The sequence below is a fragment of the Antechinus flavipes genome, chromosome 3 (assembly GCF_016432865.1).
Source record: "Antechinus flavipes isolate AdamAnt ecotype Samford, QLD, Australia chromosome 3, AdamAnt_v2, whole genome shotgun sequence".
Taxonomy (NCBI): domain Eukaryota; kingdom Metazoa; phylum Chordata; class Mammalia; order Dasyuromorphia; family Dasyuridae; genus Antechinus; species Antechinus flavipes.
Window position 1 is genome coordinate 246,622,417 of NC_067400.1, and position 111,298 is coordinate 246,733,714.

Here is a 111,298-nt window from a genome sequence, read left to right on the forward strand (position 1 = left end):
GGCTCACAGGCTAGTGAAATCTTTTGCTAAGGCAACCACAGGCAATGATGAGCTGTAAGCTAGGTACAACAACCTCCCACTGCTTGAATTCTATAAGTTAATTTCGGCCCATGACTGATGTCACATTCAAAGGATCCTCAACAGAAAATAGATTCCCTGCCCTGCTGCATAATAAGAATGTACACAAAGGTTGATAAAATTTAGTTCTTGCACCGTATTTCTACATGTTGGTCTTTGAATAAGGATCTCAATATTTAGGGTATTAAAAACTAAGCTAATGTTTATAGATAACAAAAATTGAATGCATAAAGTCATACCATTAAATACCTAATGGAAGGCTTTCTTACACAGCTATGAATTGATCGTGAATTTTTAATAGGTCACAAGACAGAGTATAGTATAAAGACTGATTACTTATTTTAATTAAAAAAAAAAAAAACTAAGGAGGAATGTAGATTGAGGCCGACTTAGAATTCACTAAGAAGGGTTGGGAAGAGGGAGGAAGGGAATGGGGAGGGATAGACAAAAGGACAGATGTGAACCTGTTAGTGTGATTGGGAGAAGGAAAAAAGAAAAGTCAGAAAGGATCAGAAACAGATTACACCAAATAGAGAAAAGTGGTGTTGAGCTCATTCTTTCTCACCATCGGTACTCTTTTATTTAAAGATTCCATAGGAAACCATATGCTTTATTTTTAGTTTTTAAACAAAAATAAGCCTATAAAAAATATGGAAAAAGATAATAGTGCAAAATATAGAGGAATATATATTTCCAAATTTATAAAAATTCCTACCAAGCTTCGCTTGGACTGAATAGCTAATGAGCAACCCTAATCACCTAGAACTTCATCTCACAAAATGTCCACAAAATACATTTGGGTGTGTTAAATCTTGCTGTTCAGGTATTAATCAAGTAGCTCAACTTCTGGCACACACTGTCATAATGGCTTTTCTAGTCTTTTGCAATAAGATGCTCAGAATATTTTTGGTTACTAATTTTGCTTTTTATTCATTTCTTCATTAAAACCTACTGGTTCCTTGTGATCCCCTAGAGTAAATGCTGAGCACTAACTACTGGCACTTTGCTATGTGTGTAACAAACTAAATTTGAGAAGAGATAGAAAAGCAAACTTAACATTAATTCATCTTCACTATAAGGTTTCATTTAATATCTAGCAACCAGTACCTAAGGTTGTAGAACTTAAGCTTTCTTAAAATTTAAAAAGGTAATATCCATTTTAAATAGAATTTTAAAATTCTAAATAATTAAAATTTAAATAATTTTAATAACATTAAAATTCCTTCTGAAACTGTTTTGAGAGGATTGGAATAGATTCTCTCTGTGAGCCACTTTCTAGTTCTTGGATCTTATCATTTTCTCGTTCTATGATTCTAAAAAGAATAAGCAATCAACAATTTCCAAACAAGAATGAAAAATAACTTTAAGATTAAAGGTGAGGTAAGCAATGGAAACTTTTTTTTTTTAAGTTATTAAGCCTCTAAAGAAACATAATCATAGGGATCCATTAAGGAGATCAAAAGGAACCACTGAAATAGTTTTAGACATATATGTGTCTGCATATATTTGTATATATACAAAAATGTGATATATAAAAACTTCTGTTCCTATATATTTACTAAAATAAAAAAAATGACCAAGTATAAGAGTCTTAACCAGGAATTTCATATAATTTCTTTATCTGCAATTAATTTCAAAGTGGTCATTTTTGCAAATTGTTATAAACATTGAAATTGTATTAAACATCCTATGCATTTTAGTTATAGATTAAAACCAACTATAAATGATCAAAATCATCTTGAAAAGTGCTCAAACTTGCTAAGAGTGTGAGAAATATAAAGTAACTGAGGTTTCACACTTTTGAATTCCAAAATCAAAAGATAGAACTATAGGAAAAAAGATGGGTTAGTGTAATTTTTCACTATTTTGGAAAACAATTGGGAAGTATGATGTACTATTTTACAAGACTAGGCCATTTTCCAGGGAGGCTTGTTTCTTTCTGCTTATCTGTTGCCTTGCTAGAGATAGGCCCTTCACTGGTGTTTTGGTTTTCATAATTGCTAAGTTGTATATGAGATGATGCTGTTCAATTGCTAGGGTGACATTGGAGTTTGTGGAAGAATAGGAGTACCCTGTGCTTTATAGGAAGATCACTTTGATAGTTAAGTATATGAGGTAACAGAGCAGCAAAGAAATTTGAATTAGAAAAGCAAACCAACTAGCTATTGCAATAGTTCAGACCCAAGATGATGTGGACCTGCTCTACAGAGTTAATATCAAAAAAGAGCAAATTCAAGAGATGTTAATGAAAGTAAAATTGACTGGCCTTAGGAAAAGCTCCGATATGAAGAGTGAAGGATGACATTTAGGCTGTGAGCTTGGGTGACTGGGAGAATGGAAGTACTCTTAACAGTAATAAAGAAATTAAGAAGGGAGGGCTGATGAGGGAAAGATGTCATTTTTTAACATGTGGAGTTTAAATGTCTACTAAGAATACCAATTTGGGGCATTTAATAAGCAGAACTGTGAGTGTAGAAGGATCAGACTAGATAAAGATACCTGAGAATCATAAGCATAGAGATGATAATACTATCAATCCGGGCTGATAAGATATTAAGTGAAATTATATAGAACAGGATTAATTAAGGACAGACCCTCCAGGATTACCAAGGATAATGGGTGTGACATAAATGAATAATCCTGCAAAGGTTCAGTCAGGTCTAGACATTCTTTCCAGAAGTACACAGTGCCTGGCCAGTAACTTAAGTTGAAACAATGAGTAAACAAAAAAAAGTTTCCTACCCATAAGCTCTTTTGTAATATGAAATACTCAAGACACAAAACCAGAAGCAAATGACTCCAAAACAACTATAATAAAGAAATCTTCAAAGAAAAATAGCTTTGAGCACAAATTCAATAATCCCCAACTGTAAGTAGGAAGGAAGATTAAGGCAGACAAACAGAATAAACGAACCCTCTAAGAAAGGTTAAAAAGAAACAGTGGAAACAAAAAAGGAAGGAGAGAGGAAGGACATATAAACCTGTTAGTAGATTTGGGAGCAGGGAAAAAAGGAGAGGCAGAGGGGCAGACATCAAATAGAGTGCTGGTGTTGAGCTCCTTTCTCATTAACCTCTCTTTTATATAAAGAATGGGTAGGAAAGAGAAGGAAAAGTAGGATTCAAGTTAATATACAATTATTATAGCTATAGATTTGGATAGAATAAAAACTTCCATAAAATGAAAAAAGATAGAATAAAATAGGATAGAATCAAATATGTTGTTTAAGAAACACAACTGAGATGGAAAGCAGGATCAAAATCTATTATGCTTTATCTGAAGTGAAGTAAAAAAAGGCAGGATATCAATCATTCCCTCTGACAAAGCAACAGCAAAAATGGGTTTAATATAGAGAAGCAAATGTGGCTAAACCATTATAACAAAATGATATATACTATGTAAATTCATATCCAGTGCTGTACCAATCAAACTGCCAAAAAAAAATGATAATAAAACAATGAAATTTATGTAGAGGAGCAAAAGATGAATAATTTCAAGAGAAATAATGGGGGAAACAGTGGAAAGGGTACTACTAGGATTTTACAAAGAAATTCTGTTGGCACTTCCTCTGGCCTTAGTGCCTATGAAAGATGTTCCCCTCAAACTGAGCCCAAAATGGCTCCAAGCAGAGAAAAAACTGAGGGAAATTAGAGCCTTGAAGGCCTCTGTGGTTGAGGTCGAGCTTACATTTATTTCTTCTACATCTTTAACATAGCAATTTTATCTCAATTGGTTGAATAATCAAATGGAAATAGAGGAATTGTATCAGAAAACAAGTGAAATGTTATACTTTATTTTTATCATTTAACAAATACACATAAATATTATGAAAAATATGGGAAAATATATAGGAATACAAAATGTAGTAAAATATATGTGTTATCTGAGGTACACACCTCATACCTCTCAGATTGGCTAAAATGACAGGAAAATCTGATAAATGATGTTGGAGGGGATGTGGGAAAACTGGGACACTAATGCATTGTTGGTGGAGTTGTGAAATGACCCAACCATTCTGGAGAGCAATTTGGAATTATGTCCAAAGTGGCATAGAAGTGCCATTACTGGATCTATATCCTAAATAATCATAAAGGAAGGAAAAGAACCCTCATGTGCAAAAATGTTTGTTGCAGCTCTTTTTGTGATGGCAAAGAATTGAAAAATGAGTAAATGTCCATCAATAGAGAAATGGTTAAATAAATTCTGTTTTGTGAAATTAATGGATATTGCTCTATAAAAAAAAAAAAAAATGAACAGGCTGATTTTAGAAGGCCTGGAAAAATTTAAAGGAACTGATGCTGAGCCAAAAAAAGCAAAATCAGGAATGCACTGTATACAAACAGTAACAGCAAGATTGTGCAATGATCAGCTATGAAAGACTTGCGATTTGATTGATATGAATCTCAGCGATTCAATGACCCAAGGCAATTTCAAACTTTGGATAGAAAACACCATCTGCAGCCAAAGAGAATATGGAGACTGAATATATAAATCAATATGTGCATGCTATGTTCATTTTTTTTCTTTTAATTTTCTTTTCTCTTGGGATTTCTTTCCCAACATGATTCATAAAGAAATGTGTGTAATTTTTAAAAAATGAATGTACATGTAAAAGAATATATGCTACCGAGTTTATAAAAATTCTGCACTAAGCTATCATTTGAACTAAAAGGCTAGCAATCCTAGTCATCTAGGATATCATTTCCTATATCCACATAACACACGAGTCTAAATTAGTTCTTGCTGCTTAGGAATTCTTTGGTCAAACTCAAGTACATCAGTTTCTGGCCCCTATTTTCATGGCTTCTCTATCTAGTTTCTTCAAGGAGATATTCAGAATACTTTTGGTTACTAATTTTGCTTTTCATTCTTCATTTCTTCTCTGTTGAGACCTATTCCTTGTGATTCCCCAGAGTTAACTACTGAGTACTAGTATCACTAATGATTTTGGCACTTTTCTATGTCTATAGCAAACTAATTTTGGGAAAGGGCAGGAAAAGCAGACTGTCTTAATTAATATTATATCCTTCATTCTAAGTCTTCATTTTAATATCATATGATAATAAGTAATTAACTAAAACTTTGACTTTCTTAAAATTTAATACAATTAAAGTCAATTTTAAACTTTAAATTTTAAATTTTTTAAATAATTTTAAGTAAAAGTTTAAATAAAATTAAATTTTCTTCTTAAACTGCTTTAATTTTTTCTTTTTTACTTTTAGAGGTAAACTTTTCTCTTTGATAACATTCTCCAAAAGTTCAACAATTGCAACCTAAGAGGTAGAAATGTCCTGATCATCAAATTTCTGGGTGCTTATCTCCTTGACAGAGCAGCAATCAATCCATTCCTAGGATTGTATGTAATAATCTTCCTTCTTCAGATCATCCAGGTGCTGTGCTCCACAGAGGCTTGCAAGTGGGACAGCATTTGAAAAATTTCTTGATGATCCATCAGAAAGGAAACTAATTCCTCAGTACTGCACAGCATATCAGGAAAACATCTTTTTCATTAGTGATCTTGGTCCCACAGCAGGTAATCCCTAATGAGGAAGATCATCTACTTTGTTTTGCAATAATACAACTACTCCATGTTTACTTGTATTGGTCACAGATCTAGTATATACTGAGGTATTCCTTATGTTGGATCCAAGAATTCGTCTAAAGATGGCATACCTAAAATGGTTGGTGTGTCAAAATAAGATGTCTCCAAATTTCTTCAGTATCTTCTTGGCTTGTTTCCCTTTTCTCCACTGGGTTTTTTTTATTTTCAGCTCTTAATTTTACTTGATTCTCCTGAAAGACATCTTTTTCAGGAGTCCTGAGAAATGAGTGCCATAATTTGAAGATACTTTCTTCTCTTTAGAAATATTTTCTAAACTGCTTTTTGTTCTTCCAGACGACTGTATGATACAGTTGTAAGGGGAGAAGTTGTAGGAAATCTGAATAGCTCATTGTATTCATCCAGATTTTCTGATCCCCATCTTCTTTTAATATCTTTAATGACATGAGTTTGAGGAATTTTCTTAACCTTACAGTCTTTTCTCTTGCAACTTCAGGACCAACACTATTATTTCTTAATGCTTCATGAAGCCAGTCTTACTGTTTCACGGACAGTAAAACAATTACCACGTATTTTATAGTGTTGCCAGCATTTTTTCTTAGAGGTATTTCTGCTTGAAAACAGGTAGTCACTTCATTCCACAACCTGTAGTCAGTAAGGGGTCGGAGATCTATCTCCTCCTGGTTCTCCATGCTCCGGGCTGAGCTCGGCTGGAGCTGCTGGCGTCTTCTCAAAGCGGCGCCGGTATCCCGAGCAACGGAACCTCCTCGCTCTCAACCACCAGCATTCTAGCCCCCGCACTAACTAACCCGCCACCGGGGGTCGGAAGAGCGTTTGAACGGAGATTCCTTGGGGGATATTTGTCCCCAGTAATATTTGGCTGGTGATAAACCAGAAGTTAAAAAAGATCATCACTTCTCAGGAGGCTTTCTGCGACTTCCTGAATATATGCCCTGGGAATAGGACTGGACTGTTCATACCAAGTTTTAATTGTTCTTCTAGTCTGGCTGACATATGCCTGCTCAGGCTGCCTCTCAGCAGGAAGTCCCCACACTGCGTGTCCCTCTCCTCCCTTCTCCTCATCTAAACATTCCTCTGACAGTATACTCCACTACCTGCTCCTCTATCCCAGGATCTGAGGAGAGGTAGAAGAGTCTTCTTCTCCCTGCTACATATCCTAGATCGGGATCATCTCATCTCTTCAAGTCTTCTCAGGCATTGTCTCCCCACTATCATTTCCCTTTCCCGCTAATCTTAAATCACTGTACTGTAGGGGCTTCCCTGGTGTTTTTAAATGTATCCAAGTTTTCCCTTCGTGAAAGCACTGTCACTAAAATACTGTCTTCACACATCTCTCCTTCGAAAAAAGTTAGCTACAATAGGCACCTCCCATTTCCTCTTATTCTTCTAAAACTTTTGGAGTCTGGTTTTCTCCCTCATTATTCAATTGAAATTATAGGTTAGCTATTCCCTGATCCAACTGTATGCAGTGCACTATAATGATGAATAAAAGGGTGAGGAAAAATAGGGGAAGAATAAATCAACAAACATAAGATTCACTGGGCTCAAGGAAGTAGCTTTGTAGAGAAAGCATCCTTTATATATATAAAATGTATATATATATATATATAGACATATTTTTTTTTTTACCATGAAGTGGTATTATCAAAGGGAGAATCTGAAACAAGAAATAATCAAAAATGTTATGCCTCATTTCCCCCCCCCCCCACATGTTGTATTAAAGAAGAGAAGACTTTGAGAAGTCATGATGTTGAGGTATCAGGTATGTCATGGTGTTGCCTCTGAAAGAATTCAGGCTCAGACAGTTTACAACCCAAGCAAAAGCATTTTAATGAGATTTCACAATAGGTGGACAGGCCCTGAAGGATTCAGCAGCCCAGCAAAGATAGACAAGAATTTTTATAGATAGAATAGATGGTGCTGATTACATCACAAGATATGTAGATTTTGAGGTTATAGGAGGAGTTTGCTAACATGGGGAGGTCCTAAAGTCTTGGTGGAACTCTCTGCATGTGCTTGCCCAGAATACATACAAAAGCCCACTTAGAGGGGTATAATTGATATATTAGGTCTGCAGGCATCATGTAGAGGGAAAGACTTATTGAGGTCTGCAGGCCAATGTCCTATTCTGTATCCATACAGTGCTACTTTTTTATTGGCTGATTTCTATGATATGTCTTGTGGTAACTGCCAATGTGGTAACCTGGTGATGTGGTTATAGAATGTGATAGTCTTGCTTATTGTTCTAGTGACACCCCTGATTATTTATTTCTGTGGGGCTCAGGACTGGGAGCAGATATGGGCTGGGCTGGGGTAGGAACAACAGTTAGAATCCCATTATTCCTCTCTCAAATTCATTTAGGAGAGGGATGGGCTTGGCTTGGCTTCTCTGGTGGGAAAAAGAAGTCAAGAATGTCAAGAGTAAGAAAAATGCCCACACAGACATTTGAATCGTGTCCTTGGTGCTTGGGTATATAACAAAGGGGAAGAGAAAGGGGAAAAAACAATTATGGTAGACTCAGCCCTTAGCTGGAATCTTAGACAACTGTCTTTCATCTGGTTGTTAGCTGCTGCTGGGTCTGTTCATTCAGGAGCAGGGACTTGCTTCACATGATCCAAGTTTAAATAATACGAGAAATTGTTTTCCTCACAATTCCCATAATTGCATAGTTACATAAAGTCAGGTATATATTAAATGGCTTAGAGGGCTCTCAGTGAACTAATTCTCAGAACAAGGAGATCTCTAAGAGTTCTCTAGGTCCTTAGACATCTTTGACAATATTTGCTTTTTTCACAGGACAACTCTAAATGAAGCACTGTCTCTGGTTCAGAATCTAGAAGTTCTGACCAAATCTAACACAATCATTTTAAGTTTGGTTCCACAATTTTGAAACTTCAAAGAATTTGTTTAAATATAATTTGCTGTCTCTTTCTTTACTTAAATTCTGTACATGAAATAATGTTTGATAGCATTTATTTGTAAATGCTATCTGGTTCTAATGTACTTTCATAGGAAGTTCATTTATATAGCATATTCTTTCCAGGTCTCTAAATCACCAGATAGATGCCTAGAAATGGAGAAGTAATTTAAGTTTATCATTATCAACCCAATTTGTGTGTGAAAATCCAATTAATCCTTAATAATTGAAAACAATTAGAACTATTCCAATATATACTTAAAGCTTGAGTTTCCATGAGTTCTAAATTTGTTAGCCCAATAATATACATCTATTTATAGTTCTTAGAGAAAACAGTTCAATCCTGTTGCTGTTTTCAAAATTTACTCTTCCACTTAAGTAGAAAACTTACATCTTTGTCTTGTCTAATCATACTTGTATTCTATTGTATCATAGGTGTTCCAGTATCTGTTATTTAATAAATTTAACATTGTATTTACAAAACTTGTTACGTTATTTGAAACTTGCTATGAAAGGAAAAAACGGGACATAGTTATATATCATTAGAAGGGGAAAACTCTCTTAGCTGTTTGATTTCAGGCATGAGTCATATTTGACAGCCAGTCATGTAGTCTCAGATTGTTAAGAGACAAGATTTAAGAATAACCAAGTGGGAATTTTCCTTTTTCATTAAGGAAATATCACAATGGGGAAATGGAATCAGGAGGATTCTACACAGCCCATGCCCTACATTGTCCCCACAACCTTTTTTTTAGGCATATTCACTCACCTTTACAGTCCTTGGACTATCACACATGCCATTTTCTATTACTGATTTTATGGCAATTTAGATAACTGTCCTGGTAAGCAAAAGCTCAAACAATAATAAACTTAACAGTTCCTGGAATTTTAACTAAAAGAACAAAAATTCACTAATCAAAATTTAAAGCTTGGATATCTTCCTGATGTTTGTCTAACATTTCACTAATCCTTTTATTTATGAATTAAAACTTATCTATATTCTGAGGCTTCAAAGTTGCAGTAAATACCTGATGTTTGACTCATCATATGTTAAAGCTACATCTTTAAGTAAGCCATCTTAAACACTTTCATGATGATCACAAATTTTTTAAAAGCCTAATTTGTGTGTGACAACATTCAGATTATAAATTTTTGTCTCAATAGCATTTCTGCTCAATTTAGAAATGCAAAACAGTTTAGTTTTTTGTTACACAAAAAAATTTCAGATATCAGATTGCTTTTTTAAATGATCACATGGTAAAATCATTTATCTTATTACCTTTACCATTTAAAAACCACTTTAAAATTATCAAATATGGAACAAATTAAATTAGAGAAAGTAAATAATGTAACACAGCATATGCCAATTACTGGGTTGAACACTTTACAATCATATTATTTCGATCTTAACAACCATTATTTTTCTCTTTACAAATCAGAAAATTGAGGAAAACAGATTAAAATAGCTTGACATAAATTACACAGCTAATATTTTTGCAACTGGAACATGGAAGGGTAGGCCTACCAAGGACAATGACTGGATGGCTCCCCTATGCTGTAGGGCCATACTAAGAGGATACCAAAATTCTTCCCAAGCAGCACCTGGGCAAAACCTGCAGGGCAAGGGACAGGTCTGCTTTGAAGACATTGACTGGGCTTAGGGGAATGCAGTATTGATCATAGGGGAATAAGGTGGCTGGTTCTAGGATCCCTTGTTGGTAGTTCCAGGTAGCAGGGCTTGAGGAATGTTGACTGTGGGGTCTTAACCTCCCCCCAATCCTTCAACAGTTTATAGGTGCTGTGATTGTGGAACCACAGGGGCAGAGTGTATGGGGCCCTTCTGCAATTGCTGTTCCCTTTCTACCATGTAGGGCAGAATTCAAGTTACACTACAATTATCCAGCATTCTCTTTCCTTAATCTGAGCTGAAATCTAGGGAGTTTAATAGAGGGACATAGGCTGCAACACTCTTTCTAGCAATCCCCACAACTCAAGGTCTCAAGGTAAGGAAATGGGATATGCTGAGTGATTGGGGTTGTGAAGAGAGGATCATCCCTTAATACTTTCTGGGGTGCTTTTTTTCCCCTTTTCTTCAGCCTCTAACGTTAATTTATTTAAAGGGATTATAGTTACTTTTCCTAATCGTGCAAAAAAGGGATTTGGGGTCAAAAATGGAAGTCAAAGAAAGGGTTAATAAAAGTTTGCTATCTATTTTCTTCACTTTCTTCATTTCTGGGTTCTCTGTCAATTTTCCTTCACTGCCCTAGAATTATGAAGCCAATCTTGTCAATTACTTTTAAAAACCTTTTTTAAAAACTATAATATATTTAATCCTTATTTTTCTTCAAAATTCTACAAAACAGTTGGCTAAGATATTATAGAAGGGGGTGAGTGGAATTACCTCAAAAGTTTCATAAGTTTTTTTTTTTCAGTCTCAAAGTGATCAACTGTCAAAACTACTTTAATCATTAATCTCAAAATTCCCAGAATCTACTAATCTGTTGTTAGCAGTTCAACAACTTTAATTTACTAACTTTTATTTCTGGGGCCCCCATTTGACCAGTGTTGAGATCACAGTAGAAAAACAAGTGTCAATTTTCCCCTTTTCTTATAAAGTTAACCTTTACAAAGCAGTATATACTCTTTAACTACAGCCCTTAGAAGTTTTTCTGAGTGGCTGCATTCTAAATCTTTCAAGGAAACGTTCTATTAAATAATTTTCTTAAAATTTTCAAGGCAATATGATTTTTTACAAAATACTGCATTTCAAAAAACTTTGTACTGAATATATATTTTCTCTTTCTCATTCAACTACCTTGCTGCACGCAGTCAGGGAAGTAGGGGGGAAGGGTGTGAGGGATATAGAAGACCCTTACCCAAAATGACTACTCAGAGATCACTCGGTAGTAGAAGGCAGAAAAGTTGTTTATTGAAAACCTCCGGAGGATGAGCTGTCCCATCGCGAGATAAGAAAGAGAGAAAGCTTGCAGTAGGAGGGCTAAAGAAGTAGTAAAGATACATAGCTTTTATACAAGAAATTACATCACAAGTAAGAGCATTGAGAAGGGGAGGGGAAGGCATCTAAGTTTGGTTGTTGCTATTTGGGGAGATTGGAATGGAAGGTTTCTGTTTCCCGGAAATCTCCTGATTTCTAGGAAACAGAAAGTCAGGCCTTCAGGCTTAATCAAGCAGACAGTGGTCCAGCTAATAGACTAAATATTGATAAATGTCAAATACCAATAAATGTCATCAGATCAGGTTAAGTAAATATGTTTCTAGCTGGCCAAGGCTCAAGTAGATATGAGCCTGCACATATATTATACAGGTCATAGGGAAGACACAGAAATAATAAAATACAGAAAAAGAAGTCATACATTCCTGTAAGTTCTTCACCTTATCTATTCCCCACAGGGGTAAGGAGGAAGCTTCTTTTAAACTATACTTAGGCTAAAAAAAAAAATCCTCACCATAGCCACCACTTCATCACACAGCATCCCACAGAGAGGGAGACAAAAAGTGAAGGGGCTCACTTCAAAGTTCCCAAAACAAAGCTGCTTCCATTGAAAGGGAATTTGCCAGGTACAGGAGGCTACAGGCCTTGAGACCCAAATTGTCTCACTAAGCTTTCACAGATGCACTTTCCTAGGTGCTTATGGGACCCCACTAAAATGGAAGGGGAGGAGGATTACCTTGGGTTAGAGAAGATCTGTAAAGTACTGGCTTTTATCCAATGTTGGAAGCCGAAAATATTGAGGTATCAGCTATGTTTTGTGGAATCGAGCCTGAAAAAATTCAGGCTAAGACAATCTCCAATGCAAGCAAAGGGATTTTGATGAGATTAACACATTTAGTAGACAAGCCAAGCTCTTTGAAGGAGTCAGCAGCTCAGCAAAGCAAAAGAAAGATTTTTATATAGAGTAAATGATTACATCACAAGATATATCAAATTTGAAGTCACAGGAGGAGTTGCTAACATTGGAAGGTCCTAAAATAGTCTTTAGTGGAACTATGAATGTGGTTACCCTAAAATAAGTAAAACCCACAGGGCTGGGGGAAGACAGAGGGAGGAAGAATGGGGAGGGAGGAAGAGAGAGATGGTAATGATCAAAAAGGGAATGGTGAAGGCACCAGGCGGAGGAAAGATTTATTGAGTACTGAAGTCCAATGTCCTGTCCTGCATTCTGTGTTGTTGGTGCTACTTTCTTATTGACTGATTTCCATAAGAAACTGTCATATATGGTAACCTAGTGATGTGGTTACAGAATATGCTGTAGTCATTGTTCCAGTGAGACCCATGGGGGCCAGGGCTAAGGAGGAGGGAAAAGGAGAGATAGGGGCAATGTCATCCCACAACTGAAAACTGACTTTAAGGATCTGAAAGGAAGTTACAGGGAAGAATTAGATATATCCTGCTTTGGACCCAGAAGGAAATGGATGGAAATTACACAGATACTGAATTAGGCTGGGCATAAGAAAAAAAACTTCCTAACCATGAAAAGCTGTTTAAATATAGTGGGCTATCTTAAGTAATGGACAGGTAGGTGGTGCAATGGAAAGAGCGCACTGGCAGTGGAATCATGACTCCTTTTCCTGAGTGCAACTCTGGTTTTAGATACTTACTAGCTGTGTGATCCTAGACAAATCACTTAAACCTGTTTGCCTCAGTTTCCTCATCTGCAAAATGAACTGGAAAAGGAAATGGTAAGCCATTCCATGATTTCTACCGACAAAACACCAAATGGGCTTTTGAAGTCAGACATAGCTGAACAACTACCACCTTAAAGAAATAGAGGCCTTCTCCTAAATATACTTTTTCAAGCTAAAGCTGATAACCAATTTTCTGGGTTGATGTAAAGAGGTAGTCCCATTTACATTCTAGTTGTATTAGTTGAGTCTGATTCTGTAATTCTATAAAATTAACCTTTTGGTCTCCAGTAGAGAATATTTCATCATCAGAAATGTTTATGGTGATTGTTTGGATACATTAGCCCCGAATTTGTTATGTTTCAAATACTGTTCTAGGTTATTAGATCAAAGATTTTTCATTGAAGATAGCAAAAATGCAATTTTCTAGAATTCATCAATTGGGAAAGTGAAAGGTAACAGCTTTCTATCAGCAGTGTATATTAGCAGACTGTATCTAGTAGTTCTCCACACTAGATTTTTACCTGAATAAATAAAAGATTTATTTTTCATTCTTATTCTTTGTAAATCTGTGTTGGCTTATATTTTATATTCAATAGATTCATTTGACAATTAAAGGGATAAATAGCAGTCTTGGATTGAAAGGACAAGTAACAGGAAATGATAAACAACAGTTTTGATTCAGCTAAACCAGAATTCAAGTTCCAAGATGTCTATGACTTTATATCGCCTTTAAAATAATGTTCTTTTGTTCTGAGGGAGAACAAGGATAAGGTAGGGGAGGGAATAAACATTTATATGGTAGCTTGCTATGTGCCAAGCACTATAACTTGCTCTTTTGCAAATATAATCTCATTTGATCCTCACAACTATCACAAGGTAAGTTTCATTATTGTCCCTATTTTTATAGTTGGGAAAACTAAGGCAAATAGAGGTCAAGAGACTTCCCCAAGATTCACATCGCTAATGTCATATTTCAACTAGTTTTGTTTTTCTTTTTCCCATTCCAGGCCCAGTGTTCTTACCATTGCACCCCTAACTGTCTCTAACAAAAATGTTTTCACCTCCTCCCCCTCAAAGTGATTCTGACTAGGTCATTGTTTTTTCATATCACTATTGATTAGAGAAATGCAAATTAAGATGACTCTGAAGTACCACCTCACATCTATTAGATTGACTAAAATGATAGGAAAAAAAATGTTGGAGCAGATGTGGGAAAACTGGGACACTTAATGTATTGTTATTGTTGTGAAATAATCTAGCCTTTCTGGAGAGCAATTTGGAAGTATGTCTAAAGGCTATAAAATTTTGCATGTCCTTTGATTCAACAATGTCTATCCAGAGTCTATTTCCTAAAGAGATTAAAAAGAGGGGAAAGAACCCACATGAACAAAAATGGTTTGTAGCAGCTCTTTTGGTGGCAGCAAGGAATTAGAAAGTGGATTTCCATCATTTGGGAAATGGCTGAACAAGTTATGGTATATGAATGTAAGGGAATACTATTTCAGAAATGAACAAGCTGATTTCAGAAAAGCCTTCAATGACTTATATGAACTGATGTTTAGTGAAGCAAGCAAAATTAGAAAAATATTGTACACAGCCATAGCAATATTGTGTGATGATCAACTATAATAGACTCAACTCTTCCCAGAAATGCTGTGATTTAAGGCAATTCCAATAGATTTTGGATGGACAATGCCATCTGCCTCCAGAAAGAGAACTATGGAGACTGAATATGTATTATATGAAGTATATAGTATTTTCACCTTTTTCCCCCCTTTTTCATAGTTTTTCCCTTTTGTTTCTATTTTTTCTTTCCCAATGTGACTCATGGAAATATGCTAAAAATGAATGTATGTGTGTGTATAACATATTGTTAGTGTGGGAAGAAGGGAGAATTAAAGGGGAAGGGGGGAGAGTTGAAAACTAACTTCATTTGTAATTGGAAAATATAGCATTAAAAAATTTTAAAAATACAAAAAAGATTATAGTTGTAACAATATAGTTGTCACAGGGTGGAAAGCAAAATATTAAAATGGGCACAACAGAGGATAGCCATTAGTTTAAGATATTGCCTGATGGTTGCAAATAACATATCAAAAACTTAAAAACTTCAAGGTGCACAAAATTATTCAGTGGTGATAAAGATTATTCTATATCCTAAAATTATCCATCCTGAAAAATTTAAGATAGTATATCAACTAAAGAGGAATGTTGGAGGGGATGTGGGAAAACAGGGACACTGATGATACATTGTTGGTGGAATTGTGAACACATCCAGCCATTCTGGAGAGCAATTTGGAACTATGCTCAAAAAGTTATCAAACTGTGCATACCCTTTGACCCAGCAGTGTTACTACTGGGATTATATCCCAAAGAGATTTTTAAAAAGGGAAAGGAATCTGTATGTGCAAGGTTTGTGGCAGCCCTTTTTGTAATAGCCAGAAACTGGAAACTAGAAACTGAATGGATGCCCATTAATTGGAGAAAGGCTGAATAAATTGTGGTATATGAATATTATGGAATATTATTGTTCTGTAAGAAATTACCAACAGGATGATTTCAGAAAGACCTGGAGAGACTTACATGAACTGATGCTGAGTGAAATGAGCAGGACCAGAAGATCATTACTTCAACAATACTATATGATGATCAATTCTGATGGACATGGCCCACTTCAATGAGATGAACCAAATCAGTTCCAATAGAGCAGTAATGAACTGAACCAGGTACACCCAGCAAAAGAACTCTGGGAAATGACTATAAATTGTTGGAATCTTTACAAACTGCTAACTCATTAGAGTTGATAGATTATTGATCTGATCTTACAAGAAGATGTTTTGGGCCAGAACCTGAAACAAGGTACTAAGTAGAACTAATTGATACAATGCTTGTGTTCACACCTTTACTCCTTGGAGTTCACATGTTTGGGAAATTTCAGGGTTTAGTATGAGATCTGAATTCACACCTCCCTTAAAGCTCTTGGGCCAGAGAGCACTATGGGAGAAAACCCATAATCCCATTCTCTCAGAAGAGTCATATATATGCCAGTGAAGAGTGATTTCCAGAGAATTTTTTCCTCTTGGCTGAACCACTACATAGAATTCCCAATCCCTCTATTTTTGTCCACCTGCATTTTTGATTTCCTTTACAGGCTAATTGTACAATATTTCAAAGTCCAATTCTTTTTATACAGCAAAATAACTGTTTGGAATTGTATACATATATTTTATTTAACTTAAACATATTTAACATGTATTAGTCAACCTGCCATCTGGAGGAAGAGGTGGGGGAAAGGAGGGAAAAAGTTGGAACAAAAGGATTTGCAACTGTCAATGCTGAAAAATTACCTATGCATATATTTGTAAATAAAAAGCTATAATAAAAAAAATATCAACAGGAATGATGAAATAAAATGTTCTTTCTGACAAAATCAGAGCAGGGCAAAGATCCTGGTCAAGAATCTTTAAAATTTACCAAGCAATCAAAACTTAATGATGTAAATTGAACTTAAATGTAAGAGAAAAAGATGACACAATGATGAGAGAGCAACAGATACAAAGCTAGAGAGACAAATATGAAGAGAGAATAGAAGCAGGAAAACAGAACTAATGAATTCATTGATGGTTCACTTTAAAGGAAACACGGGTATGGTGAGACAATTCAGTGTATCAGAAAGATGCCAGTTTAACTACTGTCTTAGATATCCTAATTAGGGTATATAGGCCATATAGATTGCAAGCTACTTGAGGACATTGTTTACTCTTGTTTATCCCCAGCACTTAGCATAGTGCTTGGCATATAGTAGGGCTTTTGATAAATATTGATCCATTATACACTTCAATGATACTGTATGAGGATGTATTCTGATGGAAGTGGATTTCTTTGACAAAGAGACCTAACTCAGTTTCAACTGATAAATGATGGACAGAAGCAGATACATCCAAAGAAAGAACACTGGGAAATGAATGTGAACTATTTGCATTTTTGTTTTCCTTCCTGGGTTATTTTTACCTTCTGAATTCAATTCTCCCTGTGCAACAAGAGAACTGTTTGGTTCTGCACACGTATATTGTATCCAGGATATACTGTAACCTATTCAACATGTAAAGGATTGCTTGCCATCTGGGGGAGGGGGTGGAGGGAGGGAGGGGAAAAATTGGAACAGAGATGAGTACAAGGGATAATGTTGTAAAAAATTACCCTGGCATGGATTCTGTCAATATAAAGTTATAAAATAATTTTTAAAAAGATAAATATTGATCCGTTTTCCAGCATGGCAAGTTTAGTATTTTTCTTAAATTAGGCATTTAATATTTCAGGTTTCTGTTTTTGTTTGCTTAAGGAGGGAATATTGGGAGGGATAAGAGTAATTTTTAAAGAGGAAAAGATTTATGCTGTGATTCACCACTTTTATTTTTTCTGAGGCAAACGGGTTAAGTGACTTGTTCAAGTTACACAGTAAGTGTTAGGTGTCTGAGGTCTGGATTTGAACTAGGTTCTTCTGACTCCAGGAACAGTACTCTTTATCTACACTGTGCTAGGTGTCCCTAATATAATTACCTGGAATAATTTTATAAGATCAGCCCGAGTCCTTGGTCTTAGTGGAGTGAAGGAGGCAGGAGAGCCGCCATGATGGCTGGTCAAAGAGTCTGGAATCTGGAGTCTGGAGCCTGAAGTCTTCTCTGTGTTTGTGGCTGAGAGGCTCATTCCGAGTCCTTCAAGCCCTTAAGTACTTCAGTACGATTATGTCACCACGGCACACTGAGTATGCGCCAACTGTAGCCATTACATCACCATATTACACTAGGTATGTGCTTAACTAGAGTGATTACATCATTACATTACACTAAGTATGTGCTTAACTATAAGTACCCTGCTGACCATTCAAGTACACCTTTTCAGAGTTCCAGCCCTCTATATGACACTACTACCACTCTACTACAGGCCCTCATCTCATCAAGCCTGGACTATTGCAATTGCCAGCTGGTTGGTCTTTCTAATACATCTCTTTTCCCAGTCTATTACGTGCTCCACTTAACTGTCAAAAGTAATCTTCCTGGGGCAGCTAGATGGTGTAGTGGATAAGAGCACCAGCCCTGAAGTCAGGAGGACCTGAGTTCAAATCTGTCTCAGACACTTAATACTTCCTAGCTGTGTGACCCTGGGCAAGTCACTTAGCCCCAAATGCCTCAGCAAAAAAAAAAAAAAAATTCTTCCTAAAACACAGATTGGACCCAAGTATCCAGTGCCTCCCCAGCAACTAAACATCTTAAATATAACCCCTTAGTAATGAAAACCAAACCCCCAGTAAAGGGCTAGTCTGTCTAGAAAAGAGCAGAGTAAATGATTATCTCCCTGAGAGGTATAACAGGGATAATCAGAGCTCCAACTTGCTACCATTTTACAAGACTAGACCATTTCCCAGGTCCTCCAAAGAGCTAGTTTGGACATTACAGTGTCAGAGGAAAGAAAAGAGATGTGATGAAAGTAAAATTGACAGGCACGGGGAAAAACTGTGATATGAAGAGTCAAAAATGACTCTTTTTTGGGGGTTGTGAGCATGGGGGACTGAGTGGATAAGGGTTCTCTTAATAGTATAAACAAATCAAGAAGGGAGGGCTGATGGAGGAAAGAATTTTGTTTTGGACATGTGGAGTTTATATGTCTAAGTTATTCAGTTTGGAACATCTAATAGAGAAGTGAGTCTAGAAGTCAGCAGAGAGGATCAGACTAGATAAAGATATTTGAGAATCACAAGCACAGAGAGGGCAATAGTATCAATGGAGGCTGATGAGATCACTAAGTTAAATTATATAGAAAAGGGAAAAGGACAGAGCCTTTTAGGGGAATGACATGAATAAAGGTCTAGCAAAGAGCCCAAGAGGTTCAGTCCAATAGGCCTAGACATTCTTTCCAGAAGTACACAGTGCCTGGCCAGTAATGGCTAAAGCAAGAATAAATTAAAAAGAATCTCACCATAAAGATCTTTTAAACAGTGAAAGGGACACTCAAGACAAAACCTAAAACAAGTTACTCCAAAACCTCTATACAGAAACCTTCAAAGAAAAACAATTTCAGCACAAAATCCATGATAAATTCAAATGTAAGAAGGAAGATAAAGGCAAATTTGAACAGAAAATACTAAGAAAGGGATTTAAAATGGAAGGAAGGAAGAAGGGAGGAAGAGAGGTAAGAATGTAGGAGAAAAGGGAAGGAGAAAAGGAGGGGGGGAGAAAAGGAGGGAGAGAAGGAAAGAGGAAGGGAAAAAAGGAGGGAGGGAGGAAGGAAGCTCATCTTTCTCACCAACCTCTTCTTTATAAAGAATGGGTAGAAAACAAAGAGAAGGAAAAGAATAAGAAAATGCCATTAAGGTAAATATACACTTAATGATCCTAATTATAAATGTGGATAGGATGAACTCACCTACAAAATGGAAGAAGCTAGAGAATAAAATAGTAGAATCAATATGTTTTTTAAGAAACACAATAAAAATTTTAAGGCAGTTGAAAATAAAAGTCCTAGTTTGAAATTTATTATGCTTTATCTGAGGAAAAATTAAAAAGGCAGGCTTATCAATCTAACAAAGCAACAGCAAACAATAGGCTTAATATAAAGAAATAATTAAGAAAATTCATGTTGTTGAGTTAATATAACAAAATGACAATACTAAATTGAGTTATTCAGTGCCATACCAATCAAACAGACAAAGAATTACTTTGTAAAAATAAAATAATAGTAATGATTATGATAATGAAAGTCAGGTACAAGAACAAAAGGTCAATAATTTCACAGAAAACAGTGGAAAGGAATTTGTTCTATAAGGTCTCAGTCTAAAAATTTTTAATATACATGTTTTTCACTATGACTCTCTAAGGGAGATCACACAAGTACAATTCTGGCTCTAGGTTAGTGCCTATGAGAAAGATGATTCCTTCAAACTTGGACTGAAACTCTGAATAGGTGCACTTGAATCAGACAACCGAGCACTTAAAGCTAATTACTTACTGGACAATAACTCTATTAGCATGTTTAGAATTTCTCTTCTCACAGTTAATGCTAGCTCAATGCTTGCGGTTAGGTGAATTGTAGGAGGGATTAGGGGGTAGAGTGAGACAAGCCAGAGTCACTTTGGAGAAGGACGAGGAGAAGTGAGGTCAGTGGAGAGCATGTGGCAATTTTGTTGATCCCCTTCACTTCTCCCCCTAAAGACCAAGGACTTTTGCTTATCCTGACTCCAGCTGATTCTGAGGCCTCCAGGGAGCTAATCCTGACTTCACACAAAACTGAACCCAAAACGGGTCCAAGTGGAGAAAAGAAAACTAGGTGGAATCAAGGCCTTAGTCTCCTTAGTTGGGAGGCCCAGGCCAAGAACTTACATTTGTTCTATACCCCTAGACACAGCAGCATATCTCAATTTATCCAATTGTTCAATTAATGTGTCAAAAAGCAAGTGATACGTTGTACTTTATTTTTAGCTTTTAAACCAATACAAATCTATTTTTTTTAAATAAGAAAAAAAAATAGGAGTACAAAATGGGGCATAATATATGTTACCAAGTTTACAAAAATTTTCATCAAGCAATTCGTGGATTAATAGCCATTAATCCACGAATTGCTTGATGAAAATTTTTGTAAACTTGGTAACATATATTATGCCCCTAGCAACTCTAGCCATTAATCCACGAATTGCTTGATGAAAATTTTTGTAAACTTGGTAACATATATTATGCCCCATTTTGTACTCCTATGTTTTTTGTACTCCTATGTACTCCTATGGCTAACTAGCAACTCTTAATCATCTAGAACTTCATTTTACAGCATGTCTATACAGCACATTTGGGTCTGAGTTACATTTTGCTGCTCAGGAATCCTTTAGCTAATACTCAAACACATCAACTTCTGGCACACATTGTTATGGCTTTTCTAGTCTTTTGCAATCATGCTTTCAAATTCTTCATTTCTTCTCTATTGAGATCTACTGGGTTCCTGATGAATCCCCAGAGTAAACACTCAGCATTTGTATCACTAATCTTTCTATGTCTGTAGCAACCTAATTTTGGGAAAGAACAGGAAAAGCAGATTGCTTAACATTATTATAGCATTAACATTATTGCTTAACATTTACTTTCATTTAATATCATCTGATAATCAGTACCTAAGGCTATGTAACTTTGTCATTCTTAAAATTAAATTAAAATTAAAATTAATTTTAAATAAAATTTTAAAATTCTAAGTTAAATCATATTAAATAATTTTAAATAAAATTAAAACTCTTTCTTGAAGCTGCTTTTTTTCTTTTTTTTTCTTTTAGTGGTAAGGTTTTCTCTTTGATAATATACTTCAAAAGTTCAGCCTGAGAGAGAGAAATTTTCTGTTCATTAAAGTGCTAGGTGCTTCTCTGCTTACAATAAGATTAAATTGACAGAGCAGCAGTCACTCTATTCCCAGGATATGTGGTATGACTCTCCTTCAAGTAGTCTAGTTGCTTCTCCATTGAAATTTTTAACTAGGACACCATTTGAAGAATTTTTTATGATATTCCATCAGAAAGAAAACGAATCCTGTAGCATATAGTTAATCCAGATCAACTTCCTCAGCACATCACAGAATACATCTGGAAATCATCTTTTTCATTAGTGATCTTGTTCCCACAGCAAATAATATCCAGTGAGAAGGGTCATCTGTTTTGTTTTGCAATAAATCTGCTCCATATTTACTTGTGTTGATCATGTTATATAGCATATACTGAGATATTCCTTGTGTTGGATTCAAGACTTTTTCTGAAGATGGCATACCTAAAATGGTTTGTACTTACAAACCTTTACAAAGGTATTTGCCTTCAAATAAAATGTTTCCAAATCTTCAATATCTTCTTTGAGTATCTCTTTCCTCTATAGGGTTGTTCTTTATTTTCAGCTCTAATTGCATTTGTAATGTTTTCTGTATTCTCCTGATAGACATGTTTTTCAGGAGACCTGAGAGATAATTCCTGTAACTTGAAGATACTTTCTCCTCTTTGGAAATATTCTCTAAATAAATATTTAGAAATAAACTGCTTTTTGTCACTTCTGGATGACTGCGTAATACAATTGTAAGGAGAGAAGTTGTATGAAATCTGAATTCCTCATCCACATTCTCCAATTCCCATCTTTAATATCTTCAATGACATAAGACTTGAGGAATTTCCTTAACTTTTCTTGTAACTTCAGGACCAATATTGCTGTTATTTCTTAAGGCTTCATAAAGCCAACATAGGGCTTCATGGGCAGAAAACAATTACATCAGTTTCTAAGTTCTTCCAGTGTTTTCTTAGACACGGTCCTGCTTGAAAATATTCAGTCACTTTTAATTGCACTGTCTGGTAGTCAGGAAGAGACCCAAAATCACCTATTGACTCTCCATGTTACCTGCTAAGCTTCCTTAGCACTGCTGACGCGCTCCCAAGACGGCGCCCTTATCCCGAGCAACTGAGCACTATCAAGGAGGCACCTGTATCTGGAGCTATGGAGCTCCCCCAAGGCAGCTCCCCAATATCCTCAAGTAACAGAGCCTCCTCGGCCTCAATCACCTGCACTTGAGCTCAGGCATTGACTGGCCAATAGGCGTTGCAAGAGCGTTTGGAGATTTCTTTGAGTATAATATTTGTCTGCATATGAATTATCAGAAATTAAGAAAGATCAACAATTTTCAGGAGAATTTCTGCAACACTGATATATGTCCTAAGAAAAGGACTTGATTACTCATGCCAAGTTTTGATATGCTCAGGCTTCCTCAGCAGGGAGTCCCACACCATCACACTCCCTCTCCTTCCTTCTCCTTCCTTCTTCTTTTCTAATATTCCTCTGAAGTGTACCCTACAACCTGCTCCTCCAATCCAGGCTCTGTGTCCTAGACCCATGTTATACTACCCCTTCTCGTTCTTCTCAAGCATTGTTTCCCACTATCACTTTTCTCTCCTGTTAGAATTCTTACAAGGTGCTAAGTCACTGGAATTGATAGGCACTCCAGGAGATTCACAAGTCAGAATTCAGTGGGGGAGATTCACAAATCAAAAGCCCACAATCCCACTCTCAGAGGAGGAGTCAAGATTCATTCCATTTTCCACCTTTGTGCTGGCTGGAGGCTTTGGATTCGGAGAGAACTAGAGGCTGAAGCTGGAAGAGACAAAGGACTAGTGGCAAAAGCTCTCAGAACCAAGGAGAGAGATAGGCCTCTAAGAAAACTAACCAGGCTATTTTGAAGGAGACAATAAAGGAACTGAACTTTTACTTCCTGGCTGCATTTGTCAGATCTTGGGTTGGGATTATATATGAATCGAATGATAGGTCTTCATAATCAGTATATTCATAGCTTCAGTATCATTGATGGACTATAGCTTTGACTGTAAGATAAGGGTTAAAAATTTCATCCATTATATAAAGGATACATAGTGAAGGTAATGCAATTAAAACAAGGATGACTGCGGGTATAATAGTTCAAATAGTCTCAACTTCTTGGGCATCTATGGTGCTAGTATGGGTTAGTTTTGTTGTGAGTATAAGGATTAGTACGTAGAGCACCAGGGAGCTAATAAAGAAGACAATTATTAATGTGCATTTGGGGTGATTATTACTCTGAACTGAAACTAAGGCTGCCTCCAGAAGCCCCCCCAGAAACCTGCTCTCAGAGAATATTATATTTTAGAGAGAAGAACATTACACTCTCCTTCTAATCTTAAATCTCTGTGGTGTAGGGGCTTCCATGGTATTTTCAAATATATCCAAGTTTCCTCCTTCATTAAAGCATTCTCACTAAAAGTTAGCTGTCTTCACACATCTCTGCTCCTCTTCTCAGCTAAACTCTTTGAAAAAAGTCATCTACAATAGACACCCCCAACTTCCTCTCCTACTCTTCTAAAATTTCTGCAATCTGGCTTTCTCCCTCGTTATTTAAGTGAAATTTTAGGTTAGTTATTCTCTGATGGAACTGTATGTGGTGGACAAGATGAGGAAAAAGAGGGAAAGAACAAGTCAAAGAGCAAAAAATAATGATTGGGCTCAGGGATTTTCCTGAGGAAAGCAGACTCTCTCTCTCTCTCTCTCTTTCTCTTTCTATCTCTCTCTCTGTGTCTCTCTGTCTCTCTCTGTGTCTCTGTCTCTCTCTATCTCTCTGTCTCTCTGTCTCTGTCTCTGTCTCTGTCTGTCTCTCTGTCTCTCCCTCTATATCTATATCCATACCTATATATCTATATCTATATACATATATATATTATTATCGAGTAGTAGCATCAAGGAAGAATCTGAGGTAATTAAGAAATCAAAGTATTGCAATTTTTTACCCTCATAGGAAACTCTTGGAGTAAAGAAGAGGATGTGGAGGACATACTGGACACTAATCCTGGGCCCTAGACTAGCTCATGAGAATTACTAGCATACCAAATCATTATTAATCAGAGAAATGCAAATTAAGACAACTCTGAGATACCACTACACACCTGCCAGATTGGCTAGAGTGACAGGGAAAGATAATGTGGAATGTTGGAGGGGATGTGGGAAAACAGGGACACTGATACATTGTTGGTGGAATTGTGAACACATCCAGCTATTCTGGAGAGCGATTTGGAACTATGCTCAAAAAGTTGTCAAACTGTGCATACCCTTTGATCCAGCAGTGTTACTACTGGGCTTATATCCTAAAGAGATACTAAAGAAGGGAAAGGGACCTGTATGTGCCAAAATGTTGGTAGCAGCCCTGTTTGTAGTGGGCTAGAAGCTGGAAAATGAATGGATGCCCATCAATTGGAGAATGGCTGGGTAAATTGTGGTATATGAACGTTATGGAATATTATTGTTCTGTAAGGAATGATACAGAGAGGACTGGCGAGACTTACATGAACTGATGCTAAGTGAAATGAGCAGAACCAGGAGATCATTATATACCTCAACAATGATACTGTTTGAGGATGTATTCTGAAGGAAGTGGATTTCTTTGATAAAGAGAGCTAATTCAGTTTCAATTGATCAAAGATGGGCAGAAGCAGCTACACCCAAAGAAAGAACACTGGGAAATGAATGTAAACTGCTTGCATTTTTGTTTTTCTTCCCGGGTTATTTATACCTTCTGAATTCAATTCTCCCTGTGCAACAAGAAAACTGTTCGGTTCTGCACACATATATTGTATCTAGGATATACTGTAACCTATTCAACATGCAAAGGATTGCTTGCCATCTGGGGGAGGGGGTGGAGGGAGGGAGGGGAAAAATCGGAACAGAAATGAATGCAAGGAATAATGTTGTAAAAAATTACCCTGGCATGAGTTCTATCAATAAAAGTTATTTTAAAAGAAAATTACTAGCATAAACACTAACGTAAGTATGTTTGCATTTGCTGGGTCTACAGATTCCAAGCAATCAAGTTACTGTTTTGTTTTTTTTTTTTGTTTTGTTTTGTTTTGTTTTGTTTGTTGTTTTTTTTTTTTTTTTTTACTGTGGCTAGACTACTGTCTTTAAAAAAAAATTCTGTTTTTAGCAGGCTTAATATTCCTAACATGGCTTAGAGCCAAAATTATGGTACATAAGCTTTCTTCCCTCTTATCCTAATTGCCAATTAGTTACCCATGCTATCTGGCCTACCCACTTTGACAAAATAAATCTTAGACTAAAAGAGAATCCAGTGCCAGTGTTCTTACTCAAACTTTGAACCAAACTACTCTCCCACTGCAAAAAGACTTTGAAAGGACACTACAGCTGACTTCAAGGATTTAAAAGGAAATTAAAGGGAAGAAGGATTAAATATATCCTGCTTGAACCCAGAAAGAAATGGTGAAAATACAGATACTGACTTAGGCTAAGTATAAGAAAATAAGTATAAGAAAAAGCTTCCCCACTATGAAAGCCATTTAAACATAGCAAAAGCTACCTTAGGTAATGGGCAGTTAAGTGGTACATGGATAGAGCATTTGCAGTGAAATCAAGAAGACTCCTTTTCCTGATTTCAAATCTGGTCTCAGACATTTAATAAACTGTGTGACCTGGGCTATTCACTTAACCCTGTTTGCTTCAGTTTTCTCATTTGTAAAAATGATGTGGAGGGAGATATGACAAACTATTCCAGTATCTTTACCAAGAAAATGCCAAATGGAGTGTTGAAGGGTCAGACATGACTGAATAATCACCATCTCAGTAAATAGAGACCTTCTTCTAACTGGAGTCTTTCAAGCTGAAGCTAATGACCAGTTTTTTAGATTGTTGTAAAATTCACATCCTAGTTGTAATAGCTGAAGTTCCTTCAAACTCATTGGAAGTCTGTGATTCTTTAATTCAACAAAATTAGCCTTTTGGTCTCCAGAAAAGAGAATATTTCATCACCAAAAATGTTTATATTGACTGTTTGGATACATTAACCCTAAAACTGTTGTTTCAATACTGCTCTAGGTTATTAGATCAAAGGTTTTTAATTGAACATAGCAAAAAATGCTATTTCCTAGAATTCTCCAATTGGGGAAAGGATAGATAACAAGCTTTGCCTATACCAGTAATTTATATTAAAATGAAGGGGAAATGTATATCTTCAATTTAGACTGTGTCTAATAGAAGCACAAAAATGGGATTTTACTGAATAAAAGATTGGTTTTCATTCTTATTCTTTGTAAATCTGTGTTGGCTTATATTTTATATGCAATAGGATGTTTGATACTTGAAAGTGATTTCTATAATAATTGTATAAATTGCAGCCTTGAATTGAATAGACAAATAATAAATAATATTTAGGAAATAATAAATAGCAGTTTTGGTTTTCCACACTGATGGTTCAGCTAAAACAGAACTCATAATCCATGATGTTGTGACCTTATCTTTTAAAAAAATTTTCTATCTCAAATGCCAGCTTTATTCAGAAAGAGAACTTTGGAGACTAGGTGTGTATCAGAGTTTTTATTTTAATTTTATTTGCTTTTTCTTTCTTGTGGGTTTTTTTCCCTTTTGGTCTAATTTGTTTTGCACAATATGACAAATATGGAAATAGCTTTAAAAGGATTACATATGCTTGACTTAAAAAAATTTTTAACCTTCTAAGGGAGAATTGTAAGAGGCAAGGTAGGGGAGGAAATAAACATTTATATAGTATTTGCTATGTGCTAAACACTACTATAATTTGCTCTTTTGCAAATATAATCTCATTTGATCCTCACAACTACCCTACAAGATAGATGTTATTATTGTCCCTATTTTATGGTTGAGGAGGCAAACATGGGTTAAGAGATTTGTTCAGACTCACAGAACTACTAATGTCATATTTCAACTTGTTTTTTCTCCCTCTGGACCCAATGTTCTTTCCATCGTACTACCAACTGCCTTTAACAAAAATGTTTTCACCTGTTCCATCCCTCCCCTCTCCTGCAAAAAGCACTTCTAAGTGATTAGGTTATGCTTTTTACACATTATAGATGCTTAATAAGCATTTATTGAATAACTGAATATAGTGCTTATCTGAAAGAAATAATGATTTTTAAGAGTATCTGCATTTTATAAATTTTATACCTCCACCAAAATATTTTAAGTGAGTCTCTTGAAGTCTCTGAGTCTCAATTCTGGGTGATGGATCATGAATAATCTTGGTTCCCAAACAAACTTCAAATGGCAAATAAGAAGATAAGGGGGAAAGAGATAAATCTTCATACAAAAACAATCTCTCAGGAAAATTATCATAATAGCAAAATAAGTAAGCAAAACTGAAGACAAAGTACAATGAATGAATATTGTGGGATAAAAGAAAGTTGATTAGAAATTTTCAGAAGAGAAGAACATAACAAAAAATACCTCTGAAAGAGAATTCATACACCACAACATCTTCCAGAATGGTTTAAAATCATAATCTTAATAAAAGATATAAAAGGAAATTGACCCTGATAATATTGGAAATAAAACTGTTGAAACAAAAAGGATGGTAGAAAGTCTCAACAATTGAATTTTCTAAGACAGAGAAGGGAAAGTACAGCAATAGGAAAAAAAAAAAAAAACAGGATATCTTTTTTCTAGTGGCAAGAAACTAGAAACTGAGTGGATGCCCATCAGTTGAAGAATAGCTGAATAAGATATGATATATAAATGTTATGGAATATTAATTTTCTGTAAGAAACAACCAACAGGATTTCAGAGAGGCTTGGAGAGGCTTACATAAATTGATGCTAAGTGAAATGAAGAGAACCAGGACATCATTGTACACAGCATCATCAATATTATACGACAATCACTTCTGATAGACATGACTCTTTCCAACAATGAGATGATTGAGATCCAATGATCTTGTGATGAAAAGAGCCATTTACACCCAGAGAGAGGATTGTGGGAACTGAATGTGGATCACAACATAACATTCTCATTGTTTTTGCTGTTTGCTTGCATTTTTTTCTTACTCGTTTTCTTTTCTTTTTTAATCTGATTTTTCTTGTGCAGCAAGATAATTGTATAAATATGCTTACATATATAGTATTTAACATATATTTTAACATATATAACATATTTTGGATTGCTTGCCAACTACGGGAGGGGTGGAGGAAGGAGGGGAAAATTTGGAACACAAGGCTATGCAAAGGTCAATGTTGTCAAATTATCTGTTCATGTTTTGAAAATAAGCTTTAATAAAAAAAAAAAATCAAAAAAAAAAAAAAAAAAAGACTATTTCCTTTTCTAGTTGGTTAACTTTCATTTGAGAATCTTGTTTTTCTTGGACTTTTTTTTAAGTTTTCCTTTAATCTCCCTCATTTGATTTTTTTTTTTTTATTGAAGCTTTTTATTTTCAAAACATATTCAAGGATAATTTTTCACCACTGATTCTTGCAAAACTTGTGTTCCAATTTCCCTCTACCTTCTTCCCTCACCCCTTCCCCTAAATGGCAAGTAATCCAATAGATGTTAAACATCTCATTTGACTTTTAAAGTCTTTTTTGAGGTCTATAAATTCTTTCTGGGTAAGGAACCATTTAATGTTACTCTTTGGTGTAGAAAAGGATTCCCCCCCCCCCCCCCCCAGCCTTTTACCTTTATATGTGTCTTTCTGTGTCGAATGTGTTTCTTGCAAATAACACATTGTAAGATTTTGTTTTTTAATCCATTCTGTTATTAATTTCCATTTTATGGTAGAGTTCATTCCATTCACATTCACAGTTATGATTACCAGCTCTATATTTTACTCCATCTTCTTTTCTCCCCTATATATACTTTTGTTCTCTCTTTCCATTCTGTTCTTAGTCCTGCTTTTTTTTTTTTACCCACCCCATCCCTTACCTTATCTCCTATCACCCCTCCTTCTTCTCTTAGTAGTGTTTTTTACCTCCTCCCACTACCTTATTGCCTACTATTCCTCCCCCTTCTCTTATATTATATATGCAATAGGATGCATATAAGAAGGGGAGGGGTGTGTTTTTTAACTCTAACCCTTCCCCCCTTCTCTTACCTTTTCCCCAGAGTTTCTGCCCTCAATTCTGTCTTGTCCATCCCTTTTCTTTTCTTCTTTCTCCTTTTACTTCTATATATGCTTAGATAAATTTCTTTATGAACTGAATGATTAAGCTATTCCCTCTTAGAGCCAAAACTGATGAGATCAAGCTTCTGATAATGCTCATTCTCCCTTCCTTCTTTCCCTTCATTGTAATAGATCTTTTGCACCTCTAGTGTGAACTAATTGTCCCATTAAACGCTCCTTTTTCTCTTTTTCCAATACAGACCTTTTTTCACCCTTTAATGTTTTTATCATTGGTGTTATCACATCAGAGTCCATTCACAACTGCACCCTCAGTCCATGTGATGTTCCCCTCTGTCTGACTCAGTGACAGATACAGTTCTCAAGAGTTACAGATATCATTTTCTCATCTACAGATGTGAATAGTTTAACCTTTAATTTACACACACACACACACACACACACACACACACACACACACACACACACACACATTTATTCCCCTGTTTACCTTTCTATGCTTCTCTTGAGTCCTGTGTTTGTAGGTTAAATTTTCTATTTAGTTCTGATTTTTTTCAGTAGAAATGAGTGAAAGTCTCTTACTTCATTGATGCTCCATTGCCTCCCCTGAAAGATGATGCTAAGTCTCATTGTGTGGTTAATTCTTGGTTGCAACCCTAAGTCTTTGCCTTCTGGAATATGGGATTCCAAGCCCTCTGCTCCTTTATTGTAGAAGTTGCCAGATCTTGGGTAATTCTGTGTTGCTCCTTGATATTTGAATTGTTTTTGTCTGGCAGCTTGAAGTATTTGTTTCTTGAGATTGTAGTTTGGGAGTCTCAAAACAATATTTCTTGGGATTTTCCTTGTGGGAACGCTTTCCAAAGGTGATCAATGGATTCTTTCAATCAGTATTTCCCCCTCTGTTTCTACAATATTGGGTCAGTTTTCCTTAAAAATCTCTTGTAGAATGCTATTCAGGCTTTTTTTTTTTTTTTTTTTTTTTTTTGGTCATGGCCTTCAGGTAGACAAATAATTTTTAAATTGTCTCTTCTGGATCTATTTTCCAGGTCAGCTGTTTTGTCAATGAAACATATCACATTTTCTTCCAATATTCTATTTAGTTTGTTTGAGTAAGTCATTAGCTTCCATTTGCCCTGTTCTAGTTTTTAATATATGATTTTCTTCAGTTAGCTTTTGTATCTCTTTTTCAACTTAATTAATTCTACTGTTTAAGGAATTGTTTTCTTCAGCCAATTTTTTCCTTCCTTTTCCAAGCTGATGACTCTTTCATGCATACCTCTCATTTCCTTTCTCATTTTTTCTTCTATCTTTTAAAGTCTTTTATGAACTTCCAAGAAGCCTCTTTAGGCTTGAGACCAAAGTCATATCATTTTTTGAGATTTTCTCTGTGGAAATTTTTTCCTCTTTTGAGTTTGTGTTTTGGGCTGCCCTGTCACCATAGCAGCATTTTATAGTCAAGGTTTTTTTCTGTTTCTTGCTTGTTTTCTTTCCTTTTCTTTTGATATTTCCTCTTTTTTTTTTTTTTTTTTTTTTTTTTTTTTTACTTTTATGTTGTATTCTGTTTTGGGGAGGAAGAAGGTACTGTCCCAGGCTTCCTGTGCACCTCTGAGCCTTGGCTTTGAGCACAGGGGGCCCTTGTGTTTACAGGAGATAGCTTTGCTTGTTCTTTTCAGGAAATAGCCTAGTTTCCCAGAGTTTACCTTCTGAGCTGAGACTGGAAGCTGCCCCACTGAATTGCTCCTCTCCTGAGCCAGGGCTGAGGGTTTTAGTTGCTGATTTGCTGTGATTAAGTCCCTCTTACCAGCTTTCCCTGAGTCTCTCTGAGCTAGGCTGAATGCCCTTTTCATGCCAGTGAGAGTGACCTTCCTTGAAGTTTTTCCAGTCTACTTTGAACTGGTCAGAGGTTTCATTCCTTCAGACTCTGTTCAGAAGCTTGGTTTCATGTGGTTTTTGAGGGAAACTGGGAGAGTTTGAGCAGCTTCCTGGCTTTACTCTGCCATTTTGGCTCCCCCTGGAAATCTACAAAGAGGCTTTTTTTTTTTTTTTTTTGCTTCACTCTTTCTCTAAAAATGAACTTCATCTTCCCTATTTCCATACTAAATTTCTATGTTTATGTTCTTCTTTGCCTGTTTTTTTTTTTTTTTTTAATAAGAACTCTTAATGTAAGCACCTCTAATCCTAGGTTGGGGTGTGGTGCTTCTGGCTTCACTTCAGCTCTTGCCTCTGACCTAGAACCTTAAACCAAAAACTCCACCCTCATGCAAGTGCCCACAGCCAACAGCCTCCCTGACCCACTGCTTCTGCACTCATGGAATGTGCTGGCTCCTTCTTGCCAAGGGCAGTGTCTCAGACAAAGGTCCTTCAGTCTTCCCTGACTCCCACTCCTGATTCCCCAGGCTGACTGAGGGTAAAAGTTCCTGCAGTTGTGGCAGAACCTCCACCCAGCTAGTCCCACCGGCTGTTTCTGCCGAGTTGGCTTGGAGGTGTTTCCACTTCACTCCAATCAAATACCCCTTAGTCCCAAGTCTTTATTTGGGTCTTCTTGGGTTGCTCCAGGAAGACCCCAGTTTTACCCTAAATCTTGTTTTTCACCAGTCTGTGTCTGCCCTGAGATACAATTTTGTTTTGTTTGTGAGGGAGATCTAGAGAACTTGGAACTTTCTGATCTACTCTGCCATTTTCCCAGAAACCTCTCAGAGTAATTTTTAAAAAGGAAAAAAAAAGAATATTTATACTATGATATACCACATTATTTTGGTTAGACAAATAGAGATTGAGTGATTTGTCCAAAGTCACAGCTAGTAAATGTCAAGTGTCTAAGCCAGATTTGAACTCATGTCCTCCTGACTCCAGGGCCAATGCTCTATCTACAGCTCTGCTACCTATTCATTTTGAATATAATTAATTACAAGGAATATTATTATTCTATAGGAAATAATAAGCAGGCTAATTTCAGAAAAGCCTGAAAAGAATTGATACTGAGTAAAGAGAGGAGAACCAGAAGAACACTGGATACAGTAAAAAGATTATGTGATGATCAGCTATGATAGATTTAGCTTTTCTCAGCAATACAGTGATCCAAAATAATTCCAACAACTTGGAATAGAAAATGCAATTTGCATTCAAAGAAAGAACTAGAACTATGGGTACTAAATGGGAACTGCAGCATACTATTCTCACATTTTTTTGGTTGTTCTTTGCTCTTTTTTTTCTCTTGTTTTTCCATTTTGTTATGATTTTTTTTCACAACATGACTAATATGGAAATATGTTTAAAATGATTGCACATGTATAATCTCTATCAAATTTCTTGCTGTCTTAAGAAGGAAGGCGGTAAGGGAGAGAGAGAGAAAAAAATTGAAACTCAAAAATCTTACAAAAATGAATATTGAAAACTATCTTTACTTTGAATTGGGAAAATAAAAGACTATTAAATTATGCATATATACATATATTTAAAATTAATTACATATTGTGGTATTGCTCAGGCACTAAACAATACTGACAAAGAACAATACTGAAGAAATACAACATCATCTCACTGCTAAAAAAAAAAAAGCATTTAATTATATGACTTAATGGAATACATATTTGATATTAATGTTTTTAGAAGGAATAGAAAATATTTATTGGAGAAGATTATGTATTAAATATATAGATGTACAGATTTATAGATTTTAAATACCTTTTTAACTTTTAAATAATTTATTGATAAACTACCCATGCTGTCTAATAAGTTTTTTAAGAGCATTATCTCTGAAGTCAAAAGACCTGGGTTCAAATCCTACTTTTAATGATGGTTATCATTTGGGCAAGTCATGGAACTTCTTGGCCTTATTTATTTATCTGTAAAATCAAGAGAGTTAGACTAGATTCTCTCTGAGGTACTTTCCAGCCCTTGCTCTATCACCTTCTAATTTGATGATTCTAAAATTAATAATTCTAAATAAGAATTTTTAAAAAAGCTTTGACATTAAACATATTACCATTAAACAATGGTAACCTTTTAAATTAAATCTATTAAAAAATAATGAATAAGTAAATAAACAAAAAACAAATAAGTAGCTAATTTGGTCATCAAAAGCACAAAACCAAATTATAAATATTTTCAAATGGATCAGTAGAATTCACAAAGAAGGGAAAGATTAAATCAGAAACCACAATGACAAATTCCATAGACAAGCATTCTTTAAACTCTACTTCTATATCAAGTACTGTGCTAAAGTACTAGGAATTTTAAAAACAAGCAAAAATAAACTTCTGCCCTCAAGCAGTTTGGGTTCTAATGGAGAAGACAACATATATCAAATAATACATAAAGAAAAACACAGAAAAGAAGAGAAGGCTTCACCACATAAGAACATGAGGAGAAAAGCTTTCTTCAGAAGTTGAACTCCTAAATGAATTTTAAAGGTGTCCAAGGATTCTAAAAGTAAGAAGTGAAAATAGAGAATTCGACCATGACATCACTGGTCCAAAGACATGGAAAAGGAAAATGTAGCATTGTATATGAAGAGCAACTAATAGCCCATGATGACTAGATTGAGGATATAGATAGGAGAAAAATGTGTAAAAATACTAAAAAGATCAGAAGGGGACTACACTGTCAGAAAAATTTTAACCCAGAGATAATATGTATGTATGTATGTATGTGTATGTATATATGTATGTTTTGCATATATATATATAAAAACATACATATATCGCTCTACAAAACATACATATACATATATACATATATATGTATAGTGCATATAAATATATATATGCATGTATAAGTATATGTTACCATAATCTTCTGTTTCTACACATTCACAAAAGTCAAGAAATGTCAAAGTATATAGGTTGATTTAATTTTGAGCTGACCATAAAATCTTTAGAAAAGTCCCACTTCTATCTCTTTTTTTGTGGCCCATTGGAAGTAACTTCCCCTAAGTTCCAGGGGCCACTCACGATTTAAGCACATAACAATGATACCCATTGCTTGCCTAGGTCTGTCAGATGGAGAATATCTCACTTCTCTTTCAACTTTGTTACTCCTTCTCTAAATCCTAGTCTCCTCAGCAATATAGGGGTAAAAAATACATTTAGTCCATAATTCACAGGGTTGCTATGAAACTCAAATGCAATTATAATAGTAGTTAAGATCTGTATCATGCTTTGAAGCACATGATGTCCTTTACAAATGATTGGTGTAATCAATCACCAAGCACTTATCAAATGGCTATTATGGTCTTGACACTGAGCTATATACAGGAAGTAGGGTATCAATAAACACAGGGTTTTTTGCAAGGGTGAATGTTGGAAAAAAATACATGTTTTAAAAATAAAAAGCTTTATAAAAAATAAAATAAAGTAAAAATAATAATAAAAAAAAATCTGACTCATCATAACCCTACTTGGGACAAGGCAAAGATAATAGAGTGGTTTACCATTTCCTTCTCCAGTTTATTTTACAAATGAGTTTATAAACTGAGATTAAACAAGGTCAAGTGAGTTGCCCCAGGTCATGTGATTTATCCCAGGTCACAAGGCCAGTAAATGGTCTGAAATCAGATCTGAACTCCAAAAGATCAGTTTTTCTTACTACAGATTCAACATTCTATCCCCCATGCCATCTAGCTGCCCATTGTGGAAAAGATTACATATACAATGAACAGTAATCAATGGACATAGCAATTTAGTGTTTGATAAATCCAAAGATCCAAGTTTTGGGGAGCAAGAATTCACTATTTGGCAAAAAATGCTGGGAAAGCTAGAAAGAACTTTGGCAAAAACCAACATCTAACACAGTATGCCAAGATCAAAATGGATACATGATTTAGACATAAAGACATATCACAAGCAAATTAGTAGAGTCTAGAAAAATTGACCTGTCAAATCCATGTGTAATGGAAGGAATAGTGTAGCAATGGGGGAAAAATAGATAATTATGATTACATGAAATTTAAAAGGATTTTCACAAATAAAATGTATACAGAAAAATTAAAAATCAAGAAATCTGGAGGAGAGGGGAAATTTAGAGCAAGTTTTTTTAAACAGCTTTTTATTTTCAAAATACATGCGAAGATAATTTTCAATATTCACCCTTGCAAAACTCTGTTCCAAATTTTTCTCCCTTCCTTCCTCACACCATCTCCCATAGACAGCATGCAATGTCAAACATGTGCAATTCTTCTATACATATTTCCACATTTATCATGCTGCATAACAAAAAGCAGATCAAAAAGGAGAAAAAATTAGGGAAAAAAAAAGCAAGCAAACAGCAGAAAAAGGTGAAAATACTATGTCATGATCTACATTTAGTTTCCATAATACATAATACTTTCATGATAATTGTATAAATATTTAGTTTCCATAATGCAGATTGTTCTCTCCATCACAAGTCTATTGGAATTGCCCTTATTGTTGAAAACAACCATGTTCGTCAAAATTGATCATTGTATAATCTTGTGGCTGCTGTGTACAATGTTCTGGTTCTACTGATTTCCCTTAGCATCAGTTCATGTAAAGTGTCTCCAGGCCTCTCTGAAGTCAGCTGGCTGATTGTTTCTTTTAGAACAATACTATTCTGGCTAAGAAATAGTCAATCCAAAGAGATCTTTCAGTTTCAATTGATCAAGGATGGACAGAAGCAGCTACACCCAAAAAAAGAACACTGGGAAATGAATATAAACTGCTTGCATTTTTGTTTTTCTTCCCGAGTTATTTTTACCTTCTGAATCCAATTCTTCCTGTGCAACAAGAGAACTGTTCAGTTCTGAACACATATATTGTATCTAGGATACACTGTGACATATTTAACTTGTATAGGACTGCTTGCCATCTGGGGGAGAGGGTGGAGGGAGGGAGGGGAAAAGTCAGAACAGAAGTGAGTGCAAGGGATAATGTTGTAAAAAAAATTACCCAGGCATGGGCTCTGTCAATAAAAAAGTTATAATTAAAAAAAAAAAAAAAAAAAGAGCAGGCTATTTAAATTAGGTAATAAAATAATCCAATTAAGGGGGTTTTAATCATTGTTGCAGTAAATAGTTTCCAGTCTTGGAAAAAAAAAAAAAAAAAGAAATAGTCAATCAGAGGAATAGGTTAGGTTCATAGGACAAAATAGTCAATGATTTTAGTAATCTAGTATTTGACAAACCCAAACCCCAGCTTTTGAGAATTCACTATTTGCATTCTCCAATTGATAAATGGTCAAAGGACATGAACAGACAAGTCTCAGATGAAGAAATTGAAACTATTTCTAGCCATATGAAAATATCCTCCAAATCATTATTAATCAGAGAAATGCAAATTAAGACAACTCTGAGATACCACTACATACCTGTCAGATTGGCTAGAGTGACAGGGAAAGATAATGTGGAATATTGGAGGGGATGTGGGAAAACTGGGACACTGATACATTGTTGGTGGAATTGTGAACACATCCAACCATTCTGGAGAGCAATTTGAAACTATGCTCAAAAAGTTGTCAAATTGTGCATACCCTTTGATCCAGCAGTGATTCTACTGGGCTTATACCCCAAAGAGATACTAAAGAAAGGAAAGGGACCTGTATGTGCAAAAATGTGGCAGCCCTGTTTGTAGTGGCCAGGAACTGGAAACTGAATGGATGCCCATCAGTTGGAGAATGGCTGAATAAATTGTGCTATATGAATGTTATGGAATATTATTGTTCTGTAAGAAATGACCAACTAGATGATTTCAGAGAGACCTGGAGAGACTTACATGAACTGATGATGAGTGAAATGAGCAGAGCCAGGAGATCATTATACATGGCAACAAGATTATACAATGATCAATTCTGATGGACATGGCTCTCTTCAACAGTGAGATGATTCAGACCAGTTCTAATTGTTCAGAGATGAAGAGAATCATCTACACCCAAAGAGAGAACTATGGGAAATGAGTGTGGTTCACACTTTTTGTTGTTTTTTGCTTACATTTTACTTTGCCCTTTTTTTCTTACTGATTTGATTTGATTTTTCTTGTGCAGCATGATAATTGTATAAATATGCATGCATATATTGGATTTAACATATATTTCTACCATGTTTAACATATATTAGACTACTTGCCATGTAGAAGAGGGTGTGGGGAAAGAGGTGGAAAATTAGAACACAAGATTCTGCAAGGGCTAATGTTAAAGAATTGTCCACTCATGTTTTGAAAAATAAAAAGCTTTAATAATAAAAAAGAACAACAATTTATATAACATTCATATACCATAACTGATTCAGCTATTTCCCAACTGATGGGCATCCATTCAGTTTCCAGTTCCTTGCTATTACAAAAAAGGGCTGCAACCAACATTTTTGTATATGTCAGTCCTTTTCCCTTAATATATGATCTCTTTGGGATACAGACCCAATAGAGACACTGGATGCAAGTTTCTTTTATAAAGACTTCATTTCTCAAATATATAGGGAGCCAACTTTATAAAAATAAGAGCCAATTTTCAATTAACAAATGGCTATAAGTAGGATATATAAAGCATATAAAGAAGTTTTTAGAACTCAAAGCCGTCAATAATCACATCGCTCTAATTATTGATTAGAAAAATGTACATTAAAATAACTATCAACTTGGCTAACATGATAAAAAAGAAAATGACAAGTATTGGAGAGGAAGTAGAAAAAATTAGTATGTTAATACACTATTAGACTGTTCTAACCATTCTGGATATTGTAGATTTGAAATTATGCTAAAGGACTATAAAAACAAAACTGTATAGCCTTTGACTAAGCAATACCACTACTAGGTCTCTATTATAGAAGTTATTTTTTGTGGTGGCAAAGAATTGAAAACTTAGGGATACCTCTAACTGTTGAATGACAAGTTGTGGTGTATGATTGTAATGGAATACTATTGTGAAATAAGAAATGAGGATTGTACCAGAAAAATCTGAGGTTTATGTGAACAGAAACATAGTTAAGTAAGCAGAGCCAAAAGTACATTGTATACAGTAATAGCAATATTGTAATGGTGATCAATTGTCAAAAAAATTAATTACTCTAATCAATTCAAAATGATTAAATAAAATTCCAAAACTCTCATGATGAAAAATGCCATCTACCTCCAGAGAGAACTGATAAATTCTGAGTGCAGACTGAAGCAGACTTTTAAATTTTATTTTTCTTGCCTTTTTTTTTGGGGGGGGAGGGGGGTGGGTGTTGGGGAAGGATACAACTTGGAAATGTGGAAATATATATGTGAAGGACTTCACATGTATAACTTGCTTGCCTTCTCAATTTGGGGGAAAGGGATTGGAGGAAGATAACTTAAAATTCAAAATTCTGAAAAAGAATGTTACAATTTTTTTGTTTGTTTTTGCTGTGATAATTGGGGCTAAGTGACTTACCCAGGGTCACACAGATAGGAAGTTTTAAGTATCTAAGGCCAGATTTGAACTCAGATTCTCCTGACTTCAGGACTAGTGCTCTATCCATTGCACCAGCTAGCTGCCCCTGTTACAATTAAAAAAAAAAAAAAAAAAAAAAAAGAATCAGTGTACTTCCTAAAAACCATAACTAGAAAAAAATAAATTTGGACATTATATTTCAAGAAATCACAAATGAAAACTGTTTAGAGCTCTTGGAAACAAAGTCAAGATAAAATATAATGACCAATTCCTGAAAGAAAATTAAAAATGAAAAGATCCAGGAATGTCATAGCCAAGATCCAAAATTCCTATATCAAAGGGAAAATGTTTCAATCATGCCTACAGAAACAGTTTAAGTTCCAAAGATCCAGTCAGAATCACACAAGATCTGGAATTTTTTACTGTAAATAAGAGATTTTGGGATATGAAATTTCAAAAGGCAATAAGATATAGTCTTAAAGTAAAGAGTAATTTATTTTTTAAAATTGAATATAATCTTATAGGGAGGGGAGCAAATGGACCTTTAATAGAATTATATGACTAAGTAATGCTAATATTCTAATAAGGAAGGAAAAAAAAGGTTCTTCAATGTAATGTTCTGGTTTAGCTTTCTGGAGGTCTTGGGACCAGCTTTTGTTTCAGCAGAGTAATCACCAGGAGAATAGCCAGATGATAAAGTCCAAAAGTCTTTATTGTCTCCTTCACAGTCTGTCTCTTTGCCTGGGGCTTGGCTAGCTTTCTGGAGGCCCTTCAGACAGGCCTTGGTCTCATTATAGGAAATGCAGGAGGATAAGCCAGCCACCATGATGGTGTAAAATGGAATGAATAGCTCCCCTTGGCTTGGAGACTTTAAGCTCCAGCCTCCAGTCCTCTATCTTCTCTGAGTCTGTCTCCAAGATCTCTCTGAGTCTGACTCTGACCTCTTACATACTCTATTACAATTAAATCCATTCATCATACTGAGTATAAGCCAATCATTATATCCACTAGGGAATCATTATTTTTTGTAAGATTAATTCAATCATACTGAACTAGAGAACTATTAAGCACCATGCTAAACTGGATAGCCATTATCTTATCAATTGCACTGAGTTAACACCTTGTAAGAATCCTTGTTTCAAGTATAGAGTTCTGGCCCATTACACTTCAGAATCTTAATATCTTCAAAGGGTATATGGGATATTAAGTAAGACCAAAATAAGAAGTTCTCTGGATTGATTTCATTATAAAGTTTTTAAATTAGGAAAGAGAAGGGAGAGTAAAAAATAAATTAGTATAGAAAGGTGAAGGAGATTCAATTGATCATTTCTTATGATTGGGTTGTATAAAAACGTATATAGAAACACTGAGGAAAAGATAGGAATGAGCATTAGAACCTCACTCTTATCTAAAATGGAAAAGGGAGGGTTAAACACCACACATGATACTATATATATATATATAATTATAGAAATACTTCAAAATCACCAAGGATTCAAATGGAGATGAGAGCTGGGAGAAAACAAAAGGGAGGGACTGACCAATCTTGTCCAACTCTTTCCAATTCCCATTTGGAATTTTCTTGGTGAAGATACTGGAGTGGTTTGCCATTTCCTTCTCCAACTCATTTTTACAGATGAAAAAACTGAGGCAAATAGAATGACAAAGTTACTAAATGCCTGAGATTACAGTTGAACTCAAGTCTTTCATGGTTCCAGGCTCAGCACTGCATCCACTACACTATCTAGCTACTCAGAGAGGGAATAGTCACAAGCAACACCTCCTGATCCTGTTAGGGGAAGGAATTATAAGAACTAGAATCTAAGCAGTGTAGTAAGTAAAAATAATTATCGCGTTATATAAAAAAATAATATTCAGGAGAGTGCATTAAACAGAAGCAGAAAAATTGATAGTGGTATCAATGTTTTAAAGAAAAACATCTTATCAAACTGTATATACCCTTTGATGCAGCAGTGTTTCTACTGGGCTTATATCCCAAAGAAATCTTAAAGGAGGGAAAGGGACCTGTATGTGCAAAAATGTTCGTGGTAGCCCTTTTTGTAGTGGCCAGAAACTGGAAACTGAAGAGATGTCCATCAATTGGAGAATGGCTGAACAAATTAGGGTATATGAATAATATGGAATATTCTGTAAAAAATGAACAGCAGGATGATTTCAGAGAGATCCGAAGAGAATTACATGAACTGATGCTAAATGAAATAAGCAGAATCAGGAGATCATTGTACACGGCAAGAAGAGCATATGATGATCAATTCTGATGGACATGGCTCTCATCAACAATGAGATGATTGAAACCAGGTCCAACGATTTTGTGATGAAGAAAACCATCTACACCCAGAGAAAGGACTGTGGAAACTGAGTGTGGATCACAACATAACATTCTCGCTCTTTTTGTTGTTGTTCTTTTGCATTTTGTTTTCTTACTCATTTTTCTTTCCTTTTTGATCTGACTTTTCTTGTACAGCAAGAGAATTGTATAAATATATTTATACATATTGTATTTAACACATATTTTGACATGTTTAACATATATTGAATTGTTTGCCATCTAGGGGAGAGGGTGGGGGAAAGGAGTGTAGAGCCACAGCTCCCTTCTAATTGTCCTGCCTCAGTTTCCCTTAAATTGTTCTGCCTCAATCACCACCCTTCCCTCCTGATCATTAGAACTAGTATAATTTAGGGCTGGCTACACTAAGATTATAAATTGTAAATGTCTAATCTAGATAAGGAGAAAGACCTTTTATCTTAGACATCATGACCCCAGATCTTCCCTATTTATCAGAATGTCTGGTGCCTCTCCCTATCTATCAGAACTGGATTGATAGTCCCTTCCCGCTCTCAGTGCTCTGACTCTACTCCTGCCTCGGTCTACCCTGGTAGCTTGGAGACACGTGTGTATATGTATTTCATGAGAACCTCACATTACCTGCTGGATGCTGGATTCTTGGAGATAATAGTCTTATTCAGCCCTGGTACCAAACAATGAATCCATTTGGTCCCAGTAAATCTCTCCCTTTCAAATAAAATATTAGAAATTCTCTAATCTCTATCTTGCCTCAGTTTCTCCAGCATTACATTTGGAGGTCTCCCCAAGATATGAGAGCAGGATTAGTGATTAGAGACTTTGGGTCTCTGCCTTGGCCCTTAGGGTGGTTGAGGATCTGGGTTCCTTCTCTGTTGTCTCCAGGAAAGAGAGCAGTTTCCAGCCAGAACTGTGCCTGAAGCCAGACAGTGGACACTCCATTTCGGCCATGGGAGAGTAAGTGTGGATATCTTAGGACATAATGTGATCTGTTTACCTGTTCTAGCTGTGCTAGCATCTGGATTCTCAGAATAATAGAATGTTGATGGGCATAAAATTCTGAGAAGCGTATCATTCCGGGGATGCTGGATGATCCCCTCTGGTTTGGGTGTCTTCTAAGACACATCTGGTATGATCTAATTTTGAGCACTTTCTTTTCTTTTTGAGGGGCACTATCTGGTTATATGTATTCAATGTTTTGTTTAATGTTGTAATTGTGCAGTCTATATGATCAGTGTTCTGTGTTCTGTGTGACTTGTTGGTTAAAGAGCTCTGTTAACATTTTCAGAACTGTGATTAAGCAATCTGGTCATTTCAGTTGCTTCATTTCTAACTCCTTAGCACTGATCTGTAAGTAAAAGGAACAGAAAAGCTTGACTTGGGTTAGACTCAGCCGATAATGCCTTTGGAGGAGAAAGGATTTTATGCTACTTGCTAGTTTAAACTTTAGCAAGGAAAAAAAAAAACCCATATCCTTATGGGCAGTTTTTAAATGGTGGGAAATAATTTTACTGTTGCCTGTGCAGGCTGGATTTGGCTATCTTGAGTATAAAATCTTAAGAATTTGTTTAAATCTTGAAACCCTTATAACTGAAGAAAAAACAAAAACTTTTAAAGCTGTATTTGATTTGATTGAGTTTAACAATGGCTTGTTAAATCAAAGTTCTGTTAACTTGCCTGAAAGGGGTCAGGTGCTTCTAATTAGGTAAAGTATGTTACCCTCTGAAACACATTGGGTAATTTGCAAGCATTGTAAGTTATGCTTTAATTCCAGCTCTGCTAGATATGTGGATTTTTTGGAGTCATTTAGCTATCTTTAAAGTTTTGAAAGGAAAGGAAAGGAGAATGACAGTGATTTAAGAAGGAGAATTTGCATGTGGAAAAGAAGTTGGGTGAGGTAGGGAGAAATGGGATCTTTTGTCTTCAAAGGTGAAGATTAAACTCACCCCCACTGCTTCTGCTACTTTAGCAGTGGAGCATCTAGTTAGAAAGGTTGTTGGAAATTGTTTAAAGTATGTAGCAAAAGGGAAAGAGGAAAGTTTTTAATGGAAGGATGGAGAAATGTTGAGTAGGGATTGGGAGTTAGGAGAAATGCCACATGGAGTGAGGGGGCAGGAGGGCAGAAGAACAGCCTTGGAAAGAACCTTGTCAAGGTATTATCTAATTCCCCTTTCCCATTTTTTCTTAAGTTGCAGGCTCTTGGCTCTTGTTGAAAAGAGCAAACTGTGATTTTAAAAGACAGGGCTACTTTTAAGTTAATTGACTGAATATTTGTTTCTTTAGATATATAATGGTTTCCTTGGTTAATGAATATGGTTATAAATGTGATCCATAATTTGGTAGGGTTATTTCTAAAAGTTTAATTGATATTTTAAAGAATCTTTTAGATTCTCTTATGCGGTATTTGGATATTCTGTATAAGTTTAATTGTATTGGGTCATTCTGAGGTCATTTAAACAGCCTCTAAAAATAAAAAAAATTTTTTCTTTGTCCTTTTGAAAATGTTTCTGTTATAGACGATATGCAATTTGGAATTTTTCTAGGTATTGGGTATTTTAAAAGCAAAATGATTTGTATAAACTATCTACTTAGATACGAAAGATAAATTGTGAACTTACTGGGACACGTTACTTACTGTAATCAATATAAGGTCATTGTAAATACCTGTTTGGGATTTATCTGAAGCTTTGGTTGGAAGGTTTGGATTTGTTATTGGAGGTAAAATTTCTTGGATTATAGTTAATGCTATTTGGGAGTTTTAAAGCTCCACCCTCTAACAGTTAGTAGAACAATTAACCAGAGTAAAACTGAGTTAAGGCTACTTTATCCTGTATATGCTAATGGATGAGTTTTGATTGCTTATATTATGTTATAGTCATGTCCCTGCATTTTTCCTCCTATGATTGATTTCTATAATCAGGACAATAGTTAATAAGAATTGTTAATCCAATTCAATTATGTCATACCTTGCTATTTTCAGTCTGATTGTGTGTAATCATTATATCCTAAATATTTAGGCAAATGAGTATTTACCCTGGTCATCTGTCTATTACTGGATATTTGTGTTTGTGGATATTCAAGTTTTTAAAAGTTTCTAAATAATGAGAGGACAATTAGCACAGTTGTCTGTGAAACCTAATTGCTGTTTTATTTATTGGGACTATAGCTGACAGCTGTTTGCCTGTCCTGTGAAGCAAACCTGTTAAGCGGCTGGTCAATTCATACTGGCCTTTTCACCTTTTGTAGCAGACTGTTCTAACCTTTATTTGTTAGATTTGTTTTTTATTCTAGAGTTTGGTCAAATTACAACTATATTGAACTGCTTCTGGGACTGGGATCAGCCCACTGGAAGCTTTGATTATTCTCAGCACACCACACCCATCCCTCTGCTTGGACTAGTTCTCCACCCATTCTCAGCCTGAAGAAGCTTGGATAGAGACCATCACGCCTGCTGTTAATATACTTTGGACCGATATGGGGGAATTTGGGAATGGTTGATGAATGACTGTTAAATCCTGACTGGGTCATCTATTACTATGTGTTTAAAATTAGGGCTGGAACTGTATTATATTACTGTGTTTTTAAGATTTGGGATGGAAATATTAAAACTGTGTAACTATTGCTGTTAAGTTTGAGAGATTTTTAGGAAACCCTACTATACTAGTCTGTTATGTATAGAAATTTTGATTCACTCTCGGGATTTATATATGGGATGGTTGTTTGACAATTTTTTTTTTTTTAATGATTCCTTGTCTAAGAAAAAAGGGGAGGAAGAGATATGGGGAATTAGGGAAACTGATGGATTTTACTCAAAGTACTTGAAAGAGTGGGAACCCCTAGTTCCTATTCACTTTGCCTTAGGTACTTCTTCCCCACTCCCTATCTCACTAGTTCAGATTGAATTGGAAGTCCTTTAAGTAACCCTTTCCATTTTTACTCCTTGCATGAACCCTAACTGGACTATGATTGCTGATTGTGCTTTAACTTTGAAACCCCTTATTCTGTTGGAATTGCCCCGGCAGACTCAGTTTTGGGGCCTTTTTTTTTTTTTTTTTTAGGAAATCTCCAAGATCAGACACCTGTCTTGGGACCGGCAGCTCTCTGATCTGTTTCTCCAGTCCTGTAACCTATTTCAGCATTCTCAAAGGACACTGAAGTTTGGTATCAGGACTCTAAAGTTGGAGGTTTGCCTGCCTTGAGGGTGTAACTGTGCATACTCTGATAACTCTGCTCAGAAATCTGGATCCTTTCTGTATCCTGGTAGCAGTGTTTCCCAGTCTGGTCTCCCAGGAGGGGACAGATAGAGCCACTTTTAGTCCCAATTTTTCCCCCTGGAGTCTATCAGACAGAAATGTGTTCTGCCATTCCTTCCCCTCATGGTAGGGCCCTCCTGACCAGCAGTTCTGGGTATGCTGAGTTAAGTGCACAAATGACCCACAGATCTAACTCAGATCCAATTGCAAAGGACCTGACACACTAGCAACAAGCAGCCTTTGTACTGCTGTTAATTCCAGGGTTGTCTGAGAGAGACTTGTCCTTGCCATAAGTCCTTGCATTTTTCTAGTTTTGTTTTGGTTTATTTGCCTCACATAGGGTTGGTCAAAATTATGGTGTTAAGACCTTCCAAGTATCACCAAGTGAAGGTAATTCACTGATTTGAATATTCAGAAGAGTGTGGAATGTTGCACCACAATTCCCTTTTAATAGTTCTGACTCAGTTCCTAATTGTTTTGCCTCAATCACCACCCTTCCCTCCTGATCATTAGAACTGATATAATTCAGGACTGACTACTAAGATTATAAACTGTAATGTTTAATCCAGATAAGAAGAAAGATTTTCTTAGACATTATGACCCCAGACCCCAGACTTTCCCTACTTATCAGAATGTCCAGTGCCTCAGCCCTCAGTCTATCCCCTGGTAGCTTGGAGACGTGTCTCTGTGTGTGTGTGTACATACACACACACACACACATTTCATGGGAACCTCACATTCCCTGCTGGATGCTGGATTCTTGGAGACTAGTCTCAGTCAGCCCTGGGACCAAAACATGGATCCATTTGGTCCCAGTAAATCTTTCCTTCTCAAAGTATTAAAAACTCTGTAATCTCTATCTTGTCTCAGTATCTCCGGCTTTACAGAAGAAAATCTGAAACATAAGGTTATACAAGAGTCAATATTGTCAAATTATGTGTGCATGTTTTGAAAATAAAAAGCTTTGTTAAAAAATAAAATAATGAAGTTTTCACCATATAGCATTTTCACTTTTTGTTGTTTTTTATTTGCATTTTTTTTACTCATTTTTTTTCCTTTTGGATCTGATTTTTCTTGTGCAGAAAGATAATTGTATAAATGTTTATATATATTGGATTTAACATACATTTTAATGTGTATAAAATATATTGGATTACTTGCCATCTACAAAAGGGGGTGGGGAAAAGAGGGGAAAATTTGGAACATACAGTTTTGCAAGGGTCAATGTTGAAAAATTATCTATATATTTTTTGAAAATAAGTCTTTAATAAAAAAGAAAGAAAAACAACTTTGAAATACTGAAGAACTTTAAAAATACAATTCTGTCCCCAGAGTGCATATTATAAAGAGGTGATAAGTATATCCTATATGGATTTCTTGGCTAAACTGCTTATTTGTAACAAGAATTTTTCTCTCACTTCCTCTCAATTTTTGCCTAGGGAAGGTTGTGGGAAGATAGCAATAATGTAATACAATAGCAATGCATAAAGGAAAAAGGCCATCAAAAAAAATTTTTTTAATGAACAGAAAAGAAGATTAGTTCATAACAAAGCACCAGTCAAGCTGGTTATATGAAATGGAGATCCACAATTTCACTGATAATTCTTTTGTTCTGTGCATATGTAAATGCTATTACAGGCAGGCCTAAGACTAACTTTTCCTTAGTTCAGGTTCAAGGTTGGACACGAATAATTCACTGATCAGTTAGCAAATTTATTTTGCTCTAATAATGATATGCAACAAGGTAACAGTGGCCATTAGAATGGACAACTCACGTTTTTAATATGGAAACTACAGCAGAGTAATTCAAGTAATCATCAAATCAGAGGGATAATCTCCATATGAACTGGACTTTTTTTACTTAACCAGGAAGCTTTGTCTAATGAGATAGGCCAAATAAGTCCAAAGATAGATAGCTTTGTTGTCTTATAGGAAAAGTTAAATCATTTTTGATGAAAATGTGCAACTCTGGTCCTACCCCTTTTTTGGTGTTTAAGTCCAAAATAAAGAACTAGAAGGCAAATCTTCTGAGCCTATGTCAACACACAACAACACAAAGCACAAAACATCCACTAACAAAATCAGTGGCTCAGTCTCTATAATGGGACTTTATTTCTTTTTTATTATTATAGCTTTTTATTTAGTAGTTATATGAATGGGTAATTTTATAGCATTGACAATTGCCAAACATTTTGTTCCAGTTTTTCCCCTCCTTCCTCCCACCCCTTCCCCCAAATGGCAGGTTGAACAATACATGTCAAATATATTAAAGTATAAATTAAATACAAAATAAGTATACATGTCCAGTTATTTTGCTGTACAAAAAGAATTGGACTCTGAAGTAGTGTGAAGTAGTCAAATCAAAAATGCAGTTGGACAAAAATAGAGGGATTGGGACTTCTATGTACTAGTTCCTGGTTATCTTCCAGAGTTCTTTCACTGGGAGTAGCTGGTTCAGTTCATTCCTGCTCCATTGGAACTAATTTAGTTCATCTCATTGCTGAAGATGGGCAGGGGACTTTATTTCTGAGTTGATTTCTTTACCTCTCCACTTTTTTATTCTAATTATCTAAGTTTACTAATTGACCTCACTAGCCAAACAACCCCATAAACTCCATAGGAGATTTCAAGAAAGGCCCACACCTGCATTATCCTTGTTTCTTTAATCAATTGATTTTAATGTGATCAGCCTTTCATCCTTCTAATTAGAATGTAGTCTTAGCCCACATCTTTTCACCAAAATATGATAGATGTCATCAAATGCTTTGTTACATAAATGTTATCTTCAGCACTTCACTGACATACAAGATTTGTAACTGTCAAAAAAGAAAATTGATTTATTGTAGCATGTTCTGTTCTTAAAGCCATGGTGATTCTTTCAAATAAATGCTTTTCTAGATGATTACCAAAACTCCCTTAATATTATAGATTTTTTTTTAAAGCCCACTAGTAGTTTATAGTCCAAACTTTCCCTTTTTACAAAATAGCTTTTCTGTAGCCCATGTTCGTTTTCCAAAGATAATTGACATCCTCTTGCTAAGGGCTGCTAGATACTTTTACTTCCTAACTTGAGTGCCTATCCTAAAAGTGACTTTTTATTCCTGTCCATACTCCATTCTCCCAGATAATTTAAAAAGTGAAGACGTATTTTTTGACGCAATTACTCTGAGACTGACATGAACTATCAAGGAAACAAGATTTTTTTTTTTTTTTTTAAACAAAAAGGCCACTTTTTCTGTTTGTCACTGAAATTTCTCCTTAACATATTTGCTGGAAATGAGACTTATTTATATCCCCTGGAGAACTGGTCCTTTGTTCTTTGGGTAAAGAATATGCAAAAACTTGAGGGACACACAATATAATATTATTATTAGTTGCCTCGGTTAACAATCTAAAGACTTTCAGCTATAACCCTGGTTCCTTCTTTTGCCCTACAGCAAATAAAGTTAGTAGTTGTTAAGTTCTTCCAGAACCACAAAAGTAGCACACATTTTGGGGAACAAATTAATTGACAGGAAGGCATATAAACTTTGACAACTGAGAAAAATCAGAATTTCCTAGACTACTGCAGGTAAGAGTCCAGGATCAATAATGTCATACAATGCTGACATTTCCATCAGGAAAGAAAATCTTGAGAAGGTTTTTCTGGGGACTATAGTAGCAACTATTACTATAAAATTAGAAACTTTAAGGCAGAAAGGGTTAGAAATAGGGTACTAAATCAAGAGACCCCACCTTTTCCATATTTTTCAGTAAGCAGTTCAAAAATCTGTAAATAATACTTTAGCTCAAAATTCAACAGAAAATCGTGGTAATAATCTACTAGGAAAAATGGAACAAATTTGGGTGTGTGTGTGTGTGTAAAGTAGCAGTCAAAACAAATTATATACTGTGGTTTCACTACCATAGGTTTAATTAAGATAGAGATCATCATTTCACATATTTTGTATTTTGGGTAAGTGAACTTTTTATTTTCAGTAGTATTTTGACTCTCCTATTATGTCCTGGTAGTAGGATCACATGTGCAAAGCTATCTTTTATATCAGAGGTATACCTTTTTTTTGTGCTATCGACCCCTTTGATAATCTGATGAAGTCTATGAATCCCTTCTCAGAATGTTTTTAAATGCATAAAGTAAAATACAAATACTTAAAATTAAATCAATTATGTTGAGATACGATTATCAAAGCATTATATATTTAAACATTCACAGACCTCAAGCTTTAAAAACTTCCCATAAGTATTCTAAAACCTTTCCCTTCCAATGTCACATCCCACATATGATCCACTAATTTTACATCTTATGTAATTTGATTATTATTTAGACTCTGGAGAAGAGATGTTGAGTTTCTGTTAATTTGAGATGTAACAGAAGACAGAAACTAGTGGATGTTACTGCAGTACTAAGCTGGGGAAATGTCAGGAGCATATCAGAACTGGAAAAAAGAAAACAATAAAAAACACCCAAAACCCTTGCCTAATCTATCCAGGTATAGACACACAATTAAAAAAATGAATATTTGGTGAAAGTGAAATTAAAATTTATTATAACTATTGATTATTCATGACAAATAATCAAAACAGCAAGATATACTCTGTAGTTACTCCTCAAGATTGAGGTTTAGGTGCCTCTTCAAATTTGGGGTCTGTAAAAAAGAAAAAAAAAATCAAAGTTAAAATCATCGCATATATAAAAAAGTAAAAGGGAGAGCAGGGAAAGAAATGGGTACAATTTCTTTGAAAATCTCACTCTGTGCATATACTATCTGGAAGGTAAACATACACCAATTCTTTTAAGTTGATTCAGCAGCATGGGGAATCAAAAGACCAAACCCAAAACTTATGAAACTATTTTGGCTTCATTCTGCAGTATTTTCAATCAGGGATAAACAGCTGACCAGGTCAAATTACATGAAGAAATCTATGCAGGAATCTATTACAATATTAAAGAGCTTTTTGTTTGTTTAAAACAACATTTCTGATAGGAAAGATACCAAAAGATGTTTAAGAAATCATGGCCCCATTAATCTTAGAACGCGACCTTAGACCTAACTTCTATCTGTTCTCAGGATCTGACTTGACTGTCAATAATATTATTGAACACATTTCATATAGATGCCTGAGTTTTGCAGGTGAACTTTCTCATTTTCCCTTTTCTTATCACCATAATTAATCATTCAGAGAATCATCCAACACCAAATGTCAGAACTGAAATATATAGAACTGAATCAATTCTCCATTTTATTATGAGAAAAAGCTCTCAGAAACTTAGAAAAAATAGCACTCATTCTATATTATCAAAGCTACCAAGCAGAAAAAACATAGGGTTTAAAGTCAAAAAATGTGGTTCTACTACTTACTGAGCAACTTTGAACAAATCATTAAATCTTTTCATACCTCTATTTTCTCCTCTATAAAATGGGGATAACACTACTTGTCAACTCAGAAGATTGTTATGAGGATCAAAAGAGATAATGTACATAAATGAACTTTAATAAATAAACTTTAAAGCATTGTAATTAAAGTTATCTGTCAGTAAACTGTTAAGTAAATACTGAAAACACCTGGCACCTGCTAGCCAACAAAGAGAAAACTAAACTCAAATTAAGATGTTTCTAAAGCAACAAAAAGAAACTTTTGACCCTGAAAAAAAGTAACACTGGCTTTTTCACACTTTTTATTTCCACCAAAGGTTTCTTTTAAAGAAAAGAATGCTTTTTTCACACTAACAGGAAGAAAATCCTTTCAGCTATAGTTTAATCATGTCTTTCAAGTACCCCCAATAATCAATCAATAAGCATCAATAAACACCTTCTACATGTAAGGCAATGTTAAACAATAATCCCTCTCAAATTTGCAATCCAGCTGGAAAAACAAATATTTATGTATATAAAGAATAAATACAAATAGAAAATAAATACAAGGTAGTTAGAGCAGTAGCTTTTAGCAATTGAAAGAATTACAAAAGAATTCATGAAGAAGGTGTTTGAGCAGCATCTTGAAGGAAAAGATTCTATGAGATAGAAGTGAAAAGGGAATGCAGGGATGAAGAGCCAATATAAACTCATCAAAATGGGATCTGAAGAAAGAACTGTTTGAATTTATTGAAGACTGTGGGTGAGGGAGTAATATATAAAGAGATTGGATATAAGGCCATGAGCTTGTCTTTAAAAACAGTTATAGAAGACTTTATATTTGAATCTTGAGGCAACAAGGAAATGCTAGTGTTTAACAAGGTCAGGAATGAATTAGTCCAAGATATACTTAAGAAATACGAATGGGGAGAACTAGAAGAACCTTGGAAAGAAAAAAACAAAGTATGAAAGACAATTTTGCTGGAAAGATGAGTTCTGTCTTGGACATAGGGAGCTTGAGATGTCTCTGGGGTGTTCAGTGTGAAATACCTAAAAGGCAGTTAATTAATGATGACAGATTAAAGATGAGGACACTAACTGAGGCTGGATATATAAATCTGCAACACTAATATGATAATTAACCCCAGACTAGAAAGATCAGGTGAGTCAAATGATATAATTATTATGACATAATAACTTATTATTGTATTTTATAACACTTGTAATATTATTTAAAATGTACTAATACCCATTTAGGAAAATGATGAAAAGGAAAGGAGACCAAAGGTATAGTTAAGACAGGAAGAGAACCAGGAGAAAGTAATATCACAAAAAGAGATGACGAGAGGAGGAGTAGAAGGTAAGAGTATCCAGGAGGAGGAAGGAATGGTCAATAGTCAAATACCCCACAAAAATAAGACTCCCCCACCCCCAATTTATTTATTTATTTATTTTGTTATGGCTTTTATTTACAAGTCATATGCATGGGTAATTTTACAGCATTAACAATTGGAAAACCTTTTATTCCAATTTTTTCCCCTCCCTCCTTCCCCTCCACCTCCCTGATGGCAGGTTGACCAATACATGTCAAGTATGTTAAAGCATATATGTCCTAATAGTTATTTTGCTGTACAAAAAGAATTGGAGTTTGAAATTCCCCCCAATTTAAAAGTTTTGACTACATCATAATTTGCTGTTATAAGTTTCCACAATATAATACTCAAAATGCCATAGCACACATAGAATACAAAATACTTCTGGAGTACAAATCTATTTGATTAAACAACTTGACTTTTAAAAAATGCACCACAAATTTGTCAGTAACCAGTCATTTTAAAATCTCAAAATATCACTGTGCTAACTAGTTTGCTCCAAGGGCCACTGGAATGAAATTCTCTTCTAAAATAAGTTTATATCACTGCAACATATTTAACATACATAGGACTGCTTGCCACCTAGAGGAGGGAGTGGAGGGAGGGAGGGGAAAAATCGGATAATGTTGTAAAAAAATTACCCTGGCATGGGTACTGTCAATAAAAAGTTATTATAAAATTAAATAAATAAATAGATGAAATGAAATAAAATAAGTTTATATCTATAAATCACTAACCCAGAATTTAATTTGAAAATTAAAGCTTACCTTCAAATTTGAATGTTGGGAATGTATTCATGTCTGCTTTACCATACATCTGCTTAAGCTTAAAGAGTTCTCTGTCCAGATCTTGTTGATATTCAGGACCAATATCAACAGGTCCTCCAGCTGCCCTAATGTGCAAAAAAGGTAAATAAAATAAATAAAATTCATTCTATCATTTACATAAAATAATTTTCATTTCACCAAATAACAAGAGGTCACTGGAGAATATGTTAACTGGGGATCTGAAAGTATATTTTTTTGGGGAGGGAACCTGAAGTATGATTTTATTAGTATAAAGAATTCAATTTTAGATCAGGCACACTGAAATATAAAATCTGCCCATGGTCTCACAGCTAGTATGTGCCAAAGGGGAAGACTTAAACTCAAATTTTCCTAACTACAAGATCAGCCCTGTAGCCATTATACCAGTTTCTTACTTAATAAGTATTAACTGATTTCAAATTGATTTAACTGTTAACAGCTACTATATTACCAAGTCACGAGCAAAGTATGGCCATTACAATATAGGAAAGCTAGTGTGATATGATGAAAATAGCAAAGTAATGAAAGCCAGAAGACTTGGCTGTAATTTCTACTGCCTAGCACAATACCTGGAATACAGCACCATTTTTAAGTCCACAAAGAATAAATATTAAAGAAAAAATATAAATAGATACAAATCATCCATGAAAGAAAGGAATTAAAGCTTCATAAAGAGAGTGATTCTTCCAGATTAAGAGTAAAAAAATATATGAGGACCACTTTTAACATAAAATCACTTTTTCTTTCAGAGTGGGTAGGGTACTCAGTCAGATACAGGGAGGATGAAAAGATAAATTAAGGAGAAAAAGTTTGTAAAGTTTTTCTTAGCTCTCCCAAAAGCAGATTGTCTTCCCCTTTCAGATTTCCTGGCATCTACTTTGTTTGTATCTTGTATATGTGTACATATAAATCTGCGTTTATTACAGATTATTTGCTTTTAAATGTTTCACTTATAGTAAGTCTACAGCAATTTAGTTACTGAATTACTAAAAAAAAAACTTATTTACAATTGTTATTTGTATAAAATATTATCTTAAAAGCTTAACAGTTTTACAATGAGATTCTTGGACATTTTAATACATTTGGCAATTAAAAAGGTTTTTTATTGCAATCACCAAAGATAAACGATTTTATTTCTACTTACTGTCTCTTGGATTTATATTCTCTAATCTTGTCTACAAAGAGTTTTTGAACTGGATCAAGTTCCTTGTTAAATGCAACAGCTGTAATACCAATATTCCTCTGAAAATAAATTGAAGTTGCAGACCTTAAAAGAGTTGAAAACTTGAGGAGCCTTTTAAGAGCCATAGTGATCCTAAAGTTAAATGAACAGAATCAAACAAATTGTTTTAATGAAAAGAAAAGCAAATTCTGTACATAGCTGTAAAAATACAATGAAATACTAATTTTACCATCATCCAAAGGGGCTAAATCACAAACTGATAAAATATTATGTAATGAGCTCCATTGTACTAAGAACTTTCTATAGACACAGGTAAATCTGAATACAGGAACATAATCATTATTCTCTTATTTCTAAGAGCCTTTAATGTTTGAAATCTCTTCCTTTCAGTTTCTGAGCCTATGCATATAAAAGGCTGCATGAAGTTAAGTATTAGGAACCTAAAAACAAACAATTATAAAGAACTAAAACTTGAACATCAGCAAGATTTAAAACTCCATGGTCTCTTCAGCTGTTACTATTAAGGGAAGTAAATCAGGGGTTAAATGGGGGGAGGGGAAGAGTAGAAATAAGGTCAAAATATTAAGTGTTAGGACATTTGTATATAAGAAAATATAAAGATAATTGGGTTCTTTTCCCAGTTAGGATGCCAGAATAGCTAATGTAACAGGCATGTTATCTCTATTACCTTATTCATCAACATCCAATTACACTTCATTCTGCAACTTTTACCTAAATATGTCCATTTTCTTACTGAATCTATTTCCTCTCAGTTCACATTTTAAAAATTAAAGGGCTTTTAAATCTCTAACCACTGCTCTTTAGTATAGGCTGAGCGGTTTTAGAGATCTTGAAAGGCCATAGAAATCCATCCCTCTTCTAAGGTTAAGAGAACTTTGCACTTCGCCCTATCCATTTCTTCTTATGCATTTTACACAAAAACAAATGGGAAGCTGCAGCTAAACCCAGGAACCTGACTAATATGTCCTGGTTGTGACCTTGTACCAACAGGCCACAGGCAGTCTTCCCTTCCCGAACTCAAAACGATTATATCCTCAAGTCTCCTCACCCCAATCCAGCAGGTTCAGTTTCGTAAGGCTTTTTGTTTTGTTTTTTGTTTTTCTTAATCCTAACAAATTAAGGAATGCAACCGCAGCGCCCGTACCCAGCATGCGGCACCAAGGGCAAAGAGCCCTTCTCCATAAGACATGAGGCCTAAGGAGAAAATTGGGGCAGGTAACCGTTCAGTCGTAAAGTTTTCCTGGGTGAGGAGGAATGACTTACCCTTGGTCACAGAGAGCTCGGAATAAGCCTGACCTACCTGGCCCAACCGCTCAGTCACAGTCACCTTGCAACCCAGTCAAGATTCCCGAACACTTGAAGCCACTGGACCTACTTCCGGTCCTTGCTCCGCCCCACTAGGCCTCCCCACCCTCCGAATTGCATTATGGTTCGCCGCTACCGACTCAGGCTCTCGCTGCTTACCGGAGAGGGAGGAACGTTGGAAACCCGCAGTGACTTTAGTCGGCCTAGGTGAGATCTACGGCGAGTTTTTCGGGAGGAAACGGAACGGAAAGTGCTTCCGGGTCCTGTGACGAACACCTCGCTACCGCCATCTTTTTTTGTCCCTTCTTCCCCCTACCCTTCCTGCCCTTTCCACCCTTTCCTTCTCACCCCGCTACAACCCGCGCGTGGAAACCATTGATCTGTGCGCATGCGCATTCGAGCGCTATTTTTCTCCCGGTCGCCTTTCTAGGTTGTTGTTAATACGTTTAAAGCAGAGCGTAGGAAAATGCATGTGGAAGGCTTTGGGATGGGTGGAGGTCTTGTGGTTCCGTGAACCTCCATTTTTCCGAAGGGGGAGGAGAGGGGTGAAGTGTTTGTTCCCCGCGGTTCCGTCTCTGAGTGTCAAGGGTGGGGGTGGAGGTATGGTTCTGGGAGTTGTAGTTTAGGGCCCGAAAACGCTTGGCGAGCCGGAGGGGGGGCGGGGGTGTCCTGATCTCTGTTGGGGTGCCGAAGAAAGGCCCCGAGGTCCGAGCCTCCCCAGAGCCGTGGCTTTGCTTGGGGAGTCGAAGGCAGCAGAGCCGGAGACGCCACGGTTGTCAGTTGGCTCCAAGAACCGTGTAGGAGAAAGAGGCTGATTCCCAAAACGGGTGAGTGGCCCAAGACAGGGAGGGGCAAAGGCTGGCAACAGAGACCGCAGCCCGGGTCCGGGCCCTGTCTCGAGGCTTTCTCTCCCGCACTAACCGGCCACCGTCACTGTTTTGTTTCCGCTGGATCCTGACGCGCTGCCTCCTATTTCCGTTTGTGCAGATTTGAGGGCGAGGGACCAGACCGCTGCCTAGGGAGGGCCTGGGAGGAGGCGCCGGCCTCACTGGGGGGAAGAAGGCGGGGAGTGGAGGGGGTTTGTGCTAGACCCCCTTTCTTCCTTAGGGACCGTCCCCCCATGTAGCCCAGAGTACTCCCTGGGATCCCCCGGAGGCCAGATCTAGGGACACTTCACCCCGCAGAATTCTTGTCACTCTGAATTCTTAAAAACTTGTCTCCTCCCCACCCCCACTCCATCTTAGTAATTCCCGGGACCACTTTTACGAGCTTTGCAGTTGCAGACCTCCATTGCTGTTTGTGATTCTGCATGTGAACCGGGGTTTGCCTTTGTCCATTCTCTTGTATTCTGACAATTAATTTTTTAAATTATTCCTATGCTTCTGCAGATTCGTACTGTCACCAAAACAACTTACTCTGGGATGCCCTCAGTTGCTTTTTTTCATAAAAGGATTGGAGGCAGGTAGTTTTGTAAACTTAATTTTACCTATATTATCCTACTGAAATGTCTGGAAGGCTACTTTGAAGCATAATCCAACTTTTAGATTATAAACTCCCCTAGAGCAGTGAATACTTATTTGTAATTTGCAGTTGATGTTTAACGATTCATCAGAGATTAAAAACCAAGAAAGTTATCACCCTAACGTTGTACAGTAAAACAAAGGACAATTTGAATCTTATATTTGAAGACTTAAGAGCTAAAAAATACCTTAAATGACATCAAATACTCATTTTATTACAGCTGAGATGAGAAAACAGGCTAGAAGAAGTTAGGTTTTTTGGCTATTTGTCAAGCATGTCTTAAGTATCTGTGAGATAGTTATTTAAGGTAATGAGAAGAATGACTTAACGAAATGAACCAAGATCACTTAGAAGATATCAGTGGAAGGCAGAAAAAGGTGTTTAGATGAATTTAGAATTGTTTAAACACCTACTATATGCCAGGCACTATACATTGGAGTGACACGTGTAAAAATGAGTCACTTTGTGCCTGCAGGGGGGTTGAGAGGATGTGGGTAGAACAGTTGAGAAAATAGAATTAGGCAGAGGTAGTGAGTGACCTGCCCAGGATTTCACAGCTAGTATCTGAAGCTAGATTTGAACTCAGGTCTTGTGGACTTCAGAACCTAAGTCCTGTCCATTCTGCCTCTCAGGAGTCATAAGGATATCTAAATAGTAATGTTGATTTGATTATTATTCTCAGGTCAAAAGGAGGGGATAGTGCTGATAATCACTGCTCCATTTGAAATCAGGGCAGATTGCAAGATGTAGGGCCCTATTTTCCTGATGGATGATAGTACATAGTTGGTTGTCCCCTCTGTATAGTCTGTGGTTGGTTAGGTGAATTTTCACCCACCCAACAATCAGGATATCTCAACTTCCAGGTGCAATCCCATAGTTGAGTAGATTAAAGTAGAGAAAGTTAGTATTCTTCTAGTGAAAAGGGCAACTGCAAAGCACAGGGCAAGTGGCTGTTCTGATTAGCTTTAAAATCTTGCAGACTTGTTACCTCTCCCATTAATAGCTAGATTTCTAGAAAACAGCTAAATTGATTGCTATTCTACTATCTCATCTTCTGCTCCTTAAACCCTTGCATTTTCTTCCATTTCTTACCTCTCAACTGAAATAGGTCTCTAGAAGGTCACTAATGATTCTCTGGAATGAAAACCAATGACTTTTTCCTCAGTCTTCATTCTTCATTGCGTCTCTGCAGGATTTGACACTGGAATATCCCTTTCTTATGGATACTCTCTGAATTTTTTCATCCTGTCCCCTATATATGTATAAATCACCAAGCAATAGGTACATACTGTGTGCCAGGCCCTGTAGTAAGCACAGGGTACAAAAATAAAAGCAAAAATAAAATTAAAAAACCCTATAGTTCCTGCCTGAAAGAAGGAAAACAATACAAACTAGAGCTGACAAGGGGGAAGGACTGCATGAGCCCCAGAAAATGAATGGATAATGTGGGCCCTTGCCTCAAAATGGAGTTTATATATAAAAGGAGAAAAAAGCTGGATTTTTAGTCTTGAATTATGTCAAGTTTTGAATAGGTCCTCTTCTTTTTAGTATGCATATTGTCTCATCAGCTTTCATGGGCTCAAATACCATTTTAGATAACTCCCAAATTGCCTACCCAATTATCCTTTCTTACCTGGAGTCCAGGCTGATTTATTGAACTGTTGCAAAACAATTATCTGGATATCCTATAAACATCTCAAATTGAAGGTTCCACCATCTTGTCAATCACAATCTACCATTAGCTATCTCAGGTATCCTAGATTCTTCTTTCTTAAACCCTCCCATGTTTTGTTAATTGACAGTTCTCATTAATTCTCCTCTAATATCTCTACCTGGTTCTTCAATTAGATAGCTATCAATCTAGTTCAGGAGCTCATCTTTTCTTACCTTGATTATTATGTGTCACTTTTACCTTTTTAATCCATCTTTTACAATGTCCATCTATGCTATTTTACAGAGAAGGAAAATGGTCCAGAAAGATTAAATGGCTTACAGTGTCACACAAGTACTAAAAAAGGAGATTTGAAATCAGGTTTTCTGACTCCATATCCAGTATTTTTTCTACTGTACAGTGCTACCTTTTTTGTAAGGCACAATTTTAGTCATGTTATCACACTACTTAAGAATGTTTAATGGTACTTTTTATTAGTTCTGAGCTAAATATGATATTTAAAGCCCTTGCCAAAATGGTCCAGTAATTGCACAAATTTACATTCTAGATGTTGCATCTTTATTTTGTTAAAACATTTTCCAGTTACATTTAGTTTGATTCAGGCTTTATTTGGGAGTTTTGCAGGCTATTTGGGAAGGGAGTTTAACACTTCCTAAATTTAATGTCTAACAAGACTCTTAAGTACTTTTGCAGCATCTGCTTCAGCTGCCTTCATGGCCTTTGGCTTCAAGAAGCTATGGCATGTTCAGCAGCCAACCATAGTGGAAAAAAAAAAAAAAAACTCAGTAGACTACTAAACCAAGTAGAGGGTAACCATCAGACTTCAAACATATTGGTGAGTAAGGGTAATGTTTATCCCAAGTATGGGAAGACTTCCCCTGGTGAAAAAAATCCCCATTTGACCAGGGAAAGTCTTCACATATTTGCAGTGGACAACCCCAATCATTATCCTCCGTCTGGTATAGTCTTTATCTGCCAAAACATTTTCCTGGGGTGTGATCACTGTGCATGCTACAACTTGTTGGAGCCACAAGTAAGAGTAAGGTGCATTAGGTAGACACCAAAGTTGGAAAGCAGCCCTCACAGCAGAGGTACTAGTCTACCCTAACACACACTCTGCCCTCTTTGAGATGAAAGTCTAGTAATGACATCACTGAGTCAAAGGGACACAATTTTGTAACTGTTGGGATATCCCAGAGTGACTGTAATTACCATTTCACTAGCAGAATATCACTGTGCCCTTTTCCTCTTAGTCCCTTCAACATTTATCAATTTAATTTGTATTTCTCTAGTTATTAGTCATTTAGAGAATTTTTTTTTTTCATATGGCTTAAATTTCTTGCTTTGGCCATTTATCAGTTGACAAATGATTTTTGTTCTTATAAATTCAAATTAGTTCTTTGGAAATGAGACCTTTGTCATTCTAGAAATCAATTGGGAACTATGTCCAAAAATTATACATGCATACTCTTGACCCAACAATATCACTATCATTTCTGTACTCCAAATAGATCAAAGGAAAAGGATTCATTGAAAAATATTTCTAGCAATTCTTTTATAATGGTAAAAAGTTGGAAACTGGGATATCCATCAGTTGGAGGAATGAGGGAACAAATTATGGTATATGAATGTAAAATACCATTGTGCTATAGGAAATGATGAAAGGGATGGTTTTAGAGAAATTCTGAAAGATTTACATGTAAATGGATGCAGAATAAAATGAACAAAACAGTTTTTATACTATAAGAGTTTGTAAATTCAAACAATTTTGAAAGTCTTAAAAACTCTAATCAGCAATGACCAATCATAGTTCCAGAGGACTTGTAATGAAATCTCCTGATAGGTGATGAAGTAAGAATGCAGATTGAAAAATATTTTTTTAGATATGCCCACTTCTGAAACTTGCCTTGCTTGACTAAATGTATTTGTGATAGGAATGTATCTTGTTTCCTCAGTGAGAACTTGGGAAGTGGGAAGCAAATTTACTTAAATGAAGAAAGTAAATCAACAAAAAGAAAGAAACAAATGAGACTTATATGAAAAACTTGCTGCAAGGATTCCCTCCACTTAACTATTTCCTTTCTAATCTTAGCTGAACTGGATTTGTGAACAGAAATTTTAATTTTATTTAAGCAACATTTTCCACTTTAACTCTGATCAAATGCTTTAACAATAAATAAGCACACTAGGATCTTATATTTTTCCATCAGTTTTGAGTAGGCTCTTAGAATATTATTTTCTAAAATTTGTTCTCTTTTTATACTTTCAAGTATGGACTTGATTCACATATCAGTTATTTTTATTAAGATTTTGTAGAGATGAGAAAGTTAGCTACATGATTTCTTCTACAGGTTTAGGTAATTATCCTTCTTTCAGATACATTGAAAGTCAGTTCCTCAGCATCCTCAAAATTCTTTTATCCAGCAAAAACTCTTCTGATATATCTCTGCTCTTCACGTCTTAGTTTTACAACCCTCTAACTTCCTTTTGCTATATATCAAGGACTGATACTATATCTAAGAGTCCAAATGTTATGGCTCCACTAACATTAGAGAACAAAAGTTGTAAAAAATTGTATATGGGGCTTCCATTATTTTATTTTTATTTTTTCCTATTTCCATCCTTAAAAGTTTAAAAAGTCTTCTGTTGGGGATTTTTTGAGGTTTCTGGCCAAACTTTTTGTAAATTTGTTTCTCTTCCTCTGCTTTTCACTTTTTCCTTTATTGACTGTCATACACAAGGAATTTCTCATATGAAATAAGAAAATGATTGTAAGTCACTTAGAACAGTATCTGGAACATAGTAATTGCTATATAAATGTTTACTATTCTTATTTTCACCAAAGGAAGAGACCTCAATATATTAAAGCAATCAGTAAAGAGATTCTACTACCTGATTTAAAACTTTAGAAGGCTACTTGGGTCTTTAAAGAATGGTATCTTATTAGGATGCTACCTGTATCTTCCTTCTGGGTCTCTGTATATGTGAAGTGAGTATGTGCCTTAAATTTCTAATGAAGTTATGTGGGCTACTCAACTTCTTAGGCCTAGGGCCTGGGAGAAAATGTGACAAGCATTATAATCTTTATTTCTAAATTAATGGTTATGTTAACTCACCTTAAAGAATTAAGAAGTCTCTGCTTCGTTTTTTACCACATACTAATAGGGTCAACTAAATTATGCTATTTGATTCATAATCAGATACAATAATACTTTACAGATGCCATCTGTAAAGTTCTTAACCCAGTGCCCAGCATGTAGTATGTCCTTATTAAATGATTGTTCCTTTCTTCCCCTCCTCCATATCCTAAAAATAATGGTTTTATATCTTCCCTTACTGCTACTTTTCTGTGAATCAATAATTATATTCTCAGATCCCAATACTTTGCACGTTTAGCAGCCCACTGATTAATCTGATAAGGACTTAAGACAAACATGCTATTATCTTCTTCATTAAAAAAATACTACCTCCATCAAAAAAATCACCAATCAAGCTCTTCACTCAGGCAATAACCTCAGCACTATTAATATTTGATGTTATTAAAACACATCTCACCAACCAACACACTACTACAAATCCCCAATTTATTCAGCTTTCAGAACCAGACATAATTCAAGGTATTATAAAACTCAAGAATAATTCTTGAACAAGATGGTGCAGTGAGTAGAGTACCAGCCCTGAAGTCAAGAGGACCTGAAGTCAAGAGGACCTGAGTTCAAATGTGACCTCAAACACTTAACACTTCCTAATTATGTGACCCTGGGCAAGTTACTTAACACCAATTGCCTCAGGCGGGGATAGGGGAGTGGGGTGGGGTAATAATCCTTTTTATTTGAGGGGGGAAAAAACCTCCAAAATGAATTGACCTCAGAGGTCATCAATTCTAGGGTACCTTCCCTCTGTATATGAAGATATACTGTAGTTCCAAAAAGTTAATGATTACTGCCAGGTCATCCAGGGAGTTAGCAGCAGAACTGAGACTTAATCTCAGGTATTCAAATTTAAGATGTTACAGACATTTTAAAAGTATAGTCGTTTTTATGAGGCTTGTGCTAACTAAGTCACTGAGCCAGAATACAGTTCTTGTACAGTGAAGTTAAGTCTGATTTGAGAAGAAGCATAGAAATTGAGTCATAATATTTGTATCCAGCTGAGTTCATTTTAAACCTCTTAAAGCATCATCTTCTCAAAATCTATACATACTTTTTCTTTTGAGATTTTTCCTTCAGAGATAATATTAGGTACTCTCCTTGTTTTTTGCCTCAGAAAATGATATTGTAGAATTTGAAAGGTACCTCCTTCCTTAGTATTGCCAAATGTTATTTACCTTGATTTAAGTTCTCTTCATGAATTATAAACCATCCTAGAATCTGGATCTCCTTTATAATAATAAGACACAGTGCCAGTCAGATGCTTCCCAGAAACATTTTCTGTAATCAGTGGACAGAGAAAATAGGATAGGCAAAAATATAATCATAGCTTACCAACTCCGTAGACTTTGCTTATATAGAAAGCACTACTTTAGAGGCAGGATTTTGACGGCATTTAAATTGTAAGCAAATGGGGCAGCTAGGTGGCAAAATGAATAGAGCAACAGCCCTGAAGTCAGGAAGACCTGAATTCAAATGTGACTTCAGACACTTAACACTTCCTATGTGTGACTCTGGGCAATTCACATAATCCCATTGCCTCGGGGGAAAAAAAAATCAAATTACAAGCAAATAAAAATTTGGTTTTTTCTTAGATCATTGGAAAGCAAGATATCTGGGGGAAGGGGAAGAGTAGGAAACATACACATAGGTTTATAATCCACACAGATAAAATCATAGATCTTGGAAGTATTAAATTAAGTTTTATTTGGGGGAGTTATATACACCACTTAGAAATAAATCAGCCAAAAATGTGTTCCATATAAATGTTCCTTGTACCTAAGGAAGATCTGTAGACTATATAAGACAAATATAAAATTGTTATTGTAACTTAAAAAAAAAAGTGTATGTCTAATGTTTGAATGGATGTGGATATTCTTTCCATCACTGCTTATCACATCAGCTAGAGTAAGCCTCAGAAACATTATTGTAGGAAACATGCATTTAAATTTTCAGTCTGTATCAGCAGTTCTGTTGTGCTTGGATTTAGACTTTAAAATTTTAAATATTGCAGGACTGGTCTCTCTTTTTTTTTCCCCAGCCATGACTAAAAGAGAAGCAGAAGAGCTGATAGAAATTGAAATTGATGGAACAGAGAAACAAGAATGCACAGAAGAAAGGTACAAATTGTATTAATGTTCACTAATTCTTTTCAACTATTGGTTTTTCTCTTGACTCAACAGGTAGTGTGCTATAGTGTAAACAGAATTGATCTTGGAGCAAGCAATACTCATTTTGCCTCTGACTGATTCAGATATTGTGATCTTAGTCATATTATTTAACCTCTCAGTTCTCTAGACAATTTTCTCTGAGATTGTAATTTATAGAGATTTGGCTTGCATTTGTAGAAGAAAATTCCTCACCCAGCTTCCTTGTATAAATGAAATCTTTTGTAAAGGGAGGGGGGAAAAATGATCATAAACTAAAGAAGCAGAAATATAAATAAGAATCTAACATCTTAGTGTTTAAGAATTACTAGTTGTATTAGTTATATATGATCATGTGTTGCTTTTCCCCTTTTCTCAAAACTGATGACTCCTTTATTCAAAAAGATTTTAATAGATCTGCTTGCAAAATATATTTATAAAATATTTGGCAAGCCTGCTTAGCAGGAGTTACTTCTAGGTTTTCTTGTGAACTATATAACCTAAGATGGAGTTTCTAAAATGACAGAATCTAGGTTGTATATTTTAAATTAGTAGGTATTTTGGACATGGGGTTTTGGGTTTTATTCTCTCACCCTGTCTTCTCATTGTATCTCTGTATCTACATTGGGCTCTTAGATGTCCAACTTTTCCATGCTGAAAACATCGACGAATTTCTCTAGAAGTCCCTTGCCAAGAAGGACCCTGTCTTCCCATATTCATCATAGTTTGGGTATAATAAGCATTTGTGCCCACTGTGGCACAGCGTCTTATGATCTCCTCCAAAGGAGCATCTTTGTCTAGCCCCCATATAATTCTTTTGCAAACCACATTGGCATTTTCCTTAGTCAAATGTCTAGTCATTATTTCTGTGGCAGCATTATCTCCAATGGTTCTTATTACAGCTATTTGCAAACATCCCACAAAATCTACAAAAGGTTCATTGAGACCTTGCTCTATTTTTGTGTAATAAATGATAGTAAAATGTGAACATGCAACATTCAGCTTTAAACTTTGGTCTGCAGCCTCTTCTTTTTTTATACTCTGTTGTCTATTTCTAGGCAAAAACAAGTTGAAATTATATTTGACAATCTGAAAGATATTTTTTAATGTGATTTATTTTTTCTTGCTTTTAAATTTGGGGCTGAATTCATAGATCCACAACAGATTTTCAAGCTCTGGATTTAGATGAAATAGCATATTAAGATTTTACATCTCAATTCACCAAAACCGGAAGTTGAGATTCTCAGTTCAGTTTATCATTTTCTTGCTATTTAACATTTTTGTGTGTATGTGCTGAGGCAGTTGGGATTGAGTGACTTTCCCAGGGTCACACAGCTAGGACTTGTTAACAGTCTGACATCATATTTGAACTCAGGTCCTCCTGATTTTGGGGCCGGTGCTCTATCCACTGCGCCACCTAGCTGCTCCATTGCTGATTAACCTTTATCAGCTTATGGGTTTTGGCTTCTTCCTATGCAGTCATGGGGCTAGATCAAATTAGGGATGTCAAAAACATGTAGCTTACGGACTGCTTGCAACTCATAACACTGCCTAATGTGGCTTAAATCATATGAAAATGTAATTGGGAAATATTTAACAAAAATGAGCAAAAATGCAATAAAATATAGATAATAATGAATTTTAAAATATGTCATATTTGTCCTACAGACAATAAATAAATACAAGATATTTACAGAGTAGATGAAATACAATCTGAGAGGGGAAGGCATTAACAACTAAGAACATTCTGCAAACATTTGTTATTTATGTTAATTCCAAGAAGGCTTATCTCCACTTTAGTTATCCAGGACTACAAATGCACTAAAAATCATTAATGCCTGTAGCTTAATAAACTCCCTCAGGGGACCAGAGCCTAAGCAAAATAACACCTGAGATATCCCAGCCAGTTGCTATTAGTCTTATTTTTGTATTCATACCAGGATCATGGCCATATTACTTACAGATAAAAATCTCAAGGGGAAGAGTACAGAGACACACTCCCAGCAAAGGAAAAGACATGATCAAAGCCAAAAAATGTAGTTAGTTACCCTCTCAAAGTCAGAATAATTGTGGCATAACCAAGCCATAATCTTGAGAAAGTTACACTTGAACTGTTGGCCAACAAAAATGGCAGCACAATGATAGCAACCAGGAACCAAAAAACTAGCCATCAGGACTCAAGATATATCTTTATTCAAACAGCTCCAAAATATCAAACTTTTTTATTATAATTTTTTAACATTATAAATTCCACTAATTTTATTATTTTTAAATTAAATTACTAATACTTTTATTTGAATACAATGATATTCTTTTTAATTTTTCACTAAACATAGTTTAACATGGTATTTTTTAATTTGTTTTTGGGTTTTTTTTAAACTTTTAATAGCTTTTTATTTAGTTATATGCATGGGTAATTTTACAGCATTGACAATTGCCAAACCTTTTGTTCCAATTTTTCTCCTCCTTCCTCCCACCCCCTCCCTAGATGGCAGGATGACCAATATGTGTTAAATATATTAAAGTATAAATTAAATACAAAATAAGTATACATGTCCAAACCGTTATTTTGCTGTATGAAAAGAATTGGACTCTGAAATATTGTACAATTAGCATGTGAAGGAAATCAAAAATGCAGGTGGGCAGAATATAAAACTTGAAGCAGAAGCCAAGGGTACATTATTCTCTTGTTTCTATTTGCCCTGTGGCCTAAGATCTGTGCTCTCTTCTACCATTGTTATTGGTCTCCTGGCTGTAAATCAGTAAACATTTATTAACTACCTTTTTAAGACATTTACCCATTGAATTATGTTCTTTGTCAACTCAGAGTATAATGATCTTGAAATTTCTTGAAGGTCTCAATACCCAGCCCCTTGATGAGGCAGAAAAATTAGCCTCTCCTGAAGTCCTTTCTTCCAGTGTTAAGCCCTGATAGCTTGTGGAAGCCTAGAAGCTATCTTTTTGCTTTCTTTAAAATAGCTCTGAAGGTCCTCTCTTGGTTCTCAGAGAAATGATTTGCCCAAACTTTTCTCGGAGGAAAGTAAACATGAGACTAAAGGGAACAGTATATTAAAAGGTAAAATAGGTGCTTTGATAAAATGATAAATAGTCATAAGAAATAGTCTGTTTGCTGAATTATTCTATCCAGCCAAGGAAATAAGTAGTCAATGACGAATGCTAACTAAACTAACAGAATACATATCAGCAGAGTTCTTTCAACTCTGTTGGTCTAGTCCTTGTACCTTTGGGTTCCCAACCACTTGATGAAGTCCATACCAAAAGCCCACTTTTCAAAGAATCACCACAGACAGAGTTAAGCTTGGAGAAACAGCAGAGGATACAAGCACACAATAAATAGAACCTTCTAAAATGAAGCACTTAGATGAGGGTCTAGATCAGGCATATAGTAATACTAAATATTAATACTGGAATTTTCCAATTGTCTTTCAGTCATTCAACAAGCTTTTATTAAATATGTACTATGTGGCAGGCTTTGGGCTTAGCTCTGAAGACAGAAAGAAAAGCAAAAATAGTCCCCAACCTCATGAAACATAATCTTACGGAAAGGACATAATGTAAATAACTCTTTCTTTCTCTCTCTCTCTCTCTCTCTCTCTCTCTCTCTCTCTCTCTCTCTCTTTCTTTCTCTCTCTCTCTCTTTGTGTATATATATATGTGTGGGGTGTATGTGTGTGTATAAAACATTACAGAATAGGTGGAAAACAGTCAGAGAGGGGAAGACATCAGCAACTGAAAGGAATAGGAAAATCTTACAGAAAGTACTAATTAACCTGAATCTTAAAATTAGGAATACCAAGAGACAAAGGTGAGGGGACAGAACCTTTTATACATGGTATATAGCCAGGGCAAAGGCATATCAATAAGAGATGATTTTGTATTTTAGAAATTGCAAAATAGACTTGTGTAGCTGTAGAGGGTACAAAGAGTGGAATAAAGTATAAAAATACTGGAAAGGAAAATCCAGATTATGAAGAGTTATAAATGCCAGATAGAGAAGTTTATTTTGGATCCTAGAAGACATAGGGATCCCATCATCTAGCAGGATCGGAACATAGAGCTATGCTTTCAAAAAAAATTGACTGACAGCTTGAATGAAGCATATATTGGAATGAGGCTAGAGACTCAAGATCAGGTAGAAAAATATTATAATAATCTAGATGAGAGTTAAGCAAGAGCCTTAAAAAAGGTGATGGATGTATCCGAGTGAGAGTAAGAGACATATATGAGAGATAATGTAAAGATAGCAAGACAAGATTTGACAATGAATTGACTGAGGGTTAAGGAGTCAAGAATCAAACATAGAAGTCTCAAACCTGAGCTACTGGAAGGTGCTGTCTTCAATAATAACAGTTCAGAAAGGAGGAGGATTGCAGTAGGCAGGTGAGGGTATTGAGTTCTGTTTTACACATGTTAAGTTTCAGATGTCTGTGGAACATTGATTTTGAAATATACAAGAGGCAGTTGGTGATATTCAATTTGTGATCAGGTGAGAGACTGGGTACCTAAAATAGGTTATGGGTAGCTGACAGGTCTGTCTACCCTAAGTATTTGAAGACTTCCCTGAGTGAATGAGAACAGTTTGATGCAAGGGCCATGAAAATGGCTGAAGCAGATGTTGTGGAGTAATTAGAATTTGGTCAGGCATTGAAGACACCAAAGTTATCCCCTGTTTCCTAGGCCATTGCCAGTCATATTGATTTTTGTGCTGTTACTGGACTTTGATGACTGGGAAAAAGAGTAAGGCTAATGACTTTGTGCAACTCTGTCTCAATTAAATCCAATTCATATATGGTTCAAGATATCACCGTGGGCTGTCTTAAGTCCTCTTTGAAAATGAAGGACACATCATGGTATATATGCATAGGAATCCTAACAATTAGAGCAAGTAACTGAGATGGTATTGAGCAAACAAAAACGAAGTCACAGGACAGAACTTAGTGGGAACATTGATAAAGCACCAGCAAAGGAGACTGAGAAGGAAGCATTGGACAGATAAGAGGTGAACTGGAGGTAATCAGTGTCATGACAACCCAGAGAGGAGAAGAGTATTCAAGAGGAGAAGGTGATTAACAGTGTAAAAGGCTGAAGAAAAGTTGACGAAGGGATAGAAAAGACATTTAGATGTGGTACTTTAGAGCTTATTATAACATTGGAGAGAACAATTTCAGTTGAATGATCAGATTGGAAGCCAGATTGCAGAGAGTTGGAAAGTGGTTAACAGAAGTGGAGATAATTAGCATAAATTGTCTTCCTTCCTTTCTTTCTTTTTCTTTTTTTTTTTTTTTCCAAAAAGGCAATTGAAGATAAGTGACTTGCCTAGGATCACATAGCTAGTCCAAGTATTGAGTGTCTGAGGCTGGATTTGAACTCCGGTCCTCCTGATTTCAAGGCCGGTTCTCTATTCATTGTACCATCTAACTGCCTCTATAAATGGCTATCTTAAGGAGGTTAGACAGAAAGAAAGCAGCCCCCTTGAGACAACTCCCAAAAGAAAAATGACAAGGGGGGAGTGATTTTATCATACTCATGAGCCACTACCTTCCCCCTTTTCAGCTTCCTTTTTCTATATTGTCTTCTCCAGTTGAATTTTAAGTTCTTTAAAGACAGAGACCATTTTTCTTTTTATATTTATATCCCCAGAATATTTGTATTCTCCCGTGTCTAACACATTATCTGGCACTTAGGAGGTACTTAATAAATATTTATTGATTGAGTGGTACCACATCCTGTACTTTTTCAGATATACCACAGTATTTAGTTTGGGAGATGTAGGGAGAAAGCAATATTTTCAGTGCAGAATGGAAAGGAAACACATCACCACAGAGATTAAATACTAAAGGAAAATAGCCATATCTCTGCATAGAAAATATGACAAAATAAAAAAAATGGCTCTGTTGGCTACTAGAGTTAGGGAACATAGCATATTGATTAATGTTTTATATTGAAAGGTAGCTGCCGTTAAATCATTTTTCAGGTATGTCAAACTCTTTTTGACCCCATTTGGAGTTATTGGAATAATTTGCCATTTTCTTCTCTAACTCATTTTACATATGAAGAAGCTAAGATAGAAGGGTTAAGTGACTTGCCCAGGATCTCACAGCTAGTAAATGTCTGAAGCCAGGTTTGAACTTGAGAAGAAGAGTGTTCTGGATTTCAGGCCAGACACTCTATCAACTGTGCCACCCAGTTAACCTGTATCAGAAGCTAAGGCTATGGAAAAAGAATATTGAAAACAACTAAAAAAAAAATCTATGATTTTGTACAACAAAGATCACTGGTATAATGCTGACACAAATCCTAGGGTCTAGTAGTGTAGTAAAAACAACTACTAACATTTATATTTTGCTATATCAGAGAGAAACTAGTTAGAAGGTTCCCCTTTATTTTGAGGGATTACGAATCATTTGTAAAATTCCTAGGAAAAGGGGTAGCTAGGTGGCACAGTGGATAGATCACCAGTTCTGAAGTCAGGAGGACCTGAGTTCAAATTTGGCCTCAAACACTTAACACTTCCTAGCTCTGTGACCCTGGGGTTAAAGTCATTTAATTCCCAATTGCCTCAGGGCAGCGGAAAAAACCTCCTAGGACACCTAGCCAGAGTATTTAGTGAAAAACAGGTACTCAAAAATAATTTTCCAATTAATAAAAGATGGTGATTTGCAGTGGAGGATAGGTATGAATCTGGACATTCACCATATGAATTTTTAATTAGATAAATTAGAAAATTTTAATTTGAGAAATTCAATTAAAGTGGATGTGACCATTAGATTTTTTTTATCTTTGATTATATTGTGAACCTTTTATGTAGCCATCTAAAAGAAAAACTTATCTAACAAGTCATAAATCTATTGTTACTTTGTCTAACTTAAAGTTCAATTATAGTTAATGTATATTGTGATTTTTTTTCTGAAGCACTACAGGATTTTAAAGTACTTTTTGAATTCACTTATATTTTTCATTCTTATTGAGTTTTCACATGGAATGTGAAACTAGAACAGGAGAAATCCAAAGTACTTAAAGAACATTTGAAGAAAGATTTTTTTCTGGGGATGGGATTCTGAAAAAGAGGCTTCCTTGGGATGTAATAAGTGTTTGTGATGGACCTTGTGATTAATTTAATATCAACAGGCATTTATTTTCCTTGTGATATCTCTTATATTTTTGTTTTGTTTAACTTTTCAGTAGTATTTGTAGAAAATAAATGTGGAGTTAGGAGAGATTTTGGAAGTAATTTCCTAATCTCTTTATTTTCTAAATGATGAAATTGTGGCCATTGTAAGGGAGACTTACAGAATAAGATTGGGGAGAGTGATGAGGTTTACCAGTTACATAGAAGATGGGAAGGGATATATTATGAAATACGGAAGTGGTTCAGAGTTTAAAGGCAAATTGTTGGTAGCCACAGGAGAAGTCACTAAAAGTTTTCAGGCAGAAAAGTTATAGTAAGAATTGAGAAAAGAAATTGAAGTCAATTAGCAAACTTTCCTATTAATAATAATTGATGATGGGTCAGCTAGTTGGTACAGTGGATAGAGCACCAGCCTTGAAGTCAGGAGGACCTGGTACAAATCTGGCCTCAGACACTAAACACTAAGCACAGATGTTTATATTAGTAATTTGGGAATATTTTAAAATATATCCTGTACATTTTTTGAGTTATTTCAGTACATTAATATTTCTTTAAAAGTTATTTTCTCAACAAAAAATTCAACTGTCAACCTTTATATCTTTTGATATTTAGCATTGTAGAGCAGACCTACACTCCTGCAGAATGTGTGAGTCAGGCCATAGACATCAATGAACCAATAGGGAATCTTAAGAAACTACTAGAACGAAGACTTCAGTGTTCATTGGATGCACATGAAATTTGCCTGCAAGATATTCAGGTAAAGTAAAAAAAAATATGGAGTTATGTTTGTCAGTAATTCAATTTTACCTAGAACTTTGTTCTTTATTTGTGATGAAAAAAAAATGTCGTCTTTTTAGTGATTTTTTTTTTGTCTCTGATATAATCGAATTATTTAGTAAATATAGATCTAATACTGTTAAAGATATTATTAGCAGCTATTATTACATTTAAAAACTTTCCTTAACAAATGACTTCCAATTTCTCACCAAACTGTTTTTTTTTTCTTTTTTAATGTAGAGAGACCATATAACTTATCTGAAAGACATACTGAAAAAAATACAAGAACAAAGTGAAATTTAAAAGGAAACACAGATATAGTATTGATACTACCATTTAATTTAATGTTTACTTTTGAAAAATGCTATGTCTATTAGATTCACAGTTTTATAAACAGTCCTCTTTCTGTTCTTTGTTTATGGAAACATAATTATCAAATTCACAATCCAAAAATGCCTCTTTTCTTACAAGTGTATTGGATTAGAAGAAACAAGACTTAGATCTAATCTAGGTACTGCCAATGGGCAAATCATTTAATCTCTAAGCACCCCAATTTCCTTATTACTTGGAATTTCTTTTTATAGATTTCACTTGTAATAGAAGTATAACAAATTATCTTTGACATTCTTTCAAAGTCATGTCATTATTTTCAGTAAGAAAAGTATTAGTATCCTTTGAAAACTACAGTCTATATAGGATTAAAGTTAGCTAAATGATGTTTCTTAAGGTCCTTTAAACATAATTGCTAGAATTGATCACTGTCATTCTCAGACTAGGTCTCACCATATATCGCATAGTTTCCCAAATTATTCAGGAGCTTATCCTTTATGAAAAAGATGTGTAATGGAAAGAGAGCTGCCTTGAAAGTTAAAAAGACTTTAGATCAAGTTCTTAGTCTGACACATACTTTGATTCCAAACAAGTCATTTAAACCCTCAAAACCCAAAGCCACTCTTATGACTATAATGTGCATAACATTAAAAAAAAAAAATAGATCCAATTGAAAAAAACACTTTTGGTTCATTGGGTTTTTTTGCTTTTTTTTTTCCCTCATGATCCTTTGATTTTTCCCAAATTATTTAACTTTTTCCTTTGATAACTCTCCCATCTCTGTAGATCCTAAGGCCAGCGTAGGGCATTAAAAAAAAAAAAATTCAATTAAGTCAAACTCTTGGTTTGATAGAAGGGACATTAAACTAAGTCCTTCAGATATATGAATATAATTACTCCTAAATTATTCTATTTTTTAAATTAATATATGTAGTTATTACATGCAAATCTAAAAGATAGTCTTGCTTTTGTGTTTAAAAGTTGGAAAATAAGCAATCTTAAAAATCTTGAAATTGATATTATGTAATTTTAGGTTAAAATACCTTGACTTCTGTTCCTTTCATGGCAATGTGATTTGCCTTGGCATACAGGCTATTCCAATATGCTTTCAAAATCCCCTAATTTAAAAAAAAAAAAAGACTACATAATTAGTCTTTATGTAGAATGATTAAAACAAATTAGTTTTATTTATTATATTATATATTACATATATAGAACAACTAAATTATATAGAACAACTAAAACAAATGAGCTCTTAGGAAAAAAAAAATTTTTTTTAATATGTTAAAGAATATGTTAAATACAATATACGTGTACATATCCATAGTTATTTTGCTGTGCAAGAAAAATCATTTAGAAATAAGGTAAAAATAACCTGAAAAGGAAATCAAAAATGCAAGCGGACAAAAACAAAAGGAGTGAAAATGTTATGTTGTGGTTCACATTCATTTCCCATAGTTCTTTCTCTGGCTGTAGTGTGGTTCTCTTCATTATTGAACAAATGGAACTGATTTGGTTCATCTCATTGTTGAAGAGAGCCATGACCCATCAGAATTGATAATCATATAATATTGTTGTTGAACTATATAATGATTTCCTGGTGCTGCTCATTTAACTCAGTATCTTAGGAAACTTTTTGCCTGACAGCTGTAACTAAGAAATTTAACTCATGAGTTTTGGTTTGTTTTATTTTTAATGAGATTATTTTAGAAGTTACTGATCAAACTGGGAAGACTTACAGCAGGAGTTAAATGTTATAAGAAATTCCATTTCATCCTTTTCACTTCAAAAATAGCACTATATGTGTCAAATGAAGCAAAAGAAAAAAATGCAATAAAATGTTTGTAATAAAAATTGTCTCCCAGAAAATAAAAAAGAGGAAAAGAGGAAATGAGTAACAAAAAAAATCTAACATAAAAATAAATATTGAAGAAATACAAGGTACCCAGGAGAGGACACTGGATATAAACCCAAGACAGAAGTAGAATGGGATTTGTGGGGATGAAAAAGGGGAAAGAGGGGAGTAACATCAGAAAATAAAATTGGATCTATCAGAAGCAATTGATTCAAGAATCAATGAATTCAAGAAATAATAATAATAATGTTAATAATTATAGCATTGTAAGGTTTGCAAAGCTTTGCAAAAGAGATATGTATATATAAATATCTTTTTTGATCCTTAAAACAATTCTGTATGTACTATTATAATTCCTGTGCTGTAGTTGAGGAAACTAAGGCTAAAAAGATTTAAATGACTTATCCAGAGTCATATGTTTAATAAATTTTTATAAGAGGATTTGGATACAGGGCTTTCTGACTTTTAAGATCAGGACTCAAATGATTTAGAAGCATTATAAACTAGTAGATAGAGCTTACCTTATAGTCCTGAAGATTTGAGTGAGAGTCTTGCCTCTTATATACTTTCTCAATGATCTTGGACAAGTCATTTAACTTCTCAATGCTCAAGCCAACTCTCTAATCCTGTAAGTTGAATACTAAGCCCAATCAAAAAAGAAAGAAAGAAGGATATTAAATTAAATCAATGAAGGAGAAACCACCAAAAAATGGTGGATTGAGACTAGATTTTTCCTGGTTGAAAGATTAAAAGTGGCAGAACAAGAAAAAATCAGAAATCAAAACATCTGGAAGAAAATTTGAAAACTTTGTGAATGGTAACAGAACTAGAGACTTTTTTAAAAAAAATATATTTATTTTATTATAGCTTTTTATTTACAAGATATATGCATGGATAATTTTTCAGCATTGACCCTTGCAAAACCCTCTTTTTCAGCTTTTCCCCTCCTTACCCCCCACCCCCTCACGAAGATGTCAGCAGACCCATACATGTTAAATGTGTTAAAGTATATGTTAAATACAATACATGTATACATATCCATACGGTTATTTTGCTGCACAAGAAAAATCGGACTTAGACATAAGGTAAAAATAACCTGAGAACAAAATCAAAAATGCAAGCGAACAAAAACAGAGGGAGTGGAAATGCTATGTTCATATTCATTTCCCATAGTTTTTTCACTGGGTGTAGCTGGTTCTCTTCATTGTTAAACAAATAGAACTGATTTGGTTCATCTTGTTGAAGAGAGCCAGGTCCATCAGAATTGATCATCATATAGTATTGTTGTTGATGTATATAATGATCTCCTGGTCCTGCTCATTTCACTCAGAAGTCTCTCCAGGCTTTCTGAAATCATCCTGCTGGTCATTTCTTATAGAACAATAATATTCCATAACATTCATATACTACAACTTATTCAGCCATTCTCCAAATGATAGGTATCCCTTCAATTTCCATTTTTTAGCCACTACAAATAGGGCTGCCACAACATTTTTGCACATACCCTTTCCCTTCTTTAAGATCTCTTTGGGATATAAGCTCCGTAGTAACACTACTGGATCAAAGGGTATGTACAGTTTGATAAATTTTTGAGTATATAGAACTAGAGAGTTAAAATTATTGATCTGTGAGAAAAAAAATTAAGAGGTAGAACCATAGATTTTGAATTGGAAGAAACCCTAGAGATTATCTGGTCCAACAGTTTTCATACTTTAGGGTCTCTGAATCTCTTTACACTTTTTTTTTTCTATAAAGTTTTTATTCATTTTAAATTTAAATACAAAGTGAGAAAGAACATTTCCACATAAGCAGCAGAACATAGAAGAGAATTCAATATAAAACAATAAATTTTCATTTCAAGAAAACCTATGTAATAAATGCTATACATTGTTCTCACAACTACCCAGCACTTCTTTTCTTGTTTTTTTTGTTGTTGTTGTTCTCTGCTGAGAGTACTTTTTACTTTGTTTCCCTCACTCCATTTGCATTTTTATTAATTTTTCCACAACCGCCATGAGCTTTTGTTTATTATCTATTAATATTTATCATTATATAAATTAAAGCTGATAAAATTCTAAATATTTAATAATTTAAAATAATAAACTCATAGCATGTTAAAATGTATTATTTTTATGAAAAATAACTTTTACAAAATTAAAAAAAAAGTTGTGAGAAAAGTAGCATTGTGTTACATTTTTGCCTTCTAGAAAACATCTGGATTCTGATAAGTCTGTATTAAATTTGTTTTGATAACTTGTTTAGATTGGGGTATGTTATATGAAGAAAATTTTTACATAGCTGAAATAGTGAGGAATATTTTAATAGCTCTTCCTATAATTTTGGATAATTTTCTTCAACACAAAAACTCAACAACTGATAGTTTCTTAAACTTAGTTGTAATGTGGAATCCAAAATCAAATTAATGAACTTTTTGTATTGTTATCTTGTATTTTGAATATATCTTTTTCCCATTCATGATTTTGTGATCTTTCACATTAGTCATTTGGAAAATACTGGTTTGCTGAGTTAACCAAATCTTCAAAATGTCGTCATATTTCATTGTATAAGATCAAATAGTTATAATAGTAGTACCATCTATCCCATCCAGAAAAGTTTTTAAATATGGAAAAAGTCAAGCTTATGATGGTAGCTTATACATTCTCCAAAATCTTATTTTTGCTTAAAAGATCATTGGTAACAAATACCATTAGTTGTTTTCCTTGCAGTAAAAAGTTTAAACTTTGTTCATTTTTGAGAAAATGTCTTCTAGATAGCCAGGTCTGAATAACTATAGTTTGATGTTTTTCCAAGTAAAAATGGTGAAAAAAGGTGACTGGTTCAACTCTTAATTCAAATGGTTGCACAAGTGCTTTTCTTCAAGACCACCATTGTTTTTATATATACAGAATAAATGTATTATGTGTACTTCCCATTTCATCAAACAAAATATTAAAAAGACATGTTCAAGAGTTGACTTTTAATAAAATTAGCTATTTTTATTGCTTCATTAGGACATTCTTAAGTGAAACTGGCTTCCTCTCCTCTCCTTTCCTCCCTCCCCCCAATTGCAAGTGCATGGTAGAAAAGAGTACAGTGACTTTTAGTACAGCTTGATGCTTCTGCTTTTATTTAGGCAAAGGTACCAAAAGTTTTATTGACTGTTATTTTTCTACCATCAGTATAATAAAAATAAACATAATTGTTCAAGATAAATCATGAGACTCAAAAACTTATTCAGTACCTTAAATATCCCCCTCGTTTCTTCTCCCTTCCTTACGACCTATTTGCTGCCAAACATTTACCTAGAAGATCTGTGATGAATTAGTGCTGAGACAGGATAAATACAAGCAAATCAACAAGTCCAGCTATGCCTGTAGTTTAATCCATTTGTAAGTAAAATTTTGCAGATAAAATTATTAGACTTCGTGTTTTCAGACTGGTCATGTAGCTCTGGAAAATTCCAGTGTATCTTGTGAGAGAATGAGTGTGACTATTAGTACAATTTTGGAAATAGTTTTGATCTCATATAACACTGTACTGTACCATATTTTAGGAATTTATGCAGGAATTGAGTTATTGCTAACAAGGTCCAGAATGCAAATTAATAAGAATCCACAGGGCACTAAATCCTAAATTCATAAATAAAAACTCCTAAATTAATCCAACATACTGTTGTCAAAACTAGAAATTTCAGTGATGGAGAGTAAGGATCAAGATCTAGGATAAACTATTATATTAAAAAAAAAAATCTAACTGTAATACTTCTAATCCAGGACATGAAATGACAAAAGCTGGTATGTGGGAGGCTTCAGTTCAGAGTTACCTATCCCACAAAGTTAAGGTTATCTTTTCTTTTTGAAAACTTTTAATTGATAGCTTTTGGTTTTGTATCACATTAATTCATGAAAATAAAATCATCTACTACCCTACAAAGTGAGATATCCCTTTTAAAAGGGATTGTTATCACATATTGTTATCGATTTGGACATTTTCATGGTGGAAGATGAAGATCTAAGCATCTATTATCTGGGTAGCTCATTGTATAGACTACAGATGCAGGAAAATATGAGTCCAAATTCTGCCTCCTTAAGCAAGTCATTACTTTCTCATTTTCCATTTCCCTCATATGTAAGTTGGAGATAAGGACTTGGTAGACTTTAAAATGCAAGCTATTTGCTCTTACCAAGTCCAGCTCTCTAGCCTATTACTCCCATTTTATTGTTGAGGAAATTCAGGCCCAGGGAGTTTAACTGACTTACTTCATTGGTGGTTTCTCATATTATCCTGTATTAGTCATACTAGGAAATTCCTGTGGTGTAGTAATTCCAATACATTTACAAACTACATTTGATTTGGTCATTCCCCCTTTAGCAGGTACTTTATTTTCAATCAGTACTTACTATGTGCCAGTTATAACATCTAATCCCTTGATGTGCTTTCTGAGGGAAAATATCTGGATATTGCCATCATTTTTAAAGCATAATTTCCAGAATGTTAGGATCAAATTAAAAACCCACCAGAAGTGTATTGATGTGCTTCTTCAGGCTCCCCTTCTTTGTCTACTGCAAAATTTGCTGGGAATGTGATTAAAACTGAGTTTATTTAATTAGAATTTTGACTATATTTCCTCAAAAAAAACCACTTTTTTGAAAACCAAATAAAATTATTTTAGGCATTCATACAAAATAAACAAAAGTATGGCTAGTACTGTTAATAAACCAATCAATCACAAAACTGAATCTTAACACACAGTAAGACAACTTTACAATAATAGATGAAAACACTGACCCATTATTTATAGTTTGTTTTGAACAGAAAAGTCATTGTTTCTTTTAATATTCAGTGTGATAAATATATTGATTTTTTATGGAGAATCTTCATGGACACAATAGGTGTGACTCCTTTAATAAATACATCAGATTCCATTTGAAAGGGAATTGGGAAAAAAAATATTGAGGTGGGAAGGGATTTACATAAAAGATGGTTATACAGTTCAACCCTAGGTTTCACAGATGAAGATCAAGCAGATAGGGAAAGGAAAGAGAATGAATGACATGAGAACTCTTGGTCTTAGAAGGGAATCTAAGTCAAAAATTATTTGTGCATAAGTGCATTGACAGATGGAATTTGATACTAATAAAAAAATTAAATTGTTCTCTGTGTTGATAAAATATTATAAAGCATTGCAATGCAATGTTTCAGCCAATTCCAATCAATCAGAAGTTACAATCATGATAATGGATTGAGTTGAATCCACAGTCGTAAGCATTAATAGATAGATAAGGACAGTTTATCTTTTGAAAACACTAACAGTTTTAGTATTAAATAGATATTTATCGATTCCATAGTAACTATTTAAAGAAAGAATGATCTGAAATGTAAAAAGGCCAGTAAGACAATAATAGAAAGTAACAATTTGACAAATCAAACCAAAAACAAAGAAAGGTAGTAGAAAATACTGAAAAATTGATATTGAGAGTTTTGGATATGCATACTAGGCTATGTACATGCAAATTATTTACATTGTTAGGGAAATTTTAAATATATTTTTTATAGACCTTTACCCAATAAAATTGTCATGAATGAAGAAAACACAAAAAGATGCAGATCTAAAAAGATCCTAAGAGTTATTTGTGCCATAATGGGTCATAGATCAAGATATAAACACAATTTTTCAAAGTAAACAGTAATAATCCACATTTCAATTTATGGGGCACAACTAAAACTATTGTCAAGCAAATATATATCCTTAAAAATTATATTAATGAAAAATTGGGTTTGAGCATGTCTTTCTTTTTTTTTTTAAATTAGAAAAATTAATAAACTTAAACCAAGGGTAAAAAGGAATACAAATATTAGCCATAAAACAATCAAACATTGATTTAAAAAATAAAAACTATCAAAGTTCAGAATATTAGCCAACTTTTGGTTTTTTAAATGCAAAATCAAAACTACCAAAATGCAAAAGATATCAAAATCAATGAAAAGAAAAGAAATTATCAGAAACTATTACATATATTTACATGTTAACAAAAGGAAAATTTGAATGAAATGCCTCCAGAAATATGTGAAATATTCGAATTGTCAGAACAGAAAAAGATGACCATTAAAAACATTGGCCTCTAAACTATCATCCCTCAAAACAATAACAAAACACCATTATATCAGATTGATGGGGAATTTAAAGAAAACTTAAAGAAGAAAAAGTTTTCATTATATAGAGGTTAATGTTAATAAATATTTAAATATATTTTTAAAATAGAATAAAGGGTTTAAGTGAATTCCCTAGGGTTACATAATTAGTAGTAAGTGTTAAATGTCTAAGACTAGATTTAAACTCAGAACTGATGTTCTATTCATTGCACCATCTGACTGCTCCTTTTTTGTTTGTTATTTAAAGAGAACAAGGCATAGGAGGGTTTATTTTTTAGTTTATCTGAACCTAAAGATACTATTTATAATTTTTTTAAAAAAATCAAAAGCTTTTCCCACTAAGAGCAGAGGTAAAACAAGAATGTTCACTTGCACTATTATTATTTTATGTACTTCTACTAATACTAGTTATAGCAATAAGACAAGTAAAAGAAAAAAGTAAGAAATGGTAAAAAAAAAAAATGGCTTACATATTTTTGTGGACAAAATGATTGTTTTCTACAAAATCCAAAAAAAACTCAACCACGAAAAAATTAGTGACAAATAGTTATCAGAAAAATGAGTCCACAAAAGTAATTGACTTTATCATGTATCATAAAAACCAGTGAAATTGCTAGAAGGCAATAGTCATATATGCCATTTAAAATAATAACATTTATTAAATATTTGGGACCTAGTAAAATGAAACTCACATGGGACTTTTATGCACATTAAACAATTTTCATGGAAAGGAAAAACTAAGTAATTAGTCAGTTATTTTCATGCTTGGGTTATGCTAGTGAAGATGATAATACTTCCCTAGTATATCTGTTGATATAATACATTCATAGAAATATCAGATATCAAATATCAATATTCAAACACAAGAACAAGAGGTAAGAAATATTAGGTGGAACCATGTTAGATATGAGTGAATAGTAGATTCCCAAATTAGGTCATAATTCAGTAATTTACCAAAATTACCTGACTGGACAAGATAGTGCATTCATAAGAGAATCACATGCAATAGCAATCTAACATTACGTATATCCAAGAATACAATCATTGAAATTCTTCCTAAGTCTTTTGAGAAAACAGTGGTAATTTCATAGAAAAATCTATATATAGACTTTCATGTTACACAATATCACAATAAATTTTAAATTAATAATGATTTAAACATAAAATGTCACTGATGCCAATTGAACATTTTGGAATTGGGTTGGGAATGCAAAACACACCAATGCAGATTGTAATATAAGAGCAATTCTCAAATAGTTCAGTGTTTTAAGGATAAAAAAGGCTGTTGTCAAAAGAAAGGAAAAAAAACCCATCAACAACCACTTGAAAGGGATTTCAGTCTTAGTAATAGACATCCAAATTAAAACAAGCTTGATTTACCTGAATACCTATACAATTGTTACTAGAATATGATGGATCCATTTGCAGGTGGAACTGTGAAAATATTGGCATGCTTAATAAACTTCTAGTGGAATTTTGAATTGCTTTGCTCTTTTTGAAAAATATTACAGAATATCACACTTTTAAAATGAAAAACTAGAAAGGACTTGCCTCATAATTAGGTTAAATTGTGGTATGTGAATGTAATGAAATAGGATTGTGAAATAAAGTATTAATAAAAAGAGTTGGACATAGTAACCAAATCTCCAAACTGAAAAGGGCCATAGAGATCACTTATTTTAACCCACTTCTAAATGAAAATCTATTTTTTTAATGTACTGACTACTAATAGTCAAAACTCAGTGTAGAGGAATTTACTACTTCCTGAGTCAGTCTACTTCACTTTGAGGTAACACTAATTCTTGGGAACTTTTTCTTTATTCAGAATATTAACTATGTGACAGTGAATAGGGTGCCAGACTTCATCAGTAAGACTTACTAGCTGTGCAATTCTGAGCAAGTAATAACCTCTCTCTGTGCAGCTTTTCTCATCTCTGAAATGGGGATAATTATGGCACTTTCTCCAGGTGATTGTTAAGGAGTTCAAATGAGATAATGTGTAAAGTTCTTTGCAAACCTTAAAATACTGTGCATATGTTAGCTATCTTGTTATTCAAATATATTTCTAATCTCATTGATCCTATTCTCTCCAGCAATTCAGTAATTCTTGTAAGGTGAAGGACACTTCACCTAATGTAGTGGCATAGTGAATTGAGAGAAGGGAGTGGATATAAAAAATGGGGAGGAGGAATCAACAAGACTTATTAACTGCTTAGATGGGTATAATATTGAGGAGAGCAAATAGTCTGTTCCTTTAACAGAAATATTTTTTGCGGATGGCAAAGGCTTAAAGAAAAATAAGCAGTTGTACGATATGGTTGTGGAGTTTAAGATACTTGTGAGATTTACACAGTTAACAAGGTCAAATGAAGTTTGTTGTCTTTTTGAGTTCTTAATGAGAACTACTTGGGCATATTTGTAGTCAGTGGGAAAACTAGCATAAAGAAAAGGGGAAATCACTATGATATGTGATAATTGTTATGTTCGAAAATATGATTAGATCATAACTACAGCATTACTGTCACTAACAGTAAGATGATGAATTACTACTTAATGACATAAAAGCAGAATTTTATTTGTGATATCCAAAAATGCTGATCTACATTATTAACCTGCTGTTGTATTTAAAAATCATTAACGATTTCATAAAAGAAAAAATGCTATTTCCAAAGATTGTACTTTTATAAAATTTAAATTCATTGTTAATTAATTATCATTAATTGCTATTGATTTGCAGTTAGATTTCTCTATTTTGTAGAGGCAGTCTTTGACCCTGAAAATTTGTATGCCAAGTGTGAATAAATCTAATATAAATTTACCACCTCAGTGGAAAAATACCTAAAAGCCCATTTTTCACTAATAAAGTATTCATAGCATTGATTAGAGTATTAAGAATGAAGAAGGATAAGCTTTTAGTATCATTACAGAGTTTGAAGTAATCTCTATATAATCTGTAGTCTGCAAAAGAGGCTAGCTTTACACTTTCCCTGACAAATGGTCATCTGACTTAGAGTGAAAAGGCACCTATTACAGAAGTAGTCCATTCTACTTTTATAGTTCTTTGGAACTATTCAAAGTTTTGGAAGCTTTTTGTTATTTTGAGTTGGAATCTGCATCTTTGCAAATTTTTCCTATAGCTCCTAATTCTACTTTTGGAGGCTGATGATAACAAGTGTAATTCTTTTTCTAACTGAAAATCTTTTTAATGCCTTAAGTCTGTCATCATGTTCCCCTTAAACCTTCTCTTCAAGCTAAATATTCCCAATTCCTTCAACCAGTACTCTTACTGTATGATTCCAAGACTTATACTATCCCAGGTGCCCTTCTCTGAACCTCAAAGGCAAGACCTTAGGATTATTGTTTTCTTCATTAGACTTTTTTAGCAGGCATCCCATTGTTGAGCTTGTACAAACTAATGCCTAAGTACTACTTAAAACCTCTACAGTTAATTTTATTAACATAAGTGTAAAGCTTTGCATTTATAGTCAGGAGGCAATATAGTAGAGTTGATAGTCAGGAGACTTGGTTCAGATCTGTTATGTGATTGAGCAAGTTATTCAACAAATATCCGTGGGCCTGACTTTCCTCATATATGTGTGTGTGTGTGTGTGTGTGTGTGTGTGTGTGTGTGTGTATAAATAAAATACTTAGAGAATTGTAATTTTTTTGAAAAAAAATCTCTTCAGTTAGTCAAGCATTGACAGACACAGTCAAACTTACTCTGTGTCAAGCACTGTTCAGGTGACAAAATGACAAAAGTGAAATACTTCTTGCTCTCTAGGACCTTATATAAAAATAAAATACTTAGAGAATTGTAATTTTTTTGAAAAAAAATCTCTTCAGTTAGTCAAGCATTGACAGACACAGTCAAACTTACTCTGTGTCAAGCACTGTTCAGGTGACAAAATGACAAAAGTGAAATACTTCTTGCTCTCTAGGACCTTACATTCTATTGGAGGAAATAGCATATACCTATATGAGCATGAATTAAAAAATATCAAGGTGATGGGGATATTTATAATAGTAAGCATTTACTAAGTGCTTACCTTGTACCAAGGACTCAAGTAAGTGCTGGGAATACAAAGAAAGACAAAAGACAGTCCTTATTTTCACCAAGTTCAATCTAATAGAGGAGATAACATGTAAGCCACTATATACAAACAAGCCAAACAAGATTATACACAGGGGAAGTACTTGCATTAAGTACAATCAGAAAAAGCCCTAGGCATAGGAAGAGCCAATCTGAAGGTAAAGCAGAGATATGTTTGGTAAATTTTAACAACTAGTTCTCTGGTAAGGTAAAAAGTGTGCCTGACATTTTAAAAGTTAGATATGCATAATTAAGATATTCTCCATAACTGTAAATCTAGATAACGAAACAACAAATCAAGAACTGATTATGATACTTTCCAATTTCTGGAAATTTTTACATTGTATATTTAATAATTAGCCTGCCAATATAAACTGGCTAATTCTAGTATGTCACTGAAATGGAACTTCTTGTGCAAGGAACAGCAAGGAGATCAATATCATTGGATCTTAGTAAGTTAAGAATGGAAAAGTAGGAGAGATTAGGTTGTGACAGATTTTGAATGCCAAACAGATGATTCAACTTCAATTATGAGGTTGAAAAACAGTCACTGGATCTGACTACATAGAAAGGAGTGGAATGGCTAGATCTGTGCTTTAACTCCAGGGAGGCCAACCTGAAGTGGCAGTGTCACAAGAATGAAGGGGGCATATGTGAAAGATATTAATAAGATAAAATAGGTGAACATATCCAACAGATTAATGTGGGAGGGTTAGAAAAAGGAGTCAGAGATGACATCTAGATCGATAACCGTTGTGATGGGAAAGATGATACCCTTAACAAAAATAGGGATGTTCAGAAGTAGGGGAGGATTTAGGGAGAAGATAATAAATTTGATTTTGCATTTCCTGAGTTTAAGATGTTCGTTGGAAATGCAGTTAGAGATGTCAGATAGACAGATATGCAAGATTGGGAATTCGGGCTAAAAAAGTAGATTTGATCATCATAATAGATGATCATTAAATCTATGTTTTTAATGTGAGCTGATGAGATCATTAAATGAAATAGTATAGAAGGAAAGAAGAGGACCCAGGTGAAAACCCAGAGATATCCTCCTATATCAGGCATGACCTAGAGAAAGGTACAGCAAAGAAGACAGAGAAAGAACAGTTAGACAGGTAGAAGGAGAACTAAGAGAGTATTGTCATGAAAACCCAGAGAGAAGCCTCAATCAAAGGCTACAAAAAGGGTAAGGATTGAAAAAAAAACTATTGGGGTTGGTAATTAAGTTGGAATCCAGAGTATAGAGAGTAAGAAGATAGATGAAAGCATAAATTTTAAAATGTCTTCTCACAGAAGTTAGTCATAAAAGATATCTTAGCTATAGAACAATAGCAAATGGGTATAAATAGATCAAGTGAGGGGATTTTGAAGATGGGGAAGACATGGGTATATTTGCAGGTAGTAGTAAGGAAACAGCCAGGTAGTCAAGGAGATAGTGGAAATAAGTAAGAATAGGGATGTGAAAGGGAACAGTTTGCTAGAGAAGGTAAGATGAAATGGAAGCACTTGTTCATACGGAAAAGTTAGCCTTGGTGAGAAAGGCCAGTTCCTTTTATGAGACGGGTAAAGGAGCACATAGTAACAGAAAATACCAGAATGATATAAGTTGAGGAGGAAGGTAGAAGGACTTGATAAATGGCCTAGATTTTTTTTTTCCAGTAAAATTTGAGGCAAGGATATCTGTTGAGATGTGGGGAATTCCACTGGAAGTTTGAGGAAAGATACAAAGGTTTGGAAGAGCCTCTGTTGTAAAGTAGCACCTAAAAGAACTAGGAAAGGCTCCAAATAGAAGGCAGTAGGAGGTAGAAAGGCATGGATGACAGCCAGTGCAAAAGCAGAGATGGGTAAGATGGAGTACTATATAGTAAGAAAATCAAGAGTTTGTCAGTTTTGTCTCAGAGGTATTTTCAGTCTCAAATGAAATTGCAAATCCTTAAGTTCTGTATAACTGCCAGTTATTATTAACCTATAGTTTTCAAGCCTCTAGTCCGGTGATAACACCCTATGCTGAGCCTTCTACTGCCCAGCTGCTGAGCAGTGTCTATACAACCAAACAGGGGTGTACAAGTAAATTTCAGGGGTTGAGGGATGGGGGAATGTATGCACATACTTTTTAAAAGTTTAATTTGCATTATTAGCACATTTTTAAGTGTAGGCAATCAATAAAAACAATGAATTAATACCAGTTTTGTAGTGACTATTCACACTGAAAATTTAATAGTAGGTTCACATTCATGCCAGAGCTGGCTTCTAGTACACCTTTGGCTTGGACAGGAGAGTGTAGGAAAGGTAAATAATGCATATTTAAAGCTGGAAGGGCAGTTGGAGGGATAGGTTGTGGTATCAGTACTAAAAAAGAGTTTATGTTTGATCTTAGGGGCAACAGAGAGCCATTGGCTTTGTGTAAGAGAGTAATGTGAGTAGACCATTTCTAGAAAATCATTTTAACAGCTCTATGGAGGATAGATTGAAGTGAGGTAAGACTAGTCAAGGAAATTAAGAGACCAGCAAGAAGTTCAAAAAGAGATAACAAGATAAATTTGGTTATTTGGCTAATTATATACTTTGGCATTAACATAACTTGTAAAACTTAATAAAAGGTCGAGTTTCATATGCAGCCTTCTGTTAGCATATTGAAATAAGCATTTTTTTGGTGCATACCCTTTGATCCAGCTGTGTTTCTACTGGGCTAATCTCCCAAAGAGATCTTAAAGGAGGGAAAGGGACTTACATGTGCAAAAATGTTTGTGGCAGCCCTTTTTGTAGTGATAAGAAACTGGAAACTGAGTGGATGCCCATTAATTGGAGAATGGCTGACTAGGTTATGGTATATTAATATTATGGAATATTATTGTTCTATAAGAAACGACCAGCAGGATGATTTCAACGATGTCTGGAGAGACTTTCATGAACTGATGCTAAGTGAATGATTATATGATGATCACAACTCTGATGGATTTGGCTCTTTTCAACAATGAAATGATAGAGGCCATTTCTAATGATCTTGTGATGAAAAGAGTCATTTACACCCAGAGAGAGGACTGTGGGAACTGAGTATGGATCACCACATAGTATTTTCACCCTTTTTGTTGTTTGCTTGCATTTTATTTTCTTCATCAATTTTTTTCCTTTTTGATTTCATTTTTCTTGAGCAGCAAGATAATTGTATAAATATGTATATTCATATGTTGGATTTAACATATATTTTACCATATTTAACATATATTGGATTACTTGCCATCTAGGGGAAAAGGGGGGAAAATGGGAACACAAGGTTTTGCAAGGATTAATGTTGAAAATTTATACGTGCATGTGTTTTGAAAATAAAAGGCTTTAATAAAAAAAAATAGTAAATTTTTAAAAAGAAATGTACAATTTTTTAAATAGCTCATTTCATAATTAGGGGGAAATGAAGACTATTGCCAAAATCCAGATAAGAAGTAAAAAGGCACTGAATTAATGTGTTTATATGAGTAGAAAAAACAGACATGATGCAAGATACATGCAATTAAAAATGACAATAATTTCAATATAAAATGTGAATAAAGAATAATGAGGAAGCTACAAGTATGAGTGTCTTGGACAAGGATGTTTACCTCATCAGAAAAAATGGAAATTCAGAAGAGAGAGATGTTTTGGGGGAGAGAGAATAAGTTTTGGACATAATGAGTCTGAGATGCCTTTAATTCAAAATGTCTCATAGGCAATTATTGATGTGAGACTGAAGGGAAGGAGAGAGATTAGGATTGAATACTCATGTAAGTTGTGTACCTAGAGATGATAATTAAACCCATGGGAACTGATTAGGTCACCAAGGGAGAGAATTATAAAGGGAATAGAAGCATAAATTATGGAGGCAAGGGAAAATCGGCAATTTCAAATGAAAAAAAGAGATAGAATGAGAATTAAGCAAAGGCCATTTAATTTGTCAACTAAGAAGTTAAATTTGGAGAAAGTAATTTTGATTGAGTGATGAAGTTAGACTCTAGATTGTAAATGGTTGAAGAATGAGAGAAAAGGAAATGGAAGCAATATGTATAGACATCAATCATATTATGGTACATTAGCTATGAGAAAGAAGACAGATAAAGATTAATTGAGATTCTAGTGAGGATTTTTCAAGGTAGAAGAGACTTGGGTGTTTGTAGGTAGCAGGAAAAGAAACCAGTTAATAAAGAGAGCTTGATCTTGCAGTGTGATACAATAGAAAGAGCATCGGCTTTGGAATTGCAGAAATTGAGTTTGAGTTTTGTATCTACACTTATAACCTCTCTGGCTTCTCTGAGATCCCTTATAGCTCAAAATCTATGTTCCTAACATTTAGGATTCTTTTCTCTTAATATTTACTTCAGCAGTTAAAAAGTATTTTTGCATAAAAATTAAATGTTGTAATGTTCCTCAATTAAAGTGAAAAAAAAATTATGTTAACATTTTATTATTCTATCCTTATATCAAGTTGGATCCAGACAGAAGTTTATTTGACCAAGGAGTAAAGACTGATGGAACTGTTCAACTTAGTGTACAAGTCATCTCTTACCAAGGTTAGTATTTTTTGTTTTCAACTAAAATAATATATTAAATAACTATTATATGTCAGGCATAGTCCTGATTATTAAATATTATTTTAACTGTATCACTTGGCTATTTAGCAATTGTTTTACAAATTAGAGATTATTGCTTATAGTACTTAATTTTTTCATAGAATGTGAACTTATGCTTTAGTTTTAATAATTTATATTTAACTGAATTTTGATTATGTCAGAGAAACTTAAAAAAAAAAATTTCGGTGAATTCATTTTTAGACAGTAGATCAATGATGTTTCTATAGTACAAATGTGACCATGTCATCCCTCTTCTCAATAAAGTCTCCCTTTCATCTCTAAGTTTAACTACAAAATTCTTTTTAGTGTTCAGAGTCCTTCATGACTGCCTATCTCCCACTTTTCCAAATCTTTTACATCTTACATCTCTCCCTTGTCACATACTCTTCCATCCAGTAACACTGGCCTCCTTAGTGTTCCTCAAACAAAGAACTTCATTTCTCAGTTCTGATAATTTTCACTAAATGTCTTCCATACCTAGAATGCTTTTCCTCCTCATTTCTGCCTTCTAATCTCCCTAACTTCCTTCAGGTAGAAGAATCCCTTTCAAAGAAAGCTCTCCTTATCTACCTTGATTCTAATCCCATCTCTTTGTTGATTATTTCCAATTTATCCTCTATACCAGACTGTACATGGTTACTTTCAAGTTATCTCTGTCATTAGACTGCAGGTTCCTTGAGAACAGGGACTGTTTTTGGTCTTTCTTTGTATCCCCAGTGCCCTAATACATAGTATATACTTAATATTTTTTTTATTGACCGACTCTTTATTGACTAAGCAAATTATGAGTGTTTTAATCTGAATTACTTTAGGTAATTTAATGATTGTTTTAGATAATTGGACAAAATTCAAAAATCATATCACTAACTGAGGTTTGATTAATGAATATTAAACAATTGGTCATTATTTTTGTCTTCCTTGACAATATTCTGAAAAATGGAAATACTCAGTAATTCTATCAGAAGACTTAAGAACCATTGAAGGCTTGATTAAATGGGATTTGAATATGTTCTAGGAAGTCATAACTTTAAAATATTGCTATCTCAAATCTCTTTATCTTAGGTATTGCTGAGAAACACATTTGGGGTCTTTATAAGTTACGTAAATGAATTTTAAAGAATTAATTGGGCAGCAAAGTTTTAACTACTTTCAAGACTGATTTTCATTATTAATTCAACGTGAGTTTGTTTTTCTTACAAAAAGTTTTGCTATATTATATTTTGGTTGAAAACTGCCAGAAGATACCAGATTAGGAAACAGCTGCTAAATAATGCATTATAATTTATAGGAGCGCTCAAACAGAGGTTAAGTGATTTATCTAAGGTCATACATCTAATAAGACTCTAAGATTGGATTTGAGTACAAGACTTCCTCATTTTAGGCCCAGGACTCTATCTACTGCTCCACTAGCTATTTTTAGCTGGAGATGGGACTACTGGAGATGGAGAAATTTTCTAGGGTGAAAAGGCTGCTACGGCATAAAGGATCAAGAATACATGAAGATAGTTTTCAGGAGACTGACAAACAGTTGAGAACATTATGAAAATTTTATTCAAATCATTAAGAATAACAATTGTATATTCAGACAGCATTTAAGTTTTATCCACACACCCATGAAATTGGAAAAGATGGTTAAAAAAAAAAAATGGAAGAGTCTGTTTTAAAGAACCTATAGAAGATGAAAAGTACACTGTTGGTAGAGCTGTGAATTGGTCCATCTATTCTGGAAAATAATAATCAAGCTTTTCACATTATTTGATCCAGAAACCTTATTTCTGGGCATAAACTCCAAGAGGTCTAGGACAAAGACAGGCTCCTGATATTATGCTCCTGATATTATCAAAATATAAATAGTATTTTTTGTGATACCAAAAAAACATACTAGAAGCAAAGAGTGCATGTGCCTGCACACATATGCTGTTTTGTGGAATATTATTTAGTTGCTACTCCTTAACTGCCCAAGCTCGCACTTCCTCTTTGGGGGAATGTCTCCCCCTTCCTTAAAAACCCTCACTTTCATTGCCTTTCCCTGCCAGTTGTTGTTCTATATTTCTTCTCTCTTTTATAGCTAAACTCCTTAAGAATGCCATCTACAATCTGTGCCTCTACTTCTTTTTCTATTTTTGTCAACTTCGCTTTACAATATGACTCCCAACTTCTTTATTCAACTGAAACTCTCTCTAGAGTTACAAATGGTCACTGACTTGCTAGATATAATAATAGACTTTTTTTAAATCCTCATCCTTGACTTCTCTACTGCCTTGGGACTATCACCCTCTATTCTTTGATGCTCTTTCCTCTCTTTCTCTTTCTTCGTTCTCTTCCAGTCTTCTCAATTTCCTTTGCTTGATCTTCATCTAAATCATATCCAGTTTTCATAGGTGGCCCCTTTTAAAGGCCCTCCCTGGTCTTTCTCTTTTGCCTCCATATTGTTGGTTTTCAGACTTTTTAAGGTTAGGACTCCTATACAATTACCTTAAAAACTAGTCAAGTCAGAGGGATTTTGTTTACATGAATTTGCTTGTTGATTAGAAGTTAAAATATTTCAGTTTTATAGAAATAAATTTTACCTTAAGGGATCCCTGAAAAAGGGTCTCAGGGATTTCTTGTCCCTGGGTCATTGCTTTACACTGATTTGCTTAAACTATCTCAGCAGCTTCCGTGGATTAAATTATTATCTCTCCGCAGATGATTCTCAGATCTCTTTATCCACCCCTAGCCTCTCTTGAACTCCAATCTTAAATATCAAACTACTGTAGAGACATTTCAAACTAAATGTCTTAAAGTCATCATTTCCCAGACTGAATTTATTTTTTCTTAAAACTCCTTTGTTCTTATTTCTATGGAAGGTACATACTAACCTCCTCCTTACCTGAGCTCCCTTACTAGTTGTCATCCTTGAGTCTTCTCTCTCATCTTCTACATCCAATCTTGTCAATCCTGCTTCTACTTTGGCAACATATCTATGTCCTATCCCTTCTCTCTTCTGACAGTACCAACATCCAGGTTGAGGTTCTCATCAACTGATACCTCGTAGTCTGGATATATAGGTATGAAATAGTCTTTCAGTTGGTCTCACTTCTTCAAATCTCTTCTCACTCTGGTGAACTTCTTAAAGCACAGGTATGATCATACCACCTTACAATCAGCTCTAGTGGTTCACTGTTATACCTAGGATCACATACAAAATCCTCTTTTGCCTATATATTTTTGTAACCTGATCCCTTCCTACTTTTACAATCTTCACCGTCTTCCTCCTTCCCATCCAGTCATACTATGTGCTATCCCGTATTACTAGCTTCCTTGCTGTTTTTCATATAACACTCTTATTACCCAACTTCATGTACATTCTCTAGTTGCCCCACAGTGACAATGAAGAAGTATAGAAAACCTCCCCTTCCTTATCTCTATTTCCTGGCTTTCTTGGCTTCCTTCTTGACCTCATTAAATTCTTACCTGCAAAAAGCCTTTCCCAGTCCATCTAATTCTTAGTGCCTTGTGGACTGTGATCCACCTCCAATATATCCTGTTAGTACCTGATTTGTACACAGAATTTTGCATGTTTTCTTCTTTTTTACACTGTCACTTCCTTGTAAGTTAGGACTATTGGTTGCTTTTATTTGTATCTTCAGCCCCTTTCACACAGTGACTGACACATACAAGGTCTTTAATATATGCTTGTCAACTTGGACTTGGATGTTCTGATCAAGCCTGCCTTCTTCTTCTTCTTCTTCTTTTTTTTTTTTAATTTTTATTTACAAGATATATGCATGGGTAATTTTTCAGCATTGACAATTGTAAATCCTTTTGTTCTAACTTTTCCCCTTCTTCCCTCCTCCCCTTCCCCTAGATGGCAGGTTGACCAATACATGTTAAATATGTTAAAGTATAAGTTAAATACAATATATGTATACATGTCCATACAGTTATTTTGCTGTACAAAAAGAATTGGACTTTGAAATAGTGTACAATTAGCCTGTGAAGGAAATCTAAAATGCAGGTGGACAAAAATAGAGGGATTGGGAATTCTATGTAGTGGTTCATAGTCATCTCCCAGAGTGCTTTTGCTGGGTGTAGCCATTTCAATTCATTACCATTCTTTTGCAACTAATTTGGTTCATCTCATTGTTGAAGAGGGCTACTTCCATCAAAATTGATCATCACATAGTATTGTTGTTGAAGTAAATAACAATCTTCTGGTTGGTTCATTTCACTCAGCATCAGTTCGTGTAAGTCTCTCCAGGCCTTTCTGAAATCATCCTGCTGGTCATTTCTTACAGAATAATATTATTCCATAATATTCATATATCACAGTTTATTCAGCCATTCTCCAGTTGATGGGCATCCACTCAGTTTCTAGTTTCTATTGCCTGCCTTCTTTAGGCAATACATTATATTCCAAATTGTCCTTTCTTTTTCTTTTCTATCACCAAAGTTTGCCTCAAAATCCTTCTAGGTGACTATTTCCTGAATTAGGGACAGCATCCAAAATAATTTCAATAATGAATTTTTTTTTAAATTACAACTTTTTTAATATACATACATATATGCCCTATAGTCTCAGAAGTGCTTAGATTGTTCATTGATATGAAAATTTTAATGTGTTAGATGATACAGTATGTGAATCACTACCATTTCATATTATAAGGGCAAGAAGCATCTATAATATAGTGTATGAAGAGTTAGCCTTGAAGTGAGGGAAACTTGGTCTCTAAACAGTTTTGCTGAAACATAATCATATTAGTTTTTGAGAGCTGATTTGCTAAATTTTTAGCATGAGCATTTATATCTTGAAAATTGGCAAAGATTAAAAATCATGTCTTGATTATTGTTTTGTTGATTGCCTAGACTTTAAAAAATGAAGGACAAAATGTAATGTAATGAAGAATGTGTTAATAATGCAAATTATAAACTTGTTTTAGGTGTTTTTGAAAAATTAAGTTAAATATTTTACCATATCGCTGGTTTTAACATATACTTACTGGGTGAATATAGACAAGTCACTTAACGTTGCCTTAGGCAGCTCTGTAAAAGTATAAATTGCTGAGCAGGTACTTTTTTGATTTGGAAGAAACAATTTAGAACTACCTATACCCTTAATCACAGGTATGGCTTAAATCAAATATCGATTATTGTTAATAACTATTACATGCCAATTTGGATGTATTGCAACAAAACCTTGTAATAGTTTGCAGTATGATGTTTGTAAGAATTTGAAATAAACTGAATATTGTTTTAATAACTTATTCTTTTCTCTCAAGTTAAAAATGTTTTTTCCATGTTTTTAGGGATAGAACCCAAGTTAAATATCCTTGAAATTGTTAAACCTGCTGAAACTGTTGAAGTTGTTATTGACCCAGATGCCCATCATGCAGAAGCTGAAGCACACCTTGTGGAGGAAGCTCAAGTAATAACCCTTGATGGCACTAAACATATTGCAACAATTTCAGATGAAACCTCAGAACAAGTTACACGATGGGCTGCTGCACTTGAAGGCTATAGAAAAGAACAAGAACGTCTTGGAATACCCTATGGTAAAAACAAATATATATGAGAACATATTGATGAACTATTTTTTAAAGTATTAATATTTTCTGTTTCTTACATTACCATAGTATCCCATGTATTTCTCCCATTCTTTCTCCTAAAGAGTTCACCCATATAATAAATAGTATTTTTTTTAGAGTGCACAACAGCACTGAAAAGTTTGAAAATATATGTAATACCTGTGAACCTCCTCCCTCCATGAAGAAGTAGTTAGGTTGAGATTGTTTTTCTCACATCTCTTCATTCAAGTCCTCCTTAATCTTTATAATTTTACTTCATTTATTTTGATGTTTTGGTAATTTTTTTAAATGTATATTATTTTATTTACTGTGTATATTGGTTTTTTAACTCTGCGTCAATTCATATAGAAGTTTCTTTATTTCTCTGTATTCATCACACATCATTTCTTACAGAACAGTAATATTCCATTACATTCCTGTACCACAATATGTTTCACTATTTCCTAATCAATGAGCAGCTATTCTGTTCTCGATTCTTAGCTATCACAAAAACTGCTGCTATGAATATTTAAGAAAATATTTTTATGGCTTTCTTGGAGCATAAACCCAATAATAGAATCTTTGGTTTAAGAATATGGACATTTTTTAGTCACTTTATTTGGGTAACTCCAAATTATTTTCCAAAATGGTTATACCATTCCAAGGTTCCATGAAAAATTTATTAGTGTATCTGTCTTCCTACAAATCCTCTAACTTTGTACCTTTTTTTTTTTAATCATTTTTTCCAATTTGTAAGGTTTGAGATGAAAACTCAGTATTTTGTGAATTTTCATTTCCCTTATTATTTTAATAACTATTGCTTTCTCATTTAGTTTGAGGTCTAGAAGTACTTACTGTTCTCCCCCTTCGTTTTTCTTTTCATCATTTCTCTTCATATTCTAGGTCTCTTGTTTTTTTTAATAAATATTATATTAATAAACTCTATAAAGTATTCCCTTGTAGTTTGATTGCTTTAGTATTACAAGTATAAATTAATTTTGATATTTTTATTATATTGATATGACTTAGCCATGAGCACTAAATATTCCCTCTACTTTTTAAGTTATTTTTTATTTCTTTAAGGAACACTCTGTAATTGAATCTATAAGTCTTTTGGATGCTGAGGATTGTATATCCTCAGATATCCTATGCATTTTGTATATATTGTGGATTTCCCTATTGTTTTTTGTTTTGGTACTGTTATATAGAAAACTACTCATTTTTTAAAAGGTTTAATTCTTTTTATTTTTTGGGGGGGTGAGAAGGGGTTACATTTTAAGTTCCACACTGTCTCCTTTCCCTCCCTAACTCATACCAGAGAAGGTCACAACTTCACAGATATATATATATGAAAACATACTATGCATACAATATTGCTGTTACCATATATGTACAACATTTTCTTGGTTCTGTTCATTTCACTCTTAATTATTGCATGCAAATCCTTCCATGTTTTCCAAAAATCAACCTATTCATCATTTCTTAGAGCAAAGTAGTATTCCATGACAATCATATACCTCAATTTGTTTAGTCATTCCTGGGTATCCCCTCGGTATCTAGTATTTTGCCACCACAAGGAGAGCTATCATTAATATGTTAGAATATATAAGTTCTTTTCCTTTTCCCTCATCACCTTGAAAAACAGATCTAATAGTGGTATTGATAGATTAATGGAGTTTACAATCTTATAACCCTTTGCTCTCCAAAATGGTTGGATTAGTTCACTGTTCCACCCGAAGTTTGGTTGTGTTCCAGTTTTTCAACATTCACTTCTTTTCATTGCTTTTTGTGTTTTAATTATTATATATAAATACTATTCATTTTTGAGGTTACATTTTGTAATCTTTACTTAATTGTTTCATTGTCTTTGCTCATTCCCTGGAGTTGTCACAATTTTAATCATTATACATCTGCAAAGAGATATGATTTTATCTCTTTACCTTTCTTTATTCCCTTATTTCCTCACTTGTCTTATTACCACTGCTAGCATTTCTGGGACTGTTTCAAACAATGTAGTGAGAGAGTGGGCATGCTTACTTCAGTTTACTTAGTACAAAATCCCCACTGCAAAAGGTACTTGCTTATGATTTTAGATACTCTTTTTATATATTTTTTTCTCTTTGCTTATACTCTATGCCTAAAATAAGATTTTTAGAATGAAAGAGTGTTGTACTTTGCCAAAGGTTTTTCTGCATCTTTTGAAATGAACATATAGTTTTGGTTTTTAATATTGTGGTGATTATTTTTTTAAAGTTGAACCATCCTTGCATCCCTATAGTATAATATAGTATAACAGGATAGTATAAATCCTATTATGTGAGTATAAGCCATGAGTCATTTAACTCTAGTTTCTACAGAAATTTGTTTGTTTCCCTATATTCCCTTTTGTTTTTTTTATATTTATCTAAAACTGAGAGATTCCTCTTGCGATTTTTGATTAATCTTTGTGTCTTCTTGAAGCTTAATTTTTTTTTTATGAATTTGGATGCTAAGGCATTTTGAGGGTATAAGTTTATTATTACTAATAGTTTTTATCTATGATTCCATTCAGTATAATAATAGTTTACTTGTTTATCACATTTTGTTTTTTGAATGTTTATTTTTGATTTGTCTGATAAGGACAACTATTGTTTTGGATTCAGTTAATGCATAGTAAATTGTCTTCCATCCTTTTAGTTTTATTTTGTGTATGTTTTTTATAACTGTTTCTTGAAAAGCAACAGACTATAAATTTTTTTCTTACCCAGTCTTTAACTCTTTTCTGCTTTTTTGAATTGTTTAATCAATTCACATTTAAAATGGTAAAAGGTAAGTTTAAATTTTTCCTCATGTATCTAAAATTGGTGCCTTTTTTCAAGTAAGATTTTTTTTCTCCTATCCTGTTGTAAGCACAATATCATGTCTTTTCAGTTACTTTACTTAAATTTAGTCTTTTTTTTGGTTAAGATGTCTTTGTTCCCAGAAGCTCTATTCTCCTCATTCCTGATGCCTTCCTCTCATTTGTTACTTTTTTTCCTTAATGGTTTTGTATATTAGTTTCTTGCTTTTGCTTTTGTCTAGTTATATATTTCTTCCCCTTCTTTTCCCCTCTCAAGCCAATTTCCACTTCTCTTCCCCTTCATTTAGTTCTATTTATTAAGAGAGTGGAAGGATCTTTCCCTTTTTTAAAAAAAATTGATTCTTACACCTGTTTCCAAAAAGGATTTTTCTCATTTTCATTATTGGTCTTCCCTTTCTATTTATTTTAGACTCTCATTCCAATTCATGGCTTTTATAATTATTCAGTCTCTCTCATTTCTCTGTATTTTTCATACAATCAAAGCTTCCAAGTTATACATTCTAGACTCTGCTCTAGGTGTTCTCTGCCACTGATTTGTAGGACTTAACCCATTTATTTTCCCTTTCCATTGTGCATCATTCTCAGAAGAGTGCCATTTATTGCAGGTGTCAGAAAAGGTACTGGCTCATGATATAGCACTATTGTCATTCCTCACCCCCATCTTATCTAGTCCGTCTCTTCTTGACCTTTATATTCTACATTTGCCTGGAAATCTTTTGTCTATGCTTTCCCATTTTTCCAGGTGCCATTTGATCCCCCAAAGATTCCAACTTCTCACCTTCCTGGATTAGTAGACTTTATTCACCAAAATCCCCTGGGCCTCATCTCATGTAAGGCCTTCATCTCCCTTCATCTGTAAGAGCATTCTTCAGTGGAACTCCATCTCATCTCTGAAAGTAAGGCTTCCTTTCTTTCCTCCCTTTTTCAGTGTTCTTCTCTTCGCCTAAATCTCTGTAGATTCTTCTCTTTCTGAGACCACAGAGATCACCTTTCCTTTATTACTATTTGATTCCTGCTCACTCACTTCTCCCTAGTCCTCGACTTTATACCCCTCACAAAAGAAGCATTCACTAGTAGATTATTCACAGGTTCTGTCCATAATGCCTTATGCTATCTCTTCACCAGATTTCTGCTTTCACTTACACTTCTTACTGTATGTTTAGAAGGATATCTCTTACTGATACTTCTGTTTTTATACTGCTGCTGTCTGCAGTTATTTATTCCTCCTGTATTTTTGTTGTTTGGGATATTCCAGAAACAAATAATTTCTTCAGTTCTCATTTTCATTCTAAAAATATTTCAAATTCCTCTTTATTGTGGAATATCCATCTTTTGTCCTTTATAATAGCCCATATTGTCAGGATAGGTCACTATGGACTCCATCCTTAGCCCCAATGTTCTTTGGACCATGTAAGTCCATCCCTCCTTTTTCTAGTGGGTGCAAAATACTCTTGTATTATTCTAATGTTCTTTCCCCTATCTTTGAAAGTCTTTCTCCTGATGGCTTAAAGAACTTCTTGTTTCTGGTTTGATTTAATCCATTTGGGGATTGATTTAAATTTAATCATTTTGTCTTGGATTTGCAGCCTTGGGTATTTTTTCTGGAGGCAAACTGAATTCATTCAGTTGGAATTTCATTTTCTATGTTAGAAGTTCTGGGTAGTTCCATTCTCTTTTGTTATTTCCTTCATTATAGTATTAAGGTTTTGGGAGATCTACATTCCTTAAGTGGTTACGACCTATCTTTGAAATTCATGTTTTGCTTGCATAGTGAGCACCATTTGAGGTTGAGTAACTAGAATTTGTAATGTACACAAGCAACACTTTATTATGACTTAAATTTGTCAGCCTGTGAGTAGGAGCAAAAGTAGCATAGAGTGGGAGTAATAATCCCAGGCAGAACTGGGGTTTGACAAGAAGTAAGCAGTGATAGAACAATTCACAGAACAGTGACAAGGTATTCTAAAACACAGAACCAGAGAATTGAAATGATTAATTATTGGGTTGAGATTAGAAAGGAAAAAAAAGTTAAAAAAAAATTTATACTAAGTGAAATCATCAGACATTATAGTTGGGAAGCAGAACAGGTGACAGGACAGAATCCAAAACCAGCTGAGGAAAAAACTGTGACCCCAAAATATAATTGACTTCTAGAAATACCATCTCATTTATCTCAAATAAAAATCAGTATTTTATAGCACTTTACTTAAATTATTTCATTTAAGCATCAGAGCAAGTCTGAGGTAGGTAGCTATTACAGATATTTCTTCCTTGTACCAGATAAGAAAAGGCTCAGGAGTCGTATTCATACCTAGATCTTCCTGATTCCTAAGTGAATAATAAGATAAATCATTAATAAGTGTTAGAGATATAAATAGAAAAATAAATGCCCCTACTTTACATAGCTACATTCTAGTGAAGTAGAGATAACACAGAAAATTTCAGCTTCAAATCAGATAGAAATGTCCCATGTTGTCCTTAGTGTGCAGTATCAAAATAAATGTTATTGCCTCTTTTTTATGTCATTTTCATTGATAAAAATCACCTGTTTCTGATTTTTGAACCACTTGATAGTACCAAGAACTTTTCTAGTTCTTAAGTAGATGTGGCTATTTGCATGAGCAGATCCAAGCTGTGTTTCCACAAGTGTTATACTCTCCAGAATGATGGCTAAACACTACATTTTTATTATCAAGCCTCTTCGGTTCAGACTCCTCCTTTGTGTCCCTCAAGGCTTGGGAGAGTATGGAGCAGTTTCTCTCTCAAGTTTCTTCCTGCTTTATCTAACTTGTTTTCCAAGGACAGCTGGTATCTGATAGAGGGGATAGATCTCTGGGCATAGAAACTGGGCAACTGAAGTTCAAATCCAGAATCAGAGATACTTTGTAGCTATGTGACCCTGAGCAAATCACTTCTTTTTGTTTCTCAATTATAAAATGAGGATTAATAATTGCACCTACTTCTTAGAGTTAATATGAGGATCAAATGAAATATCTGTAAAAAGCACTTAGAACAGCGCCTGACCCATAGAAGGCACTGTATAAATGCTTATTCCCTTCTCTTTCCTTTTTCCTCTTTTATGTAAAAATTGATCCATAAGTGGTGGAAATGACTCTACAGGAGTTGTTACCCTGGATGATGGCTATAGTCAGCATTTTATCCAGTATTACATGGATTGAGGGGTGTTTTTTTTTAATCTATATTGTCTTTTTTACTGGCTATATTTCATGTTGATAAGTTAACTATAAGATATAGCATATTGATTTAACATATATTTTAACATGTATAACATATATTGGATTGCTTGCCATTTAGGGGAGGGAGTGGGGGGAAGAAGGGGAAAATCTAAAACAAGGCTATGCAAGCGTCAATGTTGAAAAATTATCTGTGCATATGTTTTAAAAATAAAAGGTTTAAAAAAAAAAGAAATCGCATATGCTATCTAATATGAATAAGGCAAAGCAGAACAGGCTTTAACTAATAAAGATTTATTACCTTGTTTTTAGATCCCATACAGTGGTCAACAGACCAAGTCCTCCATTGGGTGGTTTGGGTAATGAAAGAATTCAGTATGACTGATATAGATCTACCTACACTAAGCATTTCAGGAAGAGAATTATGTAGCCTCAACCAGGAAGATTTTTTCCAAAGAGTCCCACGAGGAGAAATTCTATGGAGTCATCTGGAACTGCTTCGAAAATGTATGTTAAATCTGTTATGTACCATGTAATTTGTTAATTTGGTTTTTATAACTTTTATTTAAAAATCCATCTCAGTTTTTATTTTTATCTCAAGTGCCTTGCAGAATTTTAGAGTTGGATAGATTCTTGGAAACCATCTAACCCAGTGCATTTGGCTTAATAGTATTCTCTACAAGTAGGCAACTGGTCATCCAGCTTTTGTTTGAAAATCTCCAGTGACAAGGATTTCACTACCTTCTAAGGAAATTCATCCCATTTTAGTTAATTCTAGTTGTCAAAAAATGTTCTTTACGTCAAACTTAAATTTATCTCTTGGCATCTTCTACCCTTTGATTGTAATTATGACCTCTAAGAATAAGCATAATAGATCCAATTCCTCTTCTCCATGACAGTCCTTAAAAGATTTGAAGGCTTCTCTTATATATCTTCTAATATATAATATTTTATACACACATACACACACACCCCAAACATCACTAAGCCTTGACCTTAAGGCCTTTCACCATCTTGTTACCCTCCACTGAATGTTCTCCAGCTTCTCAAAATCAGTCAATAAACATCTACTGATCTAAGAGAAGGAAATGCTTTAAAAAAAAAAGACATAATTCATCTTGAGTAGAGAACAACATAGTAGGATTATCAGCTCATGAGTCATGAACACTAGTATTGAATGTAGCTTGAGATCACATTGGCTTTTTTTGAGCACTGCATATCTTATCATTGATTGATAATGAATTCCTACTTTATCTTATATTTGGTTGTCCTATAGTTTAACACATATACATTTAGAGAACCATAGTTCTCCAAGTTAACTGCTACTTGTTTAATTATATTTGTATATTATATTTATATTTGTTAAAATTATGTTTTCCTAAGAGTAATGGAAATTTTCTTCTATTGCTAGTTTTAATTTATTCTTTGCAAACAAATAAAAATTCCCAGTTACTCTTGTTTGTATTATCAGCCAAAATCATTACTAAATTTTTAGATTTTATTTTCTAAATTAAAAAATTTTCTTTTGGTTCTTCTTATACTGTCTCTCTTGGACCTATTTTTCAGGTCAGTTGTTTTTTCCCACAAAGTATTTTATATTTTCTTCTATTTTTTCATTCTTTTAAATTTGTTTGATTCTGGGTATCTCAAAGAGTCATTATCTTTCATTTGCCCAATTCCGAATTTTAAGGATTTGTTTTTTGTACTTTCTTTTCTGTTTGGCCAATTGTACTTCTTAAGGAGTTGTTTTTTCCCAGTGGATTTTTGTATCTTCTTTTCCATTTGACCAATTCTAGTTTTCAAGCAGTTGTTTTCTTTTTCTAAACTGTTGACTCTTTTTTCATAATTCTCTTATATCACTCTCGTTTCTTTTCCTGATTTTTCTTCTACCTCTCTTATGTGTTATGTTTATGTTATATGCATTTTGTATGTGACATTTGGCTTTGGATTTACTTATTCAATTGGTATCTACAGTTAACAAAATTAAATAATGGTTTTTTTTTTCCTTTATTCTTCAGATGTATTGGCTAGCCAAGAACAACACATGGGTGAAATAGCAACAGTTACTATTGATCAACGTGAGTATGTAGGTCTTTAGTTTATCAATTTAAATTATTTCTTCACTTAAAAGAAAAAACATTTTTATTTCTTAAAAGCAAAATGTAGACCTTTTTGAATCAACTTTATAAATATAATTTGCTTTACTTTAAGCCATGTTTTTCAATTGGTCTCTGACTTGCTAGTGCATATCTAAATTTAATATTTTTTAAATCATTTATTCATTTGTTCTACTAACTAGTTAGAATAGTTGATCAATGGAATTTTCCTATACTTGGAAAATATAAAAAGCACATAGTATCTGAGGAGTTACCATGTAATAAGCCATAACATAGTTTTGTTTGTTTGGTTTGGTTTGGTTTGGTTTTTTTAACCAGACCTGTGATTTCATTGGTATAGGAACCTGCCAGGAAGGAATATCCTCTACAGATCAAGACCTTCTCTGAAACTCATAACTTTAAAAAGTTGACCTGGGGCTGTGAAAAGTTAAGGGAGTCACTCAGTCATCTAGTTAGTGTGTGTCAGAGGTCTTAAACCCAAGTCTTCCTAACTCCAAGACCAGCTGTTTAACTTTTATATCACACTGCCTATTATAATACAGATAAAGAGTGTCAAACTCAGATAGAAGGGATTCCTGTGGCTCACATATTGCTTAAGAAAACCACAAATTACAAATCTGTTGTATTTTTTATAAATGTTGTTAAACATTTTCAAATTATAATTTAATCTGGTTGGTTTTGCAGTTAAGAGTTTGTGACACCTCTAATGTCAGTATCAGTCCCATATCATTATGATTGTCAATTTTTCAAAAAGAAAATCTAGTTGAATATTTTCCAAGTTATTTTTATAAAATATATTATTTATCATGCTAAAAATTTTGGATCTTTTTTTTTTTTTTTTTTTTTTTTGCCAAGTTATCTTGTGACTGTGAAGAAATTATAAGTCTTTGCCTAAAACTAAGTTAAAGGAATTAAGTAAATGTACATTTTTTCCCAGAATATTGTACATATCTTTTATTAGGAAATTATAACTACTTTTTAATGGTTTTCTTATGTTTCAGCTGTTCAGATTATACCAGCATCAGTACAGCCCACTACACCAACCACCATTAAAGTTATAAACAGTAGTGCAAAAACAGCTAAAGTACAAAGAGCACCACGAATTTCTGGAGAGGATAGAAGTTCACCTGGAAACAGAACTGGTATTTTTCCACCTCTTTTATTAGCAAATATTTATATTCCTAATGTGGTTTTGGAATTATATGTGTACATTAGAATTGTACCTGGGAACTTTCATTACAGATGGACTGTAGAGTGAAGGTGGAATTTCCCCTCAAGTGGGATTCAAATGGTAACCAAGTATTTGTATTGCTGTTAGTGGATTATAAACCAAAGAAATATATTACTTTTTTCATCTTTGTTTCAAGTATAATAATTAGTTGTGGCTTCTAATTCTGGCTGAATAGGAAATAATGGACAAATTCAACTATGGCAGTTTTTATTGGAACTTCTTACTGACAAAGATGCTCGAGACTGCATTTCTTGGGTTGGAGATGAAGGAGAGTTTAAGCTAAATCAACCTGAATTGGTGGCACAAAAATGGGGACAGCGAAAAAATAAGCCTACTATGAACTATGAGAAACTTAGTCGGGCTTTAAGGTAAATAATTTACTAAATTTTTGAAACTTTTTAACAAAATGGCTGTTTAACAAAATGTCAGATTTGCATTATTATGTTGTAGAAATTGTGTAGAAATTTGTGTTGTAGAAAATGTGTAGACATAAAAATAGTTGTGTAAAAAGTATTATTAAAAATATTTGTGTAGTTTCTTTAAAATCCTTTTTTGTCCTTTTCTATTATTTCAATTTTAGTAATATTTAATATCAACCAACTAAAACTGATATTTAATACAAATTGATTTTTAGAATTATATTTAAAATCAATATTTTTAAGGTATACCTAACTATTTGCTTAGATTATTGTTGTCCTTTCTAAATCTGCAGTGATTTCAGGATACCAAATTTCACTCGGTTGTTTATTATAATTGTTTCTGTGACTCTTATTATTGTAAATAAAACCAAAACTTTTAAAGACATAATCTTTGGGGATCCCAACAAACCAAAACTAGATTTTTTGTTTTGTTTTATAGTTGTTACAATAAACAAAGACTTTCTTGTTTGCACAGTTGACTAGAATATGTAGAATAATTTATGGCAAAGGAAGGAAAAATGATATAAACTGAATTTGTAGAGTTTAAAAATACCTGAGTGACCAGACATGCTACCTTCTAAGGCACCCCATTGTACTTTGGGATTGCTCTAATTGTAAGGAAAATTTTTTACTGACATCACATTTAATTTTCCCATTAAATTTTCCAAGCCCTTTTAGAGCAGAACAAGTCTAATCATTGTTTTAGAAAGAAAAGAATGATTCCAAAAAATCTATAAGCAATGCTTTAAATAAAAACATGGCCAGAACATAAATTCTACCAGAATTCCTAAGACATAAAACAATAGTTTAAGAATGTTTTTATAAATGAATTGAGAACACCAGAGAAAAACAGGTTAAAAACAGAGCTATGGATAAAAAGATTTAGAAAAGGAATTAAGTTTAGCACAAAAGCTGAAAAAAAAAAATTGCCAAAGCAACAAACTCCTTGAAAATTAAAATAAAACTAATAGAAATTAATGATTCCAGGAGATAAGAAGAAATATTTGAAACATAGAAGACTGAAAAAAAGATAAGCTATCTCAGCAAAACAACTGATTTTGAAAACAGATTTAAGAGAAACAAATCCATCTGGTGGTTGCTTCCAATTTGTATTGTATCTGTGAGAACAGGAACTATCTTTTGCCTTTTTTTTTTTTTAATCTCCAGCCATTAACCCGGTTTCTGGCACATAGTAGGTGCTTGATAAGTTAGTTGACTGACTAACTGACCTGTGGCAGACTCATGTTTTTTATGCGATTAAACTGAATAATAGGAATTTACATATATAGAAAGGCAGAAGGATAAGGAAGAAAGTCAGTGGGAATGTATAATGTATCCTTATCAAATCAGTGGTAAATAATGAAGAGAAAATAATTCCTTTAATCTTTCAGAAGAAAAGGGCCTGTGGAAGAAACAATAAAATGACAGGGAGAGAGAGAAATAGGATAAAGAAGTTGAGAAATTTTAATTGAATAGCAGTAGAGTCCCATTAAACAATCCTTTCATAGACAGATAAGAGATATTCAATAATGAGACACAAGAACATTACATATCTATAGAAAGTTTTTTGTTCCTTGAATCCCTTTCAACAAAAACTCAACAGATACCTGTGGGAAACTACTAGGGTAATTTCATATGCTTAATTTTTCCATTTTTCATATGTTATTATTATAGATTTTCATATTATTATTGATTTATTCATTAAATCCTTAAAATAATAATAAAATGAGTGAAAACTTTTGCTCCCCAAATCTCCAAATCATATTTATGTTATTTAACTATAATCATCAAATCTTTTTAGTATAATTAGAGATATTCTGTAAATTTTTTTGAAAATCCAGATCTCATATGCTTATTATTTATCTGCAAGACTTTATATTAGATTTCTTTATTTTACAAATTAATATAAATAACAATTAAGAAAATTGAGTTCTGATAAGTTACATAGGAAAAAGTTTAACAATCTCTATAAATTTAATTAGGCAATATAGGGTTTGTTTCTGCAGAACCTTAGTGATGGCTTACAATGCACATGCTACAAGAATGCTGATGTTCCTAGCATTTTGATTAAATGATTATACAACTGATAGGATTGTATTGAGATTGATTGAGATAGGTAGGATTACAGGGTAACAGAATGGTGGAGGAAGCGAGCTACTCTGGTGTTGTGTACAGAATGCACATGAGGGTAAAGCACACACATTTGTCTTTTGGGTATGGCAAATGTTGAACTCTTAGAGCAGTTTGGAAATAATTTGAAAATGAGTTGAGAAACTGCAAAACACATTGAGCGTTGTCAAAAGTGGTAAGCATTTTGTATAATTACTGTAGAAACTCCAAAATCAATCTATGTGATCATGATAGTTTCAAATTACTGCAGAAAAAGTTCTATGATGTTTCAAACATCCATATGCTTATTGGACAGAGAAAATATATTTATCACACTTACTGCATAGGATACTAAATAATTTTTGTACAAATCCTTTAGATTTATTACATTACAATTATTACAAACCTCTAGTGGTTCCAATGAAAACTATTGATCTGTAGGGATCTGGTGCTTAGACAGATCACTGCCTCTGAGAAAGAATTATAAGTCCATGGACACAATCTTGCATAGGAAAAAGGGAATTAAAAGCCATTAGAAGCTCCTAACACAACAAAGCATGGGAGGGCATGCTTTGCTATTTCACAGCAAAAAGGGAGAAATGACTGTGAGGAAGGCAGGGACTTATAATGAACTATAGGGGCAATACTTGTATCCTGTCTATTTTGATTGATACTTCCAAGAATGAAAGGGGCAAGATAGGTAAAACAATAATGTCAGACTTAGAGTTGAAGACTTTAGATGCCATCTTTGGCATTTTACAACTCTGTCATTTTACAAATAAAAAACTAAGGAAGAAAAAGATTAAATGACTTGCCCAAATTATATGACCAGCAGGTATCTAAAGCAAAATTCAAATTTAGGCCTTCCTAACTTGAAGCCTAGCACTTTTATCTATTGTGTTACCTAACTCCTCCAAATGTTGAAGAGAGCAAATATGAATTAGGAATTACTGACATGAATCAGTTACTCAATTGACAAGCATTTATTAAGCATCCACTACATGCCAGGCGCTAAGCTAGATGTCAAGAATACAAATTTTAAGAATGAAACAATCCCTGCTCTCAAAGAACTACGTTCTAATACAGGAGATAACATACATATGTATTAGCATATACCAAGTAAATACAAATGAGTTCATGAGATTTTCCTTTCCAAGTAAGTGATTTGTTGAGTTTTTGTTTGTTTTTTTTACAAGAGAAGAAGCAGTTTGATAATTCCTAGGAAATATTGTGTCTTTACTTAGATTACTTTTTGATATTGACTGATTTTTTTTTTTAATCTGGATTATTTTTACTGGCAAATATTTGTACCAAAGTCATCTTTGCTATGAAGAAGATTTGAATTGAACATAATTTTTAGCTTTTATATTAATTGAGTATATCTCACATTTATTTATCAGGTATTGAGCATTTAATAAAATTTTAATTTATGGTGATTTGGTAAATAATCAAAGAATATGCTAGATTTCTGTTTTCTAAAGTTATTAGAATGTATCTATTATTTATCCCTGGCATAATTCTAATGGGTTTTTTCCTTTATTAAAGGTATTACTATGATGGAGACATGATCTGTAAAGTACAAGGCAAGAGGTTTGTGTACAAATTTGTTTGTGATTTGAAGACTCTTATTGGATACAGTGCAGCAGAGTTGAACCGTTTGGTTACAGAGTGTGAACAAAAGAAACTTGCAAAGATGCAGCTCCATGGCATTGCACAACCAGTCACAGCAGTTGCATTAGCTACTGCTTCTCTGCAAACAGAAAAAGATAATTGAACCCAGGACCTTATAGGAGCATGAGGCCTTTTTGAATAGTTAAAACAAGCATTGCTCTTTGTTACAGAATCTGAAGCTTCTTTTATTCGTAGACAATACAATCTGATGCATGATTTTTTTACAGAGATTTCAGACTATTGTGAATTTGGATCTTTTTACTTTGAGCATATATTTCAGTGTATGCATATGTATGTGTTAAGGGATTAACACAGCGTCTTCAGTGTGAAGGCTGTCCCGCTATGGTTGGTAGTTGGATATCTGTCAGGAAAGCTGAATCTGGTCAGTATTAATTTAAAAATAATTCATAGTAGCATCTAAAGAAGTAAGTGAAAAGCTATAGGAAACAGTCTAGGTCACACTTTAATAATTTTGGAAAATGTGACTGTTTCCCCTCTCTGCTGTCTTAGATGTTACTTTAATTAAAACTACAGAATGGAATTTCTACCACTAGTGCATGTATGCCTGTTAGTTTCATCTAATCAAACAACTGAAATAAGAAATGTTATAAAGAAGTTGAATAAATTACTAAACTTGCGGTATCAAGTCATTATGGCAATTTTTATATTTGCAAGGAAAGTACAAAAAGGTGACTAGCAGAAGATCAGTGCTGAAGAAAGAGATCCAGGTTTAAATCTGGCTTAAAGTCAAGCCAATTATATGGATTCATTGTATTATGTATAGAATAAAATACCATACATGAGACCAAGAATTTAAATTATTTTGAGAGATGTAAATTCTAATAGACCAGCTATTAACAGAAATCTTAATGATCTGTTTTTCCTGTCAGAAGTTTAAAAGCCTGAAAAGGTATACCTCAACCAGAAAATAGTTTTGTGTTTTATTACCCTACGGTGCTGGTTACATTAAGCAGGGCAGCTTATATATTCATTATGTTTTTTTACCTGGATGAAATGAAGACTTCAAAGCAGTCAATAGTTCCTTACCGTACAAGAATAATATTTTACTTGCACATGTACTTATGAAAAGCTGGGAATTTGGCTTCCAGACTTTTGGACAGCCTAATATTTTTTAAAATGGAAATAGGCTTTCATTTATGCTTCCTTTTCAATTATCTTAACTATTCTCATACCCTTTCCTCCATGTAAATAACCATTATCCTCCCATAAATTAACTCTGGACAGAAATATCTCATTTTTCTTTTTTATAAGGACATTCCTTGTACCTAGAACCAAGAAACTAATGAATATTTCTTCAGCTCTCCATAATAGGGAGCTGGTATTTAAAACGTGACCCTTGATGCCCTACATCACTCTTAAACCTCCTCCTATCCCTTTTCAAAGCAGTAACTTCATAATGAAAGCTCCATAAATGTTATTGACTTTTAATTGGGTAGAAGAGATCGAGACTCATAGGGAAGATCATTTTCTTAACAATTGATCCTGGAAACAGGGAAGAAGTAGCTAAAGTATTTTTCACCCTCTTATCTTCTTCCCTAATAATTTCCACTACTGAGTTAAGTAATGTTTTACTCTAATAGTCTAGCTTTTTAAAAAAAAAATATCTTAATATCTTTTTTAATGCCTACAACACTTTATGTAGCTGAAGTAAAACTCTTTAATTTCTATTTTATGTGCAATTTGTCAATGCAAGTGGTGTAATGACATTTGCCATTTAAGTTATATAGTTAGAAGGCTTTTTTCTCAAAGATTATAAAAGGAGTAGTATGCAATTATAAGTAACAGCATAGCTTCGATTAACCACTAAAAGTTCCAAGATACTAATAGTCCCCCTTTTGTCACAGGAAAAAAAAATGACAACTTACTTATGATTTTTCTAACTGATAAAGGATTGTCTGGGGAGAGGGAAAAACCTCTGTATCTCTTTTGGATCCATCTCTGACTAAAAAACGTGTTTGTTGGCTTGGGGAAAAGGACTGAATCCAGGTTATCTTTGTCTACATAAGAACCATATTGATTCACTTTTTTTTTTTTCTCAAAAAAAGTATTCCCCACAGCATTTTTTTCCTCCATGGAGTTTCATCTGTTTCCCCCTCATTGGTAGCCACCTTATTTGCCTTATCCACTAATGATGTCAGCAATATCAGCCAAGAAAATTTCAGGCTAATTTGGACTTTGTCCTACGTATATATTTTTGAAGCTAATGAATAGTCATTTGGAAAGCTTATTATGCAGCTTTGTTTTCAAATGTCCCTTCATATAAAGCAGTTTACATCTGTAGCTAACTTGCCTAAAAATTGACAAAGATCAGGAAAATCATGTGTTAGCATGTTAAATTAGAGGTGGATAATCCAAAAGAAAGATGCTTTCTATAGTTAAACTCCACACTTAAATTAAAAATGTCTTATGAAACCAAGTATATCATCAGTAATTCAGAAATAATTCAGATTAATACTTGCATTTATTGTCTAAGCAATTATCTGAAACCCATTATTGAACAAGTATATTTCTTTGAAAGTTTGTTTCATTTATTTTTGGTAAGGTCTGCTGTTTTTCTACATTTGTGATTTATGCACTCCTCCCCTTTAAAAAGGGGTAGTGCAATTTTCAAATAGCACAAAACTGTTTTCAAATTTGTCATATTTGCAAATCTTTGATTAGCTAGGTCATCAGACCTAGAGGGTATACAGATATTAAGATGTCAATGATATGTTCTGTTGCTACCAGGAAAAAAAAAAATTACCAATCTTTTGTAAAGGGAAGCAGGATTTTTTTGAATATGTTTTTACTCTTTAAATAAAGACACTTATACTGTCATAGTAACAATTATGTATTCGTGTTTTTTTAGTAATTTTAAATAAAACAATTCTTTTCTATTTTTACTCAGATATAAAAATATTTGTGCATAAAATGTCAAAATCATAAAATAAGAATAATAAAACTGTTGAACAATAAATGTCTTTGATGTTTGAGGGTTTTTTTTCCCCCTAAATATAATAGTAATCTCAAATTCCCAAAAATGACTAAGAGGTTGAGAATATCATA

General features: G+C 34.2%; 2 protein-coding genes and 1 pseudogene across 5 annotated transcripts; 1 reads left to right on the plus strand and 2 right to left on the minus strand.

The window, feature by feature from the left end:
* Positions 1-5,616: 5,616 nt before the first annotated feature.
* On the minus strand, positions 5,617-6,444 carry LOC127557891 (DEP domain-containing protein 1A-like; annotated as a pseudogene).
* A 43,691-nt stretch (positions 6,445-50,135) lies between these two features.
* ATP5PF (ATP synthase peripheral stalk subunit F6) lies at positions 50,136-55,912 on the minus strand. 3 transcript variants are annotated; one of them, XM_051984832.1, is made up of 4 exons: positions 55,818-55,912; positions 54,294-54,464; positions 53,111-53,235; positions 50,136-50,262 (listed from the first exon to the last, which is right to left on the minus strand). In XM_051984832.1, the coding sequence occupies exons 2-4, from the start codon at positions 54,455-54,457 to the stop codon at positions 50,225-50,227; spliced, it is 327 nt and encodes a 108-aa protein (XP_051840792.1). In that variant the 5' UTR covers positions 54,458-54,464; positions 55,818-55,912; the 3' UTR covers positions 50,136-50,224. The 3 variants fall into 3 exon arrangements, with proteins under 3 accessions (XP_051840792.1, XP_051840791.1, XP_051840793.1); XM_051984831.1 differs by lacking the exon at positions 55,818-55,912 and adding an exon at positions 55,654-55,767; XM_051984833.1 differs by lacking the exon at positions 55,818-55,912 and adding an exon at positions 55,617-55,695.
* Positions 55,913-56,027: 115 nt separating this feature from the next.
* Positions 56,028-111,079, plus strand: GABPA (GA binding protein transcription factor subunit alpha). Of its 2 annotated transcripts, XM_051984829.1 has the most exons (10): positions 56,028-56,485; positions 64,042-64,120; positions 71,910-72,054; positions 88,962-89,046; positions 94,395-94,640; positions 100,998-101,192; positions 102,704-102,763; positions 103,804-103,944; positions 104,209-104,401; positions 108,107-111,079. In XM_051984829.1, exons 2-10 carry the CDS (start codon positions 64,044-64,046, stop codon positions 108,333-108,335), a joined length of 1,371 nt encoding a protein of 456 aa, XP_051840789.1. In that variant the 5' UTR covers positions 56,028-56,485; positions 64,042-64,043; the 3' UTR covers positions 108,336-111,079. The 2 variants fall into 2 exon arrangements, with proteins under 2 accessions (XP_051840789.1, XP_051840790.1); XM_051984830.1 differs by lacking the exon at positions 100,998-101,192.
* Positions 111,080-111,298: the final 219 nt, after the last annotated feature.

What these genes read in the sequence shown, in the direction of transcription:
- ATP5PF (XM_051984832.1), bottom strand. Translation starts at nt 54,457, where the DNA reads ATGGCTCTTAAAAGGCTCCTCAAGTTTTCAACTCTTTTAAGGTCTGCA. An exon ending in GAATATAAATCCAAGAGACA is followed by an intron (nt 53,236 to 54,293) that starts GTAAGTAGAAAT and finishes TTTGCACATTAG; the next exon opens with GGCAGCTGGAGGACCTGTTG. An exon ending in CCCAACATTCAAATTTGAAG is followed by an intron (nt 50,263 to 53,110) that starts GTAAGCTTTAAT and finishes TCTTTTTTACAG; the next exon opens with ACCCCAAATTTGAAGAGGCA.
- GABPA (XM_051984829.1), top strand. Translation starts at nt 64,044, where the DNA reads ATGACTAAAAGAGAAGCAGAAGAGCTGATAGAAATTGAAATTGATGGA. An exon ending in CAAGAATGCACAGAAGAAAG is followed by an intron (nt 64,121 to 71,909) that starts GTACAAATTGTA and finishes TTTGATATTTAG; the next exon opens with CATTGTAGAGCAGACCTACA. An exon ending in TTCACCTGGAAACAGAACTG is followed by an intron (nt 103,945 to 104,208) that starts GTATTTTTCCAC and finishes CTGGCTGAATAG; the next exon opens with GAAATAATGGACAAATTCAA.